The following is a 134,718-nucleotide window of genomic DNA, read 5'->3' on the forward strand; positions in this document are numbered from 1 at the left end:
GTTTCGGTGTAATCATTCCCATAGTTGTTTTGGTGTACTTTTTTTTTTTACCTTTTAGAATGCTACGTGTTAATTGATGGATGGGTTTTCTTTACTTTTTGAACTTTTCCTATTTTTTGATTTATTTTATTGGTAAAATTAATACTTTTTTTTTTTTAATTTTATCTTAAACATGAAGAAGATTTCACGGTTTCAACGAGAGAAGTGTCGATTTATCATAGAATGTCTTCGTATCAGGTGCATCGAGAATGTAGTTGGAGCAACATAAGTGCGAGCGTCTAGCATGAAATAGAGTTAGTGCACAAATTTTAAAATTTTAGAAAATAATTATATAATTAAAATGAAGGGCCATACACTTTTGATTGAAAATTGGGTGAAATAAAAGAATAATCAAGCATCAAATTCATTCACAAAGTGAAATAAAACATGTGGGTGACAATTTTTGACATTTTTTTAAATGTCACATCAATTAAAAAGGTACTTTATTTATTGTTGTGTGTATTATAAATATTTTTTTTAATGTAATTACTATAATAAATTGGGATAAGAGAAAAATAAAGCTTTAAACGAAATACATCCTAACATAGTATAAAACCATACTAATAAAACCACCATAGATTGATCTATCAATTGAAACGAGTAATGTAAATAAAAAAACTACGAAAGAAAGTATACAAACTCGATGGAGAGGTGATCGTCTGCTTAGGATATTAAAATCACATCTAGCTTAGGGAGTCTGTCCTTTATATTTCATAGATAGTGTCAAGACACGTGGAAAGACGTACACTTTATTCAAACTTTGATGGCATTATTTTACTTGATACTTGTTCAATGAGTACATGTAATAGTCCAATTATATCTTAGCAATATATAACAAAATAGTTGAGAAATAACACTTTCCTAAACCATAAGAATATTCAAAATCATTTACAAAACCACCATGATTGATCTAGCGATTAGTTGAAACAGGTAACGAAAATAAAACAGACTACTGAAGAATGGATATAAATTCATAATGATCCTCTGCTTAGAATATCAAAATCATATCTAGTTTAGGGAATTTGTCTTCATACTTCACAAATAGTGTCAAAACACGTCTACATATTTCACAAATAGTGTCAAAACACGTCTACGAACTGACCCTTCATGCTAAATTTTAACGCTCATTGAATAAGCACATTTATCAATTCAATTAACGCTACCAACAATGTATAACAAATGGGTGAGAAGTAACACTTCCCAAACCATAAGAATATTCAAAAGCATTTACAAAACGACCGAAATCAATCGAAACAAGTAACAAAAGTAAAACAGACAAACTCTACAATGTAATGATCATCTACTTAGAACATTAAAATCAGATCTAAACAATCTATCTTCATACTTGATCAAAACATGTCTACAAGACCGACCCTTCAAGCTAAACTTTAACGACATTATTTCACATGATACTCATCGATTAAGCACACGTATCAATCCAATTAAAGCTACCAATATACAACAAAATAGTCCAGAAATAACACTTTCACAAACGATAAGGATATTCAAAAATCATTTACATAACAACATAGATTAATCTAGAAACGAGTTGAGAATGAAGCAAACTCTAAAGTAGAATATAAGATTATATCCATTATCCAGCTTAGGGAATCTGTGGGAAAAGACACAGTACAGTGACAGCCACCATAAGTAGGCAACAAACACATGGTTTAGAAACCACCGGAGACAAAAAAAGAAAAGGGCAAGGTACTGAGAAAGAAGTGATATTTGAGCTTTTAGTGAGACAAGAAGTGATTTTGATTTTTGATTTTTGGTAAAGAAAAGGGTCCCATAGAAGCGTAAATTAAAAGCAAATGAAAAGAGGCACGTAAATTTGCTACCCAACAATCACATGTGGGGCGGTGCAGGCAGCAGATACCGACATCCACAAACTTCCACATAAATTTATAATTCAAAAATCTAAAAATGGGACAACAAATAATAATATTTAGTCGTATATTTCAATCAATACTATTGAAAAATATATGTATATGAAGATTAAAGTTTTTAATAAAATAACAATCCTAAGTCTAGAATGGAAATGTGAGCAAACGAACCTAATTCTTAAATCATTATCACAACTCTTTCTTCCAAAAAGAGAAGGAAAACCTAATATCACCACAAATAAAAAAAGCCTATGTTTTCCATACAAGTGGGGTTAGGGGGAAAATGAGTGAACTTGTAAATTACTTCATATTAGTTGGCTCATAATTACTTTGAAGGAAATTTGATTTTGTTTGCACACAAATGTTGACAAATTTGGAAGAGTTTTAATTGTAGAGAATGGTCACCACTAGCTAGCATTGCAATAAAACTTGCATAATAATGATAAATTTGGTCGATAAAGTTATGAACTCATGTGGGTTAGTTTTGTATTCTTATTGGTCTAAGCCGAATCAGCCCTATAAAAGATTCACAAGCTCAAACTGTAGGCTTTTTGTCACCATTCACTAACTAAAATTCCAATAAAGAAGAGTGGGCTGATGGAATCTACAAAGTTCTATAAATAATATCGAAGAGATTTGTTCAAGATCAATCTAAAATTCCAAAAATGTAATAGGTACAGGCTTGAAAAGAAAGCAAACAAGAGTGGAACAGAGAGGATATATATATATATATGAAGACAAAAGGAGGCTACCAAAGAGTTGAAAGAAGGCACACACTCCAATTAGAGGGAAAATTTCTACCACTATCCTGATGTGGAATTCTTGAACATATCATCACTGTTAAAAATAAGAAGTATGAAACCCCTAGAAGGTAAAATCACATTTTTTTGACATTATGAGGTTCCTAAGTTATTAAAACTTTCATTATCATACATATCCTTTACGTAAAGCTTACTAAATATGCTTACTACTACTCAAAAGCAACAAAATTCTGATAAAAAAAACATGTTTAGTGGTGCAATGATATTTTGTTTGGATGAAAATGGGAGTTTGATATGTGAGAGTGACTAAAAAGTATGGAGTTGGGTTTCAAGATACTATTTTGGTTAAATGGCATGAGCTAGAATTGCCAACCTATGAAAGCTCCTTTGGTTAAGACATATACTATCGACCGAGAGATCGGAGACCCACGTGTTGTTGATCTCACCAATTGCTTACTTAAAATGTTAGGATTTCATTACTGCTCACTAATTCAAAGGGCATTCATCAAGCTTCACCGAAAAGATAGAGCTACAGTACAAATTTTAAATGCAGAGTGACCAAATTAAAACTAAAAAGGAAATATATGAACTAAAAATCTAATCCAAATGATGATGGGACTAAATAGAAATGATGGAATGGTGCACCATAAACTTCCCATATTACATCCATACAGACTATCTTTAGTCACTTCAACTTTTTCTATCTATCTTTTGCTAGCTAGTGACCTTAACTGTTCTTCCTGCATTGATTATGGTTTTGTCATACGGAACGTGAATTGAAGGGTTGTGATTTGAATCCTCTTAATGTAAAGGAACCAAATGGGAGAAATTGGATCATGATGAACTCCACGAAACTGGAAAGGAAGGACCCTACCCCTACCACTCTAATCCTGTTAGTGTGGGTGGCTTTTTCTACCAACCAACTCAATAAATGGTTCAGAATGTACAACGCGTATCTTTGACTTTTTGGCACCTTTTTTTCCTTTTCTTTGATTAGTCACAAGTGAATCCTTGTTCACAAGCCATAAATGAAAGCAATTACACTAAAGATAATGTCCTCTACTCTTGATGGTTTGACGTTTTTGGACACGCAAAGGAAGAGCAATGGGGTCTCTTTTACCAGATTTTAAGACTTTCAATGTACTTAGGAAAGATAAAAAGAATAGGGTCATTTGAAAAGTAATGGTAATAATACGATAGTTTTGTTAGTAAAGACTATACACACGATTTATAGGTACCTTGCTACTTGTGTGTTCTAGACACTAGAGATAAATTTACTTATGTCATTGGGGTCTTGGTAAAACTTGTAATGGTTTTTTCATTTTTTAAGCCATCCTATTCTAACTACTATGTTCTAAAACATTTCTATATGTGCAAAAAAAAAAAACCCACTTTTGACAGAAAGATATTCACTCAATAAAAGATATTAGTAAAAAAAGTAATTTACTTACTGAGATCTTCTTTACAGACGCAAAAGTAAAAGTAAAAAGTCATTCCTACTTTGAAATTTCAAAGATAAGCTGGATTACCTCCTCAAGGTGAAAAGTGAACTAATTTGTTCGCTTGTTTAAGTGATCAGCCTGAAATTGTTTTAACAGTTGTAGGGACTGATGATACAGGTTCAGGTCAATGCCGTCAACATTCCTACCAACACGGGCCTGCAGAGTTGCCTGAAAATACCGCACCAATCAAGACTCTTGTGTGTGAACGTTGAGACAGAGAGATAGAAAATAGTCACAAAATGGTATTTCACCTCATTATCTGATTCAACAAGTAGTTCACCAATAAATTGATATATGGAGCCAATGCGAAAGGTAAGCTCTCTCAGATGCTGTGTGTCGATCTTCAAGCTAACATTTCCATCGACGATTATGGCAATGGCTGTCTCCACAGAATACTCCACTAACCTGCCCTTGAAGAACAGATGGTAATTACTTTCATTGTCACTGAAAGAGTAAAGGAAAGGAAATATTGTAAAGATTCAATAGTATTTTTGTCATATATCTCATAGTAATAAATCGAAGGATAAAAAAAGGTTGCATATGCATCAAGAACTATTTCAACGTTAAGATTAAGTTCCTTATTAAAGGTCATCAACAAATAATATGCTGTCACATTAAGTAAGAAGAGGATTATATGATGTTGGCACTATAAGATTATGTTTCAAAGTTGATCTCAGATGATACCACTTGTCACAATCGCACTTTTAATGGCAGCGGACTTGCGATTGTGCGGCACTCACTTTCCAACGACAAGTGAGCTAAGCCAATTCGTTCTTGCATCGCCTACGACCAAGCGACGTATGCTCGAGCCTCTGGCCTCGGTTTTAAGAGAAGGTTTTAGAAAGCGAGGGCAGAGAGAGATTTTTGAAAGAGACGTTATATAAGCAAGCAAGAGAGAAATAACAACGGCTTACAGTATATAACCTTCAGTAGGGGGATACGACTGATTAAATGGTGGCTCCATGCCTTAGTTATGGATTTTAAATATCTGGTTTCTGGAAAATGCACATCAGACATTGAGCATTCACAATAGCCAAGGAAATCTATCACTTCAACATCCGATAAGGTTGCACCAGCCAAGAAATTCAACAATGAATAATGCTATTAAAATATCAATCTGAAGGATATGCGAATTCATTGATTATGTCACACAGTGAACCACTACGTTAGATAAAGTTTAATACATATCAAATCCAAATCTATGAATTTTGACGTTATGATAATAGTGAACATGCAGAGGAGAAAAGGTGAGTGTATCACTTCATTGCTAAGCATATCAAGGCTGCCCAAATTTTAAACAGACAGATATTGAGACAAATTCTAGCAAACTTTACTTTCCAGTAACTCTAAGTGAAGCCCCATCCTTGAAGAACTCTGAAGATGGCTTCAGGTCTTTCAGTGAAACCAACGCCCCTGATTTTATTGCAGCCGATGCCATCCAGTATAATCCTTTTTCTCACAAAAAGCACTTTGCTCCCTACTAAGAGTCAAATCCTACAGGAAAGATATGTAAATCTAAGTAAACAATCAATAAATTCTTCGTAACGAAGATAAAATGTAACAGCTCAAGCCCACCGCTTGCAGTTATTGTCCTCTTTGGGCTTTCCCTCAAAGTTTTGAAACGCATCTACTACGGAAAAGGTTTCCACACTCTTATAAAGAATATTTTTTTCTCCTCTCTAACCGATGTAGGATCTCACAATCCACCCCCTTGGAGACCCAGCGTTCTTGCTGGAACACCACCCGGTGTCTGGCTATATACCATTTGTAACAGTTCAAGCCAACCGCTAGCAGATATTATCCTCTTTGGACTTTCCCTTTTGGGCTTCCCCTCAAAGCTTTGAAACGGGTCTACTAGGGAAAAGTTTCCACATTCTTATAAGGAATGTCTCGTTCCCCTCGTAGGATCTCACATATGATAGAATAACTATTAAATTAGTCTTACAAAGTAGGAAATTAGCCCTTCAACCATTGTTCTTTACTCTAACATGTCACATGTTACCATGTCACACAGTCTCAGATCTTCACACAATGCTTTTAACCCAACCCGTCTCTAAATTGAATTATGATTTATGATTACCTACTATAAACATTCAGAAAGTTATTCAATCAAGCAGCCATTGTCAACTTCCCATCACAGGATTCTACTTCCCATCACAGGATTCTACTTCCCACTTCCAAGCAACAACAAAGTCCCCCACTCCTCTACACATTATAAGTTGCGTTTTTACCAAATTCCTTGTCCATTTCATGTCATTTTGATCTTGGAAACCTTAAATATACTCCATCCAGTAAAGTTCCCACTAGCAAACAGAATCATCATGCATTCCACTATGGTAACAAATTCTTCGAATTACATTCGGATTTCGGACTAAAAGAAATCACTCAAAAGATTAATGACTACGCTATGGCACATTTTTCTGTTCCTCAGCAACCAAACAGAAAGCGAAAACCCTAAGGATTCCAAACAGGACAATACATGAATCGTAATAATCGATCATGAGCTCAACGGTGGATTGAAAGGCGAAAAAAGTTGAAAATCAAATTCCACCAAGCACAATCATAAACAATCAAAATAATGGATTCAGATTCAGATTCTTGATATGTCTACTCGGCAAGCAAAACAGAAAGTGGAGCACCATGATTGCAGAAGCGAATTTATGAAAAAAACGTGGAGCCATGAAATTCAAACGAGAGAGAGAGAGAGAGAGAGAGCACGCCTACTTACCTGTCGCCTTCTGAAATTTAACCAAACCAAGCAAGACAGTGACGACGAGATGAACTTTTGATAGAAAAACAGAGCGGACAAATCAAAATTCACAATATTAAATAATAATAATAATAATAATAATAATAATAAAAACTTAAAACTTGGTTCGGGTTGAGCTAGGGTTTACATCGTGTTCATATGACTCGATAGGAGTATACATTGAACCCGACAACCCGAATTATAGGGGTTAGATTGGGTTAATTTTTATTATCCTGAATAGATTCGGTTCGGTTTCGGGTTCATTGACAAAACTTCGGGTGACCCGAACAGAATAAAATTTTATAAAATATATTAAGAAATGTTATGTAATCACGAGTACGTCAAAGTGGTGATTTTATGGCACTAATATTCCTCTTACTCGATCACCGAAACATTTCAAACTATTCAACTTAAACGGAAGGGTTAGATTTTTATTTTTCAATATAATATTTTGAGAATGGAAAATCGGTTTGGTTTGCAAGTTTGACTTTTTTCTAGTCGGGTCAACTCGACCAGCTAAAAAATTGTTACAAAGGTTAAGAATATTTGACGGTTGTAATAGAAGCGGTATGTTGTGTAAATGAATATTAAATTTTATAAGATTTTAGTTATTAATAATAATAAATATAATTTCTAAAAATAATTTAAAAAAATGATTTATACTGAAATAAAAGGAAGAAATATTAGATTAATTTTTTCTCAAGTTTTTCATAATGGGCCTTTCATTTCGGCCCTATAGTACCAAAATGGGCTTTGTTAAAATGGGCTTATGGAGTATTATTATTATTATTTTTATTTTTTTTTTTAAGTATTGATCGAGGTGGAGGAGTGCTCGAGAGCTGCACTATCACATATGGGTGTCACTTTTTTTTTTAGGTACGGGTCGAGGTGGGGGAGTGCTCGGGAACTGCACTGTCACATAAGAGTATCACCTCTTTTTTTTTTTAGACATTGGTCGAGGTGGAGGAATGCTCGAAAGTTACAGTATCGCGGAGGGGGTGTCGACCTAAGACATCAGTGTAGTCTACAAATTTGAGTATTGATAAATTTATATTTTAAATAATCGACACGCTCACGACAAGCCCCATTCATATTTTTCATCCATCTTCATGGCTTCATCTGACCTTAGGCAAGGTTCTCTTTCGCCCACCGAACATAACTTGCGTAGAATCTAAGCTTGTTTAGTCATACCCGTCATGTTCAATCGTCTGCAGCTCTAGCCGACTTGTCTCTACACTATGCCAAGTCATTCGGGCTGAACCTTACCTCTACTCTAGGACAAGATCTGTCATGTGTAACGTCGCATCTCAATCATCATCTTGGTTCCCAACAACACGTCCATACATCGTGATGTCATCTCACGTCTGAGGACAGCTCGACCATCTTGGCTTATTTAGGCATGTCTATCTTAACCCTCACGTGGCCGAATGGACGCCACTTGATATCCACCACCTTATCGGTTTGCCTCATTCATATTTTTCATCCATCTTCGTAGCTTCATCTGACCTTAGGCAAGGTTTTCTTTCACCAACCGAACATAACTCGTGTAGAATCCAAGCTTGTTTAGCCACACCCGTCATGTTCAATCGTCTACAACTCTAGCCGACTTACCTCTACACTAGGCAAAGTCATTCAACCGAACCTTACCTATACTCCAGGACAAAGTCTGTCACGTGTAACATCGCATCTAAGTCACCATCTTAGTTCCCAACAACACGCCAATACATCGTGATGTCACCTCACGTTAGAGGACAGCTCGACCATCTTGGCTTGTTTAGGCATGTCTATCCATGGCCGAATGGGCGCCACTTGAGAGAGCTACACCTTATCGGTCTACGTGTAAGGAACAAAAAACCCAAATTTGGAAACATACTTGTCCTTTATGATCCAGCAATGCAAATTCGTAGATTGTGTGCTTGAAAAGAACTCAAAACAGTTCCTTGTTCAAAAGGGGAATGTCTTTCTCTCTCCTACTCACTTAACTTCGCACGTGCGAAGTGGGGTTGTATATCCAAATTTGACCATCCTCCTACTTTTTTATATTTGCAGATTAGTCCTCCAACTTATTGCTATATAATTAATGATATTAATTTCCAACTAAACCAAAATTTAATTTATATAAATAATTTGGCAGTTACTATAAATATAAATAAATAAATAAATAAATAAATAAATAAATAAATAAATATATATATATTAAATAATTTGGCAGTTACCATATATATATTAAATAAAATATTTATGGGAATATTTTAACTCTAAATTTGTTAAATTAAAAAAACAAAAAATATTAATTTTTTTTTTATTATTTTGAAGTTATGTAGCCAAACAATTTATTTTATTTTTTTTAAATAATATGTTATTTTGTCAAATTCCAAAATAAAATGGTTATTTTTTAGTTTTTAAAAATATTTGTGTAAAATAAATAACAAAATTAATTAATTATTAATATTTTTTGTCAAGTAAATTAGAACTTTAAAAAATAATTAACACCCGGTTTAAATTTATTCTTATCTTTTAATTATTTTAGAAATTTAGTTAATTAAATTATAAAATAATGAATAATTTTAAATAAATAAATACAGAAAAATGGTTTGAAGTCACAAAATTTAGATATTTACCCTTTTTTTATTTATTATTTATTAAATACGTGAAATTATTATTTTTTTTTATAAAGGAGAAAAAAATATTAATTCATTAAATAAAATACATATTCCTTTTTTGAGATCTTGATCGGGTCCCACATTTAATTTTTTTAGGATATTTAAAACTTATATCTATTTTATTATATTATTTATATTTATAATTAAATAATTAGCACATGGTTTTTTTCTTAATTAAAAAAAAGTCACCAAAAGGCAAATAAAATAAAGTTCACGTGATTTTCCTCTTTGTCGTTTTTCTAAAAAATATTTATTAGCATTATTAAAATAAAATAATAAAAATTGAGAAATATGACAAATATATATATATATATATATATAATATAGTATAATGCCGCTAAGTTAATAGTTATTATAATTTTATTCTTTTTCATTTTTAATTAATAATTTGAAAATTCAAAAATTAACTATTTTTTAAAAAAATAATATATATTATTTAAATAATAATAAAACTTCACCGAAAAAACCCTTTTTTTTTTTTTTTTTGTATTGTTTCTTCCTCCAATAATTTATTTTTGTTTTTTTTTAATATGATTTTTCTATTTTTTTCAAGTATTTAAGTTTATTATTGTTTTTTTAATAAATTTTTTTCAATTAAATAATTTTATAGTAAGAAAATTAGGATCTTATTTGGCTGCATGCCAAAAGGGAAACCGGCAACTTGTGCAGTCAGTCAAAGGAGGGCTTGACCATTTAAAAAATAAAAAATAATTTAATTTAAAAAATTGAAATAATTCAAAAGCAACTAAAAACTCCTCTAAGTTACCCACTAATTTAAAAATAAATAAATAAATAGTCGTCATACGAACAATTCCCGACCTCTATTATCTAGCGAGTCTAGGTCCATCTCGAGTGCTCGTAAAATTTTCAAATTTACTATAATGTATTTTGTTACTACTTTAAAAATAATAAAAATAAGACAATATTTTATATTTTCAAAAACATATTAATTTTAAAATTTTGAGTTGAATTATGACTAATTTGTCTTTAAAATCGAGTAGAAAATTTAATTATCTAATCTCTGAATCGATGACATGTTTTTAGACAGTTAGGTTACGTTGAGTTAGTAACAATAAAGTTATTTATACAAATTTAATTTTAGTTTAGTTTGAAATTAATATCATTAATTACTATACCATAAAGTCAAAGAATTACATTTTCAAAACTCATTAAATTATAAATAAATTTGCCCCACCCTATAAATGATATAGAGTTAGAGGACTAATCTGCAAATATAAAAAAGTAGGAGATGGTCAAATTTGGATATACAATCCCTCTTCGCACGTGCCAGGTTAAGTACATCCAAAGTCTGAGTAGGAGAGAGAAAGATAATCCTCCTTTAATTTAACTATTTAAAACCATTTCCAGTTTCCTCTTCCTTAGCTCATATCGAACAAAATGGCCGGAATTTTCACCGTCGGAATGTTGCCGGACGACTGTCTTTCCGCCATTCTCTCTCTCACAACTCCCGCCGACGTCGGGAAAGTATCCCTCATCTCGCCGGCGTTCCGACTAGCGGCGGAATCCGACGTCGTTTGGGGAAGATTTTTGCCTGAAAACTACGCTCGGATTATCGCCGCCTCTGATATCTCCGACGAAGTTCCGTTTGGGTCGAAGAGAGAGATCTTTTTCCGGCTCTGTTCTCCGATCCTCATCGACGGCGGTAAAACGGTAAATAAATGAAACCCATAAACCATTTGGCAGGACTCTGTTCGTCTTATTGGTTGAATAATTCATCTCTGTTTTTACAGAGCTTCGAGTTGGATAAATTTTCCGGGAAAATCTGTTATATACTGTCAGCAAGAGAATTGGGTATCACATGGAGCTCTGATCCACTCTGTTGGAGCTGGAAACCGCATCCAGAATCCAGGTATATACTATACATACACATACATACATATATATATATATATATTTTGTAATAGTTCAAACTCAGCCGAGGAGATATTATATTCTTTTGACTTTCAGTTTCGGGCTTTTGCTTAATGTTTTTAAAAATATATGCTAGAGAGGATATAAAGGGTGTTTAGTTCTCCTCACGAAGGTATCTCCCAATCCACTCCCTTCTTGGTCTAGCGTCCTCGTTAGCACTCGTTCCCTTTTCAAATCGACGTGGGACCTCCCAAATCCACCTTCTTTTGAAATCCAGTGTCCTTGATGGCACACCGTCTTGTGTCAACCTTCTTTGGGGCTCAGCCTTCTCGATGGCACATCGACTAGTGTCGGGCTCTAATACCATTTCTAACAACACAAGTCCACTACTAGCCGATATGGTCTCAATTTTGACTTCTCCTTTAGGCTTTCCCTTTCGGACTTTCTCTCAATTTTTTAAAATGCATGTGCGATTTCCACACCCTCAAAGGGTGTTTTGTTTCCACCCCTTCGAGGCCCAACATTCTTTCTCTTCTCCCCCAAATCTACCTTTTTTGGGATACAGCATCCTTTCTGCCACACCGCCTCGTGTCGACCCCCCTGCGAAGCTTAGCCTTCTCGCTGGCATATCGCCCGAGTGTCTGGCTCTTATACTATTTGTAATAACCCAAACCCACGGCTAGCAGATATTGCCCTTTTTGGGCTTTTCCTTTCAAGCTTCCCCTCAAAGTTTTAGATTTTAAAACGTGTCTACCAGAGAGAGGTTTACAGTCTCCTCTAGAATCGATATCGATGTAGAATCTCTCACACATATATATATATACATAGACAACACACACATATATATAGACATGTTTCTAAATGCATCCAATTTGTGGTTAGATTTTCAGAAGTGGCAGAGCTAAGAACCGTAAGCTGGCTGGAAATCCAGGGAAGAATAAGGAGACGGAGGCTGTCGCCAAACACAGAGTACGGAGCTTTCCTTCTAGTGAAGATAACAGAGAGAGCGTATGGGTTGGATTTGATGGCGGCGGAAGTTTCGGTGGCGGTGGGGAATGGAGGGCGGATTTCAGAGGGCAGAGTATGGCTGCAGCGGAAACAGAGGAAGGAGGAAGATTTAGAGAGCTTGTTTTATGGGAACAGAAGGGAAAGAGTGAGGAATCTAATGGGAACAGAGGAAGAAGAAGAAAGCAATGGAATAAGGGGTTTGAAGGAGAGAGATGACGGTTGGTTTGAGATTGAATTGGGAGAGTTCATGACTGGGGAAGATGAAGATGATGAAGATGTTCATATGAGTTTAATGGAGATTAGAGGCTTTCAGCTCAAAGCTGGAATCATTGTTGAAGGGATTCAAATTAGGCCTAAAAATTGACAATCCTCCTCTATTTGTTGCGGGTCGAGGACTCGTTCTCCTTACCCTTCTTCAAACTCCAATTCAAATCGTTCATAGGGAAATCTCTGATCAACGATAGAACAAGATCCATTTTATATCATATCTAAGAGATTCTTGGGTTCGGGCCGAAGAAGCAGCAGCGTAGATTGAGTCAGGTAAAATATATATAATAAAATATCTAAGAGTGAACGACCCTATTGTAACAAGTCTACCGTTTTTAAAACGTACCAGTTAGAGGGATGTTTCCACATCCTTATGAAGAATGCTTCATTCCCATTGGAGATCGACCTCAAAGTCCTCAAAAGCTTTCAACTTTGGCAGGCACTCATGGTGGTCGACCTCTCGTGTTCGACTGATATTGACATTGAAACAATTAAATACAAAATAGTATGTAAAATATATAGATATACCAAAAACTTACTAAAAGGCTAATTTGTTCATAGAACAATATGGACAGTTTTGAAATATGAAGCAAATAAGGATGGAAAAGTGGGAGGAAAGAAAATACAAGATGTTCTCATTGAATACGATTGTGATGTTGTAATAGCGAAAACTTGAACAAAGAAATGAGTGAATCTCACATGATAATGTATCTTCAAGTTTACCAAAACGTGAATTTTCTGTCTCACAAATAGCGCTGAACATGGTACTGAAACTAAACTCTGTAACCCCTGCTGTTCCTCTTTCCTCTAGCTCTCTCGAACTTCCTTCCCTTCGCCCTCACGTACGGTTTCGTGTGGCTGTGAGGTACACCAGGAGCAGGACCAAAGTGCTTCACGGCTTCTCGGGAGTTCTTCGGTCCACGAAGGAGAACCTTTTGATGCAAAATTACAGTGGATTAAGTTTGAATCTAAACAATTGTGAATATAGGGCGCTCGACGACAAGTCTATGAAATTCAGGACACAGCCGCTATCGTACCGTATTCTGGCCAAGAGGAGCTCTCAGGGCAAGCTGGTCGAAGGTCAAGCACTCGCCACCAGCCTTCTCGATCCTTGCCCTTGCAGTCTCGGTAAACCTCAAGGCTGTAACCTTCAAAGCTGGGACTTCATAAACACGAATGTCGTCAGTCACGGTTCCGACAACGACGGCAATTTTATCTTCCTGTACAATGTTATAACCACGTGAAGTTAGACACTGAACAATGCGGATAAAATGGTGAAGAATAGGTAATGCATACATAGAAGCACACACCTTTCCCTTCATGAACTTGATAAGTCTGGATAGTGAAATTGGTGGTTTGTTCACCTTGCTCATGAACAACCGCTTGAGGATCACTGCATTGAAATTGCTTCCAGTTCTTCGGACAAGAAATCGGTACAGCTGAATTCAGTGAACAAAATTAAAAGAACCCATCACTTAAATGACCCGAATAGGCATAATGAACATTAAACACCTTAAAATAAACCTAAAGTGACCATAAAAATGAATTATTATTGAAAACAATCTTGAAACGAAATGAAAAACTTCAGGGATATAATAGTTTGAGCTCAGGTAAATATGTGAATCTTGTCTAGTCATTGACATTTAGAATGTCTCATAGAGCTGGGATTAACATAATTCATCATTGCGGCTGATAAAACAATTCAGCATTTCAATCAAAATATAATTTGAGGGGAGTTAAAAATATTGGCACCTCACTGAAGTAATAATATTTTGTATCTAAAAATACGAAATCAAGGTTTCTTAGTGGACAATTATTTCGTTTCGTTGTTCAAATTGAATCAGAAAGATTAACAATGAAGCTAAGCTCAGATAAATGTGGAAACAGGTTCATTCCCGGACCTACGGAAGGTCTCATAATGAGCTGGGATACACAGATATCATCACTGAACATAAACTTCAACAAATTCCTTATCAAACAAAGGCTAAAGTTAAAGATAATTCTCACAGAATAAGATTATAAATTCATATGGATACTATATTAGATATTCAAACAAACAATGGTCCTTCAGAAACAATTAAATCAAGAGTGTAGGCTAATTCCCTCAGAGACAACAGTTGAAGATCAATCATCATATGATCAGTATTAGCATGGTTTAAAAAGTAAAGCATCACAGGGAACAACCTATCTCTCAATCCTTCAACAAGGCGCAAAAATCCTTTCAAAAATACAGAGAAAAGGAAGCCAGTGACTGAAATGGCAGAAGGATATTCCGACGGGGTTCGTTATTAATACATGATGAAGGAAGCTCATATTTGTCTTCTTAATTTTACTGCTGAGTATGATACGAAATGAAAGAACTATAAGGGTAAAATATTTTGAGCTCAGGTAAATATGTGGATCTTGTCTAGTCCTTGACCTTTAGAAAGTCTCATAGAGCTGGGATTATCACATTGCATCATTGCGGCTGATAACACAATAAACATTTCAATCAAAATATAATTAAAGAAAAATTAAAAATATTGGCCCATCGATTTAAAAATAATATTTTGAGCTCAGGTAAATATGTGAATCTTGTCTAGTCCTTGACCTGTAGAAAGTCTCATAGAGCTGGGATTATCATATTGCATCATTGCGGCAGATAATAAAATCATAATTTCAATAAAAATATAATAAAAGAAAAGTTAAAAATATTGGCACATCGATTCAAAAATAATATTTTGAGCTCAGGTAAATATGTGGATCTTGTCTAGTCCTTGACCTTTAGAAAGTCTCATAGAGCTGGGATTATCACATTGCATCATTGCGGTTGATAATACAATAAGCATTTTCAATCAAAATATAATTAAAGAAAAGTTAAAAACATTGGCCCATCGATTTAAAAATAATACTTTGAGCTCAGGTAAATATGTGGATCTTGTCTAGTCCTTGACCTTTAGAAAGTCTCATAGAGCTGGGATTATCACATTACATCATTGCGGTTGATAATACAATAAACATTTTCAATCAAAATATAATTAAAGAAAAGTTAAAAATATTGGCCCATCGATTTAAAAATAATATTTTGAGCTCAGGTAAATATGTGGATCTTGTCTAGTCCTTAGCCTTTAGAAAGTCTCATAGAGCTGGGATTATCACATTGCATCATTGCGGCTGATAATACAATCAGCATTTCAATCAAAATATAGTTTTAAATAAAGTTAAAAATATAGGCCAATCGATGAAGATATAATATTTCGTATCTAAAAATTCGAAATCTAGGTTTATTAGTGGCCAATTATTCCGCTTCGTTGTTCAAATTGAATCAGAAAGTTTAACAACTCTGAGCCTAGGCTCAGATAAATGTGGAAACTGGTTCATTCCCGGACCTACGAAAGGTCTCATAATGAGCTGGGATACACAGATATCATCACTGCACATAAACTTCGCCTACTTTCTTATCAAACAATCAGATTTCAAGCACCATTAAGTTTTAAAAAAATCCAGCCTTAAAAAACTGAAATACGAGCAAAATCACGTGAAAATAACAATGTCTAAAATTCAAGATAATTCTCACAGAACAAGATTTAAAATTCCACTCTACATTCACCAATATCTTGAAGTTCAATCACAACATACTCATTCATTAGTTTAAAAAAATAAAATAAAAACTCATTTCAATTCTCTAAGAATTTGAATCGGTGAAAACAAATGCTCGTCACAACAGCGGAACCAGCGATGATTAGCAAAAATCAAAAATAAGAAAACCAACCTTCACGAGGAGCTTGAGGTAGATATCGTCGGACTTAGGCGCAGTCCTCTTGGTCTTCTTGCTCTTGCCTCCTGCTACGAGATCGATCCCCTGCAATTAACGGAAAACAAATCTCAGACATTGATGTACACCATTGGAGCAATAGAAATGAATTGAGGAAGAGAAAGAAACAGACCATTGAAGCTCTTGGTGGTGAAACCCTTCCGCTCCGCGACGGCGACTGCTAGGAGTGAACGACAATGGTTTTAGGGCTTTCGAAAACCCTATTTATCGAAGACGAGGGCATAACTTGTGTACCACTGCGGCGCGCTTAACCTAACTTCGAAAATTGAATCCTAGCCGTACGCGTGTACTACAAATAATTTATAATTAAATTTAGAGTTTTATTTATTTATTTATTATTATTATTTTAAGATTAAATCTCACCATTTTTTAATTTTAATTTTCTAATTTATTTTCATATATCACTACAATATTATTAAATATATTTGTTTGCTTTATTATTATTATTATTATTATTATTATTAAAGGTTAGTTTTAAAAACATTTGTTTCATTATTTTAAATATTTAATTAATACTGGCCACTCAATTTTAATATATATTTTGAAAAAATATATATATTATGAATAATAAAAAAATTATAATTAGATGAAGAATTAATAATCAAAAAAATAATTATAAAATTATGCTCAATAAAAAAAAAAATTATTTATTTGAATTGAACTCTGGATGGCAGCTTGTGTGGCACTCACTTTCCAACGACAAGTGAGCTAAGCCAATTCGTTCTTACGTCACCTACGGGCAAGCGACGTATGCTCAAGCCTCTAGCCTTGATTTAAGAATAAAGTTTTAGAAAACGAAGGCAGAGGGAGATTTTGAAAGAGACGTTATATATGCAAACGAGAGAGTAACAACAACGGCTCACGGTATATAACTATTGGTAGGGGATATGACTAACTGTGAAATCATGTCGATAAACTCACTAATACTGTCCGTTCTAACTTTTTTAAGCTCTGTAGACAATAGATTGTTAACCAAAAGTTTAAAACGTTTAAAAACGATGCACATTTATAGATGTTTTAGGGACGGAACCCCTTACATCGATGCACGAGTCTAATGGATACCGAACGTGTTCATGATGGATTATCGACTACAAGAAAATTTAATTTTTCGTGGCAACTAATATTCGATTTTTGTTAACCCTTTTGGCCCATGCATTAAGAGCGTCTCTAGTTTCCCGAATCGACTGAAAAGAGGTACGGTGATAGTATCTGTAGCGTTGAAGAACGTCGTAATAGTCTGATCTTTTTTCTGTCATTTGTTTATCTGCCTTTGTGACGTTGATGAACGTGGTAATAAACCTTAAAAAGTCTATATTTTTTAAACAAAATATTACCCATCTCTTTATTAATATTTTTGTGATAATTTAAAAATAAAATAAAATGATATTTTTATTAATTTATAATTAAAAAAAAATTAATCTAGTAATTTTATTAGAGTGGGGCCAAGCAATAATTAAACGAAAAGCTTAAAATTTACTCTTAAAATAATGGTAAAATTATTTTAACGACAAATCGCGGCACCTTTCGACACTAATCGGTTGGGCTGGGCCCAGCCCAGGCAAGAAAGCGTCTAAAGCCACTTTTCGACCACTCTCTGACACAAAACGACACGTCGGAATAATATTGCGAAGCGGGCCGACTAAACCGGGATAACTTGACTCGAACCGGTCCATTACAGCTCATTTCTGTTTTTTCCAATTTTATACGACGCTGTCTCTCTTTCCCTTCCCTCTCTTTCTCTCTCTGCTTCAGTTCATTTGAAAATCGGTAACAGAATTTTCCGGTTTCCGGCAATGGACGACGAAGAAGTGGAGCTCAGCCACGAACAGAAGAAGGAGATCGCGAAATGGTTTCTTCTAAACGCTCCTTCCGGTGAAATCCAATTCGTCGCCAAAGGTTATCAATTACAGTTTTAGATGTGTTCTTTTTTTTTTTTTTTTTTTTTTTTTTCTTTTTTTGTTCATATACATTATGTATAAACATTGCCGATGATTTTTTATGAAATTTTCAGATGTGATGAAACTTTTGAACAACGATGAGTTGTACCGCGAGGCAGCATCTGAAGCGTTTCCTCAGTACAATAAATCGCACATGATTTGCCTCGAAATGCCTGGCCGAGTTGGAGATGTGAGTTTCTTGTACGAATAGCCTTTATCAGCTGCTATTTTCTTTGCGGACAAGGTTGGGGAACTAGTTTTTTCGATTCGAGATAATCATAATGATTTGCGTGATGAGCTTGCATTTTGTTTTATTCAAATTTCTGGTAGTATTTTCTGCGTGGTCTTGCCATTTTTATGCTGTTTTATCTTCGAATTTGAATGGAATACAATCTAATCCCATCCATGTAGATGCAGAATGTTCACAAACCAGAGTTAGTCGCCAACTTTTGTACATATCTAGTGAAAAAACTGATATAGGAAGTCATTCCTGTGGACGGTTGTATACTTAAATCAAGCATTCGTACAATTTTGGAAGGAGCATTTGATTCCTATTATCTTGAAATTACGTTCTAGAAGTTTTGCAGATTAATCATCTTGTTTTCTTCATGCGTCTCACTATTTTCATGTGATGTGAATTCAGGTGGTTATTACAGCATTCAATGAGCTTGAAGAAAATGAGTTCCTCGATCCAAGAACTGCACAAGTTGCTATAGTGGATAATATTAAACAGGTAAGCGTTCAATCTGAATCAATCCCAGCATAACCATTTTCCAGACGTAAAAGTAAATTTCCAAGTGATTGATTAATTGTAGGAGTATTATTTTGCTCACTTTTTAGGGTTGTTATGCTTATATATAGTTAGTTTTTCATACGAGCATTGTCTATTGATTTTTATTTATATGAACAAAATAAGAAAATCTGTTTACTTAATTATGCACGAAAAGAACTTAGACTCAATTGTTCATTACATTAGTATTTGCAACATTTCACATCTTCTGGTTTATTCTATACATATTGTTGACTCTGTTAAATTTATGGAAATCATTACCTCCTTGGATTCCTACCCCCTCTTCCTAAGTTGTTTTATTAATTGATTCGTTTTGTTCACTTCGTGTTTAATTGCCCCAGGTGTGTACTGCAGTGAGACCTGCACTGGATGAGGAACTACCATCTTCATATGTTGAGGAATATCGGTAGGCTATGATTAGTTAGAAAATTGAAAACTATTAACCATGATTATTGGAGATTTATATTAACAAATGATTAGATGGGTGGGAGTTTTGAAATTTCCAGAATATGTGATTACTGATTAAGCGATAAGATACCGTCTCCTTTGAAGTGAATTAGTTTATTTGCTCGTATCGACTTGTCTAAAGTTTCTCTTTTGTTTTACATTTGACAAATGGTTGTTGTTTTTAACGACAAATGTGTACTTTTATAGGATAAACTGTAATATATTTAAGACATTTTTCGGAGTATGCAGAAAGCAGCGGACCACAAATTCTAACATTGTGTCTTCTTTACAATATGCTTAGTTTATACCATTCTAGGTCAAATGAGAATCCTACACCCAAAATTCTCTTTCTCTGAAGGCTGATTGAGTTCAAACATTGAAGGGAGTTTGGAAATAAAAATATGGGATCAAATGAGACACGCTATAGTAGTTAAATAAGCCTCAAGATGTCTGTGAATAACAACCACTTTTTTCTTTATAATGTATTCTATGTTATGGCAGATGTACTATAGATGCAGAAATTGCTCGATATGTTGGTGATACGTATCCAAAAGGGGTTTGTTCAGTTTACTGTGTAAATGGAAAAGATGCGGAGGAAGCTGAATCTGATTTTGAGCTTGCTGTGGTTATTTCCGCTTCTAGACTTAGCCCTAAGAATTTCTGGTGCGTGCATAGTCATCAGAATATGTCTCTGCATTTTCTTGCCTCGTTTATTTGTCTTCTCCTATTCTTATTCTTTTTCCCTTCCCTCTCTACGTTGTGATGTGTAAGGTTTAGAAGAATACCATCAGTGTTTATGTTGAATTTATTTGTAGTTGCAGCAAATGTCATGCTTTTGGCTCATCTGATGGCATTTCAATTCGTCTTTGGATGATTTCATTTTGCAGACTTCAAATTTAGCTCCTATTTGATGTTTGTTTCCACTCTGTGCAGTAATGGAAGTTGGCGTTCCACATGGAACATTGAGTTCAAAAGTGATTTTCAAACGCTTGAAGTAAGAGGGGAAATTCAGGTACTTTTTCTTTTTACTTAACCCAAGTGCACAACAGATTCATGCCTCTCTCTCTCTCTCTCTCCCTCCCTCATTTCATGGATTGAACTTTATTTGTTTGTGTTATTAAACCCTCAAAATTTTGTATTTTGGGTCTCTTTTCCTCTCTACTCTCTTCAGGTTTGTGCCCATTACTTTGAGGAGGGAAATGTTCAATTAGACACAAAGCATGAATGCAATGATTCAACTATCATGCAGGTCGTTGCCAATTTAAATGTGTTGTTTTTCATTATTATTTGTGGTCGTTATTGCTATGCTTTGATGGAGTCAAATGCTTGATTACTTTTGCTTCTTTTTACATCAGTTTTAGAACATCTATCATCCCAATATGCACTGCAGCATGGTGTCATGTAAAATGAAATCTTCATGTAATAGTATGTTCAGTTGTGCTTTCATTATTATTTTCAGAAATGTCTCTTTAAATTCTGTAATGCATTTTTCTATGTTTGGCTATCAGATGTTTTTATTTTTTCTTAGCATAAATAGGGTGACTCGTGTGACTTTTAAAATTGTTGAAATTTTCTACTGTTGTTTCAGGCTCCTGAAGACTGTTCAGTTGCGATAGCCAATATTATTCGCCATCACGAGGCAGAATACTTTTCTGCTCTCGAGGTTCTGTATCGATCCATTGTGATTAGTTTTATTTGGTTTTCTATAAAAATCTAATTTATGCTCGTGTGTTTGACAGGTATCCTATTCAAACTTACCAGACACCACATTTAAGGTACTCCTACTCCTTTCTATTGGGTGAAAAGCTATTTCATTTGTAATGGCTAAAGCCTTCCTGATATAGAATCAACCAATCCAAATCCAAAGGAAAACTCTGATACCAAATAATAAGGAATCATTACAAAGGAAATAAGAACACTTGTTTGAGATTTAAATCACTCTACAAGAAAGATTGATCATGTCAAGCTTGAATGATTCTGCATGCAACCTAAACTACATAGAATTGCAAAAAAAACTTTGTCATTGGTTAAAGGAAATCACAAATGCTCGTTTTATTATATTTTCCAAATCTCCTTACAAATACAACATACATGGCTTTATATAGCCTCAAAATGAAACTCTTGACCTTCCATTAGACATTTCAAGAATGGTAACATTCCTACTTTATGACCATAATTAACCACCATGTAAATGTAACCTAAAGTAAATAAAAAGTTCTAAAATGCATTAATAAATTACGATCCATCCAAAATTTATAACAATGAAACTTGATTCTTTTTCAATGTGGCATGAATTGAAATATCAATGCATCTTCTTTGAAGTTTATATTCCATGATTGATGCCTTGGTTCATATCACTTCCATTGGCATAAATTTTGTTTTGTATGAAAAATAAACGGTTCATCTATTATATCATCATTTCGGCACCATCTAATCCTAGGGAAAGTTCAAGTGTGAGAAATAAAAAAAAGGTAGATTGATCTTTATATCTTGTTTTTGTAATTAACTCTGATATAACGAGAATAAACACTCTCGAAGTATGTTGATTCTGTCGGTTCTTTAATAGTCGATTGCTCGATTGGAATATTAGTGTATGCATACCGGACTGTCAATTGCCTATCGACTTATTGTAAAATTTAAACTATGATTTCTTTGTGGATTTGAATTTTTCTTTTTGTTTTTGTTAGCCTTATGCAATGGCATCATTTGGCCCAACGTTATCTTATCTGTTATTGATGTAGTTTCGGTACTTTGTGTTGCTAGAGATTTTACCATTGTGATCTTATGTCATATCTTCTCAACAAATTCGTTATCGATCTCGGATCGTATATGATGCACTGCAGGATCTTCGGAGGAAGCTTCCCGTTAGTCGGACGCTATTTCCGTGGCATAATACCTCACAATTCAGCTTAACAAGAGACGTTGTTAAAGAGCTTGGAATTGGAAAGTAAATGCACAAACATAAAAAACAGTAGCCTTTGCTCACTTTACAGGTAAACACAAAGATACAAATCTCATTCCCCTTTCGTTCTATCTCGTCGTTTCCTCGAGATTCATTTCTTCGTTTCGATGTCTTCCTCGTAGTGTATTCATTCTTGTGAAGTTGTATAGCTGCAAATGCAACGGGATGCTACCGATTGTAAGTACACTTTAACTTGTAAAGTGAGGATTTATTTGTTTTTATTGCATTTGAATCTGAAATAGATTATAGGCCGTGTGCTTCTTCTATTTGTTCTTTTGTTAAAGCTTCAATAACAATCCATCCATGTCTTTTTCATTTAATACTCTCTTCCTCATTCATCAGTTCCTCCATAATGGTTTGTTGTTTCAATTATTTTGGTTCCCTTATGAACACAAAAACTGTAACCTTTCTTGTTTAATACTATTATTGTTGTTATTGTAATTATTGTTCGTGATCATAGGGGGATATGGGTCGTTTGGTAAATTAATTTAAGTTTTTGTTTGTTTGTTTGTTTGTGTAGGTGTGTGTATCTATATGGTCTAAAGATTGTTGTGAGCTAGTTTTTGTAGTTTTAGAAATGGTGTTTAAAAGCATCCTTTTAAAAAAATGTTTATTTTGGGATCTTAGACCGTTTGAAATCGAAGGTTCGACTTAATTTGCACCATCTACCAACTTTCTATTCGAACGAACTTATAATGAATCTATTTGAAAATTTTGATTACACTAAATACAAATGATTACGATTTTTTTTAATACTTTAGAATTTGAAACGATTACGATTAACCCATCATAATATTTTTTCAGTTAAATAGTGTTTAAACTATCATAATGATTACGAGAATAATAAAGAGTCGAGAAGAAATTAATTTAATTCATAATCACGTTTATCTCATGTTTAATAATTTAGGAGTTTTAGGAGTTTCGGGTTTTTTTTATTTATACATGCAAAGAGATTAAAAAGTTATTTTTAGGTTAAATTAATAAAAAATCTGTTGAATTAGTTAATAACCCATTTAAAAAATACTCATAATTGTTTAAAAGTAATATTTGAAAATAATTTATGAAAGTTGATAAATGTTAAAAAAAAAAAAGTTTTAAATATTTTTTTATTTATAAATGTAAATGGTATTACTACTTTTAAAATTTTATGTATATTTTTTAAACATTGTGGTAAAAATATTTTTAAACTTTTTAATAAAATTAAATGATATTAATGAAACTAATATTTTAAAATTTTCTAATAAAATTAGAAGATATTTATGATATTTATGAAATTAATATTAAAAAGTTTAATATATTTGTTAAGGATAGTTGATCGTTCATTATAAGGCAAATATCTAGATATTTGCCTTACATTGCGGGTTACCATATTTGCCCTCTTATTAAACGCAAATATATTATATTCATTTATTATTCTTTCCTTTTATTACTATTTCCATATTATTTGTAATTTACCATATTTCTGTATCCTGTAAATGATTATAAATAAGAGAACTCTCACCCCCATTTAGGTGTGGTGGATTAATCAAACATTCACATGGTATCAGAGCCCTTTCGGTTTAACAACCCTGATCCTTTCTTCTCTATGGCTTCCGAATCTTCTTATCATCTTCTTCCTTTCAATACTCTAATCCATATGATCACCATCAAACTTTCTTCCTCCAATTATCTTCTTTGGAAAAGCCAACTTCTCCCTCTTCTTGAGAGTCAAGACATGCTGGGCTATGTCGATGGAACTATGGTTCCACCACCTCGCTTTGAACCAGAAACCTCTTCAACACTCAACCCCAAATATTTGGCATGGAGAGCAGCCGATCAACGACTTCTCTGTCTCCTGCTCTCCTCTCTCACTGAGGAAGCCATGGCTGTTGTCGTTGGTCTCTCTACTGCACGTGATGTTTGGCTTGCGTTGGAAACTACGTTCAGCCATCAGTCGAAAGCTCGTGAACTGAGACTCAAGGATGACTTGCAGTTGATGAAACGTGGCACCAAACCTGTTGCTGAGTATGCCCGTGCCTTCAAAAAAATTTGTGACCAACTTCATGCCATTGGCAGACCGGTTGAGGACATTGATAAAGTGCACTGGTTCCTTCGTGGACTCGGCACCGAATTTTCAGCTTTTTCTACTGCTCAGATGGCTCTCACCTCTATCCCCTGTTTTGCAGATTTAGTCTCTAAAGCTGAAAGTTTTGAGTTGTTTCAGCTCTCCCTTGAGTCCTCTAACTCCACTCCTACAGCATTCACAGTCACTAATTGTGGTCGCACCCATGGAAGCCACCCTGCTTCCTTTACCAACCAGCGAGGTCGTTCTTATTCTCACAAAAACAACTCTTCTAATCGAGGACGAACCCACTCAAGTCAAGGTCGTCGACCACCTCACTGCCAAATATGCCGCAAAGAGGGCCATTATGCTGACCGCTGCAACCAACGGTATGTTCGACCTGATTCTTCTCATGCTCACCTTGCTGAAGCCTTTAACACGCCATGTTCTATTGCTGGACCCGATGCTGCTGATTGGTTTCTGGACACTGGAGCTTCGGCCCATATGACTGTCGACCCATCTGGTAAGGACTCTGTGATTGTAGGAAACGGTGCATCCCTACCCATTACCCACACCGGTACTCTTTCTCCTGTTCCAAATATTCACTTGTTAGATGTCTTGGTTGTCCCTCACCTCACTAAAAATCTTTTTTCCATAAGTAAATTAACGTCTGATTTTCCTCTCTCCGTTACATTTACTAATAATCTTATTACTATCCAGAATCGTCAAACAGGAAGGGTGGTGGCAACCGGTAAAAGAGATGGAGGGCTATATGTGCTGGAACGCGGCAACTCTGCTTTTATTTCAGCCCTTAGAAACAAATCTTTACGTGCTTCATATGATTTATGGCATGCTCGTCTAGGTCATGTGAATCATTCGGTTATTTCTTTTTTAAATAGAAAAGGTCATCTTTCTCTTACGTCTTTATTGCCTTCTCCATCATTATGTAATACTTGTCAGCTTGCGAAAAGTCATCGATTGCCTTATTCCCGCAATGAACGTAGGTCGTCTCATGTGTTAGATCTTATTCATTGTGATCTTTGGGGTCCTTCTCCCGTCAAATCAAATTCGGGTTTCCTTTATTATGTTATTTTTATTGATGATTATTCTCGATTCACTTGGTTTTACCCTTTAAAATTTAAATCTGATTTTTTTGATATTTTTCTTCAATTTCAAAAATTTGTGGAAAATCAATATTCTTCTCGTATCAAGGTATTTCAAAGCGATGGTGGTACCGAATTTACTAGTACTTGTTTCAAAACTCATTTACGTAATTCTGGCATCCACCATCAACTCTCTTGTCCATATACACCTGCTCAAAATGGTCGTGCTGAGAGAAAACATCGTCATGTGACTGAGACTGGCTTGGCCCTTCTCTTTCACTCTCATCTTTCTTCTCGTTTTTGGGTTGACGCCTTCAGCACTGCAGCTTATATTATCAACCGGTTGCCTACTCCACTTCTTGGAGGTAAGTCACCCTTTGAACTCCTTTATGGCTACACTCCACGTTATGACAATTTTCATCCCTTTGGTTGTCGTGTTTATCCTTATTTGCGTGATTATATGCCTAACAAGCTTTCTCCACGCAGCATTCCTTGTATTTTTTTGGGTTATAGTCCTGCTCATAAAGGGTTCCGCTGTCTTGATCCCACCACCACTAAGCTATATATCACATGTCATGCTCAATTTGATGAAACTCACTTTCCTGCTATCCCTAGCTCCCAGACCCAACCTCTTTCCTCTATTCCTATTTCAAATTTCTTAGAACCACATTTTCATCATATTGATTCATCCCCCCCTACCACTTCATCACCGCAAACTCCTCGATCCAGTTCATCCCCGTGTGATATTTGTTCTGACCTTGTAGATGAGTCTGTGCAGGTTGATACTTCTCTTGCAGGTTCCACTTTGCCACCCTCGACTTCTAATTCGACCTCTATTGAACCTCCTGTTGATTTCTCTTCTTTGGGCACTCATCCTATGATCACACGAGCCAAAGCTGGTATATTCAAGACTCGTCATCCAGCAAATCTTGGTATTTTGGGCTCATCTGGACTTCTTTCTGCTCTTCTTGCATCCACTGAGCCAAAAGGATTCAAATCTGCGGCTAAGAATCCTGCTTGGGTGGCTGCCATGGATGAAGAAATTCGAGCATTACAACAAAATGATACTTGGACTTTGGTTCCTCGCCCTGCCAACACCAACATCGTGGGCTCTAAATGGGTGTTTCGTATTAAATATTTGCCTGATGGATCCGTCGAGCGTTTCAAGGCTCGTCTTGTTGCCAAAGGTTATACTCAGGTTCCTGGTCTTGACTACACTGACACTTTCAGTCCGGTTGTCAAAGCTACCACTGTCCGTGTTGTGCTTTCTATTGCAGTCACAAATAAATGGCCTCTTCGACAACTTGATGTCAAGAATGCTTTTCTCAATGGAACTCTTATTGAACGTGTTCATATGGAACAACCTCCTGGGTATATTGATCCTCGATTTCCCACTCATGTTTGTCTATTAAAGAAAGCCCTCTATGGTTTAAAGCAAGCTCCTCGTGCTTGGTTTCAGCGTTTTAGCTCATTTTTTCTCACACTTGGGTTTTCTTGCAGTCGCGCTGACACGTCCCTTTTTGTCTTTCATCAGCAATCTAACATTATCTATTTGCTTCTTTATGTTGATGACATTATTGTTACCGGCAACAACTCATCTCTTATTGACAGCTTTACTCGCAATCTTCATTCTGAGTTTGCTACCAAAGATTTGGGTTCTCTCAGTTACTTTCTTGGTCTTGAAGCTTCACCCACTCCTGATGGTCTCTTTATTAGTCAGTTAAAATATGCTCGAGATATTCTTACTCGTGCTCAGTTGCTCGATAGCAAACCAGTTCACACTCCCATGGTTGTTTCTCAACACCTGACTGCTGATGGTTCTCCTTTTTCTGATCCTACTCTCTACAGATCTCTTGTTGGCGCCCTTCAGTACTTGACTATTACGCGTCCAGATATTGCCTATGCTGTCAATTCTGTCAGTCAATTCTTGCATGCCCCTACTGCAGATCACTTTCTTGCTGTCAAACGTATTCTTCGCTATGTCAAAGGAACACTCCACTTTGGTCTTACCTTTCGTCCATCCACTGTTCCTAGTACGCTAGTCGCTTATTCGGATGCTGACTGGGCTGGTTGTCCCGATACTCGTCGTTCTACATCCGGCTATTCTATTTATCTTGGTAACAATCTGGTTTCTTGGAGTGCCAAAAAGCAACCTACTGTCTCACGCTCCAGCTGTGAATCTGAGTATCGTGCTCTTGCCACAACCGCTGCTGAACTTCTTTGGGTTACGCATCTTTTGCATGACCTCAAGGTCCCTATTTCACAGCAGCCCTTACTCTTATGTGACAACAAAAGTGCTATTTTTTTGAGCTCTAATCCCGTTTCTCACAAGCGGGCCAAACATGTTGAACTAGATTATCATTTCCTTCGAGAACTTGTTATCGCTGGCAAACTTCGCACACAATATGTACCCTCTCATCTCCAAGTTGCTGACATCTTCACAAAGAGTATTTCTCGACCTCTCTTTGAATTTTTCAGATCCAAGCTTCACGTTCGTTCAAATCCGACGCTCAGCTTGCGGGGGGTGTTAAGGATAGTTGATCGTTCATTATAAGGCAAATATCTAGATATTTGCCTTACATTGCGGGTTACCATATTTGCCCTCTTATTAAAGGCAAATATATTACATTCATTTATTATTCTTTCCTTTTATTACTATTTCCATATTATTTGTAATTTACCATATTTCTGTATCCTGTAAATGATTATAAATAAAAGAACTCTCACCCCATTTAGGTGTGGTGGATTAATCAAACATTCACAATATTAATGAAACTTAATATTATTTTTGAAATACTTTTAAAATACGGTTAAAAGTTTAAATGATTCAAAACTAACATTTTTTTTTTTTTTTGAAAGATTCGGGTATTTTTGAAACAAATTTAGCCTTATTTTTATTTAAAAATAAATTAGGCAAAAGCCCACATTCAGTGAAGTAGGCCCAATTGTGAAATAGACAGGCCCATTAAACGGTCCACTTAGCCTCTTCCATTTTCTTCGGCGACAAGTTAAAATCTTCCATTTTCCATTTTCTTTCCCTTCACTTCTTCTTCTTCTTCTTCTTCTCCTCTCTTTTCTTCTCGTCTCGTTTAGTTTCGTTTCGTTCAATTTCTGCAACTCAACTCAATCGAGTTTTATCCTCATGGCGACGGCTATGGTTGAAGATTCCAACTTCGAGGACGATCAGCTTGCTTCCATGACCACTGACGACATTGTTAGGGCTTCGCGTCTGCTCGACAATGAGATCCGAATTCTCAAGGTCTCTTAGTCTTCTTTACTCTTTCAATCATGTCTCTAATTCAATTCTGTATGTTCGTGTATGAAATCATCAACTTGCTTGCTTTTGGAGTTCTTTTTGGCTCGTTTTGTTCATTTTATGTCAGTTACTTTGAAAAACAACTCTCTTTCTGTCTTTCTGACTTGTTCGTGAAATTTGCAATAAATAGAGGAGATTTATGATTTTTGGAGTGATTTTCGACGTGTAGGAAGAAGTGCAAAGAACAAATCTGGACTTGGAATCACTCAAGGAGAAGATAAAGGAGAATCAGGAGAAGATTAAACTCAATAAGCAACTGCCTTACTTGGTCGGGAACATTGTCGAGGTATGCTGTTGACTTGTTGTGCTCTCAAGCTAATTCTTTTTCTCGAAAAATTATTTGTACGTGTATTTTTATATTTTCCTAGTAGCAAGCTCCAGGTCTAGTTTTTATGTGAGGGTCCGGGATAGTTAGTTTTTGTGCTTGAAATGAAATCTTACGAAGGCTGCTGAACTGTAGTTGTTTAAATATGTATACAAAATACAGAAACAGAAATGATTTATTTGAATTATAACTTGTATGTGAGCCCTAATTGGAATTGTTCCTGAGCTTGATATTCTATATCAACCCAAGGATATCCGTGGGTGAAAGTCATTCTTGAAGTGGATCTGTCGAAAGTACACTGTTTTTTTTAGTTTTTCTCTTGTCGATTTCTGAGCCAAGTAGCCAGGGATTCTTATTAGGTAGATTCTGTGGTGAAGGTGATCTTTTGAAGCCCTTGTAAATAGGGTTTAGAGAGTTGTATAAAGACATTTTTATTAAAAACAGTAGGTTCTCTTCCTTTCAATTTGCCATCCAATGGCGTGTTAATCATAGATCAACTATTGTGACTTTTTATTCTATACCCCCTTGGAGTTACAGTTGGTGTGTTCTTTTAATGTTTGGAACGCCAATTTCCTCTTGTTTTTGGTGGCGATCTAGGTTCATGTTGAGTATTTATCCATATTATTTGAACTCTGTTTCTGACCAATTGTCTTTTTTCAGATTTTGGAAATGAACCCAGAAGATGAAGCAGAGGAAGATGGTGCAAATATTGATCTTGATTCGCAAAGGAAAGGAAAATGTGTTGTCCTGAAGACCTCCACTCGTCAGGTTCGCTATGACCAATTTTTTTTTAATCATAATATCCTCCACTTCTGACTGTCAATGCCAGGACGCCACTAGAATTTCCTTAGTCAGTGTTTTGATCTTTCAGTAATAGAAGTTGGTGTGGCCTTTTAAGTTGAAATTATAGCAATTTCTAACTGATTTTTTTGGTTGACTGGAGCTGTAATGGTGGATACTAGATATGTTAATTGCATGAACTAGGCATGGAAGATGAGTAACTTTACCAGGATTTCTTTAGTTTGATAGCTTAGAAATGTCATGTGTTTAATGAAGGTCCCACTTTTTTATAGGCTAGAAATTGGCTAGACTTGTATTGAATTATTGTTTTGTTGTTTGCAGACTATCTTTTTACCTGTTGTCGGGCTTGTAGATCCTGATAAGCTAAAGCCAGGTGACTTGGTTGGTGTAAACAAGGATAGTTACCTGATTTTGGATACTCTGCCATCTGAGTATGATTCTCGAGTGAAGGCTATGGAGGTTGATGAGAAGCCAACAGAAGACTACAATGACATTGGAGGGCTGGAAAAGCAGGCACTCTCAGACTCTTGACACTGTCCATACGTTCATTAGTTTATAGGTCATATTGGATATCATTTTAATTGATTGTTATATTATTGGCACAGATACAAGAACTCGTGGAGGCCATTGTCTTACCCATGACTCATAAAGAGCGATTTCAGAAACTTGGAATTCGTCCACCTAAAGGTGTGCTTTTGTATGGACCTCCTGGCACTGGTAAAACTTTGATGGCACGTGCGTGTGCAGCACAAACAAATGCTACCTTTTTGAAGTTAGCTGGCCCACAACTTGTTCAGGTACAAATTTGATTGGGTAAAATAGTTATATAACTACTGAACCTCAAAGACTTTGTGTCCTTCATTTTTGGGTTGTTTGCTAGTTTTCTGCATCGTACCGTGTTAATGAAGCTAAAAGTTTGTTTAAAAACTGAAAACGGCCGTTCTTTTTAGGTTATTTTGATGTTCCTATGCTGTTGAATGGCTCCATGTGGTTCTTGTACTCTTGTCTTTCTTTCCTTATAGATTTGTCTATTAGCTATGTATAACTTGGAACTATTGCAGATGTTCATTGGGGATGGAGCAAAACTTGTTCGAGATGCTTTTCAGCTTGCAAAAGAAAAATCCCCATGCATCATTTTTATTGATGAAATTGATGCTATTGGAACAAAGAGATTTGACAGGTCTGTTGATGTTCCCCCCTCCCCTCCAATATTTTTCCAAAACTCTCTCATTTTGTTTAATTATTATTACTTTTTGGCTGCAGTGAAGTAAGCGGAGACAGGGAGGTGCAGCGAACCATGTTAGAGCTACTCAATCAACTCGACGGGTTTAGCAGCGATGAACGCATCAAGGTTTCTTTTGTTCCTTTCTTGAATTATTTTGATGTCAGCCATTCATTGTTTCACCTCAGTGTAGGGTGTGTTTATGTTGATTTTGTTTGCATTTGACTTTTACTTGAAAAATTTCTGGCTTTGGGGGTTTATTTGTATTTCATGATGTTTGATTGTCATTTTATTGAATTAGAATTCTTACTATTGCAGGTTATAGCAGCAACAAATCGAGCTGATATTCTTGATCCTGCGCTCATGCGTTCTGGTCGTTTAGATCGAAAGATTGAATTCCCTCATCCTACTGAAGAAGCAAGGGCTCGAATCATGCAGGTTTTTATGTTACCTTTTTTATTGTGCTGCCTTTTTTCATGTAATATATAGAAATTTTTTCATTTCATATTTTTAAACACAATTGTAGATCCACTCGAGGAAGATGAACGTCCACCCAGACGTTAACTTCGAAGAACTAGCTCGATCCACTGATGATTTCAATGGTGCACAACTAAAAGCAGTTTGTGTTGAGGCAGGCATGCTGGCTCTCCGCCGTGATGCTACTGAGGTGACCCTCTTTCATTCATGCACGAACACACACACCGTTCATTTATCATGTTTTTAAGATATACGCTGCATGATATCTTCGAAGATACAATGATGAGAGGTCTCTATGGTAATCCCCAATGGTAAAATTTGGAATGGATGTTCTCGGGGAGGTTTTTCGAGGCCGGTTCAAGGTCTTCAGGTCGAAAGCTTAATGAATGAAAACCTTGATATCTCTTGGAGAGCTAGTGTTAGGGCTCATGAATTCTCCCCATAGAACAGTGCAGTGGGGATCAATATGATGGATATATATATATACACATACGTACATACGTATAATCGTTCGAGCGAATTTGGGAGAGGGCATTATAGATCATATAAGTCTTAATGAAGTTCGTTATTTCAGCTTACAACACTAAAGAAAATAATCTGGAGTATATTTAAGCTTGAGATGTTAAGCCATGGGGCATGAGAACCTTCCATGGCAAAGGAGAGAGAAGATTAAGTGTGTTAAAATGTGAGAGGTGTGGAAACCTCTCCCTAGTAGACGCGTTTTAAAAACCTTGAGGGGAAGCTTGAAAGGAAAAGCCCAAAGAGAACAATATCTGCTAGCGGTGGGTTTGAGCTGTTACATAAAATGTGGAATATCTAGCGTTGGGGAGGAGAACGAAATATTCTTTATAATTGTGTGGAAACCTCTCCTTAGTAGACGCGTTTTAAAAACCTCGTGGGGAAGCCTGCTAGCGGTGGGTTTGAGCTGTTATATAAAATGTGGAATATTTAGCGTTGGGGAGAAGAACAAAATATTCTTTATAAAGGTGTGGAAACCTTTCCCTAGTAGATGCATTTTAAAAACCTCGAGGGGAAGCCTGAAAGGAAAACCCCAAAGAAAACAATATCTGTTGGCGGTGTTACATAATATGTGGAATATTTAGCTCCGGGCGATAGTCGAAGTAATGATTTTTTTTTTTTTTTTTTTTTTTTTTTTTGATAATTAGGTGAACCATGAGGACTTCAATGAAGGTATCATCCAGGTTCAAGCCAAGAAGAAAGCAAGCTTGAATTATTATGCATAATGCATAGAGCTATCGACAAAGACCGACCATCACGGAAATGGCAAATCAAGAGTTTAAGCAGGAAGGTCGTCGACAAAAACCCGACAGTAGAAGCTCAACTTTCGCACTCGTTCGTGTTCTTCGTCCTGAGGTATGTACTGGCCAGGGAGATCATGATGATGCTTCTCTAAAGATTGTTATTTCTTCCATTGGAAATTCCTGGGTTTTATATTATAAATATTTTTCTATATGTTGTGAAAACTTAGAGCTTCATAACTCTTGCACCAAATGATAGAATGATGTTGATTGTTCTTTGTGTTGTAAGAAAAGCTTCCAAAGCTTACACGAGCGGCGTCGTGCTAGTCTATACTCCGAACACTATTTTTGAGAGTTTTATCACACCAGAGGTTTGATCAAATTATAAAAAAAAAAAAAAATGAAATTCTAAATTTTAGAATATAATAACTAAATTCGAACATATTTTTCAAACCGTATGAACGTAGAATTTCGTGAAATGGGTTTGTTTTGTTTCTTCTACAACTTTCACCTTCTCAATGCTCGGGTGTTAAAATATTCATCAAGAGATTTAAACTCTTCCCAACTAGTACGTTTATATTCGAGTATTAAAGCAAGCTCGGAGGCTAAAGTTAATAGGCTACTCTATCTTATGTTCGATGTTAATTTTAAATGGTTAATTTTAAATTTATCATTTAAAGTTAATTTTTATCCAAATTTGTTAAATACTAATAATAATTTTGGAAAAAATTAATATGGATTTTTTTTATTTAAATTTCAACCGTAAATTAACTTAATACTAATTTTAAGATTTATTAATACTAATTTTAATATTTATTAAAAATATAAAGATTAAAATTAGATATTTGGAAGTATATAAATTAAAATTGAAAGAAATTCAAAAGAATATTAATACAAAATATAATTGAAAGTCCAAATCTTTTGAAAGTTTAGAAATTTTAAGACAATAAAATTAAATATATTTTTATTAATTTAGCTTATTTTAAAATTACCTTTAAACAAAGTCTCTCACCGCCCGTTCTCCACGAGCGAAGTCTCTCTTTCACTTCTATTACTCTCTGTTTATACGCCGCCGCCGCTGCCGCTGCCGCTGCTGTCCGGCCGGAATCTTCACGCTCTCTCTTCTCCATTGGCTGCTGCTTTGAATTCCATTACTTTGTTTCTCTTCGTCAGCTCTTTTTATTCCGTCGTCGCTTACTCGGCGAACAAGACTCTCTCTCTCTCTCTCTCTCTCTCTCTCTCTCTCTCTCGCATTCTCCCCGTTTCAAGTGAAAAACAGGGGGCGACGGAATCCGTCTTGGACCGAACAAGCTGATTCGAGTTGGAGTAATTGAAAATTTCAAAGAAGGTAAGGAAAATTTACGAGTCAATTTTTTGAATTAGAATGTTAAATTCTGTTGTTGTCAATTGATTTTACCGAAGAGTTCAATAGTTGCTGTGCGGTGCAGATTTAATTTTTGAAATATTTTCTATTATGATTCTTATGCTCTTTGATTAATCTCGTCATCCCTCACGCCCAATTTTGACATTGTTGCATGATTTCATTAAGTTCCAGATTGTTCATACGCCCAAATCTGAAATGCTCTGGCAATTACAAAAATAATTTATTGGATTTTCAGAAATGGAGTTGATCACGAATTTAATATCCCTTAACTTAGACTTTCGCTTATGGATTTAGTAGCGATTTAACACTTTTACCTTAATCATTTTGCAGAATTTGAATGGAAGAAGTTAAAGTTGAACACGAGCCAAGAGAAAAGATTTTCAAGATTTTTAAAGAGTTCATGGCTAGGTAACCTTAACATTTTCTTCATTAGATTTATAAGATTAACTGAAGATTGTACTGCCATTTTCTCAATAGCTTTTAAAGAATCTTCAGGAAAGGAAATTTTCAACTCTCTACTTATTGGTGTATCAGCTGGCTTAGAAAATGTGATTTGTAATAAGCTTCTATCAATCAAGCACGGTTGAATTGGTCTAGTAGTCAATAATGGTCGTGTAAATAACGAAGGGCTCAAAGAAAATGAGTTCAAGCTACGGTGGTTACCTGTCTATGATTTAATATCTTACGAGTTACCTTGACAACTGAACGAAGTAGGGTTGTACGATGGTCCCGTGAGAATAGTTAAGGGGCCAGCAAGTTTCCCGGAACACTCATATAAATCAAAATAAGATAAAAAGGATAAGGAACCTTTCGTGCATGACTTAGATTTGTATGTCTTTTCTCTTATTTTGTTCCACTTGATTGGTGTAAATATTTGATATCGGTAGCGTTCAGCGTTGGACAGCTCGAGGAATTGGGGACTCTTGGAAGCCAGTTGCTTTCTGGCGTTCAGCAAGGACTTGGTGTGTGTTCTTTATCTGATATGATACTTGTCATCTGCTTCTACTGTTAGGATGCAGTGTTGTGTTTTGTAGTTATTGTTTTCGCCTTTGCAGAGCTTCTTCGACGACCTGCGATAAACAGAACATCAAAGTTGATTGAGAATGTTGTTGAAACTAACAATACGGAGAGTCTTAGATCATACTTTGAAGCTGGGTGCATCACGACTCATGACGGTTTGCAAAGTTCAAAGAAGTGTATGTTTTTCTCCCAACTTTTGACAAGCAAGTTTGTCGACATTTTAATGCTCGATTGGCAAAATTGTTCCCTTTTGTATTACGAACGAATGAAAGGGTAGTATCATTCTCTTTCTTCCAATTCCTCTCGTTTTTTCTATCTCACGTTTTGGTTGTTTCTGTCAGATCCCACATCGGTTGGAGAGGGGAACGAAACATTTTTTAAAAAGTGCGGAAACTTCTCCGTAGGAGACGCGTTTTAAAAACCTTGAAGGGTAGCCTGAAAGGGAAAGCCCAAATAGGACAATATCTGCTGTTGGTGGGCTTGAGCTGTTACAAATGGTATCAGCAGACACCGGGTGATGTGTAAACGAGGACTCTGGGTCCCGAAGGGGGTGGATTATAAGATCCCATATCGGTTAGAGAGGGGAACGAAACATTCTTTATAAGGGTGTGGAAACCTCTCCCTAGCAGACGCGTTTTAAAAACCTTAAGGAGAATCCCAAAAGGGAAAACCCCAGGAGGACAATATCTGCTACTAGTGGGCTTGGGCTGTTATAGTTTCAATTTCAATAAGATATATTTCATACTTTTGTAACTAACCACTTGCTTAAACTGATATTGTTTCGTCTTTACATTTCTTTTGATCCTCATTTGTTATTTCCCTAATTTCATCGATTCATTTCTCGTGAACATATGCAGTGCATACGTGCCGGGTTGGACTGGATGATCATTTGGAAAAAGGTAGATAAAATGTTTCTATCAAGATTGAAGTTGTTTGCTATTTGTTGCATCCTGTAAGCATGTATGTTTTGTAATGATAAGTGCACGCATTTATTCTTGATTTCGCTATGCTTTGGCCAGTTTTTGTGGAAATTTTGTGTCCTTATGTCCCAAGGCACATTCTTCTGTCCTTTTTTGTGGTTTATCATGTATGACAGTACTTAAAAGTACATTCTCTGACTTTGTTACTGATATTTAACTATTTCATGGAACAACAGTAAGAAGCTTAACCAATGAACTCGAGCGCCTACTCGATGATGTAAATATTGCATTGCAAATGGAAAATCCCCTGTGCGCTTCAACGGTCTCAGATGAAGATGAGGATGTAGAATTGAATGATGAAGAAGCAACCATTCCTGATAAGGTAAACTGTGACTTCTATCTCTTAATAGTAACTTGATTTTAAATTATTAATGACATATTTGAGAGTAATTGTGAGATCCCACGTCGGTTGGAGAGGGGAACAAAACATTCTTTATAAGGGTCTGGAAACCTCTCCTTAGCAGACGCGTTTTAAAAACCTTGAGGGGAAGCCTGAAAAGGAAGGCCCAAGGAGGGTGTTGGATGATGAAAGTCCCACATCGGCTAATTTAGGGAATGATCATGGGTTTATAAGTGAGGCCTTTTGGGGAAGCCCAAAGCAAAGCCATGAGAGCTTATGCTCAAAGTGGACAATATCATACTATTGTGGAGAGTCGTGTTCGTCTAACATGATATCAGAGCCATGCCCTAAACTTAGTCGTGCCAATAGATTGGTAAATCCTCAAATATCGAACAAAGAACTCCAAAAGAAAAGGAGCCAAGCCTCCTCGAAGGCCGTAAAAAATGACTAAGACTCCAAAGGAGTCGAGCCTCGATTAAGGGGAGGTGCACTTTGTTCGAGGGGAGGTGTTGGATGATGAAAGTCCCACATCGGCTAATTTAGGGAATGATCATGGGTTTATAAGTGAGGCCTTTTGGGGAAGCCCAAAGCAAAACCATGAGAGCTTATGCTCAAAGTGGACAATATCGTACCATTGTGGAGAGTCGTGTTCGTCTAACAGAGGGCAATATCTGCTAGCAGTGGGGTTGGACTGTTACAAATGGTATCAGAGCCAAACACAGGGCGGTGTGCGAACGAGGAAGCTGGGCCCTGAAGGGGGGTGGATTGTGAGATCCCACATTGGTTGGAGAGTGGAACGAAACATTCTTTATAAGGGTGTGAAAACCTCTCCCTAGCAGATGCGTTTTAAAAACCTTTGGGGAAGCCGAAAAAGGAAGGCCCAAAGAGGACAATATCTGCCATCGGTGGGTTTGGGCTGTTACAAATGGTATCAGAGCCAGACACCGGACAGTGTGCCAGCGAGGACGTTGGACTCTAAAAGGAGGTGGATTGTGAGATCCCACATCGGTTGGAGATGGGAACAAAGCATTCTTTACAAGAGTGTGGAAACCTCTCCCTAGCAGACACATTTTAAAAATCTTGAGAGGAAGCTTGAAAGGGAAGGCTCAAAGAGAACAATATTTGCTAGCAGTGGGCTTGGGCGGTTACAAATGGTATCAGAGTCAGACATCGGACGGTATGCCAGCATCGCTGGGCCCTGAAGGGGGTGGATTGTGAGATCCCACCTCGGTTCGAGAGGGGAACGAAGCATTCTTTATAAGGGTGTGGAAACCTCTCCCTATCAGACATGTTTTAAAAACCTTGAGGGGAAGGCCTAGACAGTCCAAGCCCACCTGAAAAAAAGAATCACTCTCAAACATGTTATTAGATGTTGAAAACATCATTTCGGCATGCATTTTTCTGTCCTCTTTTTAATCAATTTCTGCTTTGTACAGAAACCTGATGCTAATGAATATGCTTTGTTAATGGGGATCATCAAAGTTATGGTCAAGAAAGATCATATAATGCAGGTAATGTTCTTCCTCCTCTGTTATTTTTCCAGGTGAACATACAATGCTGTCTTTTTCTTTTCCAATAATCGTCGATCGAAGGCTCTACTTCTTGCATTATGATTACGTCCTCTCTTAATCTCGGGAGGTATCTCCGGAGAAACGCTACGTTCATTATCTAAACTGAAACTCGTTGCAGGAGAAGATTATTTCTGGTCTAAGCCTCAAATCATCCTCTGGGGAACTCGAAACATACCGCCTAATGTGGTCGTTACGACCATATATAGACGACGAAATTATGAAACGAGCTTGGAAACTCATTCCGTGAGTGTTAACAACTTTAATTCTGAATGATTTGGTCTATAAGATGTTGCTAAGTTTTAGTAAATTCTTATGGATCAATATCCTCTCCAGGAGGAGCACAATTTTGAAGTTGATTATGTGCTTAACTTTTTATAGATTAAATTATTTTCTTTTCTTGTGATAGATGAGTTGTGTTCGTTCATATTTTGCAACGAGAATCAACTGTGGGCCCTACTCGAAAATCCGTAATCCGAACGTGTAATTTCACCTTCAAAAGGTACTCGATCTCATTTCTGTTGATTATTAGTGGGTTCGATACCATCTTATTGATGTTACCTAAATATTGACCTCGGTCTCGATTCACATCTCTTAGCCTAGAGTACAACAAAAATCATCCCAAACGTACTCGATGGACTCGTTAAGCTTGTTATGCTCTAAGATATGTTGCATGACTAGTATTAGAAGTGTTAGTTGGCTCTGATAAGCTAGTTATGACATAGTTAAGCAACTAGAGAATTGTGAGACTCTCATATTGGTTGGGGAGGAGAACAAAACATCATTTATAAGAGTGTGGAAACCTTTTCCTAGCAGACGTGTTTTAAAAACCTTGAGGGAAAGTCCAAAGAGGACAATATCTACTAGCGGTGGGCTTGGGTCGTTATATATGGTATCAGAGGCAGACACTGGATGATGTGCCAGCGAGGAGGTTGTTCTCTGAACGGGGTAGACACGAGGCAGTGTGCTAGTAAGAACGCTGGACCCGAAGGGGGGTGGATTGTGAGAATCCCACATTGGTTGGGCATTTATTAGGGTGTAGAAACTTTTTCCTAGCAAACGCGTTTTAAAGGAAGCCCGAAAGAGAAAGTCCAAAGAGGACAATATCTGCTAGCGGTGGGCTTAGGTCGTTATACGAATCATTTGGTTATACCTGATAAGACTTCTAAGAAAGTCTAAGAAAGTTTTGACCCCATTAAAGGTCAGAACTCATCCTGATAAGGTCCCGACTTGGTGTAAAAGTGGGACAATTGAGTAATCGAGAAAGAAGATGATAAGAGATGATGCAACAACACGTTTAAAGAACTTTAACCTAATGTATAGGGAATGTCGAGTTGCAACAGGTAAGTCGTCAAAATTGCAAAAGAGTTAAAATGCATGAAGAAGAACGAAGTTGCAAGTATTGGTTGAAAACACTTAGTCCAGATGAAGTCGACAAAAGGCGAAATGATGCTCGTGAGTGCAATGAGTTTAATCGAATATTCGAGACAAAGGAAAAAGGAAGCTCGGTTGAAGATGAAAAAACCTCACTAACGTAGCTTAATAGAGTTTGCTTTCGAGGAGACCATAATCGTGACCGTGACATATAACATACCTTTTTTTATAATTTTAAATTAAAAAAATATTTGTTTTTTCTGAAATTTCCAATGTTCCCTACCCATTCAAATAAATTATTTATTTTAAATGATGTATGCAATAACTTGTGTAAGTTAATTTAATCTTATAATTATAACTATAAAGTCCTCATCATATTATACCTAATCTTTGTCGTATATAATATATATTTAAATATATAAACATTTGTCTTATTCATCTTAATGATATTTATGAAAAGCCAACTAATTAGTGAATAATTTAATTTAGGAGTCGAAGGAATCACGAACAATGGTTCAACCATTAATTTATTTTATCAGAAAAATAGACGAGCTTAAATCGGGCTAAGGCGAGGTAGGTCATATTCTCCCGGGTCCAATAGACCTTTGGAGCAGTTTGGTTGGACTTGGTCGGCTTCGTTCGACCTAATCTAGACCAACTTTAGCTTGTGCATATTTCCACTTTTGCCCTTGTATCTCGTTTAGTTCTAAGACGATTGAATCCAATTGAAATTTTATTTGAACCTAAAAAAAAGAGATCTTTATTTTCACCGAGACCAGGACTCTGACCGCGTGCCTGTTGAAGAATGAGCCGGCGACTCATAGGCAGTGGCTTGGTTAAGGGAACCCACCGGAGCCGTAGCGAAAGCGAGTCTTCATGGGGCAATTGTCACTACTTATGGACCTGAACCTGGGTGATCTATCCATGACTAGGATGAAGCTTGGGTGAAACTAAGTGGAGGTCCGAATCGATTGATGTTGAAGAATCAGCGGATGAGTTGTAGTTAGGGGTGAAATGCCACTCGAGCTAGTTGGTTCTCCCCGAAATGCGTTGAGGCGTAGCAGTTGACTGGACATCTAGGGGTAAAGCACTATTTCAGTGCGGGCCACGAGAGCGGTACCAAATCGAGGCAAACTCTGAATACTAGATATGATCTCAAAATAACAAGAGTCAAGGTTGGGCAGTGAGGCGATGGGGGATAAGCTTCATCGTCGAGAGGGAAATAGCCCGGATCACCAGCTAAGGCCCCTAAATGACGGCTCAGTGATAAAATTAGTTTGATGAATCTAATAGTCTTATTATACACATTTTAATCGGAGTTCTTCCCCTTGTTTGAATAGTTTAATTTATAAGTTTATTAAAATACAATATTTTAATACGTCGTGATAACAACCCGTAATATTTTAGAAATCATTATAATATACACCCAGTTGTAAAATAAATTGAAAAAAAATCATTAGTCAACTTTCCTTTTATTTCGATAGATTTTGCATCACGAAATAAATTTAAAAACAAGATACGTTTTCAATATCAATAGTAGCTCCCACTAAAACGATCGTAGCAGCCTTCCATTCAAACAAATTGTCATCGTGTGTTTTTTATTCACGGGTCTTGTTCTGTTCTTCCTACCGCTCTTAATCGTCGTCCTTAAACGATACGATCGAACAATTCCATCAATTAAATTTTTTTATTTGTTAACGTTTAAAGAAATGAAGTATATTACGTCGTTAAGCTCAACACTTAGCTACCGACTATATAGTTGTTGTGCCTCAGTAATAAGTTGTCTGTGGTAATTAATTACTTGGTTTATCGAGAAAATTAAAGGTTGACGAAACTATACTTTATGATCTAATGCTAAATTTTAACGTTCGAAAATATTTATGTCAATATCGACTTGGACTAGAAGAAAAATGACAAATTTACAGCATAGTATAATTTTTTTTTTATCCAATATGTTTTTTTTTCTTTTTTTACTTTTTTATTGTACAGAAAATAAATTTAAAGTAAAAATATATTAATTTTTAAAAAAAGAAATTAGACAGATAAATGATTTATTAGAACAAAATATAATATTTATTTAAAAGCTGATTATATATATAATTAAATTTTTATATATAGATTCTCAAATATGGGTATTTTAGTATTTTCACTCACGGCAAAACTGGTCCCGCTATCCTCCTTAAAGTCCACGTGTCACTTATCTTTCCAGATCCTCGCGTCGTGGGGTCCACTTGTTAATACGTTCTTATCCTCAACATCACCTCTCATCAGCCGTACAATCCACTGTCTCCCAGATTAATCTAACGGTTCAGATTTCATCTCTACCGCTCACGACTTGTTCGATGTTTAACGCCCCAAATTTCTCTTTAAATATCTTCCCCACTGCCGCTTCTAAGCTCTTCAATATCGAGAACCGCCGCTTCCTCCGCCGTGACGGGACTTTAGCCATTTCTTCTCTTCTTCTTCGATTTCCTGTTCCTTATGGGCTTACTTGACCAGCTTTGGGATGATACCGTCGCTGGACCCCGGCCAGATAGTGGCCTTGGCAAGCTTCGTAAACACTCCACGTTTTCCGGGCGAAATAGCTCCGGCAGCAAGGGTACGCTATGGATATTTTTATTCCACTGCTTGCCAAGCGAACACGTCGTCGAACTCGATAAACTTCAACTTGAAACCCTAATTTTAAGCTCAATAACGGAATATTGAGTATTCGATTGATTTTTCTAGGTTAAAAGTGGTTTAAACTGTAGGCTGATGATCGAATTGAGATTCTAATTTTTTTTTTTATAAATTTCTTAATAAAAACCTACCGTTGATTTTGCTTGAGAAATAGCCAGCAGCTCGGATTTGTCTCGCAATTTGACAGGATCTGTACCTTTGAACTGAAAAAGATGCTCAATCGATACCTTGAACTTCATAAAATCATAGTTTCTATGTTGACTATTCTTTTTTCTTGATTTTTTATTGAACTCTTTTTGGATCAGAGCTCGATGGCGGCAGCGCGAGATCGTACGGCGAAGAATCTTCACAATCGTCGGTGAGGATCACGAGGAGTATCATGATACTAAGGCCGCCAGGGTACCAGTCTGGTTCGCCGCCTATTTCACCGGCCGGATCTAGTTCTCCGGCATCGCCTTTTTCTGGTAAGTAACGAGACGTCTTTTTTTGCCCTTTCCTCTTTATTCGAAATTACCAATATGCCCTTCATGTAGAATCCAAATGCACTTTTATCTTTCAATACAAGTTGGAATAAAATTACACGAGGGGGGTTTTTTTGTCCTTTGGTTATGGCGTCGCCTTCATGATTGGACAGGCACACAAAACGGTAGTTGTGTTTGGTGAAAAGATATGGTTCTAATTAAACCTGGATTGAAGAGCATCCTTCCATTGAAAGTGCTTCTGTTCGTTTAAATTCGATTGCCATGGAATAGTTAATCCATTGACCCACCGTATTTATGGTGTTTCATTAGCAGTTTTCAGTTCAATCGTTTTCAAATTCATTGCTTACTTCTCTTCTTGTGGACATAGTTATAGACTATTCTCCTGTTTTGTGGAGGTTGTTTGCCTTGCTCGTTGGTTGGCAGATCTTTGTCAAACAAGTAGAAGTATTTCGTGTGGTTCTGCTGATTTCTTCTGAAAAGTTAAATGAAATAGGTGGGAATTGTGGTTTGGTTTGAAAACGTCGAGCTTACTTCATAAACATTCATGTTGGTCAAAGAAAAAATCTGGATCTTGTGAAATCATTATTGCAAACTTAATGTTCATTGTTTCTCTGTTTCAAAACCCTTACTGCTTAAGTTTTTGCTCTTATGGGTTGCATTGAACGTTAGTAAAATCATTTAGAAATATCAATTTGAGCATAGGTTAATTACTTGATGTTGAGGATTGTTGGAAGAGGAGTCCCATATCGGCTAATTAAGGGGTTGATTGTAAAGGAACACTGTCTTCATTGGTATGACGCCTTTTGGTGAAACCAAAAGCAAAACCACAAGGGCTTAGGCTCAAAGTGGACAATATCATACCATTGCGAAGCTTCGTATGTATCATTGTTGAACTAAAGAAGGATTGTTTGGAAATCGATTAGCAATAGAAAACTCTCTCTATAACGTTGTTTTGCTGTTGGGTTTGATGTTTCAAAGCTTGTTTTTAGTGGTCTTTTCTTGGATCTTTTGTCTTTCATATCGAAAATTGATTTAATCCGTTCTTGTTTCCTATGTCTGATTTCCGTACCTCATAAATTGTATCATGAAACTATAAATATGCATACTAATTCTTGATTTCCTATCTCTTAGTAGCATCTTTCAACTTTGTGTTTATTTATAAGTAATTTCTCCCTTTTGGAGGTAGGGAGTCCTTCCGGTTTCGAAGAAGGTCGATCTCCGACACATACACAAAGGCAACCGATAGTGGACCCGGGAGCCCTTCTTCTCCTCACAACATGTGAGATCTAATAAGCTGAGCTCTCTAATTCCCTTTCAACAATGTTCTCCAAAACCTTCATATATTCGTGTAATCTTAGTGTATCGTAACGTGGCTGTATTAGTATGCATGTGAATTCCGTATGAAGGGTATTAGAATAAGTCTTGTAGGAGAAGGAAGAAGCTAAAATCGAGGGAGATTATGGTAATTTCGAGTACGTAGACGAGGGTACTATTGTAAATTAGGCATCAATGTTGTTGGTTTTGTTAGTGGAATGTAAAAGGGAAGTTGTTCTTTTCATGTGGACCTTATCACTGATTGATTGATTGATTGTGTTTGGTTTTCCATTGGACAGTGCTTTGGTTAATGCAAGACAGCACTGTTTTTCTTTGAATGGTTGCTACAAAGCACCAAATCAATGGCTTTGGACAGATGCTCTTTTCAGGTTTTAATGCCATTCCTTCAGTGTTTTGCTTTTGGATTCTGTTAGGCCTTGGATTTAATTAAGTAAAAGTTGGGTGGTGGGCTAGTTCTTTATTAGGGAACGTTCGTATGACCTTCGACCTTCCATAAACGTTTTAGAACGATACTTAAAGTAGAAATGTATTGGAGTATTAGAGTGTTGGGACGAAAAATTGACCTAATAATGTCTAGAAGGATGCTTTCTTGAATTTAGTGTAACAGCTTAAGCTCACCTTAGGCTGATGCTTTCTTGAATTTTGGTTTTTCCTTTCGAGCTTTTTCTTAAGGTTTTTGAAATCGGGCTGTTAGGGAGGTGTTTTCTTACCTTATAAGGAATGTTTTGTTCTCCTCCCCGATTGATGTGAGATCCACAATCCACCTCCTTAAGGGCTTAATGTCACGGCCATGCTTATCCAAGGCATGTTGCCCATGGCTGCATGTCTGTGACGCGCCGAAACCTTTGCCTTGTACTACTTTATTGCTTTCTTTTATTGCTTTTATGTTGTATTATTTCTTCTTGTTTTCTTTAAGAGTATGACGTTTCGGCGATGTCATGGCTACGCCCGTTAGACATGAAATGTCTCAAAATGTACTATAGGAGGATATGACTAGATATCAACTTCTCCCTCCCTACCCGATAGTTATATGCAATGAGCCGTTGTTGTGGCTTTTTGCTTACATTTCCGTGTATAACACCAATTTCAATCTCTCTCTTGCTCTTAAAACTCTCTTCTAAAACCTCTCTTCCCCGCTTTCTAAAATTTTCTCTTGAAATTGAGACTCGAGGTTTGTATTCACGTTGTCTTGTTGCTTTTTGCTTACGTTCCTGTGTAACACCAATTTCAATTTCTCTTTCTTGCTCTTAAATCTCTTTTCTAAAACCTCTCTTCCCCACTTTCTAAAATTTTCTCTTGAAATCGAGACTCGAGGTTTGTATTCACGTTGTCCGATCGTAGACAGTGTAACTTGAAGTAGGCTTGACCCACTCAGTGCTAAAAGTGCGTGCCGCACAATTCCCAAATCCACTACCTAAAAACTGCGATTATGACACCTAGCGTATTCGCTAATACACTGTTCGGTGTTTGGCTCTGATGCCATTTTTAACTGCCTAAATCCACCGCTAAGATATTGTTTCTAAATTTTGTTAATTTTAAGATAAAATTTTAAAATGATAATATGACATTATTTTTCATAATTGAGTAGAAGGTCTAATTTATTATTAAATTTATTTATTTAAATATGATTATTTATTGGGAATAAGTTAATAAAATCTGATGAATTCTTTATAAATAATTTGAAAGGAAAATCATTGAATTATAGAATATACAAATTTAAAATTAGGTTAAGGGTCCGTCTTGAATTATCTTTTAATTATTTTAATTCAAGTGGTTTTTAAAAATTCATTTTAAGCTTTTTTTTTTTTTTTTTTTTTTAATAAGAAACTATTTAAAATTAAAAACAAATGTTTTATTACACAAATTGATTTGGTCTTAACATTATCATAAATTATGTAACAAAGTTTAAAATTATAACAAAAACATTATGAACTAATTAACTATAGCTAAAAACGGTGAGGTTACTTGAGTAACTAATTAACTATAGCTAAAAACGGTGAGGTTACTTGAGTGGTCCCGTGAAGTGAGAGATAGGTGTAGTTGTTGTAGGTGGGCGATGGGTGTTGGTCATTAGAGCTACGCAAGGGGCCATGGTCGGTGGAGGTGGGCGGTATGCAATATAAGTACCAGTAGCTAGTGGTCAGTGCAACGACGACGATGATGGAAGTGAATATGAAAATTTGAGGAGTTAGCATCTAAAAATTTAAAATTAATTTGATTCCTAGAGTTCAAGACTTCGACTACTGTAATTTTTTTTTAAAAAGCTAAATAGTCGAAAAATTAAATTTAAAGTTTTTAGTTTTTATATGTACACTGTCTTATCAAATCAAAATTTTCACGATAACTAATCAACCTGATTTAATAAATTGAAGTATATTAAAACCTAAATTAGGTCACCTTTAAAAATATCAAATTTATTTGAATAAAATCCACTACAAAAAGGTAAATTAAAAAAAAAAAAACAAAATTCATTTAGTGAACATCCTTGTCATTATATATATATATATATATATTTATTTATTTATTTATTTATTTATTGATATTTTGTTCATGGGGATTTGAGACAGTTTTGGAATATAATCTTAAGTGGGCACCACATATTTTCTTTTCAAATGGGATTAGGGATTGGATTCCAAGCAATTATTGCTTTCAAAATGGTTAGGTTGGTGGAACCCTACTACTTCTAAAGTTAATGAAGGTGTGCTCGGGTATGAGAATCCCACATTAGTTAGGGAAGAGAACAAAACACCATTTTTAAGGTAAGGGTGTGGCTTTCCTTAACAGACGCGTTTTAAAGTCTTGAGGAGAAAGCCCTAAGGGGACAATATCGGCTAGTAGTGGCTTGGGCCGTTACACATGGTATTAGAGCCAGGACTATGTGCCAGCGAGGAAGCTGTTCCTCGAAGGGGATAGACATGAGGCGGTGTGCTAGTAAGGATGTTGAGCTCCGAAAGGGGTGGATTTGGTGGGGATCCCACATCGATTGGAGAAAGGAACAAGTACCAGCGAGGACGCTGGGCCCTAAAGAGGGGTGGATTTGAGAATCTCACTTTGGTTGGGGAGGAGAACGAAACACGGTTTATAAGGATGTGAAAACATTTCTCTAGCAGATTCGTTTTAAAGTCTTGAGGAGAAGCTCGAAAGGGAAATCCCAAATAGGACAATATCTACTAGCGGTGGACTTGAGCCGTTACATCGGGACCATTCATTCTCATTTAGTCACCTAGTATCTTTCGGATTTGCTTGAAGCTCTTCACTTTCATTTGGTCGCTTAGTATCTTTCGATCTCTGTCGTCTCAAATTTGAAGGTTTGCTCGAGGCTGTTCACTTCCATTTAAGTTAATAAAATATATTTTAATCTCTATACTTTTGAATTCGAAGGTTTGTTCGTTCGAACACTAACTAAAATTGTAATAGCGAATTTTAATATATTTGAATTTATTTAAAACATTTATATTATTGAGGGACATTTAAATAAAACATAATTCCAAGGCTAAATAATTACAAAAATATATCAACATCTAAATTATTACCAATTATACCCATCGGCCCACAATTAAGCAAGGTTTGTAAAAAGACTCATGAGCCCCTATGGGTGCTTAAATTTTGATATTTATAATTTTTTTAAAATTTAAATATTAAAAGTAGATAAATAAAAATATTATTTATAAATGTCCCTAAATTTAAAAATCTTTTTTTAATTTTTGTTGCTAAATGAATGATGTATATAAATTATTATGTAATAATTAAAACCATATATTTTTAAAATAAAATAAAAATAAATAAAAAATACAAATAAAAATAAATGAATTTTAAAAAATAACACTAGTACGGGAAGAGTACTTTTAAACTTTTTAAAAAATTTGAAGGGTATTAATGTAAATTTGTAGTTTGAAAATTATACTTTTAAAGTTTGGAGGTGTTATTGAAATTTTTTAAAAAATAAGATTATTTTAAAAGGTATTTTTATTATTTAATTTAAAATTAAATACGTATTATAATGACGTTTTTTTTTACAATATAATAAATTAAAAAAATATTTTCCTAATTAGATTTGGGCCTGGGCCTGGGCCTGGGCCCAATCCACAGGACTCTCGTCTTTGGAGTATCCATCAGCGCCAACAAGTCCGCCTCTCTGCAATTACGAGTATGGTCTTCTTTCTTAGTTTCTGCGAACTGTAATTTGCCTCGAACGAGTCCAGAAAATGGCGCAAAGGACGAAGAATATGAACATTTGGTACTTATTCATGATGCTAAATTTCAATCTGCTGCTTCCTTTTTCATCTGGTAAACTTCATTTTTTGATCTGCTTTCTTCCTCGATTTCTTTATTTGATTGTTCTGCAACGTAGTTTCCATATGAGGCTTGTGTTCGTATTAGATTTATTAAAAAATGGTTCATGATTGTGTTGAATTGAAATATATTTGAGTGTAATTGTCATTCTTGTGCCTGATTTCCCGGAAATTGCAGCTGCGGTTTGGTTCTGCGAATTGGGATATAATCTTACGAGATTGTTTGGATATTTGGAAAATTATTAGTGTTTTGATCCTTCCGATTTTAATTTTCTACTTGAGAAACTACTTGAGAAATTTGATGATGTGTCTTTCAATTTATCTAGTCTTTTGTTTCTTATCCAAATATTACTCACTGAGCAAAGGATTTATTTTTTCTAACACAAAAAATTATTGTAATCAGTAGATTCAACATCATATTGAATTAGTTTCTTATCAATCTGTAGGTTGTTCAAGTTTGGATCAACTTCAGTTATATATCTGTCTCATATCCAATTTGGATCACTAGATTCATCATCATATTGAATTAGTTCCTTGCTTATTTGTGATTGTTTTACATGGAAGGAAGAAATGGCTATGCCGTATTTTTCATATGGATATTGAGAGGAAGACTATTTTACCTCTTCTTTATTTCTTAATTTTTTACAATGCAAATTAAGGTTCATTTTACAAAACTGTGTTTTTCTTGTAGGGGAATCAAATGATGTCTGCGTTTCAAAAGGTGGTCGGTTCGCACCCTTCGCAATGGAAGGAAAACCTCCAAAAAAGGTTAGCAAAGCACAAGATTTGACACTTTGTCGAGTCTTCAGAAAGAAGACTTGCTGTGGTGTAGCTCAAACATACCCAGCTTTGCTTTCTGTTAGGATGCTGGCTTCAACAGGAGAAGGCAACCAAGAATGCTTGCAATTGTGGGAACTTCTGGAGTGCTCGATTTGTGATCCACTAGTTGGCATTCAACCCGGACCTCCTCTGATATGTCCCTCTTTCTGCGACAGAGTCTTCAACGCTTGCTCTGATGCTTACTTTTCTGTTGATGCTAAAACACAGGTGAGCAGATGATAGATATTGTCCTCTTTGGGTTTTCCCTTCTGGATTTCCCCTCAAGGTCTTAAAACACGTCTGCTAGGAAGAGGTTTCCACATTCTTATAAAGAATGTTTCGTTCCCCTCTCCAACCGATGTGGGATCTCACAATCCACCCCCTTTCGGGGCCCAGCGTCCTCATTGGAACTCGTTCCTTTCTCCAATCGATGTGGGGTCTCACAGACCTAGATATTCTTTGGTTAACCATATGAGGTTTCAAAAAACTGATAGTCATAGAGGTACATATGAGGTTTCCAAAAGTTGACTGTCTTAGAGGCACATAGGTAATGGCACTCATTTTAGAAGGAAAAAGAAAATGTCATCTAATTGCTAGTAAAACTTTAGTTTAGTTATATATTTAGTCTGTAATTAGTCCTTAAACTATACACTAATGCTTCTATTTAGATTATACCATCGTTGTGTTTAGTTGTCTAGCACATCATTCCAGCTCAGGTAAAGTTTATCAAATGGACATGTTACGTTGAGGACTAAATTTATAATTTAACGTAACTTTTATAGTTATTTCATAATATAAAATTGTTGGAACTTCGTTCACTTTTGTTAGTTTGTTATTTCCATCTTTCTACATGCACGATGTTCTCTTAACCAATGTAATGAGAAGTAAAAGCACGAACTCGAACCTTGTCCACAATGTAAGACTAAATATACTTCCTGATTAGATTTTATTGTTCAGGTTCTAGCACCGTGCGGAGTGAATGACTTTGTGTGTGGCAGGGCTTCTGAATGGGTTTCGAATGGGACGCAGCTTTGCAGTGCTGCAGGTTTTTCAGTTAAGATTCCGAACGACGAAACCTCTTGCTATGGTAGTAAAGCCAGACTAGACTCCGTTGCTAATTCGTGGAAGTCTTCACCGTCTGTAGTGGTTTCTCAAAGAACAGGGCACTTGGGTGTTTTAGAGGACTTCCAGCAATGGGTGAAAGAAATGAGTTTCCGTGAACAGGTTTCTTGGCTGATCAGTTCCATGGTGCTTTCAGCTGGGCTTCTCCTTGCAAGGTTGAGGAAGCTAACCATTTTCACTACTTGGTCTTTTATTTTCCCTGGCTTGCACTAAATTTTGGTCCTTCATTTCTTCAAGTTTGTCAATGGCTAGGCTTTAGGTATTAACTTCAATAAGATGGGTCCGGTAACGCGACAGGTAAAATTCGAAATGTAGTTAGCAAGGGCTCGTGTTCTTAGTTCAAATAATTACTTGATAGACTTAAATATTGAAACTATGTTACTTATTAGTGTTTGATGTCGGAAGGAAAGGGGGAAAGGAGTTTAAGACTCAAAATGTTCTAGTTGTTTATTTTCATGTGTTCTATTCTTATAATGTCTATAATGCAGCAAAAGGAAAAGTCATATCCAGCGCCAGAAATACGACGCTATTCGACGAGCAACAAAGAAAATGGAAGCAAATATGAGTCAGAATTCTCTTGGCACTCAAGGAATCAGGAAACGAAGTAGAAGATGACTGTAACCTCACATCTAAAGAAATTTTGTTTGTCGATTTCGCGAGGTAAAACCATATCTCTTTTCTATTAACTTTTAATGCTCGTTTGCTCGTTGCTTCATTGTATTCTTTTTCTCTCGCTTATATTCATTTAGGTTGCTCGTTTGCTCGTTGCTTCATTGTATTCTTTTTCTCTCGCTTATATTCATTTAGGTTGCTCGTTTGCTTCACTGTATTCTTCTTCTCTCGCTTATATTCATTTAGGTTGCTCGTTTGCTCGTTGCTTCATTGTATTATTCTTCTCTCGCTTATATTCATTTAGGTTGCTCGTTTGCTTCACTGTATTCTTCTTCTCTCGCTTATATTCATTTAGGTTGCTCGTTTGCTCGTTGCTTCATTGTATTATTCTTCTCTCGCTTATATTCATTTAGGTTGCTCGTTTGCTTCACTGTATTCTTCTTCTCTCGCTTATATTCATTTAGGTTGCTCGTTTGCTCGTTGCTTCATTGTATTATTCTTCTCTCGCTTATATTCATTTAGGTTGCTCGTTTGCTTCACTGTATTCTTCTTCTCTCGCTTATATTCATTTAGGTTGCTCGTTGCTTCATTGTATTATTCTTCTCTCGCTTATATTCATTTAGGTTGCTCGTTTGCTTCACTGTATTCTTCTTCTCTCGCTTATATTCATTTAGGTTGCTCGTTTGCTCGTTGCTTCATTGTATTATTCTTCTCTCGCTTATATTCATTTAGGTTGCTCGTTTGCTTCATTGTATTCTTCTTCTCTCGCTTATATTCATTTAGGTTGCTCGTTTGCTTCACTGTATTCTTCTTCTCTCGCTTATATTCATTTAGGTTGCTCGTTTGCTCGTTGCTTCATTGTATTATTCTTCTCTCGCTTATATTCATTTAGGTTGCTTGTTTGCTCGTTGCTTCATTGTATTCTTCTTCTCTCGCTTATATTCATTTAGGTTGCTCGTTTGCTCGTTGCTTCATTGTATTATTCTTCTCTCGCTTATATTCATTTAGGGGCTCGTTTGCTTCATTGTATTCTTCTTCTCTCGCTTATATTCATTTAGGTTGCTCGTTTGCTTCACTGTAGTCTTCTTCTCTCGCTTATATTCATTTAGGTTGCTCGTTTGCTCGTTGCTTCATTGTATTATTCTTCTCTCGCTTATATTCATTTAGGTTGCTCGTTTGCTTCATTGTATTCTTCTTCTCTCGCTTATATTCATTTAGGTTGCTCGTTTGCTTCACTGTATTCTTCTTCTCTCGCTTATATTCATTTAGGTTGCTCGTTTGCTCGTTGCTTCATTGTATTATTCTTCTCTCGCTTATATTCATTTAGGTTGCTTGTTTGCTCGTTGCTTCATTGTATTCTTCTTCTCTCGCTTATATTCATTTAGGTTGCTCGTTTGCTCGTTGCTTCATTGTATTCTTCTTCTCTCGCTTATATTCATTTAGGTTGCTCGTTTGCTCGTTGCTTCATTGTCTTCTTCTTCTATCGCTTATATTCATTTAGGTTGCTCGTTTGCTCGTCACTTCATCGTATTCTTCCTCTATCGCTTATATTCATTTAGGTTACTCGTTTGCTCGTCACTTCATCGTATTCTTCCTCAATCGTTTATATTCATTTAGGTTACTTGTTTGCTCCTCACTTCATCGTATCCTTCTTCTCTCGCTTATATTCATTTAGGTTCATCATGTGGCTGAAAACTCAACTCTGATTTCCACAAGTCCCGATACTCGAAAAATTCGAAAAGTAGCAGCCATGGTAGCCCCCTTCCATTAAAATGAAGGAGAGAAAGATTAAAGAAAAGTGAGTTATCTAGTTGTACAATGATAGAAAGGATTGGAAATTGTGATAAAATTCTATGAATTGTTCATTACTCATACAAGAATTTTGGTGACCATAACAGTTCGTTGCTGTGTAACTGTTGAAGCAGAGCTTCATTGACTTGGTAAGTTCTCTAAGTTTAAAAAAGTCTTCATATTTATTTGATTGTGTTCTTTCTTTCCCCTTCTTGTTATTTGGAATACTATTAGGGTTTGTTCAAAGAATTATGCTTTTGTTAGTGAATTTAAAAAGAAAAGAAATTCAATCACTTATAATCATCATGGAAGAAGCATCTCTCTTTACACACACAACTTCTAAATCTACTACCTGTTTGGATACCGGGACATAGACATACTCCACTTTTACACCTTCGATCGACCGAACTCCGGTATGATGGTCATTACAAGCTTGAAAACTATGGACAACTCGAGCTTGGTCTTTCGTCTTCCTAGGATCGATAAGGAGTTCCTCTGAGTAATTAAGCTCTTCCAATTTTGGGAGGCTGCTCGAGAAAAGATAAGAGGCAATGTTAAGTCGAAATCGAAAGTAATATGTTAAGAGGAAGACGTTTGGATCATACCTTTTTAAGAATTACACCTGAACTACTTCCTGAGGGTTTTAGCTCGGGTTTCAATATCTCGAAAGAACAAACTAGAGATTCATCGACGCTTAATAGAGCACCTGCGTTGTCGAACTCTCCGCCGTAGTTTGGAGCAGAGAATATGGTGACCAATCTTCTTTTGGCAAAGAATTCATATCCATCCTCCACCACCTGTGTAATAGAATGAACAGAACTCAAAATTCTAAACATCTAGGACAATTCATATCCATCCTCTACTTATCCTAGTTGTTTGATCAAGAAACTGGTTTTCGTGACAGTGATTACGAAGCAAAAGATCGAAATATTTGCAGTTTATACTCCTCGTCACGTGCAGTCTCTGTAAACTACAACAAGAACGCTTCGAAACACAAAAGACAACATTTGATATAGAGTTAACGAACAAGCTTGTTTACCTGATGACCGCGACAAATGAGATCAAGGTCATTCTTTTCTAAGAATTCAACCACTCGATCTGCTCCGAAAGTACATGAAATGCCTCGATCGCTGTCTGCCCATCCCTGAATACTAGGATCAGGATCGGACCAAAGCAGATCACAGAGAAGACCATTGTCGGGAATCTCGGTAGGCCTCGGAAGCTGCGTAATCTGATCCAAACTTTTCAAATCTGGAGATATTCCTCCATGCATACAAAGGATCTTATCATCAATAAGTCCAGCCACAGGCATGCAGTTGAAACAATCAGTAAATATTTTCCATAGCCTAACGTTAAACCTCCTTTTACATTCGTCGTAGAAGCCATAGATTCGGTTGATCTTTGCATCTTCGTGGTTCCCCCTCAAGAGAAATACTTTATTTGGATGTCGTATTTTGTACGCCAAAAGTAAACATATCGTTTCCAAACTTTGCTTCCCTCGGTCGACATAATCGCCAAGAAATAGATAATTAGCAGAAGGAGGGTACCCACCATACTCAAATAATCTAAGAAGATCTTTGTATTGACCATGAACATCACCTATGATAAGCCAGCAGAGCCCAAGATTCAACAAGACGCACCATATGAAATGAGGTTATAATTCAAAAGAATCGAAACGAAAAGGCAAAAATTGCATCAAGAGTCTAGCATTTGGGATGCACGAAAGCTTGATTCATCAAGATTTACACAGACAAATAACATAAGGGAGTGTTTAGTGTTCATTGGCGCTCTCGATTCATCATGATTTACATAGACGAATAACCTAAGGGAGTGTTTAGTGTTCGTTGGCACGCACGAAAGCTTGATTCATCAAGATTTACATAGACGAATAACCTAAGGGAGTGTTTAGTGTTCATCGGCACGCACGAAAGCTTGATTCATCAAGATTTACACAGACAAATAACCTAAGGGAGTGTTTAGTGTTCATCGACACGCACGAAAGCTTGGTTCATCAAGACACATAACCTGAGTGTTTAATGTTCATCTTGCCGATTAGAGGCTTCTACGAACGAGAAATAAAACTTTTCATTGAAGAAATGAAAAGATGTCTCGTAGATTGAGTTTATATAGCTTAGAATACAAAATCGAGCCTACACGTGAATTTACTCGTCCAAACTACACATTTGCTAATCCTACAAACTCCATAGCTGAAGCTTTTGCAAGCCACAATGAACAATACATTAGCTTTTATTTTAAGCACAAACCAAACAAAGATCAATCCTACCAACTTCATTGACTTGTAAAATTTACGTTTGTTTGTCTAAACAACAAGTTATGTCAATTCTACCAACTCCAAACACCAAAACCTTTAAAACCCACAAACTAAACACCAATCCTTACCAATCCCATAGCTCCCGCGCTTCCCATTTTCTTTCGGGAGAGGCGGCTAATACTAATCTAACAAGTTCATTCGTCGTTGTCTGACCAATTGCCTTGGACACCAGACCGCTCATACCACCCCCATAACCCCACACGAGCTCGCCTTAAATGGAATGACTCTCTTAGTTACACTGCGCCCTAACCCAAGTCCCCATGTCCGCTCTTCTCACCCTGCAACCCAAGAACTTGGCTTTGCGAACATAGTTTAACTAGTTAAAACATATACCAACGACCAAGAGCTAGATGTTCGAATGGTAAAAACATCAAACCAAACAACAACCAAAGCTACAATCCACCAAAGGAATGTCCAAAACAGCATAAGAAAACAATAGAATTCAGAAATGAAAGAAAGAAACAGAAGAAAGGGAGAGAAAGAAGACTGACCACAGATGCGCATAGGAGCTTTCAAGCGAAGAAGATTTGGTTGAGAGAGGAAAATTTGCCTGGCGTTCACACACAGATGCCGGATTTCAGCCTCTGAGAGCTGAACCTGTTTGCCTCCTCTCCCTTCCAACAGCCTTCTAATTATATCATCCAAAACTCCCTTCTCCATCCCTTCCATTGTCATCATCATCCTTCCGCACAGTTTCCTCCAAGATTCACTCCACAAATATCAACTTCTCTGCCTTAGAACTTGCGCTAATTCCTCAATTTCGCCCGTTTAAACAACGAACGGATCTTCAAAACAGCGAAAAATCAGTATCGGCTTGTTTCAAGTTGAAGAAAATCCTCCAAATCGAAGAAAAGTAAACATCCAACTCTTCTAAAGAACCACAAAATCAAATCGAAGTCGAAAAGCTTCCGATTCACGAATCCAAACAACACAAACAAGAAGAAGAAGAAGAAGAAGAAAATGAGTCAACACAGAGAAGCCGAGCAACAAATATACGAAAAGATTCCGATGCACTAAATCTCAGCGACAGAGAGAGAGAGAGAGAGAGAGAGAGAGAGAGAGAGAGAGAGAGAAGTTCTTACAGACAAATTCGAGAGCGGCAAGCTCTGAAAATGGATCGATAATGAGAGGGAGAAGGAATTTATCGATATCGTTTTGCATTTTTGTTGAAATCTTCAAGCGAGAGCTGACCGCGCAAGATAGCGAAATGGCGCACCTAGGAGATTTGGAATTTGGCCATGGATGATGCGTCTACTTCTGAATTGGATTTCTTCCATTATTACAATCAAAACAAGTGATTGATGATGTTCATAACTTCGTGCTTATCTGAATCCCTAATTAATCCTCTCTTTTGGAAACATTCAAACTCATGAAGAATCAAGTAATCATAATCAAATGGGGTTGTACACAGATTCGATTGGATTGAGTTGGAAAAATAATTTAGACCAACCTAAAAAATTTGGATTGATTAGGTTGGTGACGGAAGCAATCTGAATAGAATTCACAACTCAATCCAACTAAATCATCTATTTTTTCAGATTGGATTGATTTGTGTTATTAGTAGGAGTGTACATTCAACCCGACAACCCAGACCAACCCAAACCGACAATCCGGACCAACCCAACTCAATCCGAACTATAAGGGTTGGGTTGTGTTGGATTAGCATTTCGGGTAGGGTTGGGTTCATTTTTCTAAACTCGAACTGAATTGGTTCGGTTTCGTGGATAAAATCTTTGGGTTGATCCGAGCAAAATAAAAAGACCTCTCTAAGGACACCCACACCCGAGTTCAGTGTCAGGAGTTGGGTTGTGAAAATTTTCGGGTTGGGTTACCAATTCAATCAACCCGAACTTTTGGGTCGGGTCAAAAAAATCCCTCAACCCAACTCGGACCATGTATACCCCTAGTTGTTAGGTTGCTTTTTTTAATTATTTAAAAAGATTATACTTATCCATTAAATTAATAACTAAAATCTCTTATAGTTTAAAATATCAAACATTTACAAGTCATAATGCATCATTAACATCGGTTATAAACATTAAATCAAAGTAGGGTTAGACCATAATAACAATTAATACAAAGATCTCATTGGTGCAAAAGAGTTTGGTACGCATTTGGGGCAATAAGTAACATGTTGCCAACTTGGTGGTCACATAGAGGTGGCATTCTCAACCATAATGGTCATATCAACCACTTTTTAACATTTTTCAAAGTGAACGATAATAAGTGTTACACGTAAATTTCGACAATCGGATCAAATTTAAAGAAATAAAAAGCAGTTGAGGCTGAATATGAATCAATCTAAATTCGAGATGAAATTGAGCTCAGATGATGAAGCAAAAAGGTCAAAAGTCCATAAGTCTAGCTTAGCCCGAGTCGGTCTGAGCCCATGTGGCGTGCCCTTACATGTCCAGAGTGTGAGATCCCACATCGATTTGAGAGGGGAACAAAGGGTGTGGAAACCTCTCCCTAGTAGACGCGTTCTAAAACCGTGAGGCTGATGGCGATACGTAAAGGGTCAAAGCAGACAATATTTACTAACGGTAGCCTTGAGTTGTTACAAATGGCATCAGAGCTAGGTCTGAGCCCATGTGGCGTGCCCTTACATGCCCAGAGTGTGAGATCCCACATCGATTTGAGAGGGGAATAAAGGGTGTGGAAACCTCTCCCTAGTAGACGCGTTCTAAAACCGTGAGGCTGATGGCGATACGTAAAGGGTCAAAGTAGACAATATTTACTAACGGTAGCCTTGAGTTGTTACAAATGGCATCAGAGCCAGACACTGGGCGATGTGCCAGTGAGGACGTTGGCCCCCAAGGGGGATAGTTTGTGAGATCTCACATCGATTGGAGAGATGAACGAAACATTTCTTATAAGGGTGTGGAAACCTCTTACCTAGTAGACGCGTTTTAAAACTGTGAGGCTGACGGTGATATGCAACGGTCCAAAGCGGACAATATCTACTAGTGGTGAGCTTGGATTGTTACACAGGGTCTAATAATTCACGGTGAAAGCCCAATTCAACATTGACTTAATCCTATTGAAAAAAGTGAGATGAAAGCCCAATTCAACATTGACTTAATCCTATTGAAAAAAGTGAGATGAAACTCTAAGCCAGTCTAACAAATATACCTCGTTATAACTTCATTTGAGGTAAACTTCTATTTAGTTATCAAACTTTTAGCTTGGAGTGCGTGTGACAAACACCACAAGCTCTGATCTTTGTATCAACCGCTTGCATCGTACGTGGAAAACAAGAGGATTTTACTAAAATAGAAATGAACAAGAAAGCTATGGGTCCAAATCGAGTCATGGTGGGAGAGAAATTTGATTAAGAACATCATTCACAAAGAACGAGGGAGGGTACTTCTCAAAAAATGGTGAATCTACTATTACGAACGAGTTCATCTCAGCTATGGGAGATCCAACTCGAGGAATTTGGATTCATGCCTTGATAGACGTATACATTGACCCATTAAAATTTAAGAATTCGTCGTTTAATATGTGGAGAAGAGTTACATTGGCGTGAATCATGTTGTGATTTTTAGAACTATCTTGCTCGAGTTGGACTGTGAATGACTCGATAGGAGATCAGGTGTTGTATCGGAATGTGGTGGAAGAAGTTGATCGTGTATCGATGAATGATCTTCTTTGAATAGTTTAGACTCGTTCATGTAAATGACGTAGATTACTAATTGCATGACTCCGAGAAGGAATCCAATCAAATTGGGTACCTACACAATAGATCAACAACATATCAAATCAACGAGATTTCAATTTCATCAAATTAAACGGTACTAAAAATTGAATATATTCATCTAAAAAAACTAAAAGGTTATTAGTAAAGTAACCAATATGACGTTTAATCCAAGTTCAGCTACAAAAATGCCCTGAAAAAGCTCGAGTTCAAACACTGGAACATGCAAATAGAAACTGAAGCAAAAATAATACCTAGCAAGACCATACTTTTATTAACATTTTCGTGAAAGCTCAATCCCACCGCCATCAGATATTGCCCTCTTTAGGTTTTCCCTTTCGGGCTTCACCTCAAGGCTTTAAAACACATCTACTACGGAAAGGTTTCCACACCCTTGTGTTTCGTTCTCCTCCCCAACCAATGTGGGACTCTCACAATCCATACCCCTTCGGGGCCTAGTGTCCTCGCTGGCATTGGTTCCTTTCTCCAATCGATATGGGACCCCACCAAATCCACCCCCCTTCGGGCCCAGCATCCTTACTGGCACACCGCCTCGTGTCTAACCCCCTTCAGGGGACAACCTCCTTGCTGGCACATTGTCCGGTGTTTGACTTTGATATCATTTGTAACGGCCCAGGTCCACAGCTAGCAGATATTGTCCTCTTTTGGCTTTCCCTTTCGAGCTTCCCCTCCATTGTGAGAGTCCCACATGAGTTGGGGAGGAGAACGAAACACCCGTTGTAACGGCCCAAGCCCACCGCTAGCAGATATTGTCCTCTTTGGGCTTTTCCTTTCGGGCTTCCCCTCAAGGCTTTAAAACGCGTTTGCTAGGAGAAGGTTTTCACACCCTTATAAAGGGTGTTTTGTTCTCCTCCCCAACTAATGTGGAACATCACAAATTGGGACCTCGACATTTCTCCCGAGGTCGATACTCAGATGTTTAAGACCTTAAAGTCCAAAAAAATGCATGAAAGTATGAAGAGAGAGAGAATGAAAACTTACTCCAATGTAGGGATCTTTGACAAGCACAGCATAGAAAGTCCAAACCCCAGAGTTCAAAAATATGCACAAAGTGAGAAGAAATGGCATATACTCCACACTTCTAGTTCTCACCACTTTCCTCTGCATCATAATATTATCATATGAGCTTCTAGAGAAGGCGGTGGTCCGGAAAACCCGGACATATTTAGGGTATTTTCGGGAGTGATCTCGAAATAGTTAAAATCATTTTTGTCAGCCTGAAACATGTCCGAAATCTTTCAAAATCAACTTAATGTTTGATTTTACACTTCGAACACAATGATTTCTTACTATAAAAATTTGTTTTAAATGGCTAAGAGCGTGTGTCGAAGTGATTTTGAATATAATAAAAAGGGTTTTACTAACCGCTATTCCAAGTGGCGAACCACAGTTCATAATGTTGAGAGCAGCACAAATGAATCCAATGACCTCGATTCGAGAAGTCCCATGTAACATCAAATACGATATCAAGATTGTTGCTCCCACAAATCCAACGTCGAAAATTGCTACTAGAGTTGCAGTTCTAACCTACAAATACACAAACATAGTTAGTAACAAACAAGAACAACAACATTAACAAATCATTACAACCACAGTATAATATTTTTCCGCCCGTTTTGTAATCATTTTTTTCCCTGTTTTTATAAATTAAGCTTATAAACTTGATAAACCCCGTTTTCGAAAACCAACCAAAATTTTGAAAAGCAAACTTAAATTTTAATTATTTTCTTAATTACGATGAAAAACCAGACAATCAGAAACCCTAAAATAAAATGGTTATCAAATAGGATCTTAGAGATCGAAATATACTAATATATCGATAAAAAGTCAACGACATTGAAAATCAAATTGAAACCATAAAGTGACGTAAAAAACACGTAACGACGGCTTGACGGGAAGAACATACCCTCATGTTTGGAGGTGAAAATAGAAGGAAAATGGTGAGGTAGCAAAGTTGAAGGGAAATTCCAAAGATATTGACAGAGACAATGAGAAAGCCATCAGGTTTGATGAGGCCATAGTAAGCCCACAAAGCAGCTGTGAGGATTGTGGAAACATATGGAAGACTGTCAAATTCTTCTGTTGATCTTTTCTTCAACACTATCCAAAATGTTTTCCTGCAAAAAAAAAAAAAAAAAAAAAAAAAAAAAAAAAAAAAAGAAAAGACCATTCAATAACTAATCATTTTTCTTTTACGTCCCGTCCCATTCAATCTGCTAACTTGAGCCGAGCATAGCTCAACTAGTTATTAACTCGTTTTGAGGTAACGTTCTTTAGAAGCAACTAAATCTAAACGGGAACTTTTTTCTTTTGTTTTTTAGCCAAATTTAAAAACAATCTTAAAAACCAGCTCGTGAAAGAAAATTGTTTTAGCTACAAAATCAGTTATTGAACGGGGCAAAATTTTGTCGAGAACTTACACGGGAGAAAGGAAGAACAACACAGAGATGATGTTTCCTGAAAAAGCAAAAAAAAAAAAAAAAAAAAAACAAGTGAAATTCATAATATATAAAAGGAGAAGAAAAAAAGAATTAATTATGAAGAACATTAATTTGTTTTACCTATCACTCCAACAAAGAAAGGAAGAGCTTCCATGTTTAGAGAGGAAAAAAGTTAAGAGATTCAAAAGAAAAGAGAGCTCTTTATAATGAAACCATTCATATCTTTCTTCATATATAATAACGCAATCCTTCCAAGGTTGAATCAATTTTAAGGAAGAGATATTTTATTTCAATTTTTTAATAATAATTTCATATATAAATTTATGGCACATGCAACCGAGCTTCAAACTTGACCCGTTCTCCCTTTTGTACATCTGCCTCGACGACATCTTCAAAGTCGCCTATGGCAAGAGCATATCTAAATCCAACCAGTATGAGCCTACCCGAGACATACCATAGAAATGAACCTAAATACAATATAAGTCTAGAATTTTGTCGAATATAGTTACTAGAAGTGTTTAATTTTTTTTGTTCAAGGCTAACACATAAATAAATATTGAAATCTAATCTGTAAGCAAACGTAAGAAATTATATATAATAACAAAATTTAGTATTAAATTAAGATTAATTAAGAATGTGAGATCTAATTAAAATTATTATAAGTACATGATTTGCATGTCCTACTTAATTAAAACTAAGAATGAAATAATTCAAATAAAAAATGAATTATTTTTGTAAATTAAAATTCTCAAACAAAATGGCAACATCTAGATCTTTAAATATATTTTTATATAACATAAAATCTGTTGCCAACTGGACAAAATAATTAATCTCTAACCAAAGGGAATGATAAGAACGTTTTAAAAAGGCTATGAGATCTTATTCGAGTTATAATATCAATTTGTGCAATTGTACCTAAACCATTATAATTTTAGTTTATAAACTTTTTCGTTTATGTTCAATAAACCTTTGAATTTTAAGATACGAGGACACAAGCCATTCTCAACAGCCTTCACGAAAGCTTTGTTCTTGCTGTTAAAACTTTGCTTAGAAGTTATTATCGTTATCATCAAAAGTCCTTAAGATACACGAAGTCTAATCGTTACCTTGCATGCATCTCAACTATACTCATGAAATTACCACAACACTCTATTACATCTATTGTCAAGGTGGCTTGTAGGATATGAAATCCTAAAGACGTGGTTACCAAACTTAAAACTTATTCCCTCAAATCTCTCGACCCTAATCGATAAACCAATATTTTGTAATCTGGGTTACTACACATCCTAGTCAAGTTTCAAGTACCTCAACTAATCATATGTAACTCTATATCTTTATATTATAATACTTCAGTATCTTAGATCGATGGCTGTAATGGCCCAAGTCCACCGCTAGTAGATATTGTCCTCTTTGGGTTTCCCCTTTTGAGCTTCCCTTCAAGGTTTTTTAAAACGTGTCTGCTAGGGAAAGGTTTTCACACCCTTACAAAAGGTGTTTCGTTCTCCTCCCCAACCAATGTGGGATTGTGGGATCTCACAATCCACTCCCCTTTAGAGCCCAGTGTCCTCGCTGGCACTGGTTCCTTTCTCCAATTGATGTGGGACCCTCGCCAAATCCACCCCCCTTTGGGGCCCAGCATCCTTACTGGCACACTGCCTCGTGTCTACCCCCTTTCAGGGAACAGCCTCCTCGCTGGCACATCGCTCGGTGTCTGGCTCTGATACCATCTGTAACGGCCCAAATCCACTGCTAGCAAATATTGTCCTCTTTGGGTTTTCCTTTCAGGCTTTCCCTCAGAATTTTTTAAAATGCGTCTGCTAGAGAAAGGTCTCCACACCCTTATAAAAGGTGTTTCATTCCCCTCCCAACCTATCCCAACCTATGTAGGATTGTGGGATCTCACCGTGGCCGAGCTTTAAACCTATTTCCTAATAAACCTTTGTTTCCTTTACCCTAAGGATCACTAGGGATTCTATGATAGTTCTTATTTTTAACAAATATATAATAATTGGGAATGAAAAATTTTCAATGTTATACATACCCAAATATGTGGCGAGTCAGCCGTCAGGGGGAGACAATCTTCCAGCAAGATAATGATTCTCTTGATGATCTCTGATAACTTGCAGTTGACTCTGCAATCCAACGTGGGAGTATGTGCAACTTGAAAGCATTCCCTTGCAACTAATGAAACTGCAAACATTTAAGAAACAGAGAGTAGAAAAATAAAACTCACTCCACCATGTTGGAAATTTAGTTGGATCCAACAATGCATGAGAAAGAAGAGAGTGTTAACTGTCAAAATCATCTAAATAATCTTCCAAGATAATTTATTAAAAACAATCAAGTTGGAGGAGGCTACATTATTGGTGTTTTTATTATTTTATTATTTTTTTATATCTATGTGCGTCTGTCTCCCTAGACATTTTCATGAAACAATAGTATGATATTACTATATTTGATTGCTAAAATTGTATGTGTAACAGCTCAAGTCCACTGTTGGTAAATATTGTTTTCTTTGGGCTTTTTCTTTCGGCCTTTCCGTCTGCTAGGGAGAGGTTTCTACACCCTTATAAATAATATTTCGTTCCCCTCTCTCGTATTTTCTAGGGAGAGGTTTCTATACCCTTATAAAAAAATGTTTTATTCCCATCTCTCGTGTCTGCTAAGGAGAGGTTTCTACGCCCATATTAAAAATGTTTCGTTCCCCTCTCTAACATATGTGAAATCTCACAATCCACTCGACCCAGCGTCTTCGCCAGTACTCGTTCCCCTCTCCAATCGACGTGGAATCTCACAGTGCGATATTAGATTCTATGTAGGTAGCCTCCCTGACAAACTTGTTCTCGCAAAGCCTTTTATTATTTAGATAGCTCTTATAAACCCATTAGACCAATCCAAGGTGGTTATTGATAGCTCTTATAAAAACACCTAAACCTTGTCAATTGCTTCAAAAGTACCTTTTTTTTAAAAGTTGCAATATTATCATTGTCCTATCATAAAGGTTTCAAACTCCTCTCGGAATTGAAATCCATTAAAATATTGGACGAAAGATCGATCGAACAAACTTAGAACGACACAACAGTGGATTCAATATGAAAAAATGGCATCTAGACAAGTCGAGATTTCATCCATCATTCTAGCAGTTTTTCTACTTCAATGGCATTATTCAAACATTTATGAAAAGTCAAAGATAGTATTGCGAAGAATAAGGTTATTTTTTAAACAAGTGGTCTTATTTTATAATTTAGCCTTTTTCTTGTGGAAGACATGTGCGACCCATACAGTATTTACAACATTGAGATGGAATTGTTAAGATTTCAACTACTAAGTAAAGCAAATTTTCCTCAATTTTAAGAACTAAATGTACTAAAAGTAATTACCAGTCTATGATCTAGAGAGATAGAGGCACGGACCTTGATTCTCTCTCCCAAATCCAATTCCAGTGAAACACTGCCAACAAAAAGAAAATCAAATTCCATTGGCTTTCTAAGACATTTGCAACTTGAATACTGGAGGATGGAACAACGTTTTGAGTTTGCAAAAAGGAGAAACAACCGGCTTACTTGCTATGAATGGAGAGTAGATTTGAGAGGGAATCTAGAGTTCATCTACAACTTTGATGCCAGCTCCTTTGTCTCATTCCTCTGGGGCAGCGACATCAGCCATAATCGTCTCCTGACCGCGCCAAAGAATCTGGTGCCAACTTGCCAAATTAGAATTATATACTACAATTATAAGCAACAAAGCATGTGCATCGTGTTATACCCTAAAAAAATCTGTGCGTTAGGTTACCTTGTCTATAGCTCCAAATTCTCTCTCTTGTCGTACATCCATGTACAATGGTCTTCTCATCAAAATATTGAAGTTGTACGTCGGAACATGTGAGATCAAAAAAAGAGTAGAAATAAATGTTGCCTATGTTGAGGATTGCTGGGAGGGAATCCCACATTGACTAATTAAGAGGATGATCATGAGTTTATAAGTAAGGAATAAATTTTCATTGGTACGAGGTCTTTTGGGGAAACCAAAAGCAAAGTCATGAGAACTTATGCTCAAAGTGGACAATATCATACCATTGTGGTGATCCGTGGTTTCTAATAGCCTAGGCTGTGATACCATGTTAGGAATCACAGATCTCCACAATTTGGACTTCCCCAAAAGGCCTCATACCAATGAAGATGTATTCTCACTTATAAACCCATGTCCCTAAATTAGTCATTCCCCAAAAGGCCTCATAACAACGAAGATGTATTCCCACTTATAAACTCATGTCCCTAAATTAGTCAATGTAGGACTCCCTCCCAACAGTCCTCAACAATCCTCCCCTCGAACAAAGTACACTATAGAGCCTCCCCTGAGACCTATAGATCCCTTGAACAGCCTCCCCTTAATTAAGGCTCGACTCCTTTATCTAGAGCCCTAGAACAAAGTACACCATTTGTTCGACACTTGAGTCACTTTTGACTCCACTTTCGAGGCTAGCAATTTCTTTGTTCGATATTTGAGAATTCTATTGACATGACTAAGTTAAGGGCATGACTCTGATACCATGTTAGGAATCACGAATCTCCACAATGGTATGATATTGTCTACTTTAAGTATAAGCTCTCATGACTTTGCTTTGGGCTTCCCCAAAAGGCCTCATACCAATGAAGATGTATTCCTCACTTACAAAACCATGATCATTCCCTAAATTAGCCAATGTGGGACTCCACCCAACAATCCTCAACACCAGCAAAAATCAGGTCAAAGAAACTGAGTTCTACTTCAAAATAAATTACATCGCTATAGAAGGATCTTGACCTCTTTTGCACGAATAAGAACGTCACGAGCAGCATCAAACCCAGCCCAATTTCACAGATTGTGGATCAAGAAGCTGCTCTTAGCAATTACAATTAAACATACTTTTGGAAGAAAAAATCTAAAAATTACAATCTCATTTTAATTGTTTTTCTTAATTATTAATGATGAACAAATTAGAAAATGAGTCCTGTAACATCTCAAACAAAGGAACTCCTGATCAAGACAAACAAGTTGATATTCATGTCAACACGTAGATAAACGAGCCAGATTTATAGTCTGAATACAAAACCTAAAAAATGCAGGCAGATGATATTGTAAAGCATGAGGAAAGAAATGCATGCCCTTCACAACTTAATTCCACTTGTTTCAGGTAGCTGAATAAATTAAAAGCTTACAGTATCGTCAGCATCTCGAGTTGTTCCTGTGGAGTTTATATAAAGATATATTGGTTCTTTTGGATCCATCCATTGCAGGTACATCAGTTCAGCAATAACTAGCTCTGTGACAGCTGGAACAAACTGAAAGCAGAAATAATTGAATGAGGAGATTTTAGGTAAGTAACCATATGACATGCTTGCGTGAAGCAGAAAATTTCTTCTATAAGATGGAAATCAAAAACTATCTAAGAACGAATGCACAATCGTTTCTTAAACATTCAAAATCAATTATGCCTCGAAATTAATTTTTTTAAAAACCGTAAAACACTTATACAGTGAATGTCTATTTCAGTAAAGCTTATGCAAGTCGAGAGGAAATAAATGAAATTTGTTGTGCGCCGAAAGCGGAACAAATGTACTCACAACACCAATGAACGAAATTACACAAAGAGACACCAAGATATTTACATGGTTCGGAGAGAAGAAGTTCCCCTACATCCACGAATAGCAACCAATCACTAATAAAACAAAGCGTTGCAAGTGAATACCTCACTATCACACTATATAGACTCTCACCCAATATGTCACTCAAGAAATACAATGTGACGTACAAAACATTCCCAAATCCCGATATCAAATTTCGATATGACTAAATCAAATCAAAACTTATGACAATTTACAACAAAAATCAGTTAAAATAAATTGAGAACTTGCCAAGAATTTCAAGAATTACTGCCGAACTTCAAATTCAGCACTTGAATGTACTCACAAAATCTATTCTAAGGTGATCACGATACCAAAGTACTCCAATTGATACTTTCAGTTCAACAAACAAGGTTCCTAAAACAGCATGACTCACTCATTCCTGAACTAGAATTTTCATCACTCTGTACGTCTCTAGAGGTCGAAAATATGTGATTATCATGAGATGCACCTTTCTATTTTTTACAAGTTCGAAGAACATGCTTCTTCTTTTGATTTTTTTCTTCTATTGAAACTGCTCGAAAACACGTTGTTGAAAAAACAGTCGTAAATTCTCCATTTCTATTCGTTGAATAGTTTATCGATTAACGAGTTAAATCGTACAGCACTGGACAAACACTAATTCAAGCACTTACAGGCATTCCGATGTAAATGATTCTTCCATGAAGTAAAGAGACGGCACGTCCGGCGGCGGCCTCCTCGACGTATGCTCATTGTAGGGAACGGATTTTCGACCTTATCCAAAAAGACAATCACCAAATTCACAACATGAGCTAACGAACAAAACTTAATTCAAACTATTATTACTCCCATAAAGAAAATTCCGTTCGTATATAGAAATTCATTATAGAAAAACAGCAAGAACAAAAAAGTGATATGAAATTACGCGAAGAGCATCTAACTTACTTGAGCTGGTGCAGCCATGTGTTGAGGAGAATCTTGGGCTTTATAAGGGCCGAGTCTTGGGCCGGATGAAATGGGAGAGGCCCAATTACTTGGACCAAAATCTATTTCATGGCCCAATTTGTTGGCCCAATTGTTTGTGATTAAATTATCAACAACAACAACAATAATAATAATAATAATAATAATAATAATAATAATAATAATAATAATAATAATAATCTCAACAATTTCCCTTAAATAATAATAATAATAATAATAATAATAATAATAATAATAATAATAATAACCTTTACTTCAAGCATTTGTGATGGGAGCTACAAATACTTCCCTATAGTATCGGTTTTCACGGCATAGAGTTCCCTATGAATGAAATCTCGAGCTTCCACTATTGTATTTGTGCACATCATAAACATAGATCTTTCATAATTGTTTGTTAAGATTATTAAGACATATTTCAGTTATCCCATCAATCATCGGGTCATGATACTTTTTATAGAACTTTTTATAGAACAGAACGTTGACTGGGTTAGGTCTTGGAGCCTTTGTTGGGTTCATTTGAGTTCTCGATTATGCTCATCTAGGACTGCATTGGGATGTAGCTCAAAATGTCGAAAAACATCGATTTAGATGCACAAAGTAAAGATAAATAGTCATTGGCAATGGAATGAAGATCACTCTCGTTTATGTGCCGCTAAATTAAACACTTTTAGTATGATCTTTTAAAATTATATATAAAATTTGATTAATGATATTTTTCATGGTCACGCTTGTTCAGATCGTATTGTTTATGGCGTCATGTCATTCTAAACGTTTTTACGTCGATTCTAAACGTTTTTACGTCGATTCTATCGTGTATCTTTTACTTTAGCTAATTATTTATTTTCTTTATAATTTTGTGAGCGTACGACTCTTGCCACTTTTGATGTCTACATCTGTCCAAGGTTGAACCCTAGGATTTGACGGCAGACATAATGATATCGAGTTAACTTGGCATCGTAAAATTACAACATTCTTCTTGTTCAGTATGATTGTAGTAATACAAATAAGTAGGTGGCTTGGAGTAGCCCAAGACATTATTCTACACGCCGCAACAAATTGAATTAGAAACCTAATTGTCGAGTGGCGACCTCGCCCCAAGAGAAAATGCGATGTGTCTAAAAACTCTAAATCGTAAATAGATTCAAGCACCATTTTGATCGCTTTTTTCATGATCTTTTCCTCAAACATACTAATAATGAGTTTGGTGAGGCGAATCCTCTGTGAAGTATTTGTTCTAGAAGCACTCCGAGAAGCACTTTGGATACGTCAAACTCACTCGAACTATTTGAAAAAAACGACCCAATATGAACGGACCAAAATGAGGGCATTCGATGCCCTTTGCCATGGAGGGAAAGACAGACAACAAAGAGAGGAGTGATGCTTAAAAGGTGATTCGTACAACTTCTGGTTGTAAAGGGAACCACAATGTGCAACAGTTAGGTGACTGCTAGGGTGTCATGGCCCAACCATTAATTAACTTGGTCATGAACCAAACAAACATTACATGGAAGAATACAAGTCAGAAATAGATTCACCCCCGAGCATATCATGTAGACGTTGCTCTCTTTGTGTAACTGTTCAAGCCCACCGCTAGCAGATATTGTTCGGACTTTCCCTTTTGGGCTTCCCCTTCAAGATTTTAAAACATATCTGTTAGGGAGTGGTTTCCACACCCTTACAAGGGAATGTTTCGTTCCCCTTTCAAACCGATGTGGGATCTTAAAACTTTGAGCTATTTGGATCGTCTACACGGTCTCAACTTCATATAACGAGATCGACATCACACAAGGATGAAGAGTCAGATATTGACCCATTCAAATCAAAATCCAGGTTCAAATCCTACAAGATCCCATATGAAACTCCTCAAGGTCATGAACCAAACAAACACTACATGGAAGAACACAAGCCAGAAATAGATCCACCCCGAGAATATCATGTAGACATCGCTCTCATTGAGCTGTTGGATCGTCTACTCGGTCTCAAATTCATATATCGAGATCGATGTCACACAAGGATGAACAAACCCAGCAGGACAAGTTAGATCTGTGACCCATTCAAATCAAAATCAAAAGATTGTGCTGCAGATTCAAATCCTACAAGATCCCATATGAAACTCCTCAACCATCTTTCCTACCTATCAGCTAAATCAACCAAAAGAAATTGTGTAAGATCTAGAAAGGGCTATAAGGGACTCGGGTTTATTCCATTTTCCCTTGTTTTCGAGATCGACAAACGCGTCTCGAGACATCTACATGAGTTTATATCAGATCTAAACTGAATTTGGGAATGAGATATGTTTTGTCACATTCAAATTATCAAACAACATGATGGGTAGTAGAGTTTGATCAGTGATGTTGGAAATGGGTCCTGTCAAATATGGAGAGGCTATCCAGATTTGGTGTTCATATCTTCATGGAGAAGAGAAATAGAAAATTGACATGTCAAAATCATACCAAGCTCTAATTGGATGTCAAATCAAAAACAACAAATAGGACATCACAACCACTTCTCAAATTTGAATCAAATTCAACTCCCTTGTCCAAGAAGCCTAATCATACCCTCAATTATTCGGGATCTCTGTATTCAAGCTGACACTTTTAACCTTAACGCTCCATGCTTCACGTCTAAACAACTCAGACAAGCATATCTTTTATCTCTACTCAAATGTATTAAGATTCACGAACCTCCACAACAGTATGATAATGTCCACTCTGAGCATAAACTCTCATAACTTTTCCCCAAAAGGCCTCGTACCAATGGAGATATTCCTTATAAACTCATGATCAACCCCTTTAATTAGTCGATGTGGGACTTCTCTCCCAACAATTCTCAACAAAAGGGGTTGATCATGAGTTTATAAGGAAAATATCTCCATTGGTACGAGACCTTTTGGGGAAAAGCTACGAGAGTTTATACTCAAAGTGGACATTATCTTGTGGAGATTCGTGAATCTTTAACACATTTGAGTTATATATATATGATGTCCCATCCACATCATGTACATCTCAACAAACCTCAGATAACAACGGGAAATCCTAGATAGATAACCACCAACACCATAGATTGAAACCGTAACTCAAGAACATATGGTTCGCCCTTTCGATCATTAGGTCAATCCAAGGAAGTCATTTTACTTCTACAATGCACAATTATCCTCAATATCATACTAAAACTAAGTAAAACCATAATCAATGCATAGACATATACATATGGTTACAAATTCAATATAATGAAAGTTCTAAGAAAAGTACCCAACCTCAACATGATAGCCAATTCAAGAGCACCAAGAATCAAATCAGTAGTATGGTATGATTTCTCAAGGAAAACTTCCCTCTCTAAATATTTTTCCTAAAGAGTTCAAGATTCTTTACCATAAACAGATGAGAACAGAGAGAGAAAAAAACAAGTAAATGAAAGGAAATGGTTTGGTCAGCCGATCAAAACCCAAAATGGAAAGAAATTGGCATTGTAAAGTTAATCTAAACCCAAAAACAGCATCAGAAACACAATCTTTCACAGTTTCTATAAGAGAAATATACTAATTATAACAACTGATGAATTTGTTCTTACTCTTATCTCATGATGGGAGCCATAATTCTCCTTAATTCCAGCCATTACAGCCTTTCTTGTTCTTCAATCTCTTTGCAGAATCTCTTTTCCCTTCAATCGACAAAAGGAAAGAAAGAGGAAAGAAATCCCAGCCAGTAATAGAATATCACATTATTGAGAAGATATATATATATATATATATATATAATTAATTGAGCACAACAATTTTCATCACTTACAATAACGACAACGACGACATTATATAATCAATCTCCCCTTTTCAATTTGTATAACAACCAAAGCAATCTCAAAAAAGAGAAAAAGATAAGAAAGAAAGAAGAAAAAAATAAAAGATCAATGAACATTGAAAGGAGAGAAAGAGATTATTAAACAGAGAGTACAAACAAATTACTCAACTCCTGCACCTTGTAATGGCGCTGCATCCACGGCTGTAAGGGTTAGCCTGAGCTCCGGGCTGGCAGTTGTAGTATGATGCACCGCGTCTCGAGCACGGCACGGTGTTCCTCCGCAGAGCGCCGTAGCTGATGTACTGACTGGTGGCCAAGATACGGCGGCTGATTTCCGAATCGAATTCGAACTCCTCTCCGCCGAAACACTCCGCTATTGTGCCTTTGCAGGTCGATTGGTTAGGAATCCATCCGAGGCTGTGGTGGATCCCGAGGCCGCCGTGGACGGCGGTTGAGGAGCAGCTGAAGACCACAAACACAGCGGCGCAGATCAGGAAGAATGTCGAGGAATTGAATCCGGCCATTGCCATGCAAGAACAAGATCTCTCTCTGCTCTCTCTCTCTTTCTCTATCTGAAGTCTCCTCGGAATTGACGGTTTCTTCAGCTCCGGCAGTCGCTCCGGCGATTCGTCGGTGGGTTCTTCTTCTTCTTCTTTAGCACAGAAAAAGCGAGCAGTAAAGAAGCCAATTGAAAGACTTATTTAGAACGTGGTCTGAAAATCTACCCTTATATTTCCACTTAATAACGAATATGCCATTCTTTAGTCTTTGTTATGACGTCATGGGATAACGACTCCACCCAAGTACCAACTCGTGGAGAAATATTAACAAACTCGTGCAAAACGGTGTCGTTTTAGGTTGAATGTTCATATAGCTTGTTTATTATACTAGCATCTAGGGTCGAACTCCGATCATTTCATAAATGATACAAAATTGAGCTCAAACGATGAAATAAGAGGACAAAAAAGTCCATTTAACCTGTGGGAACCGTCTCGAATCGAGTCGAGTCGTGAATCTCCGTTTAAATAGGTCCTACTCTACCCCTACCCCGACCCTCACGAATTTCTTGAAACCCCTTCCGATCCCTAAAAAAATAAATAGAAAATGTGATTTATTTCTACTAAAACTAAAAATTCTATTTTTCATATAATTAAAAAATAAAATTTATGCTAATTATGTCGTTATTTGTAAGCCACCTAACAATGTCAACTTGGTAATTAAAACAAAACTATGGGGGTATTTTGGACTTTTCAAGTTCCACCGAATACACAGCATGTAGTTGACCGGCTGTCTTCCTTCCATTGTTGGTGAGAAGGAAATGGCTTTTTTTTTTTAAATAAATAAATACAACTTATTAATAATTAATTGTTTTTTAAAAAAGAAAATAAGAGGAAATTATTTTTAAAGTCCGTCAAAGAATCTGTTAACTGAAACGCGTTTATTCCATGCTTTTTCTTTTTGCGGTTCTCTTTTTCACCTAACTCCCCACCACCAATTGCTCCGTTATCTCCGTTACCGTCAACTTTCAACTATTTATTATATTTAATAAAGTGGTTTGTTTATTTTTTACAGCGTAAAATTAAGGCTTGAATGGAATATAAATTACAAATTTGCGCAATTTTTTTATTTTTTTTATTAAAATTGGAAAAATCAATTAAATTGTTTATTTTTTTTTTATTTTTTTTTTACACCTTACCATTTCAAAATAACGTTGAAATGACTCGAGAACTCGATCAACCTGGATTATCAAACCCAAATGATAAAAATATGATTGAATTATATTTTTTTCGATTTGGGTTGGGTTGAGTTGGTTCGAGTGTTGACGTGTTTTATCGGGTCAACCTGACCAACCCGAAAATATGGTTACAATCGAACCCTACCCTACCATACTTTTTTTAATTATTATAATATTAAAAATATTTGAAGTTTGTAACTAACGTTAGTGATACATTGTGACTTGTGAATATTTGATTTTTGAGTTTTATAAAATTTTAGCTATTAAAAAAACAACCCGACAATCCAACTCAATCTACTTTCAGGTTGGGTTGGGCGTAAACTCTATCTAGGTTGTTTGAGTCACCCACCCAACCAACTTAAGATCCGTGTCATCAACTAAAAAAATATTTTAAAAATTAAAAATTAAAATACTTATTTTATAATATATTTAATAAATATGTAAATCCTAATATTTTTTTGTATTCAATAGGAAAATTAAATAATGACAAAAAAAAAATTCAAAGCAATGGAAAAGACAAAAATACCATTACTAAGCATCATACAATACGTTTGCATTGATCTATAAATGCACATAGACAAACAAAGGACCCAAATGGAAATAAAGCTGAAGGAGCAAGGGCAAAAATGGCATAAATAAATATCAATTTTAATAAATAATAATAATAATAATAATGGGTTAAATCCCATTTAAACAAATTTGTGAATGAATCCAAACGTTTGGTAACTAAAAAGTAGGTGGGAAATAGGAAGGACGAATAATTGGAAGCTTTATTAAAAGGGCTAAGAATATATATATATATATATATATATATATATATTTTTTTTTTTTTTTTTTAATTCAAAATTTTGTCTTTAATTGGAAGAAAATGAAAATTAAAATGGACAAGCTAAGAATATATTTATCTTTTTCTATATACATAATTATATATTTTTCTACAGAATTCATTTTATTTCATATAAAAAGTAATATTTTATACTCTTATTATGAATAATAAGCTATGAATAAATTCACGAGCTATCTTTTTTTATTCATGGTTTCTCTCATTTTATCTTTTAGTGCCCGAGTATATAGTTCAACCCAAAAATTTAAGTTTGGATAAATGTAAATTTAAGGTTAAAATATTATTTAAGTCCGGTATACTTTCAAATATTAAAATTTAGTCCCTATAATTTCAATAAAACTTAAAATTGAATTTTTTTTTAATAATCGTTATTATCCTTTCTCCTAATTTTAATTATTTTTTGCATAATTATTTTTTATAAAAGTTAACTTTAAATAAAGGTAGGGACTAATTTTGAAATTTATTCAAAATACAAAGGACTAAAATAAATAACTTATAATTATATAAACTAAAATGGAATTTAAACTGAATATAAACTCATTATTTCTCAAAATTTCCACATTTAGATTTGATGGATATTTTTGTTATATTGTGTTACTATTTTACCCTCCAATTATGATTCTCTCACTTAATATGTCGATTCAAATCATTTATTTCTTATTAAACCAAAATCAATTATAGTAAGTAATATTGCAATTAATTAAATATAGAATAATTCAAATTATTTTTACCTAATCAAATTATTTATTCTTCATTTATTACACACCTCCATTTTCCAGTTGTTTATTTAATTATTTTAAATTATTAAAGAGGTAATATTAATATTTAAATTCTTAAAAAATTATGTTAATAAAACATTATATATTTTTTTGCCTATAAAATATAATAATTCATTGTTATCTTTTTAATACTTTTTTAATATAAGTTATCTTAAAAATGAAAAATTTTAAAACAACAATTTTTTTAAAAGACCAATAAACAGAAGGAAAAAAAAAATTCGTTAAAAAAATCACACAAGTAAATTTTTTTTAAAAAAAACATATTAATAACTTATCAAGTACAAAATTGAAAATTCAAAGACTTCAACGCACATTTTAAATTTTTAATTTAAAGACGAAAAAAACAAACTAAATTTATTATTAAAAAAAAAATGAGAGAAATCAATCAAGCAATCAAGTAAACAGGACTAAATGAGGAATTAACAGTGAGAATTAAAAGAAGGATGGCTCACTAGGCTTTTTCTTTTTTTCTCCGGTAAAAAGCTTTTGCTCTTCCAGCTTTTCCGGAATTTCCATCGTATCTATAAGATGACATTAAAAAATGTTAGGAATCACGGATCTCCACAATGATACGATATTGTCTAATTTGTGGATAAGTTCTTATGGTTTTGCTTTAGGCTCCCCCAAAAGGTACACCGTTCGTTTGACACTTTAGTCACTTTTGATACCATGTTAGGAATCACGGATCTCCACAATTGTACGATATTGTCCACTTTGAGCATAAGCTCTCAGGGTTTTGCTTTGGGCTTCTTCAAAAGGTCTCATGCCAATAGAGATAATATTCTTTGCTTATAAACTCATGATCATTCCCGCCCAACAAAAAATACCTGAAATCAATCCAAAAGAAGAAAGTACAAAAGACCCCAAAACCAACAGCTGATTCTGTTTACAACTTAACTGGAACTGGTAAAAGATGAACAGTATATGACCAAACTGACCCAATGATTAAGGCAAGGATGCACAAACCACCAGCTAAATGAGAGGGAGTTGAGGGAGTTGGCATCTTCTTCTCACGCCCAGGTTGATGTTACGCTACACTTCCATAGGACTGAGCCATCCGTGTTGGTGTCTTCTGAAGTCGGGCCCTGCATTTAACGTCGTACGAATTATGTTGTCGAATTGGTATGTGACTACCCTGTCAATATGCAGGCAGGCAGGCAGGCATGCATGCATGAGTAGAGTGTAGAAATCAGACAACTGGTTATGTGTGATATTGGTCAAACAGTACAAAATGTGATTCAATAATGCTGGAGAAATGGAAAATGGCCAACTACAAAAGAATTTGTTTAACCACCTATATAGTGGTCAATAAGGGTTATGTAAATAATAAAAGTTTTGGAACAAACAAAAACTCATAGTAGCCACCTACTTAGAATTTAATATCCAACTTTGACAACCAAATGTAGCAAGGTCTAAATTAGCTTGCTTTTTTCTTCTTGTCGGAGAGTTAAACTCTGCACAAACTGATACAGACATTCACATATATAAAATAATAAAATATTTTTAAAAAATACATTTGATTTAACCTCCTGTTTAACTGGTACCACGATCACGCTTGTCCAAAGCATGTTGCTTATGGCTGCATGATAGATGTCCTAGTCTTGCTTGATCGGGTCGGTTGACAAGGACGTCAACCAATTGAGTGGGGGAGGATGTCACGGTCATGCATGTCCAAGGCATGTTGTCAATGGCCACATGATAGATATTCCGGTCTTGCTTGTCCAAGACGTGTTGTCCATGGTTGCATGCCCATTTCAAACCCCTTTTACATGCTTTCATCCTAGATAGGTCTTTACCATTCCATATTGGGTCAGTATGAGGGTGTACGACCGATCTAAATTAGGTTTTTTTTTTCTTTTTCTTTTTCTTTTTTTTTTTCTAAAGAATTACATGTCCCTATAAAGACAAACTAAAAGAAAGGCTAACTAAATCTAGATTTACTAGATATTAGGTAATCTATCTAAATAAATCTCTAGTAATAGGTAATAGGTAATAGGTAATAGGTAATAGGTAACAAGACAAGATAAATCTATATAAATCTCTAATCACTAGTAACAATATAATAAGATTTAACTATTTCTATTATTTAATGGGATTACACAAATATTACCTAAATCAAGGTTTTTTTTCTCAATAAAAGTCGTGTATATAATAAAGGGTTTAGAGGGAATGAGTTCAGGTCGTAGTGACCACCTACCTACGATCTAGTATTCCATGAGTTACCTTCACCACCAAGTATAGCAGTGTCAAGCGTTGCCACATGATTAGTAGAGATTATAGAAAGAGCTCTCCAATTATAGATAAAAAGAGGGGAGAGAAAACATAAAAATAATCCTTAGGGAAAATACATCTGTTATGAGGGCTCGTGGTCTACCTTGATTAAGTGGTAAATAAGCTCAATCGCAATAGTTTTATTATGTAGTTGATAGGAAAGGTACATGTCACACCTCAAACAGTAGCATAGTTCAGCTAATTTCAAAACAAACAGGGACCATATTGCTAGACTTCCAACCAATAAGCAGAGTCAAACAAAAAATATATGTGATTGGAAGAAATTACGAGATAGGGCTCAACAATCTAATTAGGTTCATGAGCCAACAAAAAAGTAGATGCAACATGCAATTTAGACAAAAAAAAGAAATACCTTTCTAGTGTTCTTCATAGTATGGTGGAGTTGACTGAACACACAACTCGTTATCATCCCCATCATCGTTGTCATCATCCTCATCTTCTTCATCTACCCAGTTACTGGGATGATGTTGAGAAACGGCAGGACCGTTAATATCAGACCTCTCTGAAAGTATCGTGTAGCCCAATAAGAAAAAGTTACTGGCAGCAGGTGTAATAAGATATGATGGGTTAAGAAAAAGAATAATGAGGTATCTACTGACCTTGATGTTCTCTTCCTAGATCCCTTCCCACAGAATGGTCTCTACATTAAACAGTCAAGTTACTTAAGAACCACAAGTAAATATATCCGGAAAAAAAATATAATATTTGACGAACTAGAAGTTAGAAATGTTCTCTAAGGTGAGTACAGTAACAATGTATAAGTTACAACATAGTACAGTTTCTGTACGGTGAAGAGGAAAATGCCTCAACCTTATACTCGCCTAATATGCACACAGTGGTAACTCTACAGTCTTCCTTATTTTCAATTTGCTGTGTCTTATCAATGGTGAAACCGGTCCCATACTTCATTAATGTATTCCATACTTGACTCAATAATTGCCCACTTCTTTGGGTGTTTTATATTAGTTGTAAGATCTCTGTTTAAAAAAATGCAACATACAAGTTCATGCTTTTCTCAGTGTTCACTTCTTCCAAACAACAACGACAAGCAAGTACTATGTGAGGTATGAAGTACAACATTTTACGATAATAGCTAGTGAAAGGACAGTTTTCCGGCAAGGATGTCAGTATCCCGTTTCCAAAACCTAGTCCAGTCGAAAAAAAGAAAGAAATCTAGTCGGATAGGACTGAAGGCTCTAAATTATAGTTAGCTCCACATCACGTTCCAATACTATGAATATTCTTGATGAAAGGTAGATGTTCAATCCTACAGCAAAGATGGGGTCACCATACCCGATTTTATTAAGTAAACTAACATTCACATTGGTGTGAAATTCATTAGAATTGTAAGCGACATCACATACAAACAACACAACCAGATTATCACTTCAAAACTAATCGTTATGGAGACAAGTTGCATTGTAAAGGATACCTAGCACGATCGACAAGGTTATATCCCTGAGCGCACCCAGCTTTTGAAATCTGTACATTACTAATCCTTTGAATTTCCATCTGTTCAGAAGAACTCAAATTGCTCTGGCCTTGTACCTGCCCTTCAGCACCATTCCCACTTCTTGGTGCACTTCCTAAAAAAGGGTCGAAGGATGATTTTAAATACAAAACAGTTTCTTTATCGAATTTCTACTCAAATGAGAGAACCAAAGATATTGTGACAGGGTTATGAAAGGCCTAGGTTCAGGCATGGATAAAAACAGAGACCTGAGAGTTCAGACCATATTCTGGTATGATCAGATGGATGGCCAGAAACATTAGCTCCGGGCCCATCCTGCTGTGGTTGGGACCCAGCCCTGTGATCAGATTCACCCTGTCCAGTAGTAGCCTCTTGTGGTGGCTGTGATCGGCTTCCTGCATGGAGCTGTGATACTAACATGGTCGCAAGAACAAGTGTAGCATCAAAGTTTGTACCAGACCCATCATCTAGACCAAATTTTGGCGCCAATAGAATTGGCCTGCACATCCAAATACAAAATCCTATCATATTCAATAACAAAGTTTACTTTGTAGGAAAATTACTTGCACCATAAGAACAAGTGTAGCATCAAAATTAAATGACCAGGCTAGAGAAATTACTTTTTATATTTAGAAGAGGATGGACGTAATTCCTGTGGGAGCTAAGACAAATAATCCATGGACTACAAGAGTCAAAACTGTATATAACTTTCCTCCAGATCTACATGCCATTTAACATTTAACCATGTAGAAATTAATACACCTCGCAGTTCCATAAAATGAATCTCATTCAGGCACATCTTGTACATTTTTTTCCTTTTTGTGCTCTCATCTTTGTATTTCATTCAGAATCCTAGTTACCAAGTGCTAACCAGAAAGATGAACAAAATATTTTCATGCCTAAGTCAAGCGGTTAGAAGAGCAGAACTGGTATTTCAGCACCACTATGCCAATTAGAAGTCAGAGGACCTCAACAATTAAATGCTAAAAAGAATGCAAAAAAAAGGAAGCAAAATAAATAAAAATAAATAAAAATAAACAAAAAAAAAAAAAGTCAGAGAACAAGAGACGTGCAATTCTTACTCCCCAGCTTTCTCAAAAAACAGATGGATGTCAACTTCACAGCCCTCGCAGAAAGAAAGAAATGCCTGAAATTTGATGATGAAAGTAGCTTAAAGAAAATTTCTAAGCCATGAGTATCAAAAAAGATAAGCTTAAATTAATTGTGCTTCCTAAATATAGCCCAAGATTGTAAAAATAATAATAACAACAATAATATCAACTCACCACAAAGCATATAGAAGAAAATGTTGGTAGTAATATCAGAAGAGCAGCATTCCAAAAAAAAAAAAAAAAAATTGAATTAATCCACAAGTGAGGTCCAACAAGTACCTTCAATTCTTTTACTCCAAATGTTATGTCTACCGGATCTCCACTGTGAGAATAATGGACAAACTCTTCCATAGGATCTATCCAGAGTTGAGTATGAAGCAGCGCGTCATTGTCTGCAGTTAAAGAATGGAGCATCACCTATATTTTGGTAGATCCATTGAATGTAACGAATTTTCAAGAGTCAACATCTCTAAGGAGTTGATTGGGGGGAAAATTTTAAGGTGAAATATATTAATTAATCTAGGCTTGTCATTATCACCTTTGGTTGGGTCTATATAACTTCGAAGCTCAACAGCCTTTCCTTCAATCTCAATTGCAGCTTCAGAAGGTAAGGAAGTTGGTTCTGTTGCAATAACAGTGATCTCCTGCAAGGATGACTGAAAATTAGAGAGTAATCGATTCAGATCTCGAGGTCTCACAACTAAGTCACTTGGGAACTGTCTCCTGTCAAGAGACAGGTGCTGTATGTCTGGCTCAACGTTGCAAGAAATGCAGTATGTTTTCTTTATTCCTGCAAGCCAGACAAGATTGATGTATTTAAAGGAAAATTTATCATGGAGCTATAAAACTATATGGTATTGAAAACACAAAATCATTTCGTAAGAACAATAATCCTTGTTGCATCACTTTTATGTAGGCCAATTTTAACAAGTTTAGGGTAATCTAGACCCTTGATAACCGGATGGATTGCAAACATGGAACACATTAATAGACATCATCATGGTCCATTTTCACCTTTGCATCACTTTGTTGCGCTTATTGGACATTGTTATAGATATATATACCAAAGGTCTCATTTATTGCCCCTCTATCTTTGAATATAACTACCAGCATAATTGCAGCACACGATGCAGTGATGTTTATGCTTAGCGTACATGATACTAAAAATATTAGATTTGCTTTAGTTGCACTCTTTAGTTGTAGTTCTCAGAGGATATATAATCAACCAATGTCAACATACTGGAACCATGTAAGTTAGTCGTCATTGTGTGACATTCTTAATTAGTAGGCATCTGTATCAATGAACATAGATCATTTAAACATGATTTTTAGATAAACGTGAGTACTCGTATAAACTATAAAAGGGCAGCTGACCATTGAAGCATTCCAAACTCCATTGTATTTTCAATGCATAAGTATCTGGTAACCGCACTCTCAGATGGTCTACGCTAGCAATGGATGTTCTAAGAACAGAGCAGACAGCCTGACATGGAATGTCATAATAAGTAAGCATAGGTGCTAAGGTACTGTTAGTGAATGCAATACAGCACAATATCATGCATACCTTCAAAAGAACACTGCATTGCACTTGATTACCAGAAATGGCATAAGTATCAAAGAACCCGGGCTCAAATGTTATAGCTTGATAGGCAGACCGTGATGCATTGAGGGTGTAAAAAGCCAACTGAACTTGAAAATAAAACAATCAGCTTTAAAATTGATCCTTACATATAATTTCCATACCAAAACAACTCAACAAGCTAAGCAAGCCTCAAGGTTTTAGCTACATCATTTCCATCTTATTTTACAAATTGACATAACAAAGTTCACTCAATTTTGGTTCCAGACAAAGGGCAGAGGAAAATTTGCATTTCTGTATAGAAGTTAATTTCGCTCAAAGATGCTAACCACGTTCTACATGCATAAATGGTCAATAAATTGGATATAAATTCACCGAACAATGCACTGTTTCCAGAATCGCTTGCACAATACAAATATCTCCGCCTAATTTTGAACTCATCAAAATTTAGCACTAAAATTAAGCTTACTGTTTCTTCAGATGCAAACGATGTGAGAATCTTTGACTAAACTATTCTAGGGAGGCAGAACTTGAGGAAAAAGGGAGAATATCGAGTACCTGCGATGGAGAAGCTTGGATGACGAGCTCGTTTCCGATGCGAGCAAGGCATGTGACTGAACGAGCGAAGGTCTTGAGAGCATTTCCGCTCAGACTAAACTCCATTGATCTCACTTTATCGGCTTCCGATGATCGAGTCCGAGAGAGAAATGGAATCGCACTGGTTCTGTATTGGCGGGAAGAAGGAAGAATACTGCGCGAAGTTTCGAGGTTCGTGAATCAAAATTGCTTTGTGAAATAAAAATAAAATAAAATAAAATCTTTGAAATTGGCATTTTAATTTTTACTCGTTTTAATTTTGACGTCACATTGTTTTATTTTTAATTATTTTAAAAAATATTATTTATTTAGCATACGTGTTACTAAATAATGTCCCGTAAAATTTAAATATTAAATATTCACATGTCATAATACATCAAAATATTTGTTACGGACTTCAAATATTTTTAATTTTTATAATAATAAACATGGTTGGGTCGTAACCCTATATTCATGTTTATCGAGTTGACCTAATAAAAAAATGTCAACCAAAAACCAAATTTTTTATTTTTAACTGTTTATTGAGTTGACTTGTCAGCCCTAAACCAATTTTTTTATTTTTAATCTCTCTCTCTAAGTTTTTTTTTTTTACTCTCCAGTACAATGTTATCCAGTTTGAGTATAAACTCTCATGACTTTGCCTTAGGTTTTCATAAGAGGCATCAAACCAATGAAGAGAGTATTATTTCATTGTAAAGTCACGATCATTCCCTAAATTAGCCGATGTGGGACTTTCATCAAACACCTCCCCTCGAACAAAGTACACATTCCCTTAATCGAGGCTCGACTTCTTTTCTTTTGGAGTCTTAGTCATTTTTTACTATGCCTTCAAGGATCCTCGACTCTTTTTTCTTTTGGAGTCTTTGTTCGACATTTGAGGATTCTATTGATATGACTAATTTAGGGCATGACTCTAATACCAGGTTAAGAATAAGAAATGGAAGTGAGATTGAAAGTCCAAAAAAACATAGGTGAGATAAAAAATCAGTAGGATCTGTCCAAATTTCATTAATGTTCACAACATTTAAACAAAATACAAACTACAAACTAAATATTGAAAATAAGATTAAATATTTTATTAACCGAATCGATATATATAATAAATAAAGGATGTCCTCAAATGAAGAATACGAATAAAAGCAAAGAGAATATTAAAAATAATATAAACTCTCTAGAAATTGAGGGGAAAAAAAGAAGAATATTAAAGGCAATTTTTGGTGGGTATTGTTCTTTATGCTTTTTTATTCTCTATCTTTATTTGATTTTTGTTAGTTTGTTGTTCTAAATTTTATCATTAGATATTGGTCACAAATCAAATCAAATATTGTGAAAAAGAAAAAGAAAGGGAAAACGCCGATGACCTTTAGAAAGTGTCGGGAACGTTATGTTATTTACGATATTAACCTTCATTGTCAATAGAATAATGTATGGCAAATTGACATTTTAAGGGTGTTTTGATAATAGACCACAAGAGGAATCATATTCGAGATAGAATAAGATAAACGAGACCGAAGCTCCTAGAAATTATAAGAAAAAATCATGGTATGATGTAATTAAATCATATTTAATGTCGTATGCATTTTTTTTTTAATATAACATCAACGAGATATCGAATCTACGACTTTTTTTTAATTTCAAATTAGTTTATTAGAGCTTTTAATTATTATTAAAATTAGAAAACCCTTCTTTGAGCCCTACGAGTACGTCTTCTTGTCACCTCTTATCGCGCTTATGCATCTTAATACGTACTCTGTCAGCCATTAACCGTTGTATTAGTAAATACATTTCACGAGCTTTGACACAAAGTTGTATAATATACATGTCTCGATGATTTAGTTCCCGTTTCAAAGTTTTTCAGTGTTATCGATTTAGTCGCATACCGATAAATGTTTAAATAATATTTAAAAATATTATATATACACATACATCTATTTATCTTTATTAAAAAAAATCATTATCTAGAGAATTTATCTGGTATATTACGTCACCTCAAATCATTATTTATCCGACTTTAATAATATAAAATAATTACAGTAAAAATTCAAATTTCATACCTTTAACGTGTAATATGATTTAAATAAACCTAATTTATTTATACACGACTTTTTTTTTTTTTTTTTTTTTTTTTTAATACGAGAGACTCGAGGATTCAGAACATACCATGATACCAAAAGAGAGATTTACGAAACTACCCCTCCACATACTCTACAAGTGGTTCGAGATTTTGCATCTACGGTGTTCAATATGGTAATTTGGGCGAACAAAAATTCTCTCACACGATTGAGCACCCATTTGGATTTTCATCGCTGAATATCTCGAGAGAATCGGACGGCTGTGATGAATATGGCTCGTAATCGGACGGCGGGATGTCAAACTCGTGTCGTACTCCAGGATGCACGTGCGCATAGGAATATTGCTGCGGCGTGGCATAATATGATTCGGGCTGGGGCTGAGAACATGTAGCGTATGCTGTACTGTACCGCACAGAATAAAGTGGGTGCGTAAAGGAATGTGGTGCGTATTGAGTCACGAAGTGACGTGGAGAGCTCTCGTTCGCTAGAATTGGAAGGGGGCCGGTTAGGGGTTGTGGACCGGGTTCTGGAAGACCCGGAGTTGGACCGGGCGGCGGTGCTCCGATCGCTGAAGCATCACCGGGAGCTTCACCGCCGGCATTGCCTCCGCCACCGCCACCGCTACTCTTCTTCTTCTTTTTCTTCTTCTTTTTTTTGCCTCCGCTGCCGCTGGTTTGGCCGTCGCCTACCGGAGCAGAACCAGGCTGCTTCGCTTGGCCACCACTGCCGTCGTCAGTGATTTTCCCGGCGGTGTCTCCAATTTTCGTCGGGTCCTGGACTTCTAATTTCACCTTTTCCTTTTCGTCTTCATGGCCGCTGCTTTCGTCGGAGCTTTCAGAGTCGCTTTGTTTCTCTTTCTTCTTCGATTTTCCTTTCTTTTTTCCCTTGGAATCGGAATTTTCCGGCCAGAGCTCCGCGTGCTTCCCTGTCTTCAACAATTTCTTTATCAAAGTTTCCGATTCGACGTTACCTTTCACAACTACTTTCTGTTGCCTCCAATCGATATCCGTTTCGTAAACTCCTGAAAGGTCACGTTCATCGTTAAGCAGATATTCTCGAATCCGTATTCCAGAGAAACAACGATAATCGATTTGAGAACAAAGAGAAAAATAGCGAGTTTCAAAGAGAGATAGAAAATTCTGACTGTTTCTATCGCCATTAGTTACAGAAATCAAGTTATCGACAAACGAATATGCCAAAAAGAGAAGAAATAACGAGTTCGAGTAGAGAAAGAGGATGCGGATTCATGAAATAGCCATAGCAGAATCATCAAAACTTGTTTCAATTTTCTCGGAAACAAAGATGCCTAGTACGCATTAATCTCAAAAGAGAAATCTCAGTACGGAACAAAAACACAGAACGAAAGAGAAAGATTCCATCAGCAAAATCAAAGAGGACGAAACATCGAAATCAACCTTCAACGTCCTTGAGAACTCGTTTAACTTTCCTCTTGCAGGCTTCGCAGTGGATCGAGACTTTCAAAATCCACGTCTGAGAGAATCAGAACAACAACAACAACAACAAAAAGAATTACAGAAGCGTCAAGCAAAATAGGGCATCTAGCGAAAGGTAGAAGAAGGAACTTTAGGAACTTTCAAAAACTAAGATGAATCTACCTTGTATACGAGAGGAGGTTCCGCGTGTTCTTCAATTTCTTTAAGCTCTGGCTTGGCTTCTGGTTCTGCCATTAAAGGCACTGGAGCTCTGAGGTCTGTTCTTGGGAGAGAGACGGTGAGAGAGATAAAGCGATATTGTAGAGAGGGAGATGCTTTCGAGGGTAATTTAAGTATTTTTTTTAAATAAATGGAGACGCCTTTGTAAGAAAGAATCGGTGAAAATATTTTGAAAATGTATATAATTACTAATTATTTAAAAAATAATAAGGGCTATTTTGCAAATATTTTTCGAGAAGGTATCATTTTTTATATTTTAAAATTTTCGTAGGGACTAATTAATCAATTCAAAAGTTTAAGGGTGTGACGGGTAAATAACAAATTTTGTAGGGTGTTGCATGCAATTTTTTTAATGGATTTCAAATTAATCGTAGTTGTTATATTACAAATTTAATCAGTTTTTGGAGTATGCATCATTAAACGCGTTTAATTTAGTTTTGAGAAACAACACATCGGATTTTTATTTTCGTTTGGTCCTTATATTTTGAAATATTACATTTTTACCTATGACTTTTGTAGTTTTGAAAAGGTAGCTAATTCCTTGGTCCATAATAAGGACTATTTTGCAAATATTTTTTTGAAAATAACTCATTTTTTATATTTTACAAATTTTATTAACAAAATCTAGGGACTAATTAATTAATCAATTTAAAAGTTTAAGGGTGTGATGGATAAATAACAAAGTTTGTAGGGGTTGCATGCAAATTTTTTAACATGTTTTAAAGTATTTTTTATATTAATTTCATCATTAAACACGTTTAATTTAGTTTTGAGAAAAATACGACATATCATTTACGGGTTTATATTTTCATTTGGTCCTTATAGTTTGAAATATTGCATTTTTACCTATGACTTTTGAGTTTAGTTTTTGAAAAGTAGCTAATTCCAATAAGGGCTATTTTGCAAATATTTTTTGAAAATGACTCATTTTTTATATTTTAAAATTTTCATAACAAAATATAGGGACTAATTAATCAATTTAAAAGTTTAAGGGTGTGATGGATAAATAACAAATTTTGTAGGGTGTTACATGCAATTTTTTTAACATATTTTAAATTAATCATAGTCGTTAAATTACAAATTTAATGAGTTTTGGAAGTATTTTTCAAATTAATTTCATCATTAAACGCGTTTAATTTAGTTTTGAGAAAAATACACATTATTTACGAGTTTAGATTTTCGTTTGGTCCTTATTATTTTGAAATACTGCATTTAAGGGCTATTTTGTAAATATATTTTTGAAAAGTACCCATTTTTTAATTTTCTAAAATTGCACAAATCACCCTCAAACTACATAGTAATTACACCATACGTGATAGTTACCGAATGAATTAAAAAGTTTATAACAAAATCTAAGGACTAATTAATCAATTTAAAAGTTAGAGGGTGTGAGGGTAAATAACAAACTTTATAGGGTGTTGCATGCAATTTCTTTTAACCCGTTTCAAATTAGCCCTACAAAAAATTATAGTTCAATTACAAATTAACCTGTGTTCGAAGCATTTTTTAAATTGATTTCATCGTTGGACGTCAAATTTAGTCATGAAAAAAACACATGACGTTTACGAACTTAAATTTTCATTTGGTCCTTATATTTTGAAATATTACATTTTTAGTCACGCCTTTTGAGTAATTTTTATTTAGTCCCTGCGTTTTAAATAAAAATGTAATATTGCATTATATTATAAACACGATTACCGTTGCCCAGCAACTATGACTCGTCTTCTCGACTTCTATGCCCACTGATATGTTAATAGAGTCATTTGTTTAATTAAAAAAACGTTAAAATTAATTTTTACAATTTTGGAAGTATTTATTAAAAATAGAAACTAATTAAATAAAAGCTAATTTTTAAATTAAAGGATAAAAAAAAATGTTTTGGAAATTAGAATAGAAATAGTAGTCTTAAAACGACGTCGTAAGAAGGATCTGATTTACAAGAGACGTCCAGGTTTAATTTTACCTGATCGGAACGCTTCCAAAATTTTGCCGCTACAAATCTTTTCGCGCGCGACAGTGTAGAACGTTGCTTCAATTTCCGATATCGGGAGGATTTCCGATCAAATCTCTCGCTATAATCCGTCATTCTTCGTTATAATCTGTACGTTGCATCGGATTGTCCTCTGAATCAGCTACTTTTTTTCAGTATGCTCTTAAATCTTTCGATGTTATTGCTAGTTACATTACATTTTACAAGCGTTTGCCTGCGTTCGTTATGTTTGATGATCCTGATTGTTTGTCACGAAAAGAATTAGGTTTATATGTTTTTTTTTTTTTTTTTCAAATTGTTTCAAGATTTTGTCAATAATTCGAGTTTAAAGAAACTGTCGGAAGGCTCAAAGAATGTGAATGTTATAATGATTGAATGGTAATGGTATAACTCTGCTGATTGCACAATTTGATTATGTCCTTACTTGGGCAATGTATTGTTTAATTTCAGTTGTAGATTGCCAATGAAATTTATATTTCTGCTGCTGAGTGTTTCAGATTGAAGTTTACAAGTGCCGGTGAAGTTTGAGTTTGAGTTCTACGCTGGATTTGATAAAGGGAACATGTCGTATAAATTGTGAAACATAGCCTTTCATGTTGCAACTTGATCATACATTATCTACAGCAAAGTAGGGTTGTAGGAGAGAAATCTCGGTAAAACTCACTATGCTTCAGCGAAGCGGAAAAAGAGCTCAGTCTTTGTTGGTTCCAATGCGACAGTCTAGCATTCTGGATCACTTTTCTCTAACCAATAGGGGTAAACGTAGTAAGACTGAAGCTGAACCAGTTCTTCCAATTTTCGAACCAGAAGTGTCCCATTATCCCGTGGAAGATACTCAGGAGCATCGAATATGTGACCTTCAAGCTGAATCAGATTCTTATCTGGTTGATTGGTCACAAGAACCAGATACCCTGTTGGATTGGGAGAAGAAGTTGAATAGGCTCCTGAAAAAGCATTTTGGCTATCCGTTCTTGAAAAAGTTCCAAAAGGAAGCTCTGGAAGCATGGTTAAACAACCAAGATTGTCTAGTTCTTGCTGCAACAGGATCTGGTATGACCTTGCTCGTTAGGTTCTCATTCCACTTTTACGTGCTTGAAATGTTAGTATTGCACTGGATGGAAGATAATCTCTTTTGCACTTTTTCATATTCTTTCAGGGAAATCTATCTGTTTTCAGCTCCCAGCTTTATTAACAGGCAAGGTGGTGGTTGTTATTTCGCCATTGATAAGCTTGATGCACGATCAATGCTTAAAACTTGCAAAGCATGGGGTTTCTGCCTGCTTTCTTGGGTCTGGGCAACCTGACAGTTCTGTGGAAAAGAAAGCAATGGGAGGGGCATATAGCATTATCTATGTTTGCCCAGAAACAGTTTTAAGGTAATTTTCACATAAAAATCAATGACCAATGTTGAAGAAATATTTTTTCTTTAGCAAATGTAATGAAAGATTAAATTTATGTTTTGCAGGTTGATTCAACCACTTCAAAAGCTAGCTGAAACTCGTGGAATTGCATTGTTTGCAATTGATGAAGTACACTGTGTTTCTAAATGGGGCCATGACTTCCGGCCAGACTACAGGTTCTCTTTTTCCTGAACTAGACAACTGGTTTATTTCCATTCCTCGTGTTTTCATCCATTTTGATCCCCTGTGGATTGTGTTTATCTTGCATCCACAAATAAGTTTTAATTGCATAATGTGTTTTGGGTCCGTTTTATTACCAACTTTTCAGTAAAAAGATTCCAAAATGATGCCCAAATTTAGAATAGTTTTCAATTTATGCCCCATTGCTTTTTAACATACAACTTTCTTAGCTTTTTTAAACTTACTATCATCATCACTTTGAAATTTCAGGCGTTTGTCTATTCTGCGAGAGAATTTCAGCTCTTCAACCCTAAAATTTTTGAGATTTGACGTGCCTTTGATGGCATTGACTGCAACTGCCACAGTTCAAGTTCGAGAAGACATTTTAAAGTCATTATGTATGTCAAAGGAAACAAAGATTATTCTAACTTCATTTTTCAGGCCAAATCTTCGCTTCTCCGTGAGTATTGCACTTCATTTTCAAAAATTTAAATTTTATCACTCATTCACCAGTTCATCTTAGCCCCTTTAATTTTTCTCCCAAGTAGAGGAAACTTGGATTTCCCATTCAAATTTGTCCATTTATTTTCTTTTAGCGATTACTATCTTACTGCTGTTTGTTTCTGCTTTGTTTAGTTTATATCACGAAATACAAACTATAATTCCTGTTTTCATTTCCAAATCCTATTTTTTTATTTCCTTTCTTTTCAGGTAAAACATAGTAAAACAACTTCACCATCCTCTTATAGGAAGGACTTCAGCGATCTTATAGACATGTATGCTGGAAATAGAAGATCTGGCAACAAGAAACAAACTATAATCTCTCACAAATTAGACAGTGTATTACATTGCTCAACTGACAATATTTTACGTGAGGCAGACAGAAAGTCTCCAGATGATGTGGAGGAGAGTGATGATTCTGACTCAGATAGAGATGATATAGATTCTGAAGAAGAATGTTTGCCAACCTCCTCATCAGGAAGGACAATGTCTGTTGAATACTTGGAAAACGAGGTTGATGTCTTTCAGAGTGTAGATGATTGGGATGGTACAGACATTACTGTATAAACTCTTGCCATTATACTGTATCTGAATTTTAGAAGCCCGTGACAATGAGTAATTGTGTAATGTATGGGCTTCAAAACAAGCATGAAAGGGCTTAATTTCTTACATGGTTATTTTTTTAGTTGTAATTATTATTATTTTTGAAAATTATGCAGTTGCATGTGGTGAGTTCTGCGGACAATTGCTTTGTGAGGACAGGGATGTCGATGCATCGTTGGAGGAGATTGATGTGCTGGATAAAGCAGAAGAAAGACTAAAAAGTTGTCGAGAGACTCTAGAACAAGGGCCAACTATTGTATACGTTCCTACTAGAAAAGAAACTTTGAGTATCTCAAAGTTTCTTTGTCAATCTGGTGTCAAGGCGGCTGCATACAATGCATCGGTACGTTCCCTATATACGGTGCCAAACTTGTGCTTATATCTGTCAAGTTTGTCGCATACTAATTTGTGACCCCCACTGTCCATTATATGTCCTGTGATCCCTTTGCATATAAAATTTATCAATTAAAAGTTTCTATGTTTTAGTTTTGTTTCTATTGTAGACTTTCATCCTTTTCATTTGAGACCATGTCAGGCTTGAAAGTGTTTTAGGCGCCATCTTTCCATGAGTTAATTTTCCATGCATCGCTAGCTGTTCATTTTTATGTGTGGCATCGTACTCCATTGCCCTTAGTTCTTGCCTAGAATTTATTATGGATGAATAATATTCTCTTACGAGCTATCGAAATAAAACTAAATGTGCTTTTCTATTTCTTTCCAGCTTCCAAAATCCCATTTAAGGACGGTTCACAAGGATTTTCACGATAACAATGTTGAGGTTTGTTTAATATAGGAACTTTCTTCTTTTTTTCCTTTTTTAAATTTCCTTCTCTACCTTTCTTTAACTCCCCAATTTTGTTTACATTTCCCCCTGTCATAGGCAAGTAAGCCGTTAGATTTCTACCTACCAATTTAAACATATGAATAGCGTTTAAGCAGAACATTTTTTCTTACTGCTATGTGCGGGTTACAACCGTTTTTCAAAGTGATATGCAGGTTTCAGTTAGCTTCTTCTGATACGAATATAGTTGACAATACAGTGTTCGAACCCTTTTGTACTTTTCTCTCAAGTATTATCAGTCATGCATGACATGGCCAACTCTGCAAAATCTAATGCACCCAATGATTAAGGCAAGGATGCACAAACCACCAGCTAAATGAGAGGGAGTTGAGGGAGTTGGCATCTTCTTCTCACGCCCAGGTTGATGTTACGCTACACTTCCATAGGACTGAGCCATCCGTGTTGGTGTCTTCTGAAGTCGGGCCCTGCATTTAACGTCGTACGAATTATGTTGTCGAATTGGTATGTGACTACCCTGTCAATATGCAGGCAGGCAGGCAGGCATGCATGCATGAGTAGAGTGTAGAAATCAGACAACTGGTTATGTGTGATATTGGTCAAACAGTACAAAATGTGATTCAATAATGCTGGAGAAATGGAAAATGGCCAACTACAAAAGAATTTGTTTAACCACCTATATAGTGGTCAATAAGGGTTATGTAAATAATAAAAGTTTTGGAACAAACAAAAACTCATAGTAGCCACCTACTTAGAATTTAATATCCAACTTTGACAACCAAATGTAGCAAGGTCTAAATTAGCTTGCTTTTTTCTTCTTGTCGGAGAGTTAAACTCTGCACAAACTGATACAGACATTCACATATATAAAATAATAAAATATTTTTAAAAAATACATTTGATTTAACCTCCTGTTTAACTGGTACCACGATCACGCTTGTCCAAAGCATGTTGCTTATGGCTGCATGATAGATGTCCTAGTCTTGCTTGATCGGGTCGGTTGACAAGGACGTCAACCAATTGAGTGGGGGAGGATGTCACGGTCATGCATGTCCAAGGCATGTTGTCAATGGCCACATGATAGATATTCCGGTCTTGCTTGTCCAAGACGTGTTGTCCATGGTTGCATGCCCATTTCAAACCCCTTTTACATGCTTTCATCCTAGATAGGTCTTTACCATTCCATATTGGGTCAGTATGAGGGTGTACGACCGATCTAAATTAGGTTTTTTTTTTCTTTTTCTTTTTCTTTTTTTTTTTCTAAAGAATTACATGTCCCTATAAAGACAAACTAAAAGAAAGGCTAACTAAATCTAGATTTACTAGATATTAGGTAATCTATCTAAATAAATCTCTAGTAATAGGTAATAGGTAATAGGTAATAGGTAATAGGTAATAGGTAACAAGACAAGATAAATCTATATAAATCTCTAATCACTAGTAACAATATAATAAGATTTAACTATTTCTATTATTTAATGGGATTACACAAATATTACCTAAATCAAGGTTTTTTTTCTCAATAAAAGTCGTGTATATAATAAAGGGTTTAGAGGGAATGAGTTCAGGTCGTAGTGACCACCTACCTACGATCTAGTATTCCATGAGTTACCTTCACCACCAAGTATAGCAGTGTCAAGCGTTGCCACATGATTAGTAGAGATTATAGAAAGAGCTCTCCAATTATAGATAAAAAGAGGGGAGAGAAAACATAAAAATAATCCTTAGGGAAAATACATCTGTTATGAGGGCTCGTGGTCTACCTTGATTAAGTGGTAAATAAGCTCAATCGCAATAGTTTTATTATGTAGTTGATAGGAAAGGTACATGTCACACCTCAAACAGTAGCATAGTTCAGCTAATTTCAAAACAAACAGGGACCATATTGCTAGACTTCCAACCAATAAGCAGAGTCAAACAAAAAATATATGTGATTGGAAGAAATTACGAGATAGGGCTCAACAATCTAATTAGGTTCATGAGCCAACAAAAAAGTAGATGCAACATGCAATTTAGACAAAAAAAAGAAATACCTTTCTAGTGTTCTTCATAGTATGGTGGAGTTGACTGAACACACAACTCGTTATCATCCCCATCATCGTTGTCATCATCCTCATCTTCTTCATCTACCCAGTTACTGGGATGATGTTGAGAAACGGCAGGACCGTTAATATCAGACCTCTCTGAAAGTATCGTGTAGCCCAATAAGAAAAAGTTACTGGCAGCAGGTGTAATAAGATATGATGGGTTAAGAAAAAGAATAATGAGGTATCTACTGACCTTGATGTTCTCTTCCTAGATCCCTTCCCACAGAATGGTCTCTACATTAAACAGTCAAGTTACTTAAGAACCACAAGTAAATATATCCGGAAAAAAAATATAATATTTGACGAACTAGAAGTTAGAAATGTTCTCTAAGGTGAGTACAGTAACAATGTATAAGTTACAACATAGTACAGTTTCTGTACGGTGAAGAGGAAAATGCCTCAACCTTATACTCGCCTAATATGCACACAGTGGTAACTCTACAGTCTTCCTTATTTTCAATTTGCTGTGTCTTATCAATGGTGAAACCGGTCCCATACTTCATTAATGTATTCCATACTTGACTCAATAATTGCCCACTTCTTTGGGTGTTTTATATTAGTTGTAAGATCTCTGTTTAAAAAAATGCAACATACAAGTTCATGCTTTTCTCAGTGTTCACTTCTTCCAAACAACAACGACAAGCAAGTACTATGTGAGGTATGAAGTACAACATTTTACGATAATAGCTAGTGAAAGGACAGTTTTCCGGCAAGGATGTCAGTATCCCGTTTCCAAAACCTAGTCCAGTCGAAAAAAAGAAAGAAATCTAGTCGGATAGGACTGAAGGCTCTAAATTATAGTTAGCTCCACATCACGTTCCAATACTATGAATATTCTTGATGAAAGGTAGATGTTCAATCCTACAGCAAAGATGGGGTCACCATACCCGATTTTATTAAGTAAACTAACATTCACATTGGTGTGAAATTCATTAGAATTGTAAGCGACATCACATACAAACAACACAACCAGATTATCACTTCAAAACTAATCGTTATGGAGACAAGTTGCATTGTAAAGGATACCTAGCACGATCGACAAGGTTATATCCCTGAGCGCACCCAGCTTTTGAAATCTGTACATTACTAATCCTTTGAATTTCCATCTGTTCAGAAGAACTCAAATTGCTCTGGCCTTGTACCTGCCCTTCAGCACCATTCCCACTTCTTGGTGCACTTCCTAAAAAAGGGTCGAAGGATGATTTTAAATACAAAACAGTTTCTTTATCGAATTTCTACTCAAATGAGAGAACCAAAGATATTGTGACAGGGTTATGAAAGGCCTAGGTTCAGGCATGGATAAAAACAGAGACCTGAGAGTTCAGACCATATTCTGGTATGATCAGATGGATGGCCAGAAACATTAGCTCCGGGCCCATCCTGCTGTGGTTGGGACCCAGCCCTGTGATCAGATTCACCCTGTCCAGTAGTAGCCTCTTGTGGTGGCTGTGATCGGCTTCCTGCATGGAGCTGTGATACTAACATGGTCGCAAGAACAAGTGTAGCATCAAAGTTTGTACCAGACCCATCATCTAGACCAAATTTTGGCGCCAATAGAATTGGCCTGCACATCCAAATACAAAATCCTATCATATTCAATAACAAAGTTTACTTTGTAGGAAAATTACTTGCACCATAAGAACAAGTGTAGCATCAAAATTAAATGACCAGGCTAGAGAAATTACTTTTTATATTTAGAAGAGGATGGACGTAATTCCTGTGGGAGCTAAGACAAATAATCCATGGACTACAAGAGTCAAAACTGTATATAACTTTCCTCCAGATCTACATGCCATTTAACATTTAACCATGTAGAAATTAATACACCTCGCAGTTCCATAAAATGAATCTCATTCAGGCACATCTTGTACATTTTTTTCCTTTTTGTGCTCTCATCTTTGTATTTCATTCAGAATCCTAGTTACCAAGTGCTAACCAGAAAGATGAACAAAATATTTTCATGCCTAAGTCAAGCGGTTAGAAGAGCAGAACTGGTATTTCAGCACCACTATGCCAATTAGAAGTCAGAGGACCTCAACAATTAAATGCTAAAAAGAATGCAAAAAAAAGGAAGCAAAATAAATAAAAATAAATAAAAATAAACAAAAAAAAAAAAAAGTCAGAGAACAAGAGACGTGCAATTCTTACTCCCCAGCTTTCTCAAAAAACAGATGGATGTCAACTTCACAGCCCTCGCAGAAAGAAAGAAATGCCTGAAATTTGATGATGAAAGTAGCTTAAAGAAAATTTCTAAGCCATGAGTATCAAAAAAGATAAGCTTAAATTAATTGTGCTTCCTAAATATAGCCCAAGATTGTAAAAATAATAATAACAACAATAATATCAACTCACCACAAAGCATATAGAAGAAAATGTTGGTAGTAATATCAGAAGAGCAGCATTCCAAAAAAAAAAAAAAAAAATTGAATTAATCCACAAGTGAGGTCCAACAAGTACCTTCAATTCTTTTACTCCAAATGTTATGTCTACCGGATCTCCACTGTGAGAATAATGGACAAACTCTTCCATAGGATCTATCCAGAGTTGAGTATGAAGCAGCGCGTCATTGTCTGCAGTTAAAGAATGGAGCATCACCTATATTTTGGTAGATCCATTGAATGTAACGAATTTTCAAGAGTCAACATCTCTAAGGAGTTGATTGGGGGGAAAATTTTAAGGTGAAATATATTAATTAATCTAGGCTTGTCATTATCACCTTTGGTTGGGTCTATATAACTTCGAAGCTCAACAGCCTTTCCTTCAATCTCAATTGCAGCTTCAGAAGGTAAGGAAGTTGGTTCTGTTGCAATAACAGTGATCTCCTGCAAGGATGACTGAAAATTAGAGAGTAATCGATTCAGATCTCGAGGTCTCACAACTAAGTCACTTGGGAACTGTCTCCTGTCAAGAGACAGGTGCTGTATGTCTGGCTCAACGTTGCAAGAAATGCAGTATGTTTTCTTTATTCCTGCAAGCCAGACAAGATTGATGTATTTAAAGGAAAATTTATCATGGAGCTATAAAACTATATGGTATTGAAAACACAAAATCATTTCGTAAGAACAATAATCCTTGTTGCATCACTTTTATGTAGGCCAATTTTAACAAGTTTAGGGTAATCTAGACCCTTGATAACCGGATGGATTGCAAACATGGAACACATTAATAGACATCATCATGGTCCATTTTCACCTTTGCATCACTTTGTTGCGCTTATTGGACATTGTTATAGATATATATACCAAAGGTCTCATTTATTGCCCCTCTATCTTTGAATATAACTACCAGCATAATTGCAGCACACGATGCAGTGATGTTTATGCTTAGCGTACATGATACTAAAAATATTAGATTTGCTTTAGTTGCACTCTTTAGTTGTAGTTCTCAGAGGATATATAATCAACCAATGTCAACATACTGGAACCATGTAAGTTAGTCGTCATTGTGTGACATTCTTAATTAGTAGGCATCTGTATCAATGAACATAGATCATTTAAACATGATTTTTAGATAAACGTGAGTACTCGTATAAACTATAAAAGGGCAGCTGACCATTGAAGCATTCCAAACTCCATTGTATTTTCAATGCATAAGTATCTGGTAACCGCACTCTCAGATGGTCTACGCTAGCAATGGATGTTCTAAGAACAGAGCAGACAGCCTGACATGGAATGTCATAATAAGTAAGCATAGGTGCTAAGGTACTGTTAGTGAATGCAATACAGCACAATATCATGCATACCTTCAAAAGAACACTGCATTGCACTTGATTACCAGAAATGGCATAAGTATCAAAGAACCCGGGCTCAAATGTTATAGCTTGATAGGCAGACCGTGATGCATTGAGGGTGTAAAAAGCCAACTGAACTTGAAAATAAAACAATCAGCTTTAAAATTGATCCTTACATATAATTTCCATACCAAAACAACTCAACAAGCTAAGCAAGCCTCAAGGTTTTAGCTACATCATTTCCATCTTATTTTACAAATTGACATAACAAAGTTCACTCAATTTTGGTTCCAGACAAAGGGCAGAGGAAAATTTGCATTTCTGTATAGAAGTTAATTTCGCTCAAAGATGCTAACCACGTTCTACATGCATAAATGGTCAATAAATTGGATATAAATTCACCGAACAATGCACTGTTTCCAGAATCGCTTGCACAATACAAATATCTCCGCCTAATTTTGAACTCATCAAAATTTAGCACTAAAATTAAGCTTACTGTTTCTTCAGATGCAAACGATGTGAGAATCTTTGACTAAACTATTCTAGGGAGGCAGAACTTGAGGAAAAAGGGAGAATATCGAGTACCTGCGATGGAGAAGCTTGGATGACGAGCTCGTTTCCGATGCGAGCAAGGCATGTGACTGAACGAGCGAAGGTCTTGAGAGCATTTCCGCTCAGACTAAACTCCATTGATCTCACTTTATCGGCTTCCGATGATCGAGTCCGAGAGAGAAATGGAATCGCACTGGTTCTGTATTGGCGGGAAGAAGGAAGAATACTGCGCGAAGTTTCGAGGTTCGTGAATCAAAATTGCTTTGTGAAATAAAAATAAAATAAAATAAAATCTTTGAAATTGGCATTTTAATTTTTACTCGTTTTAATTTTGACGTCACATTGTTTTATTTTTAATTATTTTAAAAAATATTATTTATTTAGCATACGTGTTACTAAATAATGTCCCGTAAAATTTAAATATTAAATATTCACATGTCATAATACATCAAAATATTTGTTACGGACTTCAAATATTTTTAATTTTTATAATAATAAACATGGTTGGGTCGTAACCCTATATTCATGTTTATCGAGTTGACCTAATAAAAAAATGTCAACCAAAAACCAAATTTTTTATTTTTAACTGTTTATTGAGTTGACTTGTCAGCCCTAAACCAATTTTTTTATTTTTAATCTCTCTCTCTAAGTTTTTTTTTTTTACTCTCCAGTACAATGTTATCCAGTTTGAGTATAAACTCTCATGACTTTGCCTTAGGTTTTCATAAGAGGCATCAAACCAATGAAGAGAGTATTATTTCATTGTAAAGTCACGATCATTCCCTAAATTAGCCGATGTGGGACTTTCATCAAACACCTCCCCTCGAACAAAGTACACATTCCCTTAATCGAGGCTCGACTTCTTTTCTTTTGGAGTCTTAGTCATTTTTTACTATGCCTTCAAGGATCCTCGACTCTTTTTTCTTTTGGAGTCTTTGTTCGACATTTGAGGATTCTATTGATATGACTAATTTAGGGCATGACTCTAATACCAGGTTAAGAATAAGAAATGGAAGTGAGATTGAAAGTCCAAAAAAACATAGGTGAGATAAAAAATCAGTAGGATCTGTCCAAATTTCATTAATGTTCACAACATTTAAACAAAATACAAACTACAAACTAAATATTGAAAATAAGATTAAATATTTTATTAACCGAATCGATATATATAATAAATAAAGGATGTCCTCAAATGAAGAATACGAATAAAAGCAAAGAGAATATTAAAAATAATATAAACTCTCTAGAAATTGAGGGGAAAAAAAGAAGAATATTAAAGGCAATTTTTGGTGGGTATTGTTCTTTATGCTTTTTTATTCTCTATCTTTATTTGATTTTTGTTAGTTTGTTGTTCTAAATTTTATCATTAGATATTGGTCACAAATCAAATCAAATATTGTGAAAAAGAAAAAGAAAGGGAAAACGCCGATGACCTTTAGAAAGTGTCGGGAACGTTATGTTATTTACGATATTAACCTTCATTGTCAATAGAATAATGTATGGCAAATTGACATTTTAAGGGTGTTTTGATAATAGACCACAAGAGGAATCATATTCGAGATAGAATAAGATAAACGAGACCGAAGCTCCTAGAAATTATAAGAAAAAATCATGGTATGATGTAATTAAATCATATTTAATGTCGTATGCATTTTTTTTTTAATATAACATCAACGAGATATCGAATCTACGACTTTTTTTTAATTTCAAATTAGTTTATTAGAGCTTTTAATTATTATTAAAATTAGAAAACCCTTCTTTGAGCCCTACGAGTACGTCTTCTTGTCACCTCTTATCGCGCTTATGCATCTTAATACGTACTCTGTCAGCCATTAACCGTTGTATTAGTAAATACATTTCACGAGCTTTGACACAAAGTTGTATAATATACATGTCTCGATGATTTAGTTCCCGTTTCAAAGTTTTTCAGTGTTATCGATTTAGTCGCATACCGATAAATGTTTAAATAATATTTAAAAATATTATATATACACATACATCTATTTATCTTTATTAAAAAAAATCATTATCTAGAGAATTTATCTGGTATATTACGTCACCTCAAATCATTATTTATCCGACTTTAATAATATAAAATAATTACAGTAAAAATTCAAATTTCATACCTTTAACGTGTAATATGATTTAAATAAACCTAATTTATTTATACACGACTTTTTTTTTTTTTTTTTTTTTTTTTTAATACGAGAGACTCGAGGATTCAGAACATACCATGATACCAAAAGAGAGATTTACGAAACTACCCCTCCACATACTCTACAAGTGGTTCGAGATTTTGCATCTACGGTGTTCAATATGGTAATTTGGGCGAACAAAAATTCTCTCACACGATTGAGCACCCATTTGGATTTTCATCGCTGAATATCTCGAGAGAATCGGACGGCTGTGATGAATATGGCTCGTAATCGGACGGCGGGATGTCAAACTCGTGTCGTACTCCAGGATGCACGTGCGCATAGGAATATTGCTGCGGCGTGGCATAATATGATTCGGGCTGGGGCTGAGAACATGTAGCGTATGCTGTACTGTACCGCACAGAATAAAGTGGGTGCGTAAAGGAATGTGGTGCGTATTGAGTCACGAAGTGACGTGGAGAGCTCTCGTTCGCTAGAATTGGAAGGGGGCCGGTTAGGGGTTGTGGACCGGGTTCTGGAAGACCCGGAGTTGGACCGGGCGGCGGTGCTCCGATCGCTGAAGCATCACCGGGAGCTTCACCGCCGGCATTGCCTCCGCCACCGCCACCGCTACTCTTCTTCTTCTTTTTCTTCTTCTTTTTTTTGCCTCCGCTGCCGCTGGTTTGGCCGTCGCCTACCGGAGCAGAACCAGGCTGCTTCGCTTGGCCACCACTGCCGTCGTCAGTGATTTTCCCGGCGGTGTCTCCAATTTTCGTCGGGTCCTGGACTTCTAATTTCACCTTTTCCTTTTCGTCTTCATGGCCGCTGCTTTCGTCGGAGCTTTCAGAGTCGCTTTGTTTCTCTTTCTTCTTCGATTTTCCTTTCTTTTTTCCCTTGGAATCGGAATTTTCCGGCCAGAGCTCCGCGTGCTTCCCTGTCTTCAACAATTTCTTTATCAAAGTTTCCGATTCGACGTTACCTTTCACAACTACTTTCTGTTGCCTCCAATCGATATCCGTTTCGTAAACTCCTGAAAGGTCACGTTCATCGTTAAGCAGATATTCTCGAATCCGTATTCCAGAGAAACAACGATAATCGATTTGAGAACAAAGAGAAAAATAGCGAGTTTCAAAGAGAGATAGAAAATTCTGACTGTTTCTATCGCCATTAGTTACAGAAATCAAGTTATCGACAAACGAATATGCCAAAAAGAGAAGAAATAACGAGTTCGAGTAGAGAAAGAGGATGCGGATTCATGAAATAGCCATAGCAGAATCATCAAAACTTGTTTCAATTTTCTCGGAAACAAAGATGCCTAGTACGCATTAATCTCAAAAGAGAAATCTCAGTACGGAACAAAAACACAGAACGAAAGAGAAAGATTCCATCAGCAAAATCAAAGAGGACGAAACATCGAAATCAACCTTCAACGTCCTTGAGAACTCGTTTAACTTTCCTCTTGCAGGCTTCGCAGTGGATCGAGACTTTCAAAATCCACGTCTGAGAGAATCAGAACAACAACAACAACAACAAAAAGAATTACAGAAGCGTCAAGCAAAATAGGGCATCTAGCGAAAGGTAGAAGAAGGAACTTTAGGAACTTTCAAAAACTAAGATGAATCTACCTTGTATACGAGAGGAGGTTCCGCGTGTTCTTCAATTTCTTTAAGCTCTGGCTTGGCTTCTGGTTCTGCCATTAAAGGCACTGGAGCTCTGAGGTCTGTTCTTGGGAGAGAGACGGTGAGAGAGATAAAGCGATATTGTAGAGAGGGAGATGCTTTCGAGGGTAATTTAAGTATTTTTTTTAAATAAATGGAGACGCCTTTGTAAGAAAGAATCGGTGAAAATATTTTGAAAATGTATATAATTACTAATTATTTAAAAAATAATAAGGGCTATTTTGCAAATATTTTTCGAGAAGGTATCATTTTTTATATTTTAAAATTTTCGTAGGGACTAATTAATCAATTCAAAAGTTTAAGGGTGTGACGGGTAAATAACAAATTTTGTAGGGTGTTGCATGCAATTTTTTTAATGGATTTCAAATTAATCGTAGTTGTTATATTACAAATTTAATCAGTTTTTGGAGTATGCATCATTAAACGCGTTTAATTTAGTTTTGAGAAACAACACATCGGATTTTTATTTTCGTTTGGTCCTTATATTTTGAAATATTACATTTTTACCTATGACTTTTGTAGTTTTGAAAAGGTAGCTAATTCCTTGGTCCATAATAAGGACTATTTTGCAAATATTTTTTTGAAAATAACTCATTTTTTATATTTTACAAATTTTATTAACAAAATCTAGGGACTAATTAATTAATCAATTTAAAAGTTTAAGGGTGTGATGGATAAATAACAAAGTTTGTAGGGGTTGCATGCAAATTTTTTAACATATTTTAAAGTATTTTTTATATTAATTTCATCATTAAACACGTTTAATTTAGTTTTGAGAAAAATACGACATATCATTTACGGGTTTATATTTTCATTTGGTCCTTATAGTTTGAAATATTGCATTTTTACCTATGACTTTTGAGTTTAGTTTTTGAAAAGTAGCTAATTCCAATAAGGGCTATTTTGCAAATATTTTTTGAAAATGACTCATTTTTTATATTTTAAAATTTTCATAACAAAATATAGGGACTAATTAATCAATTTAAAAGTTTAAGGGTGTGATGGATAAATAACAAATTTTGTAGGGTGTTACATGCAATTTTTTTAACATATTTTAAATTAATCATAGTCGTTAAATTACAAATTTAATGAGTTTTGGAAGTATTTTTCAAATTAATTTCATCATTAAACGCGTTTAATTTAGTTTTGAGAAAAATACACATTATTTACGAGTTTAGATTTTCGTTTGGTCCTTATTATTTTGAAATACTGCATTTAAGGGCTATTTTGTAAATATATTTTTGAAAAGTACCCATTTTTTAATTTTCTAAAATTGCACAAATCACCCTCAAACTACATAGTAATTACACCATACGTGATAGTTACCGAATGAATTAAAAAGTTTATAACAAAATCTAAGGACTAATTAATCAATTTAAAAGTTAGAGGGTGTGAGGGTAAATAACAAACTTTATAGGGTGTTGCATGCAATTTCTTTTAACCCGTTTCAAATTAGCCCTACAAAAAATTATAGTTCAATTACAAATTAACCTGTGTTCGAAGCATTTTTTAAATTGATTTCATCGTTGGACGTCAAATTTAGTCATGAAAAAAACACATGACGTTTACGAACTTAAATTTTCATTTGGTCCTTATATTTTGAAATATTACATTTTTAGTCACGCCTTTTGAGTAATTTTTATTTAGTCCCTGCGTTTTAAATAAAAATGTAATATTGCATTATATTATAAACACGATTACCGTTGCCCAGCAACTATGACTCGTCTTCTCGACTTCTATGCCCACTGATATGTTAATAGAGTCATTTGTTTAATTAAAAAAACGTTAAAATTAATTTTTACAATTTTGGAAGTATTTATTAAAAATAGAAACTAATTAAATAAAAGCTAATTTTTAAATTAAAGGATAAAAAAAAATGTTTTGGAAATTAGAATAGAAATAGTAGTCTTAAAACGACGTCGTAAGAAGGATCTGATTTACAAGAGACGTCCAGGTTTAATTTTACCTGATCGGAACGCTTCCAAAATTTTGCCGCTACAAATCTTTTCGCGCGCGACAGTGTAGAACGTTGCTTCAATTTCCGATATCGGGAGGATTTCCGATCAAATCTCTCGCTATAATCCGTCATTCTTCGTTATAATCTGTACGTTGCATCGGATTGTCCTCTGAATCAGCTACTTTTTTTCAGTATGCTCTTAAATCTTTCGATGTTATTGCTAGTTACATTACATTTTACAAGCGTTTGCCTGCGTTCGTTATGTTTGATGATCCTGATTGTTTGTCACGAAAAGAATTAGGTTTATATGTTTTTTTTTTTTTTTTTCAAATTGTTTCAAGATTTTGTCAATAATTCGAGTTTAAAGAAACTGTCGGAAGGCTCAAAGAATGTGAATGTTATAATGATTGAATGGTAATGGTATAACTCTGCTGATTGCACAATTTGATTATGTCCTTACTTGGGCAATGTATTGTTTAATTTCAGTTGTAGATTGCCAATGAAATTTATATTTCTGCTGCTGAGTGTTTCAGATTGAAGTTTACAAGTGCCGGTGAAGTTTGAGTTTGAGTTCTACGCTGGATTTGATAAAGGGAACATGTCGTATAAATTGTGAAACATAGCCTTTCATGTTGCAACTTGATCATACATTATCTACAGCAAAGTAGGGTTGTAGGAGAGAAATCTCGGTAAAACTCACTATGCTTCAGCGAAGCGGAAAAAGAGCTCAGTCTTTGTTGGTTCCAATGCGACAGTCTAGCATTCTGGATCACTTTTCTCTAACCAATAGGGGTAAACGTAGTAAGACTGAAGCTGAACCAGTTCTTCCAATTTTCGAACCAGAAGTGTCCCATTATCCCGTGGAAGATACTCAGGAGCATCGAATATGTGACCTTCAAGCTGAATCAGATTCTTATCTGGTTGATTGGTCACAAGAACCAGATACCCTGTTGGATTGGGAGAAGAAGTTGAATAGGCTCCTGAAAAAGCATTTTGGCTATCCGTTCTTGAAAAAGTTCCAAAAGGAAGCTCTGGAAGCATGGTTAAACAACCAAGATTGTCTAGTTCTTGCTGCAACAGGATCTGGTATGACCTTGCTCGTTAGGTTCTCATTCCACTTTTACGTGCTTGAAATGTTAGTATTGCACTGGATGGAAGATAATCTCTTTTGCACTTTTTCATATTCTTTCAGGGAAATCTATCTGTTTTCAGCTCCCAGCTTTATTAACAGGCAAGGTGGTGGTTGTTATTTCGCCATTGATAAGCTTGATGCACGATCAATGCTTAAAACTTGCAAAGCATGGGGTTTCTGCCTGCTTTCTTGGGTCTGGGCAACCTGACAGTTCTGTGGAAAAGAAAGCAATGGGAGGGGCATATAGCATTATCTATGTTTGCCCAGAAACAGTTTTAAGGTAATTTTCACATAAAAATCAATGACCAATGTTGAAGAAATATTTTTTCTTTAGCAAATGTAATGAAAGATTAAATTTATGTTTTGCAGGTTGATTCAACCACTTCAAAAGCTAGCTGAAACTCGTGGAATTGCATTGTTTGCAATTGATGAAGTACACTGTGTTTCTAAATGGGGCCATGACTTCCGGCCAGACTACAGGTTCTCTTTTTCCTGAACTAGACAACTGGTTTATTTCCATTCCTCGTGTTTTCATCCATTTTGATCCCCTGTGGATTGTGTTTATCTTGCATCCACAAATAAGTTTTAATTGCATAATGTGTTTTGGGTCCGTTTTATTACCAACTTTTCAGTAAAAAGATTCCAAAATGATGCCCAAATTTAGAATAGTTTTCAATTTATGCCCCATTGCTTTTTAACATACAACTTTCTTAGCTTTTTTAAACTTACTATCATCATCACTTTGAAATTTCAGGCGTTTGTCTATTCTGCGAGAGAATTTCAGCTCTTCAACCCTAAAATTTTTGAGATTTGACGTGCCTTTGATGGCATTGACTGCAACTGCCACAGTTCAAGTTCGAGAAGACATTTTAAAGTCATTATGTATGTCAAAGGAAACAAAGATTATTCTAACTTCATTTTTCAGGCCAAATCTTCGCTTCTCCGTGAGTATTGCACTTCATTTTCAAAAATTTAAATTTTATCACTCATTCACCAGTTCATCTTAGCCCCTTTAATTTTTCTCCCAAGTAGAGGAAACTTGGATTTCCCATTCAAATTTGTCCATTTATTTTCTTTTAGCGATTACTATCTTACTGCTGTTTGTTTCTGCTTTGTTTAGTTTATATCACGAAATACAAACTATAATTCCTGTTTTCATTTCCAAATCCTATTTTTTTATTTCCTTTCTTTTCAGGTAAAACATAGTAAAACAACTTCACCATCCTCTTATAGGAAGGACTTCAGCGATCTTATAGACATGTATGCTGGAAATAGAAGATCTGGCAACAAGAAACAAACTATAATCTCTCACAAATTAGACAGTGTATTACATTGCTCAACTGACAATATTTTACGTGAGGCAGACAGAAAGTCTCCAGATGATGTGGAGGAGAGTGATGATTCTGACTCAGATAGAGATGATATAGATTCTGAAGAAGAATGTTTGCCAACCTCCTCATCAGGAAGGACAATGTCTGTTGAATACTTGGAAAACGAGGTTGATGTCTTTCAGAGTGTAGATGATTGGGATGGTACAGACATTACTGTATAAACTCTTGCCATTATACTGTATCTGAATTTTAGAAGCCCGTGACAATGAGTAATTGTGTAATGTATGGGCTTCAAAACAAGCATGAAAGGGCTTAATTTCTTACATGGTTATTTTTTTAGTTGTAATTATTATTATTTTTGAAAATTATGCAGTTGCATGTGGTGAGTTCTGCGGACAATTGCTTTGTGAGGACAGGGATGTCGATGCATCGTTGGAGGAGATTGATGTGCTGGATAAAGCAGAAGAAAGACTAAAAAGTTGTCGAGAGACTCTAGAACAAGGGCCAACTATTGTATACGTTCCTACTAGAAAAGAAACTTTGAGTATCTCAAAGTTTCTTTGTCAATCTGGTGTCAAGGCGGCTGCATACAATGCATCGGTACGTTCCCTATATACGGTGCCAAACTTGTGCTTATATCTGTCAAGTTTGTCGCATACTAATTTGTGACCCCCACTGTCCATTATATGTCCTGTGATCCCTTTGCATATAAAATTTATCAATTAAAAGTTTCTATGTTTTAGTTTTGTTTCTATTGTAGACTTTCATCCTTTTCATTTGAGACCATGTCAGGCTTGAAAGTGTTTTAGGCGCCATCTTTCCATGAGTTAATTTTCCATGCATCGCTAGCTGTTCATTTTTATGTGTGGCATCGTACTCCATTGCCCTTAGTTCTTGCCTAGAATTTATTATGGATGAATAATATTCTCTTACGAGCTATCGAAATAAAACTAAATGTGCTTTTCTATTTCTTTCCAGCTTCCAAAATCCCATTTAAGGACGGTTCACAAGGATTTTCACGATAACAATGTTGAGGTTTGTTTAATATAGGAACTTTCTTCTTTTTTTCCTTTTTTAAATTTCCTTCTCTACCTTTCTTTAACTCCCCAATTTTGTTTACATTTCCCCCTGTCATAGGCAAGTAAGCCGTTAGATTTCTACCTACCAATTTAAACATATGAATAGCGTTTAAGCAGAACATTTTTTCTTACTGCTATGTGCGGGTTACAACCGTTTTTCAAAGTGATATGCAGGTTTCAGTTAGCTTCTTCTGATACGAATATAGTTGACAATACAGTGTTCGAACCCTTTTGTACTTTTCTCTCAAGTATTATCAGTCATGCATGACATGGCCAACTCTGCAAAATCTAATGCACCCAATCTCGTGGGGAGAGACAGAGAGATCTTTGGATCGAGCTTCTTAGTTCTTAGTGATAAACCAATCATTTATAATTCTTCAATGTCAGCAATTACCGCCAAAACTGGAGCTTATATAAATTTCTTCTTTGGATTTGACATTATTTATGATTAAGTGAAGTGTACACTTTTTTTAACCTTAATAATTTCAAATTTTGAACAATCTTTAGCCACAGCTTGCCATCGTTCATAACTTAAAAAATTAATTACATCCACAAGGTTTTTTATTATTTTATTATTTTTATGTTTTTCTAAATCTTTATTATTATTGACAGCTTCATTATTCTTCAGGTTGTAGTTGCAACAATAGCATTTGGAATGGGGATTGACAAGTCAAATGTACGGAGAATTATTCACTATGGTTGGCCTCAGGTGATAATTCAAATTACAAATTTACTAGATATAATAGATCTTTCTTAGTGCGGTCATTTTTGTGTCTAAGAAGCGAAAAACTTCTGCAATCAGTTTGTTTGTACGGATTTGTCTTAATTGTGGTCTGCTTTGCTCAATTTCTGTATGCATTTTAATGTGTCTTTTCTATTGTTTATATCAATTCCAGCTGTTACCTTCCGAAATTCTTTAACCACTGCTTTGGTTTCAGAGTTTGGAAGCTTATTATCAAGAAGCTGGTCGTGCTGGAAGGGATGGGAAATTGGCAGATTGTAGTAAGTTCATTAATAGTTCTTTGAAAGGACACATAGTTTTAATACTAAAGTAACGAATAATTGGCCTCTATTTATTGACTCAAATTTTTGGGATTGGTAGTTCTACTATCATGGTATTAGAGTGGAAGGATTTCAAGGATCCCAAGTAAAAATATATATATATATATATATATATATATATATATATATATATATCCTTGTACTATCCGATATCAATATTCATAGTTCATTCTCATTTATCAAAGTAAAATTTGATCCCCCATGAAAAGGGACATTGAGAACAGTATAAAGTTGCATGAAAACTGTTGTGGCCTCTTAAGAATTCCATTTTTCATTACTTGTTAGTTTCATTTTAGGACTTCTTTTTAATATATTTGATTTCATCTCGCTGCTGTTTGTTGATAATTACAGCCTATGGCGATGGATTTTTCAAATATTGTGCTATTCGTAACTATGTAATAGTTAGAATTTAAACTATTCCATGTTAACCTGGAAATTTTTCTACATCTCCAACCTCTGTAAACAGTTCTATTTGCAAACCTGACAAGAATACCATCTCTTTTGCCGAATCGAAGAAGTGAAGAACAAACTAATCAAGCATATAGAATGCTGTCTGATTGCTTCAGGTATGTACTTCTCTTTGCAGTTTTACTTCCACCCCACAAGCGGTATTTGATCAAAGTGGTTCTACTTTTCACATTCACACAGGTATGGGATGAACACTACAAACTGTCGGGCACAGAAACTGGTGGAATACTTTGGCGAGACTTTTGATCACAAGAAGTGTTTCATGTATGTAACATTTGGTACATTATCGTTACTGAAATAAGCCACTGTAATTTATATACATCACATAGAGATCAACTTGACCAGACTTCATTTCTCCCACACTCATTGATGGAATTTCTTTTGTAGGTGTGATGTTTGTGTGAAAGGACCTCCAAATATGCAGAATTTGAAGGAGGAAGCAAATATATTAATGCAGGTCATTGCTGCTCATCATGTAAGTATTTTGATGATATATATTTATTTTTATTAAGCCTGTTGTGTGCAGATTATAGTTTTATCCGACTCTTTTTCCCCAGCTCTACGTATGTACACAGTCCTGAAACTCACGGTTCACAATTTAATGTTTTATTTTCGTGTTTGAGAAGTTCCATACGAGATATTCGATGATTTCAAAATCTCATATTGTTTCTAAATATCATCATAATAAGCTAATGTTTAATTTCATGTACAGCAATATTTACTTGAAGGATTGTACGATGATTTCACATACGGTGATGTCAAACAGAGATTCAGGGAGAAGCCAAGTTTGAGGTTGTTTGTCAGTAAAGTAAGAGAGCAGGTGATGCTTACTCTTTTTGGATTTATGTTTGTTTGCTTAATGTTGTAACTGTTCTAGAAGATTCCAAGTTAAGACCATTTTGATTATTTACATTCCATGGGAATGCAGTCTATGAAATTCGCGGCAACTGATATGCTCTGGTGGCGAGGTCTTACAAGAATTTTGGAAGCTAAAGGTTACTTGAAAGAAGGAGATAACAGGGTATGTAATCGGCAATTATAATTAACTTTTAACTTTTTTCTTCCTTGGAATGATTCTCGTCTTGTGCTTTAAATACCTGCATCCTTATGCATCAAACAGTTTTTACTAGATTCACTTGTTCTATAACTTTCATACTTATTCTATTTTAGTCCTCGAACTTCTTTAAATTTTGCATAAAAAACCTTTTTTAGTCATGGACTCATTTGTTTTCCTTTTTGTAGAGTTTTTAACATGAACAAATTTACATTTAATAGGTTGTGTTGAGTAATAGTAAGTATTAGTACAAATTTTTAGATAAAATTTAGAGATTAATACAGAATTTGAAAGTTTAAGAACTAAATGAAGACATTTGAAAGTCATATGGACTATTTCATGGGCAAGTATGATTAAAACAACGAATTAAAAAATTTGGTTAGAAAGGAATCAATAAATTTAGGGAATATCGTGAGTAGATGTAACTAAATATTTAGCATCTTTTTGGTGTCTTTTGTTTTTTTTTTTGGTAATTATTCTTTACATGATAGTTGATAGACCTCGGCTCCATGCCACTAAAGTCGTCTATGCTTAAAGAGAAGGAAAAAAGGAAGGATTGGATGGACCATTGGATTCGGATAGTTGTACTTTTTGAGAGACTTGGTATTATTCTTCTTTAAGGCCTTTGTAGTGAGGAGAGTATCTTTTGCTTTTTGTCTGAGTAGCTCTTAGCTCTTATTGGGCATTTTGGAGGGGGGGGAGCTCCCGAACCTCCCTAAACGCTTCCCTCCCTCGTGTCTGCTAACTAGCCACATTACTAAGAACCTAGGAACAACTGATTTTGAGCCACAACTATTTCTTATAGTTGGCAAGGTTTTTTCGGGGACTGGCCCACTTCCTATTACTCAACGAAGGCTTCCCATTGTCTGGTTCTTTCTGGAATGTGGGATCGTTTTAGATCCTACCTTAATAGTCCACTCCCAACCTTTACTCGGTCGTCGGGCTAAATTTGAACTACAGTGGCTGAAATCCGAATCTGGGTCCTGGGCTGGCTGCATTGGGGAGGGGTAGAAGCAATGGATCGAGTGTTGGATTCAATTTCTTCTCGTCCTGGGGATCTCTCCTAGTCTTGATCTAGCCGGTCTCCTCGGAATGATCTCAAGCTACTTACTCCCTTTCCTCTTCGAGTCGAGCTACTTCCTCTCGCTGCTTGCTCCCTCTCCTCTTCGAGTCAAGCTACTTCCCCTCACTGCTTCATTCCTCTCCATGAATTCATTTGTTTAGGGCGAGGCATTCCCAAATTACACACATAATTTGAGCTCTATTAATAATTTCCTTTATTGATTTATTATTATTATTATTATTGGCTAATATTATATGGACTTCTTTTCTACTTTTTCTCTACTACTCTCATTCCCATTCTGAGCATGACTTCTTCTGCAGAACCATGTTCAGATAAAATTCCCTGAGCCAACCAAGCTGGGATTGGAGTTTCTATCCAGAAATGACCAAATATTCAATGTTTGCCCTGAAGCAGACATGCTCCTCTCAATGGCCAAACCCAAATCCTTCTCATCCTTCTCAGAATGGGGCAGAGGCTGGGCAGATCCTGCCATACGACGAGAACGTCTAAAACGTCGGAGACACTTCGTCGACGGGTCACGAGAGCCACGGCCACGAAAGTGGAGAAAAAGGAAATCAAGAAAACATAACTCTGATACGAAAACCGTTCGAGGTAGATTAACTGCTAAACTGTCAGTCAAGAAGTGATCAATCAATGTCGGAATAATGGTTCTTGAATGTTAATGTTAATCAACTTGTAAGTTTGGTGTTTGGTGATTAAATTTTGAAAGTAGGTTGTGTCTATTTAGTTTTTTAATTTTAAAAAATGTCTAACAAAATTTTGAACTTTTAATCCTCGGTCCAATAAGCCTTTGAATGTTTAATGGTTCAGATTTACTCACACAAAAATGATGAATATTTAGGGTTCTTTTAGTCATAATATTCAATTTTATATTTGATGGACTAGTTATCGATTTTACTCGTTTATCTTGATTTATATAATAATGAATCCAACTCGCACACTTTCAATACATATTTTGAAAAGTTATACTTCAATTTATTTTTAAGAATTGGATCTTGAAATACATGTCCATTTTATACAAACTTTGTATAAGAATAAACAATAAAAAAATAATTATATTGGTATATAAAATAATTATATTATATTAAAAATAATCATAAATTCGAATGGTTCGGTTCAACCCAAATTAATTTAGAAAAATTCATTAACCGCTCAACCCGTTTTTATTTATATGAACCTTAATGTATAAATACGGTAGGTTGATTGAGGTTAGAACATAGGTATTTTTAACAATATAATTATAAAACGAGGTTAAATTTTAGGAAAAGAAGATATAATTAAATAAGTTAATTCTTGAAAGAATTAAATAAATAATATTGATTTATTTTAAACTATAAACATAAGTTGACATCAACAGCGCATCTAGTGTAGTGGTATCATAGTACCCTCCCACGGTACTGACCGGGGTTCGATTCCCCGGATGCGCATTCTTTATCACAATAAGCCTAATTTTTTCCTTACCATCTATTAAATATTCTATAATTGTTTATTTTAATATTAAGTTTCAAATATAAAAATTATTTCTATATATGATTTTTCTTTATTTTGTCTTCTATTTGATGCTACTATGTTCTAATTCTATGGTATGGTAAAATTTTAAAACCAATTTTTTAAAAAAAAAAAGAAAAAAAGAAAAAGAAATTTGGTTAAAAATTCAAGGGATATTTGATTCGTGTTTCACAATTGAAATCTGAGCGTTTGTGTTAGGGAGTGCTATATTTTAACATCTTAGACTCAAACAATTGCGTCGAGAACATATTGTTTTGAATAATGTAAATTGAAAATTGTGTTTGATCTGCAGTGTTATGAATCTTACAATCACGTAGTTTTCCTTGACCAATGTTGTTTATGTTTTTTTTACTGTATCGTGACAATGTCATAATGATGAGTTTGCATATAAAAATACGGTTAATGTTGACGAGGAAGGTCATGACTGTCTACCTAAAACACACAAGACTATCTACCAAAGACACACATGGGTCTGAAGTTGCACCTAAAGCCACGTTCGAAAATAAGAGGGTCATTACTGTCTATCTAAGGCACATGTTCAGTACTAGTACTTCTATTCAACCGTAGAAGTCAATGAATGAATGAAATTTCAAGGTATCGAGTCATAGACCAACCGAATCTCAATTATAACTAAACTATTGTCCATATCCATTTAAGGCGGATACACCGAAGTTTCCCATACAACTGTGTGCACCGTAACGAATCCATTTTATCCTTCTCTTCAAGTTAAACACGATCCTCTCTAATTGTGTGGATATTCCATGCATCTCTATGTGAACACACATCAATAGGGTCCCCGAGCACTCCTCTTATTGCTTACTCATTCTTTTGTTCCATTCATCTAATTGTCTCTTAAGCTAATTTTTTTAAAAAAATTAACAATAAATTTAAATTTATATGATATTTTAGTAATTTTAGTAGAAAGTATAAAAACATATTTTATTTAATTTATTTGAACCAAACTCATTTTAATGGGTGTGAGATCGCACTAAATTGATGGGCCCATGGGCCAAGTATTCAAATTGGGTCAACTAAATTATCGGGCCTATGGGCCGAGTATTCAAATTGGGTCAACTAAATTGTTGGGCCTATGGGCCGAGTATTCAAATTGGGTCGACTAAATTGTGTGGGCCTATGGGCCGAGTATTCAACTTGGGTCGACTGAATTATTCGGCCCATGGGCCGAGTAGTCAAATTGGGTCAACTAAATTGTTGGGCCTATGGGCTGAGTATTCAAATTGGACCGAATACTGTTTGTCTCCTCGTCGGCGTTAACCGGAATTTAAGGGTTCAGGCGGCGATTTGGAAAACAAGTTTCGGACAAACAACTACGAGGGAATTTCCGAGCAAAAGACAACGCCAATGATCCCGCTTCTTGTTGTATTTAGTTGAATCACTCTTCAATCCTCAATCGATCTCAGTTTTTTTTGTTCTTTTTAATTGTTCTTTTTTTGTATTATTGTTTATTGATGAATCTGATTTTTGCAGAGAAAGGTTGCGAGCTCACGCAATACGCTCGGACGGATCGCCGCAATTGCTGCTGCTGGTTCTTGTATCTGGTATGCCGGAAGTAAATTAGATTCGGGTGAGTTTTTGAGCTCTTTTAATGGCTTTCAAGATATTGATGAATGAAAATGAATACTCAGGAGAGTTTTTTTGCTGTATGTCTGATGAATCGAAAACGTAGATGAATGTAAATTCTGTACTGGTCAATATCTTGAGAATTTTCTATTCATTGGTCTACACACTGCCATTCTTTCAGCTTACTTTTGCCAGTCTTTTGTATGTTTCTTCATTGAAGGATCCTCTGTAGTGTTGTCAATTCCTGCTGCTTTGAGTGAGCCACTGTTTCTTCCATGGCAGACCGCACACGGCTTCACGATTCATCCTTCGGGTGCATTTGATCACCAGAAATTGGGTCTGTCTGTTTGTTTATTACTTTCTTGATTGTAGGCAAGTTTTTTTATACATAGATTCTGTTTCAACTGGAGGTCTTGTGTGAAATTGTAGGTCTTTCATTTTGTTCTTCAAGAGTCAGTCCTGCTCCACCATCTGGTGTGGAGAAGGAAAAGCCTGGAGATACGCAGAAGCCTTGTCCAAGATGTTTGGATAGAGATACAATTGCAAATGCTGCAGCAGATGTTGGCCCTGCTGTTGTAAATATTTCTGTTTCACATGGTATTGGTAATTGTTTTGTTATTTTTTCTGTGAGTTCTGTGAAAAAAGTTGTAAGGGATTGTTTTCTTAGGTATTTATGGAATTGCTACTGCTAAAAGCATGGGATCCGGAACAATTATTGACAAGGATGGTACTATTTTAACATGTGCCCATGTCGTGACGGATTTTCATGGTCCACGAGCTGCATCCAAAGGAAAGGCAAGTAGATATATCAGCCTAGTTTTTAACGCATATGTATTGTGTGTGTACAACACATGTTGGAACAGGAACCCTCTTAACAAACTAATGTGTCCCTTTCTTAGATTTATGTTGATGCGTTGTTTGCAATTATGTGTTTGATACTTCTTTTCCAATGGCAAATATCTTTCTTGCTGTTCAAGCTATTAATATGCTACGAATGTTCTTATACAGCTCTTTTCAAGTTTCATATTTGGTCCATAGTTTCCAGTTTTTAAGATTGCTTTTGAGATGTCAAGATCTATTAGTTGGTTTAAATGTCCCTTCCATTATTTATTTATTTGTTTATTTCATGCGTGGAATGGCACAGGTAGAGGTTACTTTACAAGATGGTCGGACATTTGAAGGGACAGTAATGAATGCTGATTTTCACTCTGATATTGCCATTGTGAAAATCAATTCTAAAAGCCCTCTTCCCATGGCAAAGCTTGGTTCTTCAAGCAAGCTCCGACCAGGGGATTGGGTTGTAGCAATTGGGTGTCCACTTTCGCTTCAGAATACTGTCACAGCTGGTATAGTAAGGTGGTCAATTATAGGAAGTTTCTCTGTCCTTGATGTTTCCATGGAAGAGATAGGAACATATAATTCCTTCATATTTTTGATACTGAAGAGATGAATGATACAAAGTCTTTTCCTCAATTACTTACTTTAAGTGTTATCTATAGTTGTTGACTAAGAGGCACGAATACAGACATTTGACATGGTTAGATATGATATAGACACGGTGCCATGTCATACTTTTAAAAATCTAGGACTTGAAACGACAAGTAGTAAACAATATTTTTTCTAAAAATGTCATTTTTATATAAGAATTTTGTTTTGAAGTCGATATGTTTATGCATTTATGTTTGATGTATTTCACGTATCAGGCATTTCTATTTTTATCTATTTAGTATGCTCGAACAAGTGTCCTATATGTGCCTAATAGATGTTTGGTCCTTATTCACTTTATACCACAAGTGTTTAACACATGCATTTGTACTACCAAACATGCAATACATGTTTAAGAAGTGTCCTTGCTTAGCATTAACTACTTTTCGTCTTTGATTCAATTCAGTTGTGTTGACCGTAAGAGTAGTGATTTGGGTCTTGGTGGAATGCGAAGGGAATATCTACAAACAGATTGTGCAATTAACGTGGTATGTATCTCATTTTTTACCCATCTCCCTTTGCAATATCGAACGTGCTTCATTGTTGTTAAAATGAATACGAAACACTGGCATTCTGTAATCAGTATTTGTCATGTAGGGAAATTCTGGGGGTCCTCTTGTTAATGTGGATGGAGAAGTTATTGGTGTAAATATTATGAAAGTGGATGATGCTGTTGGATTAAGTTTCGCTGTACCAATTGATTCAGTCTCCAAAATTACAGAGCAATTCAAGAAAAGAGGGTATTGTAACACATCTAGAGACTAATATTGTTTTACTAGTGAATTGAATTGAATATACTCCATTTGTAACAACCCATGCCCACCACTAGCAGATATTGTCCTCTTTGGGCTTTCCCTTTCGGGCTTCCCCTCAAGGTTTTAAAACGCGTCTGCTAGGGGAAGGTCTCCACACCCTTATAAATGGTGGTTTGTTCTCCTCTCCAACCAATGTGGGACATCACAATCCACCCCCCTTCGGGGCCCAGTGTCCTCGCTGGCACTCTTTCCTTCCTCCAATCGATGTGGGACCGCCCCCAAATCTACCCCCCTTTGTGGCCCAGCGTCCTTACTGGCACACTGCCTCATGTCTACCCCCTTCGGGGAACAGCGAGAAGGCTGGCACATCGTCCGGTGTCTGGCTTTGATACCATTTGTAACAATCCAGACCCACCGCTAGCAGATATGGTCCTCTTTGGGCTTTCCCTTTCGGGCTTCCCCTCAAGGCTTTAAAACGCGTATGCTACGGGAAGGTTCCCACACCCTTATACATGGTGGTTTGTTCTCCTCCCCAACCAACGTGGGACATCACACCATTCATGTGTAAAATAGATTTATTTCACCATTGGTTTTATTTTGCATTCAAGGGTTGAATGAAATGGCTTCATTTTTATTTTCCAATGATGGTTATAATACAAAGTGTGATGATGCAGGAGAGTTATTCGGCCTTGGCTTGGATTGAAAATGATCGATCTCAATGAAATGATAATCGAACAACTTAAAGAAAGAGATGCATCTTTTCCAGACGTTACTAAAGGGGTTCTTGTAGCTATGGTAATAATAATACCTTTTTGCATTACATTCTTCCTTTTCTATCTTTTTCTTCTTATTTTATGCATTAAATTTGGCATGAGCGAAAAGATTTAGCAAATACTTCAATAGGTAACTCCTGGATCCCCTGCTGGTCGTGCTGGGTTCCGTCCTGGTGATGTCGTCATCGAGTTCGATAAGCAACCTGTTGCCAGTATCCAAGAGGTATTTGGATCTACTTTTAGTCCTTAATTCTTACCAATGGTTATCTTGTGAATTCTTTGGATAGAAAAGTTCATTCTTGCTTGAATCCTAATGTTTGGAAATAAAAACCACTTCTAGAGTTCTTAGAATTGTACTCTTAAATTTGAGCATATACCTCAAAATTATGTGCTTAGATTCATTGGATTGCAACTATTTCTAATATTCGAGGGAAAAAACTCCCAAACTTGGTGATTTTTTTATAATTTTTTTGCAATTTCTTGTTATTACATGGTGTGTAAATTTCTGTTTTCGAGTAACCTTCTCTACTGTTGCGAGACTAGGGATCGTTTTTCCCCCCTCAACAGGAGTCCACTCCTGTCGAGGTGGGGAAGGGGAGGGCACGCGGGGAGTGTTCTCCGTCGTCTAAATAAGGATGGGGCAGGGAATGTCGTTGTCGTTGTCATTGTCATTGTCATTGTCGTCTTTATCACCCTAGGCAAGGATTATGTATCTGACAGTTCGAGTTTTTGGCAGATCATTGAAATTATGGGAGATAGAGTTGGGATTCCATTGAAGGCAGTTGTGAAACGATCTCTTAATAGCATCATCACTTTGACTGTTCTTCCTGAGGAGTCCAATCCAGATATGTGATACTATACACTCACTACACAATCAATTCAATTCTTTCATATTTCCCATCATTTGGTTATATAGCTTAGGGTTAGAACTCGATACCTTAACCTTCTCGTGTAAAGTTGTATAGGATGTTTAAGTTTAGTTTATGAACTTTTAAGCTTGACTATTTGGTCGTTGAACTTGAATTTGACTAGAAATAGTCGTAGTTTTAAACTTTTTTTTTTCATTTAAATTTTTTATTTTAAGAAAGACCAAAAAATGTGAGAAATTTTGGAGATCGAAAAATGAAAAAAGACTTTCTTAGTTAGAATCTTGCCTAGGGAAGTAACTGCGTTTTAGATGTATACATAGGTAAAGCCGTGTGCAATGAAAAAAATGCAAGCACGGTTTGGGGAGAGATTTTTTTTTACTTAGTTTTTAAAAAAGTAAGTTATCTACTCAATCGGACTAGTTTCGGGTTCGAGTCTCGGGCAACCCATATTAATGATAATATTGAACTAATTTATTATATCGAAATAATATATCAAGTCTAATTCGATTTTGTAACGAATGATGAAAAAGTATTAAAAAAAAGCAAGAGAAAAAGAGATGAAAATAATAATTTTTTTTTCTGTAAAAAATATTAATGTTATTTTTAAAATTCATGGTTACTTTAATTATATTAAATTTTAGGCTATTTTTAAATTATGTTTAAATTATTTTTAATATTTATCTATTTGTCGAAGAAATTAGTATAAAAATTTGTTATACACTAATTTATCTAGATATCATAATAATAATTAAATTTGATGTTTTTATTTAGAATAATAAAATTAAAATTTTTAAATAATTCACTCAATTTTAAATTTTAAATAAGTCTTATTATACGTAAAATCATAATTTCAAAAAATTATTAAAAGAAGTAGATTTGATGTGACTTATAATTTTATATTTAATTTTATATATAAGAAAAAAATAATTATAGTAAAATGGAAAAGAACAAATGAATTGGTTGAATGAATTTTTAGTGACGTTGATACCAACTCTCGAAAATTGTCTTCGTAGAAATTTTTTATAAAACCGTCCTTCATTCAGATATTCACGATCTCAACCGTTCTAAATAGGATGAAACTTTCATATCGACTAATTTAGAGAATGATCATGCGTTTATAATCAAGGAATACTATCAAACATGTTATATAAATATGACCGGTTTTCTATCTAAACAAATGGAGAGTTCAATTTTAACGATCCCAAGCAGACAGTGGAGCAACTATGCTGTTACCGTCACTCCCTGCGGTGGCAGGGTATGTCCGGCTAAAGTAATACGAAAAATACACAAAACCACGACGGCCGCCAGATTGCGAAAGCAACCACGATGAACAGTAATTTTCATCCATCACATTCTTGTTACCATCAAAAAGATTCTTCAACGGAACCAAAGCTTCCGCAATGTGTTCGTCTCCTCCGAACATTCGTTTTCGCCTCAGTTGAATCCTCAGAGTTAGGGCATTTTCCTGTAGCTTCGATTCCTTCAAATAAAACTTCATCGGACAATTCCACACTGGATATTCACCGAAGTACTTCGCAAGCGGCGTTTCTTGATTGGCCAGCGAGGACCCAGTGATGGAAACCGCCGCATAGACTTTGGATTTGTGGAAGAAATTGACGAAACTTAGAACTCCTTCGATTCCTTCGACTAAGGTAACGTTTACTTTGAATGCTCTATAATCCATGGTCAGCGTTTGAGTTGAATGATTTTTTTTATAATTAGAGTGAAATTGAGAAAAGTGAATTTTGAAGATTTTAATTTTTAAATTTAGGTTGTTTTGAAATTGTGTTCGTATCTTTTAATTTATCATTATATTTTATATTTTATCTTTAAACTTTTTATTAATTTTAATTTAATTCTCAATTTTCTTTATAAAAGATGGGGAATATAATTAAAGGAAGGTAACTCATTAAATCTAATTTATTTTTTTGATATAAAATATATATAAAGTTTTATTGTTAAAAATTTAGATAATTTGATTATTTTTAAAGATTTACAATTTTATTTTTAAACAGATTTTTTTTGGTAGGAAATTAACTATTTAAATAAATATTTTTTTTAATAACCAATTGAAAATTAATAAATATTATAAAAAGGTTAACTGTTTTTTTTTTTAAAATTGTTTTATTTTTGTCATTTGAATTCTTTTGTATAGATATGTATTATTTTCGATAATTATTAATTTATTAATTCAAAAAAACTAATTAAATTTAAAAATCTAGTTATCTTTATCCACCAATAAAAATCTACGACAATTTATGATATTGTCTGCTTTGAATCGTAAACTCTCACCATACGATATTGTTGGTTATCCGTATGATATTGTTAGTTAAAAAAACGTCTCACACCAAGTGAGACTTTCGTCCAATACCTCCCCTCGAACAAAGTACGTTTTCTCTTAATTGAGGCTCGACTACTTTTCTTTTGGAGTTTTAATCATTTTTTACTATGCATTCGAGGAGCCTCGATTCTTTTTTTTTTTCTTCTTTTGGAGCCATTTGTTCGACATTCATCCAACACCTCCCCTCGAACAAAGTACGCCTCCTCTTAATTGATGCTCGACTCCTTTTCTTTTGGAGTTTTAGTCATGTTTTACTATGCTTTGGAGGAGCCTCGACCTTTTTTTTTTTCTTTTTCTTTTTTTGGAGTCCTTTGTTCTGTATTTGAGAATTTTATTGACGTAGCTAAGTTTAGGACATAACTATGATACCACGTTGTTAGATGAACAGACTCTCCACATATGATATTGTCCATAAGGGTATGATATTGTCCTTGAGCATAAACTCTTTTGGCTTTGGGGTTCCAAAAGGCCTCACACCAATGGAGAGAGTATTCCTTGACTATAAAAACTTATGATCATTCCCTAAATTCACCCATCTCCGTTCTATAATCATAAGCTTGAAGAAAACGGGGTAAGAGTAAGGGTAAGAGTTGGAGGAGAAGGGGGGAGGAGAAGCAGATGCTTAGAAATCAAAGCTATCATCAAAACAAAAGTGAAAATTCAAACAACTGGTGATCATTTCTACTAGAAAACACTCCAAATTTATTATAAGCTTGAAGAAAATGAAGAGGAGAAGGAGCAGAGTCTTAGAAATCAAAGCCATCACCAAAACCAGCATCAGCCGAATCACCTATATCTGAAATCATATCACCGATCAACAAACCTCCAACCAGACCAGCTCCGGCTCCCAAAGCCATGCCGCCAATACCGCTCTTCTGCGGCTTATGTTGTTGTTGAACCGGCGGATATCCGTATCCTGACTGCGGCGGGTAACCGCCGTACGCATATCCAGCCTGTGGAGCCGGTGGATATCCGTACCCTTGCGGTGGAGGAGGTGGATATCCGTACCCTTGCGGTGGAGGCGGATACGCATAAGCGCTCCCTGCTGGAGGCGGATAAGCACCTCCGGCCGGATATCCAGAACTAGATCCAGCATAACCTTGGGGATATCCCGCTACTGCCTCGCCGGTTTTCATCACCGGCGGAGGCGGCGGTGCCTGAACAGTGTATTTTTCCCCAAATTTATACGAAAATTCGACGTTACCTTTTTCCTTTCCGCTAGCCGTCCTAACGCCAAAACTGACCGTTCTCTCGGAGTTTCCTTCATCTCCTTTGGCACATTCATCGAGCAATTGCTTAATCGGAACAATAACCTTCCCGATCTTCTTATCACCTAAACTCCGTTCGGAAACGAGTTTGATCTTCAAATTGAGCCGATTACTCTGTGCAGCAGCCTCATCGATTGTGAACTTCATAGCAAAATTCCAGTGAGGATCCGAGCCTCCGTCATTAGCCACGGGAGTCTTCTGCTTCAATTTCCCGCGCGGATCACCAGAGATCGAAACGACGGCGTAGACATCCATCGTTGAGAAGAGATTGACATTCTTTAGGCCTTTGGCATTCTTGATGTTGATATCTAACGATCTACACTCCATGGATGAAGAATCAGAAGAATCAGAAGAATCAGAAGAAGAAGAAGACGAATTCAATCGAATTCAAAGGAAATCAAAAGCAATTTTCAGGATTCAGAGATGTTCTGAAGACGAAATGAAATCGAAACTTGAAGCTTATGAGTGAATCGTTCGAACCATTCGATTATATATATATATAGGGATTTAGGGGTAAGGAATTTTTTTAACGTAAATTCTAAGCCTCTCTTTTATTGGGATTCCGATTCCGATTCCAATTCCTTTATTTATTTTTCTTTTATTAAAATAAATAAATAAATAAATTACGCGTTTTCTTTTATTTATTATTCATTTTATCCTTTTTTTCGCCTTTTTATGCTATTTTTTAATTACCAAAATAAAACATTTTCCAATTTTTTAGAAGCAAAAATTATTGATTATATAAAAAAAATAATTTAGGGTTCAAATCATTTAATAATCCAAACAATTTAGATGGCATTCAGTTCGGTTGGCCGATTGGGTGTTTTTGGTTGGTTCAGTTGACCAAAACCGAATATGGTTAATCTTTCACAATTACGGGTGGCTCACCACAACGTCACACACTCACAAGGTTCATCCCACACGTCTGAAGGCACCTGGCTTCACCCTACTTGACATGTTTCATCATCATACCAGCCATCAACCATCTTCAAGCTAGCCCAAGTTAGAAGGTAACATCGCAACATTTCATGCTCAACGAGGCCCGTGTCGCACGTCCAAAGGCACCCGACACATCGCGCATGGTTGAAAAGCCTGTGGCGCAAAGCTACCGTGCGCTGGATTATGACTGAACGCCTCTAAGTTAGAATCTGTATATTTAGGGTTCAAATCATTTAATAATCCAAACAATTTAGACTGTCTTTTAGAATCAACCATTCAGTTCGGTTGGTCGATCGGGAGTTTTTGGTCGGTGCAATTGACTAAAACCGAATATAGTTAATCTTTCACAATTACGGGTAGCTCACCAGAACGTTACACACTCACGAGGTTCATGCCACACGTCCGAAGGCACCTAGCTTCACCCTACTTGGCATGTTTCATCATCGTACTAGCCATCAACCATCTTCAAGCTAGCCCAAGTTAGAAGGTAACATCGCAACATTTCATGCTCAACGAGGCCCGTGTCGCACGTCCAAAGGCACCCGACACATCGTGCATGGTTGAAAAACCTATGGCGTAAAGCTACCGTGCGCTAGATTATGACTAAACGCATTCTAAGTCAGAATCAGTGTGTAAATACCAAAAAACCGATACAACTTGGACTTCGACTCCGGAACGTTTGATATTTTAATTTTATGGGATTTTATTTATTAATGTAAATTACAGATAAATAATTAATTTTAAAATCATTAAAAAAAAATTAAATAATCCAACTCAAGATGGTTTTTTTTTCCTACTAAATATGGAAATAAAATTAAACTAATTAAAATATTAGAAAAAATAGAAAGTTATAAAATGAAACTTGTAATTAAATTTTAAATAAAAATAAAAATAAAATAAATATTATGTATTATATTATTATTATTATTATTATTAATTTCAATTGGTGGGTTGAAAATTAATGAATATAAAAAAAATGATGGATGGTTAAGATGATTCTAAAGCAACTAATAATTAAATATTATTTTATTTTTAAATTCAAAATTTTAAAAATATATATTTTAAAAAATATATATTATTTTTAAATTTTGCTTAAACGCGTCCAATGCGTGGGAGCGTGCGTGAGACCTGACGCGTTTGAAAGCGCTTTTTTCGGAGCAAAATAAAATAATAATAATAATTAAAAAAAAAACGGCAGTATTTTAATATTTTTTAATAAAGACAAAGAAAAAATAAAATAAAATTTAAATTTAAATTTTGTGTATTCTAATTTGGTAATTGTTTTTAGGATAAGGCTATTAGAATGAAATTAAAAATTTATGAATTTATATAATATAAATTAGAAATTTATAAATTTGTGAGGGATTATGGTTAGATGATCGAGTCTTGAATCAATTTGGTTCGGTTTGAAGTAGGTCAAGACCAATTTGTCTCAATTTGGGTTCGATGGGCTTGACCCATTTGGTCAGCATTGACCCATCTGGTCGATCATTGCTTGGCCTCGTTCCTTTGATCTGATCCAGGGACGTTTATAACAATCGAGTGTAATTTATATCCATTATTGATAGAGTTGACTTATTTTTTTTCTTCCTTTCTTTGTGGAAATTTGGGACATGACAAAAGTCTACCGTTTTGGCACAACTTTTCTTTACACCGATTTTACTGATTTAGAGACTATTAAACAGTAACTTTGTTTTTTAATATAACAAATACGAAGTATGAAAATTTAAATCTCTTATCTACATGCAAAAAAAATATATATCAATTACTATCGAGTTGTATTAGTGAAACTTTATAAAAATCATTTCTTTTTAATATTTTATTAAAAAAAATATATTTCGTCCCAATTTCTCTAATATAATTTTCACCTTTTAAAAGGCATATGAATTCTCACCGACCTTCAAAAATAAAATTTAACTTTTTAAATTTTAATTATCGCGCCCAATATATATCATAATCATTATATTCAAATTTGGCATAGACCAAAGCACCGGGAGAGGGGAGGTTTGAATGAGTGACTTGCCCGTAAGTCTTGACCGGAGAGAGGGAAGGTTTGAATGAGTAACTTCCCCATAAGCCCTGACAAGAGAGGGAGGAGGGTTGAATGAGTGACTTCCCCGTAAGCCCTAACCGGAGAGAGGGGAGGTTTGAATGAGTGACTTCCCCATAAGCCTGACTGGAGAGAGAGAAGGTTTGAATGAGCGACTTCTCCGTAAGCCCTGACAGGAGAGAGAGGAGGTTTGAATGAGTGACTTCCCCGTAAGCCCTGACGGGAGAGGGGAAAGGATTTAAATGAGTGACTTCCCCGTAAGCCCTCGAGACAAGGCGAAAAGGAAGAGATGCTCTAACTTTCTTTGGCCTTGAACTTGCTCCCGGAAGACTTGGTTTTTATTTTAAAATAAATTAATACCATTGAAAAAAAAGATTACTTTAATAAATCTTGATTTAGGACTAAAATGATATTTTAACGTTAAAAAAAAAAAAGAAAAAAAAGAGAGAGAGAGAGAGAGAGAACAATTTACATCAGAAATTCTGGAAAATAAGATAAGATAAAGAAAGAAAGGAATTGAGCAATTGACCAAAATATAATACCAATAGCAATATCAGTACACATTATGGTATCAACATCAAAACCCATCACCATCTTTGGAGTGCCCAACTATCCCATCCCTTTTCATTCACTTTAGGAGAAGCTAGCTATGCATTCCGCTCTCGAACAAGTCTCGGTCCCAACTGAACCGTACTCATTTTTATCTCTTCCCCCGTTTCGGGAATGGCGGTATTAGCCACGGGACACCTAAAGTTCTTGTCCTTGGAGATATTGTGCAAGTTTTGTTGTTGTCAAAGAGGGTGGTATGGCACATAGCCTAACAAGCCTGTGACATTGGTGACCACATCGCTGCACCTTGATAAAAGGCTCAGCAGCTGCTGGGAAATGTCGGTGGTCGGGGTCGGGGGAGTGGTGGTGGTGGTGGGCGGTGGTGCCATGGTGGGTGTGTGGTGGTGGAGGTGGTGGTGGTGGTGGGGGTTGTGGTGGTTGAGTGCATTTCTAGGTTGTGGCATTTCCGAGTGTTGTTGATGCATAATATTTGTAGGAATTGGGAGGGGAGGAGGTGTAGAAACGACCTTTTGAAAGAAGTTACTATTAATATCCATTGCAACAGAAGGAGATGTTCCACCATCTGCGAAATTAGCATTCATGATGTTGTTTCTATTACTTTCGTCGCCGTCCAACATGAACTTCACTCGGGTCGTTCCTTTGCTGCTGCTGCTGCTGCTGCCGACCGTGCCGATACTCGGTACACCGGATTCGTCGCCTGATGACTTTTTCAGGCAGGATTTGAGCTGAACTGTTGGGAGTGGTAGAAGGGGTGGTTGATGTACCACTGGGGTCGATGATGCTCGTCCTGGTAGGACGACCATTGGATCCTTCATCCTGGGAGCTTCGATAGGATTGTCGTCTGTTGTTGCACTTCCCTTCTCGGATTCGGGTGTTTCGGTTACAGGAGTTCCTACTTCTCGAAGTTGGTACTTTACGTTGACATTCCCGAATAAGGACTTGTTTCCCATTGCATACTTGTAGGCTGCTTGAGCATCTGGTTTGTAGAGGAAAACGACACGACATGTTGATGTTTTCCAGAAGATACGGAGACCTGATTGGTCGATTGGCCCGAATCGACCGAGCCTGGCCTTTAGCTCGTTCATGGATGGAAGTGATGTTTCGGGAGGGAACTTCATAACCAACATGGTTGGATCGACTTTCCTTACTGAAGGAGGCACCAACTTCTTCGCAGAATCTCGCTTGACCGTCTTGATTGTCGTCGTCGGTACTACAGAATCTCTGGTTTCTCGTTTCTGGCTATCGGCAAGTTTCTGGGTAGCCTTTTTCTCTGATGCCAACGATTTCAAATCACTCATTTTCTTTAACTTCTTGGCTGCAATTTCCTCTAGACGATCAGATGGAACACGTTTTCGCCCCGCTTTTGTTCGATCATCGTGTCTAAGTAAGGGTTTAACTGAGTGATCTCTAATGTTCTCACTTAAATTATCAGTTCCAAGGCTAGCATCTGGAGATTTAACTGCACGAAGATCAGCGGACTCGGCCTCAGATGATGGCGACGAAATCAAACTTTTCTGATAAACGAGTGACCGAAACCGCAGGAAGAACTTCTGAACGATCACTTGGCAATTCCTTTCAACCCCATGGAAAGGATCCAGAGCAAAGGCTTGCAAATCATTTAACAGTTGGGGCACATCGAACTCATTGCTCCCTCGGCCAAACCCAGGCAACCCGCTAGCGTGTGATATCGAATTAGTTGATGCAGTGCTTTTTTTCTCATATGTCGACCAGAAATCCTCTCTGGAACCCAAACCAACCTGATTGGATCTTTCTGCAACTTTTCCGACTAGGTTCCCAGCCTTCTTCGATGCCATCAGTTTCTGTACATGCTCGGAACCCATTTCTGCACCTATGTCTCGCTTCTTTTTCTTTTTCTTTTTCACCCCCATAATCGGAGTGCCCGTGGAGCTCATGTCTTCGGCTGGCCGTTTCAGGACCTTTGGCTTCAAGACTCCGCCAACCGAACTATTGACATCAGCAAACTTCGCACCAGCTGACGAAGGTTCAGCATTAACGTGGCTGTCCAAATTTCTATCTGATGCGCGGTCACCTTCAAGACTCACTGAATTACTAAGCTCAAGTTGTTGAGGAGTTCCAGAAGATTTCAACATATTTTCTGTACCTGCATATCGAACTTCACGTAACGCATCTGATTGGTCACGAAGAGGCTCGGTATCCACCAACATTCTCCGAACAGCCCTCTCATCTGCTATATCAGAGAAGACTTCATTCCTAAAACCAACATCTTCACTAGGTGCCATTGTCTCCTTCGGTTCCTCTAGAGGAATCGTTCCCTTATCAGAAGATGCCTCGATGCTCGTAGAAAGTCCTTGGCTAGTAAGATTGGTGCTCAAGGCCATCCTACCTATCTCAGCTTCATTGCTGGGTAAACTCAGACTAGAAGTTTCGGTATCCGTACCAAATGCAGTGTGGTCACTTTTGACCTGTATTTGAGGCTTGACAGGAACAGTTGGAGTCCTCTTCAGCAGAACATAATCTTCGGCAACCCCAGTTTTGGCGGATTCTGTGACGAGAGACGAGGGAACGGGAGAAGTTGCCTGCTCCTGGTTAGCCCCAAAGTCAATCAAGTTACTTGGTTCGTCTCGACGTTTGAGTAGGTACCTGTCTTTCTTAGATTGGTCCTTTAACTTCATAGGCTTTATCGCACTCTTCCCAGCCCCCAAAGCTTCTGCAATCACTAGGGGGCCACTCAAAGGAGCTGTTGAAAGCAAATCCATCAGATTCAAAAATAATAATATAACACACAACATTTCCTAGAACATAAGAAATTAATCTCGATTTAAGCCGTTCGAGCAAGTTATGCAAGTTAAATCTTCATTCGGATGACAATTAAATAGCATAAACTTAGAACCAAATCGATATACAGAATATCATAGCATCGAACAACTGGAATCGACCACAAATCGACATACGTATAATTTAGTCCGAAGACGGATAGTACGGATCTCCCTGCTACAATTCACATACAAACACATGCTAATGATACAAAATCAAGAAATAACCACAAAATCACTTGACATTGTTCTAAGAAAGGTTTGTTTTTAGACCGAAATTCACAACTGCAGAAAAACACGTTGGTGAAAATGCCAAAAAGAAGTTGAAGTTTACAAATTCGGGAACTCGGGAACGTGAAGTGGACCAGTTTGATCATTTACGAGGCTCGTTAAAATTGACCGGTTGAGTAAAAAAGAAATGCATCAAGAGTTCAAATGAAAGATTGCATACAGTGATGGTGGTGAGTTAGAGAATGATACTCATCAGTTGATAAACAAATGGAAGTTACATTCAGAGTACACAATTTACAAAAACGCACGACCACGCTTCCAGCATTAATACTCAACAGGTCCTTGGGTGTTCAGACCATCCAAGATCTGTCGAGTGAGTATCGTCCCCGTGCATAATTGTATGCGCACAGATTCCTTTTCAAATACTAGAACAGAAAATGGCAGGAATGTAAATCAAGAAACCATGATAAGCACAGAACTCCATTTATCTCGACATGCCTGAAAAAAGTAACATAATTTCTTCCAAGCTGAAAACTACTGAAAACAAGTAAGAACCTATGAATCCTGTAACTGAGTACCTCGAGCTGGTTCTCTATGCTGATCCAATGAAGCAACCGAGCTGCGAGGGGGACGTCCAGGCCCAGATGGTGGACCAAATGCCTGAGCATATGTCTCATCAAACTCTTCATAAACCGCTCTTCGATAACCGAAGACTGTAGCCTTATTGTTCACAAAGTTAATGCTTCTATGATCACCACCTCGCGGAGTCAACGCCAATTGCTTGATAAACGAGAGAGTTTCACTGGGTTTAAAACTATCTCTCGCCCTCCTAATCTGATTCCAAGAGTAAACACCTCCTACCTCAAAATCTGGAACATCAACAGCGAAGTATCCCGGCACATTCGTCTGCCTAAAATTGTAACGATTCCTACATTTGCAGGCTAGACCAAGACCCCGTCTCCGACTCGCTTCATCGACTGCCTCTTCCACAGCCTTCAAAAAGGTCCTTGAAGTTGTCTGTCTAGATTTCTCATAATAGTTCGGCTCGAACGGGATTAGCTCAGCAGGGTCAAACCAGCCATAACTGCTATCACCAAAAAATGCCACCAAAACATATCCATCTCTCCTGGTGCGTCGCACAGAAGGAGAAGCCAAAGAATCGCTAAAAATATGCCCAGGCCACCATGGATGAGACTTGACCTTTCCCCACACCATATCCCCGACCTCAAACCCATAGCTCATCGCCCTCGAAGTTGCCGCCGCAACCATTGCACCACTACTCTCATTCGCAACATAATCATCAAACTCAGACATTAAGAACTTATACTGAGATAAATTAGACTTTCGATCGTTCTGTGCATCCAAATGACCAACTGAACCATCAAATCGATCAGTTTTCGAGATTTTAACATCAACAAGAGAGCTCGAGAACTTCATATCCATACCTGGGCCTCCACCTTCGCCATCCGAACTAACCAAAAACCCCACCTCCTCCGACGGGAAAACCCTAAACTCCGCAGATCTACCATTTCCCAACATCTTCGCATCGAACTCGCTCCCCGGAGCTCCAGGATCCAGCTCCATTAAGGAAACCCTAGCTTCCTTAACAACTCTGGAATCAGAAACTTGATCATCGTGGCTCGAACTATCAGCGGCGTGCTCGAGATCTATTTCCTCCGCCCGTGACTCTTCCAGGCCATCATCTGATTTCTTCTCGAATTCAAAATCCTTATTCATCACCGAAATCATTTGAGATGAGGTGAAATCATATCCTAAACCCTACTACACGATGCAAAGAACGAAATCAGCCAAATTTCAGTGAGAAATGAGACGAACCAGAGCTGAATATTCTTGTAGAAAGTGTCTAATTTCGGGCAAATCTAAAACCCTAGAAAGAGTTCGTGTTTCCACCGCAAAAAAAATAATTTGAGAGTAACGAAGCTAACAAAACGACAAAATCATGATCCTTTTATATTTTTAATTTAATGAATTTCCTCCGAATTTTGAATATAATAATTATCAATTTCTTTTATTTATATAATATAATTTGAGACAGATTTTCACTACACATAAATTATTATAAATTTTAAATTAAGTAATTTAAATAAGTACATTATTTTTTTATAACAAAAATTCATCAAAATTAATAAAATTAACGTTGAAATTAAATTATTATATTAGATATATTATTTAATAAAATTGTTACAATAATTTTTTTTTAATTTTCAAATGTATATTTTAAAATTTACACGAACAGTTGTAACGGTCTATTTTAAAATAAGTAAAATTATATATAGTTTTAATGTAAATCAACATTATTATTATTATAATTCTTATAATTTTGAAGATTATTATATTTTATATTTTAAATCCATTTAATTTTATCATTTATAATATATTTTAAATATATAATATTTTACTACCAACAAAAAAAAATTTAATTGGCTAGTTTATAATATATTATACTAATTAATTTAAAATAAAATAATTATAAATGGGTTTCAAGTTCTTTTTTATATTGCAAATTTCTCAATTTTAATATAAAACAAAAAATTTTAATTACCATTTTTTTTAACTTCTTCCATAATATTATTAATTAAATTATTTAACATATAAAAAATTAATTTCTATCTATTTATAATTTATTACCCATCATATTTTTTTTTTCAATTCAATCCATTATTATTTTTAAAAAATTAATTTAATCATTCATAATTTTCATAATTTTTCAATTTTAACATTCTTATTGAAATAATATTTTTTTTAAGTTCTAATTCTTCCATTTCCACAATTTCAACTTTTTCTATACTCTAATTTCTCATTTAAATTTATGTTAAATAATTTAGAACATTTAATATGTAAAAAAAAATTAAAAAAATTAAAATATGAGAGAGAAATAAAAAAAGAAAATTTATTTATAAATATATTTAGCCATTTAAATAACTATATTATTTATTTCTCATTTAAATTTTATGTTAAATAATTTTAAATAACTATATTATTTATTTCACTTAAATTTATGTTAAATAATTTTACATAATTTTTTTATGTTAAATAATTTAATAACTATATTATTTATTTCACTTTTAAATTTATGTTAAATAATTTTACATAATTTTTCTATGTTAAATAATTTTACATAATTTTGTGGTCAACCAATTTTAACTTTTAATATCTAAAAGAATTTTTTTGAGACAGAAATAAGAAATAAAAAATAAAAAAATAAAAAAAATCTATTTTATGAAATATATTTAACCATTTAAATAACCATATTATTTAATACCAATTTTAACCTTTAATATCTAAAAGAATTTGAGACAGAAATAAAAAATAAAAAAATAAAAAGATCTATTTTATAAAATATAATATATTTAACCATTTAAATAACCATATTATTTAATGTTCAACCTCGCGCGTAATCTACCTGAACCTCTCCTAAGTATATAGCGTATATAGCGCCTAATCTATCTGAACCTCTCCTAAGTATATAGCACCTAATCTACCTGAACCTCTCCTAAGTATATAGCGCCTAATCTACCCGAACCTCTCCTAAGTATATAGCGCCTAATCTACCCGAACCTCTCCTAAGTATATAGCGCCTAATCTACCCGAACTTCTCCTAAGTATATAGCGCCTAATCTACCCGAACCTCTCAAGTATATAGCGCCTAATCTACCCGAACCTCTCCTAAGTATATAGCGCCTAATCTATCCGAACCTCTCCTAAGTATATAGCGCCTAATCTACCTGAACCTCTCCTAAGTATATAGCGCCTAATCTACCTGAACCTCTCCTAAGTATATAGCGCCTAATCTACCCGAACCTCTCCTAAGTATATAGCGCCTAATCTACCCGAACCTCTCCTAAGTATATAGCGCCTAATCTAACCGAACCTCTCCTAAGCATATATTATTTAATGTTTATCTCAACCCGGCCTAATGCCTAATCTACCCAACCTAAGTATGTACGTGTTGAACTAGGCTAAATTCACGTTTTTCGTGGATATAATTTAAAAAATGGTTAAAAGAAATTTACTCCTCCACATTCATGAAATCAATTTATTTTCTCATTGATCCTAATCAATTTTTAACAAATTAAAACTCCAAAAATAAGCTCAAAAACTAAATTAGACTCAAATTTTTATTTATTTATTATTTTCATAAAAAATATATCTTAAAAATATTTATTATTTTCATAATCAATATATCTTAAAAATATAGATTTACAAATATTGATATCAAATTTAAAATGACAATAATTTGAATACTTAAAAAAACACTCCCACATGAAATAACGTGTAGAAGAACACTCGATCAATTCACTTAACATAGAATCATTTCTCAAAATAGAATTAAACACTCGATCAATTCACTTAACATAGAATCATTTCTCAAAATAGAATTAAACACTCGATCAATTCACTTAACATAGAATCATTTCTCAAAATAGAATTAAACACTCGATCGATTCACTTAACATAGAATCATTTCTCAAAATAGAATTAAACAATGAAAAATGAAGCTATATATATATTATATTCACCTCTGGTACAAAACCTTTTCAAAAAAGATTAGCAATAAAAGAAATACACAGCTCAAGTTTATAACACATTCATTTGGGTTCCCTAATTGAAGAACAACAAAATAGAACTGATAATCTTATTATCAGTTGAAGAAATATTACTATGTGAAGGTGTGAGCCAAATATAATTGAAGGAAAAATGTAATGTAATAATTGTAAGCTAATGGTGTCACTAACCAATGAAGGGTCAAGAAATCAGGCATCTTCTGGAGGGGGTGATCCAGCCAACCATCCCCATACACCACCTGAGCCCTGCTGCTTCTGTTTTGCCCTCAAGGCCTCCTCAGATGCTGCCTTTTGTCGCTGTAGAAGGTCGAGTTCCTTTTGTAGCGACTCCATCGTTTGGAGCTTCTGTCGTAACTCTGCAACTTCGACCTGGTGGATCGTTGAAAGATGAGCAGATGAATAAGATATTTATGGATAAATAATGGAAAGTGACACAACTGTTTGACAGAAGGGATAAGCAGTTTGGTTCGGGTTGAACTGAACTATCTATGATCGACTGAGAGCATCAGTAGGTTGGTTCGTGTCAAACCGAACTATTGGTTTAAGGAAAATAAGGAACCAACGTGGAGACCTTTTTTTTTTTTTTGCTTAATTCTATATCTCCTCCTTGACCAGAACCAACAATGTTTATCAAAAACGAACTGACTACTTATCATTTTTCGTTTTATGGAACTGAACCGACCAACAAGTTCTGCTCAATCTAAATGAGCCGAGTTGATCCAACGAGTTTCGATCGGTAAAACTCAATTTCGACTTCCACCTTTACTTCAGCTACAGTACTCAATGAAGGGAACTAGGGAATACAAACCTCAAGTTTGAAACATCTTGATTGCTCAGCTGCAAGTTGCGAGCGTACAGATTGCAGCTCCTGTAGAAAACGATGAAGAGTCAAGCATCCAGTTTCTTTACAAAAAGAATTGTGCAATCAATTTTGTTCGAAATTCAAAAGTTGCCCAATGTAAAGTCTCTAGTCTACCGGGTCGAACGTCCCTTTCAATTAGATATCGTTTCCCACAACTCATGAGATAAACAATTTTATTTTCAGATGGAACCCTTTTTTATTTTAGTTTTGCTTTTTCAGGGTTGGGTATGCTCATTGTACTCTTTAAATGAAAGTTTGTTTTCTAAATGATTGTATTTTCAAAGCAATGAAGCATCATTGGAGCTATCCTAGCATCATACATATTTTGCTAGTTGCTTACATCTCACTTGCAAAATGTAACTAGTTTTGGGAAAAGCAATTACCTTGTACAGCTCAGTGTTACGGTTCTCAGCATCAGCCAACTCTTGCTTGAGTTGTAGAAAGTGTATCTTCTCCTTGCTGAGGGATGATTCCAGTTCTTCCTTCTCGGCCTTCAATGTTGCTACGAGTTCTTTCGTTTGCTCGCTTTTATTCTTCTGAGTGAAGTTTAGACCATTAGTCATTTTCAACATGCTATACTTGGAAAGATTAAGAATCTTGGTTTAAGTAATAGGAAAGGTATACAATCACAGGATGAAAAGGAGAAGTGTCAAGATTATCATGTTTTCTGGAGACAAAAGTTAGCATTTTTTTTTCCTTCCAAACAGTATATATAAATTAGTATATTCTACGTTCTTTGACTCGATTATAGCCATTTTCTAACTGTCATTGATAGTCTCTCATTCCCTACAAATCAGCTCGTTGTGTACAGTTGACCAAATATAAAATCGAATAGCTTCTTTGATATTTAAATTCTGATGTACACATGGCACAAAATTTCGAGGGTTACAATATGACATAGATCAATACTCAGCAGCACAATATCTTAAAAGTAAGAAATCAAAAGCTGCAAACATCATGAATCGGGACGTACCAAATGCTCCGGCTCTATGTTGTCCATAACAATTTCCCTAATTTTTCCTTCTTGAGCCCGTTCATACTCGGATTCGACATCGCCTGTGGGATTTGTGATGTTATGGACAGCTGAAACACTGTCTGCCACTGGAGTCTCAGCCAACTTTGATTGCAAGGTTGATTTGTGACTAGGTTTAAGAACATTAACCTAAAAGCAAGATACTGGGTGAGTTGAAGG

General features: G+C 35.8%; 21 protein-coding genes, 10 non-coding genes and 1 pseudogene across 62 annotated transcripts in view; 10 read left to right on the forward strand and 22 right to left on the reverse strand.

Annotated features, from left to right (window-relative positions):
• Window positions 1–4,094: 4,094 nt before the first annotated feature.
• MDO1 (telomere-capping, CST complex subunit) lies at window positions 4,095–7,044 on the reverse strand. 5 transcript variants are annotated; one of them, XM_023681179.2, is made up of 4 exons: window positions 6,917–7,044; window positions 5,523–5,682; window positions 4,440–4,593; window positions 4,095–4,356 (listed from the first exon to the last, which is right to left on the reverse strand). In XM_023681179.2, the coding sequence occupies exons 2-4, from the start codon at window positions 5,624–5,626 to the stop codon at window positions 4,237–4,239; spliced, it is 378 nt and encodes a 125-aa protein (XP_023536947.2). In that variant the 5' UTR covers window positions 5,627–5,682; window positions 6,917–7,044; the 3' UTR covers window positions 4,095–4,236. The 5 variants fall into 5 exon arrangements, with proteins under 5 accessions (XP_023536947.2, XP_023536948.2, XP_023536949.2 ...); XM_023681180.2 differs by lacking the exon at window positions 6,917–7,044 and adding an exon at window positions 6,828–6,869; XM_023681181.2 differs by lacking the exon at window positions 6,917–7,044 and adding an exon at window positions 6,668–6,821.
• A 3,806-nt stretch (window positions 7,045–10,850) lies between these two features.
• Window positions 10,851–16,812, reverse strand: LOC111798630 (large ribosomal subunit protein eL18y). 3 transcript variants are annotated; one of them, XR_015421656.1, is made up of 5 exons: window positions 16,674–16,812; window positions 16,499–16,588; window positions 13,785–14,186; window positions 13,447–13,679; window positions 10,851–13,217 (listed from the first exon to the last, which is right to left on the reverse strand). XR_015421656.1 is itself a non-coding variant. In XM_023681887.2 (5 exons), exons 1-5 carry the CDS (start codon window positions 16,674–16,676, stop codon window positions 13,521–13,523), a joined length of 564 nt encoding a protein of 187 aa, XP_023537655.2. In that variant the 5' UTR covers window positions 16,677–16,812; the 3' UTR covers window positions 13,362–13,520. The 3 variants fall into 3 exon arrangements, 2 of the variants coding, with proteins under 2 accessions (XP_023537655.2, XP_086981537.1); XM_023681887.2 differs by lacking the exon at window positions 10,851–13,217 and having other exon boundaries at window positions 13,362–13,679; window positions 13,785–13,967; window positions 14,058–14,186; XM_087125411.1 differs by lacking the exon at window positions 10,851–13,217 and having other exon boundaries at window positions 13,362–13,679.
• LOC111798629 (F-box protein PP2-B15) lies at window positions 10,999–13,152 on the forward strand. The gene is made up of 3 exons (XM_023681886.2): window positions 10,999–11,271; window positions 11,352–11,470; window positions 12,355–13,152. The coding sequence occupies exons 1-3, from the start codon at window positions 10,999–11,001 to the stop codon at window positions 12,842–12,844; spliced, it is 882 nt and encodes a 293-aa protein (XP_023537654.2). The 3' UTR covers window positions 12,845–13,152.
• Window positions 14,346–14,441, reverse strand: LOC111799363 (small nucleolar RNA snoR69Y). Its single transcript, XR_002815832.2, has one exon. It is a non-coding gene; the product is annotated as a small nucleolar RNA snoR69Y (small nucleolar RNA).
• LOC111799359 (small nucleolar RNA snoR69Y) lies at window positions 14,608–14,703 on the reverse strand. The gene has a single exon (XR_002815829.2). It is a non-coding gene; the product is annotated as a small nucleolar RNA snoR69Y (small nucleolar RNA).
• Window positions 14,845–14,928, reverse strand: LOC111799369 (small nucleolar RNA snoR53Y). The gene has a single exon (XR_002815838.2). It is a non-coding gene; the product is annotated as a small nucleolar RNA snoR53Y (small nucleolar RNA).
• Window positions 15,124–15,219, reverse strand: LOC111799358 (small nucleolar RNA snoR69Y). The gene has a single exon (XR_002815828.2). It is a non-coding gene; the product is annotated as a small nucleolar RNA snoR69Y (small nucleolar RNA).
• LOC111799361 (small nucleolar RNA snoR69Y) lies at window positions 15,295–15,390 on the reverse strand. Its single transcript, XR_002815831.2, has one exon. It is a non-coding gene; the product is annotated as a small nucleolar RNA snoR69Y (small nucleolar RNA).
• On the reverse strand, window positions 15,467–15,561 carry LOC111799356 (small nucleolar RNA snoR69Y). The gene has a single exon (XR_002815826.2). It is a non-coding gene; the product is annotated as a small nucleolar RNA snoR69Y (small nucleolar RNA).
• Window positions 15,639–15,733, reverse strand: LOC111799355 (small nucleolar RNA snoR69Y). The gene has a single exon (XR_002815825.2). It is a non-coding gene; the product is annotated as a small nucleolar RNA snoR69Y (small nucleolar RNA).
• LOC111799360 (small nucleolar RNA snoR69Y) lies at window positions 15,810–15,905 on the reverse strand. Its single transcript, XR_002815830.2, has one exon. It is a non-coding gene; the product is annotated as a small nucleolar RNA snoR69Y (small nucleolar RNA).
• LOC111799362 (small nucleolar RNA snoR69Y) lies at window positions 16,074–16,171 on the reverse strand. Its single transcript, XR_015421789.1, has one exon. It is a non-coding gene; the product is annotated as a small nucleolar RNA snoR69Y (small nucleolar RNA).
• A 1,465-nt stretch (window positions 16,813–18,277) lies between the features above and the next one.
• On the forward strand, window positions 18,278–23,138 carry LOC111798869 (F-actin-capping protein subunit alpha). Its single transcript, XM_023682218.2, has 11 exons — window positions 18,278–18,457; window positions 18,573–18,688; window positions 19,142–19,231; window positions 19,630–19,694; window positions 20,237–20,398; window positions 20,669–20,747; window positions 20,907–20,984; window positions 21,324–21,398; window positions 21,475–21,510; window positions 22,579–22,728; window positions 22,820–23,138. The coding sequence occupies exons 1-10, from the start codon at window positions 18,355–18,357 to the stop codon at window positions 22,684–22,686; spliced, it is 912 nt and encodes a 303-aa protein (XP_023537986.2). The 5' UTR covers window positions 18,278–18,354; the 3' UTR covers window positions 22,687–22,728; window positions 22,820–23,138.
• A 5,750-nt stretch (window positions 23,139–28,888) lies between these two features.
• On the forward strand, window positions 28,889–33,517 carry LOC111798698 (26S proteasome regulatory subunit 6A homolog). The gene is made up of 10 exons (XM_023682002.2): window positions 28,889–29,100; window positions 29,327–29,443; window positions 30,143–30,250; window positions 30,605–30,796; window positions 30,889–31,080; window positions 31,345–31,463; window positions 31,547–31,634; window positions 31,824–31,943; window positions 32,032–32,172; window positions 33,149–33,517. The coding sequence occupies exons 1-10, from the start codon at window positions 28,984–28,986 to the stop codon at window positions 33,224–33,226; spliced, it is 1,272 nt and encodes a 423-aa protein (XP_023537770.1). The 5' UTR covers window positions 28,889–28,983; the 3' UTR covers window positions 33,227–33,517.
• A 715-nt stretch (window positions 33,518–34,232) lies between these two features.
• LOC111798860 (FAD-binding protein) lies at window positions 34,233–40,254 on the forward strand. 2 transcript variants are annotated; one of them, XM_087125178.1, is made up of 9 exons: window positions 34,233–34,589; window positions 34,956–35,033; window positions 35,520–35,587; window positions 35,681–35,821; window positions 36,503–36,544; window positions 36,802–36,947; window positions 38,402–38,476; window positions 38,655–38,779; window positions 38,943–40,254. In XM_087125178.1, exons 2-9 carry the CDS (start codon window positions 34,963–34,965, stop codon window positions 38,944–38,946), a joined length of 672 nt encoding a protein of 223 aa, XP_086981304.1. In that variant the 5' UTR covers window positions 34,233–34,589; window positions 34,956–34,962; the 3' UTR covers window positions 38,947–40,254. The 2 variants fall into 2 exon arrangements, with proteins under 2 accessions (XP_086981304.1, XP_086981303.1); XM_087125177.1 differs by lacking the exon at window positions 38,943–40,254 and having other exon boundaries at window positions 38,655–38,908.
• Window positions 40,255–42,295: 2,041 nt separating this feature from the next.
• On the forward strand, window positions 42,296–44,626 carry LOC111798655 (Dormancy/auxin associated family protein). Of its 2 annotated transcripts, none has more exons than XM_023681941.2 (3): window positions 42,296–42,506; window positions 42,892–43,050; window positions 44,251–44,626. In XM_023681941.2, exons 1-3 carry the CDS (start codon window positions 42,389–42,391, stop codon window positions 44,349–44,351), a joined length of 378 nt encoding a protein of 125 aa, XP_023537709.1. In that variant the 5' UTR covers window positions 42,296–42,388; the 3' UTR covers window positions 44,352–44,626. The 2 variants fall into 2 exon arrangements, with proteins under 2 accessions (XP_023537709.1, XP_023537708.1); XM_023681940.2 differs by having other exon boundaries at window positions 44,255–44,626.
• A 3,901-nt stretch (window positions 44,627–48,527) lies between these two features.
• Window positions 48,528–53,224, forward strand: LOC111798565 (folate-binding protein 1). 3 transcript variants are annotated; one of them, XR_015421604.1, is made up of 6 exons: window positions 48,528–48,690; window positions 49,387–49,742; window positions 50,472–50,791; window positions 51,125–51,296; window positions 52,750–52,807; window positions 52,924–53,224. XR_015421604.1 is itself a non-coding variant. In XM_023681803.2 (5 exons), exons 1-4 carry the CDS (start codon window positions 48,609–48,611, stop codon window positions 51,249–51,251), a joined length of 885 nt encoding a protein of 294 aa, XP_023537571.2. In that variant the 5' UTR covers window positions 48,529–48,608; the 3' UTR covers window positions 51,252–51,296; window positions 52,924–53,224. The 3 variants fall into 3 exon arrangements, 1 of the variants encoding a protein (XP_023537571.2); XR_002815715.2 differs by lacking the exon at window positions 52,750–52,807 and having other exon boundaries at window positions 48,529–48,690; window positions 52,924–53,046; window positions 53,147–53,224; XM_023681803.2 differs by lacking the exon at window positions 52,750–52,807 and having other exon boundaries at window positions 48,529–48,690.
• An 89-nt stretch (window positions 53,225–53,313) lies between these two features.
• Window positions 53,314–56,739, reverse strand: LOC111798564 (serine/threonine-protein phosphatase PP1). 2 transcript variants are annotated; one of them, XM_023681802.2, is made up of 5 exons: window positions 56,454–56,739; window positions 55,863–56,156; window positions 54,079–54,638; window positions 53,645–53,836; window positions 53,314–53,566 (listed from the first exon to the last, which is right to left on the reverse strand). In XM_023681802.2, exons 2-5 carry the CDS (start codon window positions 56,050–56,052, stop codon window positions 53,543–53,545), a joined length of 966 nt encoding a protein of 321 aa, XP_023537570.2. In that variant the 5' UTR covers window positions 56,053–56,156; window positions 56,454–56,739; the 3' UTR covers window positions 53,314–53,542. The 2 variants fall into 2 exon arrangements, with proteins under 2 accessions (XP_023537570.2, XP_023537569.2); XM_023681801.2 differs by having other exon boundaries at window positions 55,863–56,276.
• Window positions 56,740–58,797: 2,058 nt separating this feature from the next.
• Window positions 58,798–61,762, reverse strand: LOC111798025 (bidirectional sugar transporter SWEET16). Its single transcript, XM_087125647.1, has 6 exons — window positions 61,651–61,762; window positions 61,510–61,546; window positions 60,996–61,206; window positions 60,455–60,616; window positions 60,071–60,190; window positions 58,798–59,105 (listed from the first exon to the last, which is right to left on the reverse strand). Exons 1-6 carry the CDS (start codon window positions 61,682–61,684, stop codon window positions 58,902–58,904), a joined length of 768 nt encoding a protein of 255 aa, XP_086981773.1. The 5' UTR covers window positions 61,685–61,762; the 3' UTR covers window positions 58,798–58,901.
• Window positions 61,763–71,858: 10,096 nt separating this feature from the next.
• LOC111798486 (protein RALF-like 33 pseudogene) lies at window positions 71,859–72,611 on the reverse strand (annotated as a pseudogene).
• A 3,429-nt stretch (window positions 72,612–76,040) lies between these two features.
• On the reverse strand, window positions 76,041–82,541 carry LOC111798487 (uncharacterized). 4 transcript variants are annotated; one of them, XM_023681663.2, is made up of 11 exons: window positions 82,306–82,541; window positions 81,733–81,852; window positions 81,543–81,651; window positions 80,707–80,958; window positions 80,448–80,560; window positions 80,139–80,203; window positions 79,305–79,555; window positions 79,018–79,171; window positions 78,185–78,225; window positions 77,938–78,087; window positions 76,041–76,428 (listed from the first exon to the last, which is right to left on the reverse strand). In XM_023681663.2, exons 1-10 carry the CDS (start codon window positions 82,408–82,410, stop codon window positions 77,942–77,944), a joined length of 1,356 nt encoding a protein of 451 aa, XP_023537431.1. In that variant the 5' UTR covers window positions 82,411–82,541; the 3' UTR covers window positions 76,041–76,428; window positions 77,938–77,941. The 4 variants fall into 4 exon arrangements, with proteins under 4 accessions (XP_023537431.1, XP_023537430.1, XP_023537433.1 ...); XM_023681662.2 differs by having other exon boundaries at window positions 76,041–76,378; window positions 82,306–82,540; XM_023681665.2 differs by having other exon boundaries at window positions 76,041–76,378; window positions 81,733–81,857; window positions 82,306–82,528.
• Window positions 82,542–84,447: 1,906 nt separating this feature from the next.
• LOC147792051 (heavy metal-associated isoprenylated plant protein 35-like) lies at window positions 84,448–86,215 on the reverse strand. Its single transcript, XM_087125254.1, has 3 exons — window positions 86,033–86,215; window positions 85,832–85,907; window positions 84,448–85,437 (listed from the first exon to the last, which is right to left on the reverse strand). Exons 1-3 carry the CDS (start codon window positions 86,102–86,104, stop codon window positions 84,617–84,619), a joined length of 969 nt encoding a protein of 322 aa, XP_086981380.1. The 5' UTR covers window positions 86,105–86,215; the 3' UTR covers window positions 84,448–84,616.
• Window positions 86,216–88,039: 1,824 nt separating this feature from the next.
• On the forward strand, window positions 88,040–92,361 carry LOC147792052 (ATP-dependent DNA helicase Q-like SIM). 7 transcript variants are annotated; one of them, XM_087125639.1, is made up of 9 exons: window positions 88,040–88,190; window positions 88,577–89,129; window positions 89,236–89,455; window positions 89,545–89,655; window positions 89,930–90,119; window positions 90,371–90,707; window positions 90,880–91,106; window positions 91,485–91,541; window positions 91,750–92,361. In XM_087125639.1, the coding sequence occupies exons 2-9, from the start codon at window positions 88,745–88,747 to the stop codon at window positions 91,750–91,752; spliced, it is 1,530 nt and encodes a 509-aa protein (XP_086981765.1). In that variant the 5' UTR covers window positions 88,040–88,190; window positions 88,577–88,744; the 3' UTR covers window positions 91,753–92,361. The 7 variants fall into 7 exon arrangements, 6 of the variants coding, with proteins under 6 accessions (XP_086981765.1, XP_086981764.1, XP_086981760.1 ...); XM_087125638.1 differs by having other exon boundaries at window positions 91,760–92,361; XM_087125634.1 differs by having other exon boundaries at window positions 91,804–92,361.
• On the reverse strand, window positions 91,890–98,200 carry RAD9 (cell cycle checkpoint control protein family). Of its 4 annotated transcripts, none has more exons than XM_087125640.1 (11): window positions 97,965–98,199; window positions 97,392–97,511; window positions 97,202–97,310; window positions 96,366–96,617; window positions 96,107–96,219; window positions 95,798–95,862; window positions 94,963–95,213; window positions 94,676–94,829; window positions 93,843–93,883; window positions 93,596–93,745; window positions 91,890–92,029 (listed from the first exon to the last, which is right to left on the reverse strand). In XM_087125640.1, exons 1-10 carry the CDS (start codon window positions 98,067–98,069, stop codon window positions 93,600–93,602), a joined length of 1,356 nt encoding a protein of 451 aa, XP_086981766.1. In that variant the 5' UTR covers window positions 98,070–98,199; the 3' UTR covers window positions 91,890–92,029; window positions 93,596–93,599. The 4 variants fall into 4 exon arrangements, with proteins under 4 accessions (XP_086981766.1, XP_086981769.1, XP_086981767.1 ...); XM_087125643.1 differs by having other exon boundaries at window positions 97,392–97,516; window positions 97,965–98,187; XM_087125641.1 differs by having other exon boundaries at window positions 91,940–92,079; window positions 97,965–98,200.
• A 1,906-nt stretch (window positions 98,201–100,106) lies between these two features.
• Window positions 100,107–101,874, reverse strand: LOC111798488 (Heavy metal transport/detoxification superfamily protein). Its single transcript, XM_023681666.2, has 3 exons — window positions 101,692–101,874; window positions 101,491–101,566; window positions 100,107–101,096 (listed from the first exon to the last, which is right to left on the reverse strand). Exons 1-3 carry the CDS (start codon window positions 101,761–101,763, stop codon window positions 100,276–100,278), a joined length of 969 nt encoding a protein of 322 aa, XP_023537434.1. The 5' UTR covers window positions 101,764–101,874; the 3' UTR covers window positions 100,107–100,275.
• Window positions 101,875–103,698: 1,824 nt separating this feature from the next.
• LOC111798790 (ATP-dependent DNA helicase Q-like SIM) lies at window positions 103,699–111,712 on the forward strand. Of its 5 annotated transcripts, none has more exons than XM_023682119.2 (16): window positions 103,699–103,849; window positions 104,236–104,788; window positions 104,895–105,114; window positions 105,204–105,314; window positions 105,589–105,778; window positions 106,030–106,366; window positions 106,539–106,765; window positions 107,144–107,200; window positions 107,873–107,953; window positions 108,183–108,246; window positions 108,773–108,872; window positions 108,955–109,038; window positions 109,162–109,249; window positions 109,487–109,594; window positions 109,703–109,795; window positions 111,212–111,712. In XM_023682119.2, exons 2-16 carry the CDS (start codon window positions 104,404–104,406, stop codon window positions 111,536–111,538), a joined length of 2,472 nt encoding a protein of 823 aa, XP_023537887.2. In that variant the 5' UTR covers window positions 103,699–103,849; window positions 104,236–104,403; the 3' UTR covers window positions 111,539–111,712. The 5 variants fall into 5 exon arrangements, with proteins under 5 accessions (XP_023537887.2, XP_086981938.1, XP_023537890.2 ...); XM_087125812.1 differs by having other exon boundaries at window positions 109,487–109,582; XM_023682122.2 differs by having other exon boundaries at window positions 103,704–103,893; window positions 104,189–104,788.
• A 556-nt stretch (window positions 111,713–112,268) lies between these two features.
• Window positions 112,269–112,339, forward strand: TRNAG-CCC (transfer RNA glycine (anticodon CCC)). Its single transcript has one exon. It is a non-coding gene; the product is annotated as a tRNA-Gly (tRNA).
• Window positions 112,340–113,667: 1,328 nt separating this feature from the next.
• On the forward strand, window positions 113,668–118,019 carry DEG14 (Trypsin family protein with PDZ domain-containing protein). Of its 4 annotated transcripts, none has more exons than XM_087125131.1 (11): window positions 113,668–113,798; window positions 113,910–114,006; window positions 114,223–114,339; window positions 114,432–114,599; window positions 114,670–114,801; window positions 115,151–115,358; window positions 115,894–115,975; window positions 116,085–116,227; window positions 116,917–117,037; window positions 117,146–117,238; window positions 117,752–118,019. In XM_087125131.1, the coding sequence occupies exons 1-11, from the start codon at window positions 113,784–113,786 to the stop codon at window positions 117,866–117,868; spliced, it is 1,293 nt and encodes a 430-aa protein (XP_086981257.1). In that variant the 5' UTR covers window positions 113,668–113,783; the 3' UTR covers window positions 117,869–118,019. The 4 variants fall into 4 exon arrangements, with proteins under 4 accessions (XP_086981257.1, XP_086981256.1, XP_086981258.1 ...); XM_087125130.1 differs by having other exon boundaries at window positions 113,675–113,801; XM_087125132.1 differs by lacking the exon at window positions 116,085–116,227 and having other exon boundaries at window positions 113,675–113,801; window positions 115,151–115,348.
• Window positions 118,020–119,076: 1,057 nt separating this feature from the next.
• Window positions 119,077–119,568, reverse strand: LOC147792054 (protein SRC2-like). The gene has a single exon (XM_087125593.1). It carries the CDS (start codon window positions 119,566–119,568, stop codon window positions 119,077–119,079), a length of 492 nt encoding a protein of 163 aa, XP_086981719.1.
• Window positions 119,569–120,844: 1,276 nt separating this feature from the next.
• On the reverse strand, window positions 120,845–121,975 carry LOC111786137 (protein SRC2-like). Its single transcript, XM_023666478.2, has one exon. It carries the CDS (start codon window positions 121,818–121,820, stop codon window positions 120,972–120,974), a length of 849 nt encoding a protein of 282 aa, XP_023522246.2. The 5' UTR covers window positions 121,821–121,975; the 3' UTR covers window positions 120,845–120,971.
• Window positions 121,976–124,962: 2,987 nt separating this feature from the next.
• Window positions 124,963–130,016, reverse strand: LOC111798384 (PWWP domain-containing protein 1). Its single transcript, XM_087125624.1, has 2 exons — window positions 128,657–130,016; window positions 124,963–127,771 (listed from the first exon to the last, which is right to left on the reverse strand). The coding sequence occupies exons 1-2, from the start codon at window positions 129,825–129,827 to the stop codon at window positions 125,274–125,276; spliced, it is 3,669 nt and encodes a 1,222-aa protein (XP_086981750.1). The 5' UTR covers window positions 129,828–130,016; the 3' UTR covers window positions 124,963–125,273.
• Window positions 130,017–132,578: 2,562 nt separating this feature from the next.
• Window positions 132,579–134,718, reverse strand: part of LOC111799072 (acyl-CoA-binding domain-containing protein 4) — a 9,015-nt gene continuing 6,875 nt past the window's right edge. Inside the window, exons 15-18 of one of the 2 annotated variants that reach the window (XM_023682469.2) lie at window positions 134,500–134,688; window positions 133,910–134,059; window positions 133,473–133,532; window positions 132,579–133,033 (exon numbers count right to left, since the gene is read on the reverse strand). In XM_023682469.2, coding sequence (XP_023538237.2) covers window positions 132,854–133,033; window positions 133,473–133,532; window positions 133,910–134,059; window positions 134,500–134,688 — 579 coding nt within the window. In that variant the 3' untranslated portion in view covers window positions 132,579–132,853. Of the gene's footprint in view, window positions 133,034–133,472; window positions 133,533–133,909; window positions 134,063–134,499; window positions 134,689–134,718 lie in introns of both variants that reach the window. The other variant, XM_023682468.2, reaches the window with a different exon arrangement.

Source organism: Cucurbita pepo, chromosome 7 (genome assembly GCF_057944985.1).
Source record: "Cucurbita pepo subsp. pepo isolate OVF chromosome 7, ASM5794498v1, whole genome shotgun sequence".
Lineage (NCBI taxonomy): Eukaryota > Viridiplantae > Streptophyta > Magnoliopsida > Cucurbitales > Cucurbitaceae > Cucurbita > Cucurbita pepo.

Coding starts and splice junctions, on each gene's coding strand:
- LOC147792051 (XM_087125254.1), bottom strand. CDS start 86,104: ATGGCAGAACCAGAAGCCAAGCCAGAGCTTAAAGAAATTGAAGAACAC. Junction 85,908..86,032: donor AACCTCCTCTCGTATACAAG/GTAGATTCATCT, acceptor TGATTCTCTCAG/ACGTGGATTTTGAAAGTCTC. Junction 85,438..85,831: donor AGTTCTCAAGGACGTTGAAG/GTTGATTTCGAT, acceptor GTGACCTTTCAG/GAGTTTACGAAACGGATATC.
- LOC111798869 (XM_023682218.2), top strand. CDS start 18,355: ATGGACGACGAAGAAGTGGAGCTCAGCCACGAACAGAAGAAGGAGATC. Junction 18,689..19,141: donor TGCCTGGCCGAGTTGGAGAT/GTGAGTTTCTTG, acceptor ATGTGAATTCAG/GTGGTTATTACAGCATTCAA. Junction 20,748..20,906: donor AAGTAAGAGGGGAAATTCAG/GTACTTTTTCTT, acceptor TACTCTCTTCAG/GTTTGTGCCCATTACTTTGA.
- LOC111798487 (XM_023681663.2), bottom strand. CDS start 82,410: ATGGAGTTTAGTCTGAGCGGAAATGCTCTCAAGACCTTCGCTCGTTCA. Junction 79,556..80,138: donor TTTTTTGAGAAAGCTGGGGA/GTAAGAATTGCA, acceptor TTGGATGTGCAG/GCCAATTCTATTGGCGCCAA. Junction 78,088..78,184: donor TCTAGGAAGAGAACATCAAG/GTCAGTAGATAC, acceptor CGATACTTTCAG/AGAGGTCTGATATTAACGGT.
- LOC111798488 (XM_023681666.2), bottom strand. CDS start 101,763: ATGGCAGAACCAGAAGCCAAGCCAGAGCTTAAAGAAATTGAAGAACAC. Junction 101,567..101,691: donor AACCTCCTCTCGTATACAAG/GTAGATTCATCT, acceptor TGATTCTCTCAG/ACGTGGATTTTGAAAGTCTC. Junction 101,097..101,490: donor AGTTCTCAAGGACGTTGAAG/GTTGATTTCGAT, acceptor GTGACCTTTCAG/GAGTTTACGAAACGGATATC.
- LOC111798698 (XM_023682002.2), top strand. CDS start 28,984: ATGGCGACGGCTATGGTTGAAGATTCCAACTTCGAGGACGATCAGCTT. Junction 30,797..30,888: donor TTGGAGGGCTGGAAAAGCAG/GCACTCTCAGAC, acceptor TTATTGGCACAG/ATACAAGAACTCGTGGAGGC. Junction 32,173..33,148: donor TCCGCCGTGATGCTACTGAG/GTGACCCTCTTT, acceptor TTTGATAATTAG/GTGAACCATGAGGACTTCAA.
- LOC147792052 (XM_087125634.1), top strand. CDS start 88,745: ATGCTTCAGCGAAGCGGAAAAAGAGCTCAGTCTTTGTTGGTTCCAATG. Junction 89,130..89,235: donor TCTTGCTGCAACAGGATCTG/GTATGACCTTGC, acceptor ATATTCTTTCAG/GGAAATCTATCTGTTTTCAG. Junction 91,107..91,484: donor CGGCTGCATACAATGCATCG/GTACGTTCCCTA, acceptor ATTTCTTTCCAG/CTTCCAAAATCCCATTTAAG.
- LOC111798384 (XM_087125624.1), bottom strand. CDS start 129,827: ATGATTTCGGTGATGAATAAGGATTTTGAATTCGAGAAGAAATCAGAT. Junction 127,772..128,656: donor GCATAGAGAACCAGCTCGAG/GTACTCAGTTAC, acceptor TGCTTTCAACAG/CTCCTTTGAGTGGCCCCCTA.
- LOC111798564 (XM_023681802.2), bottom strand. CDS start 56,052: ATGATGATGACAATGGAAGGGATGGAGAAGGGAGTTTTGGATGATATA. Junction 54,639..55,862: donor AGCTCCTATGCGCATCTGTG/GTCAGTCTTCTT, acceptor GGCTTATCATAG/GTGATGTTCATGGTCAATAC. Junction 53,567..53,644: donor CAGGTGTAATTCTTAAAAAG/GTATGATCCAAA, acceptor TTTCTCGAGCAG/CCTCCCAAAATTGGAAGAGC.
- LOC111798860 (XM_087125178.1), top strand. CDS start 34,963: ATGGAAGAAGTTAAAGTTGAACACGAGCCAAGAGAAAAGATTTTCAAG. Junction 35,588..35,680: donor TGGCGTTCAGCAAGGACTTG/GTGTGTGTTCTT, acceptor TCGCCTTTGCAG/AGCTTCTTCGACGACCTGCG. Junction 36,545..36,801: donor GGATGATCATTTGGAAAAAG/GTAGATAAAATG, acceptor ATGGAACAACAG/TAAGAAGCTTAACCAATGAA.
- MDO1 (XM_023681179.2), bottom strand. CDS start 5,626: ATGGCATCGGCTGCAATAAAATCAGGGGCGTTGGTTTCACTGAAAGAC. Junction 4,594..5,522: donor TCACTTAGAGTTACTGGAAA/GTAAAGTTTGCT, acceptor CTTCAAGGGCAG/GTTAGTGGAGTATTCTGTGG. Junction 4,357..4,439: donor TTGTTGAATCAGATAATGAG/GTGAAATACCAT, acceptor CGGTATTTTCAG/GCAACTCTGCAGGCCCGTGT.
- LOC111798565 (XM_023681803.2), top strand. CDS start 48,609: ATGGCGCAAAGGACGAAGAATATGAACATTTGGTACTTATTCATGATG. Junction 48,691..49,386: donor GCTGCTTCCTTTTTCATCTG/GTAAACTTCATT, acceptor TTTTTCTTGTAG/GGGAATCAAATGATGTCTGC. Junction 50,792..51,124: donor GCTGGGCTTCTCCTTGCAAG/GTTGAGGAAGCT, acceptor TCTATAATGCAG/CAAAAGGAAAAGTCATATCC.
- RAD9 (XM_087125640.1), bottom strand. CDS start 98,069: ATGGAGTTTAGTCTGAGCGGAAATGCTCTCAAGACCTTCGCTCGTTCA. Junction 96,220..96,365: donor TTATATAGACCCAACCAAAG/GTGATAATGACA, acceptor CTTTAACTGCAG/ACAATGACGCGCTGCTTCAT. Junction 93,746..93,842: donor TCTAGGAAGAGAACATCAAG/GTCAGTAGATAC, acceptor CGATACTTTCAG/AGAGGTCTGATATTAACGGT.
- DEG14 (XM_087125130.1), top strand. Junction 114,340..114,431: donor ATTTGATCACCAGAAATTGG/GTCTGTCTGTTT, acceptor GTGAAATTGTAG/GTCTTTCATTTTGTTCTTCA. Junction 116,228..116,916: donor GAGCAATTCAAGAAAAGAGG/GTATTGTAACAC, acceptor GTGATGATGCAG/GAGAGTTATTCGGCCTTGGC.
- LOC111798655 (XM_023681940.2), top strand. CDS start 42,389: ATGGGCTTACTTGACCAGCTTTGGGATGATACCGTCGCTGGACCCCGG. Junction 42,507..42,891: donor AAATAGCTCCGGCAGCAAGG/GTACGCTATGGA, acceptor TTTTTGGATCAG/AGCTCGATGGCGGCAGCGCG. Junction 43,051..44,254: donor TCCGGCATCGCCTTTTTCTG/GTAAGTAACGAG, acceptor TTTTGGAGGTAG/GGAGTCCTTCCGGTTTCGAA.
- LOC111798630 (XM_087125411.1), bottom strand. Junction 14,187..16,498: donor ACCTCAAGCTCCTCGTGAAG/GTTGGTTTTCTT, acceptor CACTGAATTCAG/CTGTACCGATTTCTTGTCCG. Junction 13,680..13,784: donor CTCCTCTTGGCCAGAATACG/GTACGATAGCGG, acceptor TTGCATCAAAAG/GTTCTCCTTCGTGGACCGAA.
- LOC111798025 (XM_087125647.1), bottom strand. CDS start 61,684: ATGGAAGCTCTTCCTTTCTTTGTTGGAGTGATAG. Junction 61,207..61,509: donor TTGTTCTTCCTTTCTCCCGT/GTAAGTTCTCGA, acceptor TTTTTTTTGCAG/GAAAACATTTTGGATAGTGT. Junction 59,106..60,070: donor TCAAAGATCCCTACATTGGA/GTAAGTTTTCAT, acceptor TCTATTGTGTAG/GTACCCAATTTGATTGGATT.
- LOC111786137 (XM_023666478.2), bottom strand. CDS start 121,820: ATGGAGTGTAGATCGTTAGATATCAACATCAAGAATGCCAAAGGCCTA.
- LOC147792054 (XM_087125593.1), bottom strand. CDS start 119,568: ATGGATTATAGAGCATTCAAAGTAAACGTTACCTTAGTCGAAGGAATC.
- LOC111798790 (XM_023682119.2), top strand. CDS start 104,404: ATGCTTCAGCGAAGCGGAAAAAGAGCTCAGTCTTTGTTGGTTCCAATG. Junction 105,315..105,588: donor GACTTCCGGCCAGACTACAG/GTTCTCTTTTTC, acceptor TTGAAATTTCAG/GCGTTTGTCTATTCTGCGAG. Junction 109,796..111,211: donor TGAAAGAAGGAGATAACAGG/GTATGTAATCGG, acceptor CTTCTTCTGCAG/AACCATGTTCAGATAAAATT.
- LOC111798629 (XM_023681886.2), top strand. CDS start 10,999: ATGGCCGGAATTTTCACCGTCGGAATGTTGCCGGACGACTGTCTTTCC. Junction 11,272..11,351: donor TCATCGACGGCGGTAAAACG/GTAAATAAATGA, acceptor CTGTTTTTACAG/AGCTTCGAGTTGGATAAATT. Junction 11,471..12,354: donor AAACCGCATCCAGAATCCAG/GTATATACTATA, acceptor ATTTGTGGTTAG/ATTTTCAGAAGTGGCAGAGC.